We start from the raw sequence: 144,179 nt of genomic DNA on the forward strand, positions 1-144,179 counted from the left end.
CAATTTGGGTGAAATTGATGTGGTATTGGACTTCTTTTGCTATACTTGCAATTACTTATGTTTTTCTCGGTTATTTTATGCCTTTTTGTTTTATCATTTTTATTGAAAACATAGGTCGTTTCTCTTTTTGGAATAAAAGGTAGCCCTGGAAAGGGCTGTTTAGTTTGTCTTTGGTTCCTTTGAAGTGAGTTTACTGTGCTGCTCTGCCCTCTACCTGGTTGCTTCCTTGACGAATACATGTTTCAGCCCTAGTTCTCATTGCATCATTGCATCAATTGCGTTAAATATACCAATTCAATTACGTTTATCACACCAGTGAATGTGTTCCGAGACCTTATCTTTCCATTTTTTTCTGTTAATCTTTGATGTAAGCCAAACCTCATATGTGGACAGAATGAAAAACGGGTACATTCTTTTAACATGTAAAACTTTGTTTTATGGTTTATAAGCAGGGCCCTGTTGAAAATCAATTTTTGTTGAGCAGGTTGCCCTGTTGAAATATCATGAAACAAATGAATAATAAATAAATATTCACCATGCCGACAATAGTTGTAATGAAGGGTTAAGGGGTCGAGCTGTATTGTCTCAAATATCTCCGAAATGGGAGAAAACTGCCATGTTTACTGTGAAATTTTGCCTAGCAATATCTATCTCAGGTGCAAAATTTATGGTGCACATTTAAGATTGAAGTCTTTAGATTAATATTTTAGCAATCTTAATATTATTAGTTGATAGGAAATTCTTCAAATATGCCTGTACATATAACGACGCATAACAGCCCACGCAGTTTTTTATAGGTGAACTCTTTTCGAGCAGTCCGTGTTGGACGATGACCCTATCTTTTTGCTGAGGTATTTACAGGACCTTGAAATAAGAATTATGATAGATATTTGCGACTTTGGAATGCAACGAAGGCATGTTCGAAGCTCGTCAATACACAAAATACTACCTGATTTTACACTCTCGTCGACCACTGTCTGGCGCATGTTATTTTGTTACTTTAAATTCAACAAAATTCCAATTTAATAAAAAAAAAGACTTCTAGAGATACCATCCTGCATGTCCATGTTCGATTTATGGTAATACAATTAACCAATTTTTAAATATCAATTTGTTTAGATTCACGGAAGCCATATTTTGTGCATTTTCGACAGTAACGAATTAACGCCAATTTTGGTACAAATTTGTCAGTTTTGCCAAAGTTATTTATCCGGTTAACTAACGAATACCAAGGTTCATAGGCGAGCTAATAGCGCTATGTTATTTAATTACTTTTACTTACGATTTTTATCATGATTCCGTTTGAGAACAAATATAATTCCTTATGGGTCTCCAACTTTGTCTTCAAGCTTCTTCACACGACAAGCCATGTGTTGCCAGGCAAGTCAAAAGCAAATTGGGACAAATCGGCACTAAATATGGCCCGTAACTACATCAATATATCACCCAAATGTCCATGTTATTTAGGGTACAATGTTAATGTAAATAAATTGTAATATACAATTTTAAAACAATGTTTAAAATGTTCTAACGTGCGTATGCGCGATTCTTTCTCCGTTTGAGTTTTAATGTATATACCTGTAATGTATTGACAATCAATTCATAAGAAGCCCAAAGTTAATACCAACACTGCAGCGCTGGAAACACGGTCAATTCTGTGAAAGGATTTGTCATGAGATCGTTCTGCTTGATTTATCAGGTCTATTAATGTGACAAAGGAACAGGTCTCTAGTTTGATTCCACAACCATTCAAACCGAGCTCATGTTTTATTGTATCATCGTGTATTAAAATCAGGAAGGCTATGTCGTAAATGGACCGGAACAATATAACAATTATACTGTCACCTGTGTTGAAGGACGGTTCTAAGATACAGGGTGTTCCAGAATGATATACCGTGTTTGAAAACATTAATCAACATTGTATTTAATTTGAGTACGGTACGTGAAATACAATGGCATAAATGTCACCTACTTATTGAGTTACTTTCATTGCAAAAACTTGATTCGTTTTGGGTGATATTGATATTCTTAAAACTGGATGTTTTGCACGTGTAAAAATTGCATGTGTGTAACTTACAGCGCAAAGGCTTCATAAGCACAAGACATAATTTGCTGCTTTATCACTATCGCATAGGCCTACTTTGCAATTATGTGTAGACATCATACAGTTGTCATAGGAGATACACCAAATTTGGCACAGATGTAGAGCTTGAAACACTGAATAATTCTTGATATTGGATTAAGTGACCTTTTCATGTGTTTTCAATATTACGAGGGCTCAGAACAAGAACTAGCTATGTCCACAATTACATGTTACTCATTTCGGCAACAAATGGATGGTTAATTCTGAACTCCATAATAAATGCAAGTGACACCCTGTAGCTTAAGATGACAGCGAGACAGGTTTCAAGATCGATTTCACGACCAGCCATACCTATTACCTGTTTTATTGTTACCTTATGGAGGCCAGACTTTTATTTGAATGATTATGGCTCTGTCACGCCGTATTGAATACCCTCTGTACGGAATGTTACATCACAATTCAGTATAATTATTCAAGGTTGGTACGCGTGTCTGTCATCGACTTGACAACAGGCATACCCGGTACAAACATTTTGTAAATCGTGGAAAGTCGTATTTATGCAAAATGATCAAAAAATGATACTTTTAGGTGTTATTCTGTTAGTTTCTGTTTGGCAAATCATAAATGCGTACGTGTTTTGGTCAAAATGGCAATAATCTTACTTTTACCCCTACCAACCTGATATAGCTTTACACAACCCTTAAGCCTGTGGTTTTATGTCATTCTTAAAGGAGCATATTGGAATGTCATCTTTCCATGGGTAAGAAAGTGTAAATGGCCATGATGGTGCTAGCAGCAGACCAACAGTAGACATATCTCTTAGCACCTCAAATCCAGGCCAGACCATCCAGGCCAGACAGGAATATCTGTGGGCTCATGGTCAGGGCTAGTAGTAATGGTAATAGGCAACATTACTTGACCTTTACAAGGACACAGGTACAGTCCTTCATTTCAAATATATAGTTTTGGTTTCTCTATTGTTCAGAAACCAAAAATCAAGGGATTAAAATGTGTGGAGATGAACTGGTATGCAATCATAACACTTTTGTGCTGGGAGGACACAAGAGGGTATATATAATCAAAAGTATAATGGCCTAACCATACGTATATAATAGCCTATTGTGCTAACATTTGAATTATCGATGTCGTTGAGACATAAAAGATGGATATATACGAGGCCTAGACCTACATGTAGAAATCATGTGCATATATTGAGGGGTAGGGGGGGTGTTTTGTTTATTTGTCTGAAATATAAACGATGCATGATGATGTAGATGATTTGATTATGAATTAGATTATTCCCCGGACCCATACCTCTTACCTATGTTCCCTCCGCCACCTATATATATCCTCCTCCTCCCCTCCCCACACTCGATATCGACTCTTCCCTATTATTCCACTCCACTCTTGAGCCCCCTTCTCCCCTCCTTCCCTTCCCACTTCCAATGCTCTCTCCCCTCTGTTTTTCTTTCTCCCTTACCCTTACCCCCTCCCCCCTCACACACACACCCCCACCCTCTTTCCCTGGCGATCTCTTCTATCTCTCTCTCTATTCTCCAATAAATAAATTGAATAAACGTTAGTTTAAACCAGCTTTCTATGATATTGATCTTCCGTCATGCGACATGCACATAAATAGAATTGTGTATAATAGTGTTTATAACACTGAAGTCATAATCTGTCTATTGTAATGTCTGTGGAAATATTTTGATGGTCTATATATTTTCACAGTGAAATAAGCTTAGGCTAATTCGTAGTCTCAAGTCAATGCTTTCAAACTAAATCAATGCTTTCAAATGTAGACTTCTTTGTTCGACTTCTCTGCTCGTGAATATTGCACTGCGAAATTTAAACATTTCTTTTGTATACTTAGAGTAGGTAACAACTTCAAATCAAATAATTTTACGATCCACGCCACTTATAAGAAACTGAAACCAAAACCGAAACTGACTGTCACAAATGTTCGGTTTTAAACAAAAGGTAGAAACAATGAGTTCGATATCTTATGATTCAAGTGGTTAGGCAGGACAATAGGAAAACACGTGACCAAAACCAAAACCAAAACTAAAACTATATATTTGAAATGAGGCAGTGTTTCATAGTATAGTGCTAGCATACATGAACTGATAGGATTTTGGCAATAGTTTGTACACTTCCTTGACAAAAATCATTAATATACATGCAATTATATTTAAAAAATCAGAAAGTAGAAAGTATAGGTTTTTTTTCTCCTGGGAAGGTATATTAAAACACACAGTTATGTGTGAATGTCTACATGAATGTAGACAGCCTCTGGGCTTGGTCAGTCCATACCACCATTGGATTTCGAACGTATGCCACAGTGTGGATTAAATTAAATTATCACATTTTTGTACCATAAATTACTTTTGATTGCAGGCTTGAAGACCATGTAGTATTTGTGTTCAAGTGAGCAAATCCTAGCATGGAACAAGAACGGTGTTTGTATATGATCATATAACTTTACTTAGAATAAACTGTTCACATAACTTTCAATATTTTTGCATACTTGGTGTTTTTAGACTTAAAATTACGTTTTCGGCCAAGTGTATTAAGTAATGTTGAGAGGTTTTGAGAGATGTTTTCTTAGTAACGCAGAACCCGATCACACAACAGTTTGGCCGATATGTCATTTACCAATTTACACATATCTTATATTACATTCTTAAACACTTGGGAACGTTCCTGCAATCTTATTGGTTCTTACCCCGGGGGCACTCAACACAAATGACCATACGGGTATGCTCCCCGGAAAGACCCCCTTTTGGGTTTCGCAGCTCCGAAAGACTCCCTATATTTGACCAAAATAAAGCTCCGAAAGACCCTTGATTTTGATAATTTCAGCTCTAAATGACCCAAAAATTGCTCATTCCTCATATTTCTTGTTTTTTCAGGCGATTTTCAACCAAAAAGCCAAGAAAGACCCTTGATTTTGACTTTTCGCAGCTCCAAAAGACCCCATTTTACTTGTTCACAGCCCGGTTCGCAGCTCCGAAAGACCCCCTTTTACCAGTACGCCGTCAGCTCCCAAAGACCCACCACCTCAAAATTCCGGGGGAGCATACCCACCAAAATTTTTGATGTGCCCCCCCCCCGGGTTCTTACCCAGCTTTACCCGTGTGATATGACACGATATGACACGGGTCAGTGCGTGTGCGTCAACGCGATACTCCGATTTGGACCAATCGGAGGCGCACACCAACAACAAGACTGATCAATTTTAAGCCCTAGGTAATTCCTTATTGCAAAATGTAGATTTAATTTGATTAAAAGTTGTATGATATTTTTATTTGAATTGAAGTGTTTAAGAATGAGAATAAAGGTATTTTTAGCCGCTGTCGTGCATCTATCGTCTCATATAATACGGGCGACATCATTATTTTTGGCGTAAAACAACTCGGCTTCGCCTCGTTGTTTTACTTAAAATAATGATGTCGCCCGTGTTATATGAGATGATACATGCACTCCAGGGGCTAAAAACAATACCTTTTATTCTCTAAATTTTGAATTAAACCTTAACATTTAACTGTAGATATATCAGAGATCTACCTACCAACCACATTAGTGCCCTATTATAGGAAGACTGCCCATCAGTGGCTATTTTAGGCGGGAAAGGTCACTGCACGTCGGCAAATGGAAAGTTTCCGGACGGACCTATTTGTCGCTGTTGTTATTAAAACGCAGATTTAGTAAGAGGGCAGGGGGTGGAGGAGGGGGCTCCATAAGGATCACTAAATGTGTAAATAATTGGAAAAAAGTGCTTTAAACAAAAGAGTGCATGGTGTACATAACCAGAAGCCATATTCATATCACAAAAAGGAAATGACATTGTAGGAATAACAAATTTCGGGGGCAAAGACGCACATTTCCAGGTTGCATCATTTTGACCCAGTATTATCGGTGGGATATAGACATATAAGTTATAGCGGTTTTTTAGAAAGACTTAATAACTTGAAGTCTTCGAGCTTCTAAGAAAGGACTTTATTATGGATATTTTACATTATTTTGGCCAATGATCGCTGGGAATTTTGGTGGGAAACAGGCTCCTTGTTCTTTTTTCTTTTCCTTAACTGTCCCGATTTATTCTTTCATTTTTGGTCAATGGTGCACTTTTCTCTTTCATTTTTGTCGAGAGGCATGCTGTTGTCACCCACTCTCACCCACTGGCTACTCTGCTGAATGTAACCAAATTGGCCCACAAATAATCCTACATTCAAATAACGATGTAGTTGATTTAACTAGATTTCTAATGAAATAATCTCACTGGATTTTTCGAAGTCAAATTTGACCCAAAATCATGTCTACAGGCATAAGCCAGCCCCGGTCCCCGCACTCCGAGCATCCGCGGGTATTCATGCTCGTCGAAAATTTCGCGAAATAAGGGGTGTTTTCAGATGAAGAAACGCGATTCGCGAAACACACAAAAAAGGGGTGTTTTTTCAAACCACGTGTTCGATCGCGAAATAAAAAAAGGATATTTTCATCGAGCAACCTACGCGTTTCTGCCAGAAAAGGGTATATTAGAAATATCGTTCGCGTTTGAGCGAAAATAGGGGTATTGTCGAAGGGCAAATAATTTGCGAAATCGCTAAAAAAAAAGGGGTGTTTTCCCCTAAAAACTTCGCGAAATGAGATGCAAAAGGGGGTGTTTTTAAAGTTCACCGACAAGCATGAATACCCGCGGAGGCAAGGAGTGCGGGGACCGGGAAGCCAGCAAACACATGTCGGGCTATATAAATGGTATACAAACGTTTTAATAACATTCATAAAACATTTTTTTAAACGTGATACAAAATATTCTAAAATGATTCTATTAAACTAAAATATTTTGCAAAAATGTTTGCTCAAAAATGTTTTTCAATAACGTTTTAAAAACATATTCATGACCTTTATTTAACCCGACATTTAAATGTTATTAATACGTTTTGATTAAACGTTCTAAGAACATTTTTGTGTTTGCTGGGAACCAGGTCAAATTTGACTCGCAAAAGTTAATAAGATATCAATTCACTAGAAATGCACTGGGTTGGAAGAGGAAGGAATCTACTTCTATTTGGATATTTTGATTCGCTTCATAACATGACAAACATAACATTTTTCTGCATTTTTATAATGCCATTTTTTTGTCATTTTTGAACGTCATTATCTGCTACCAACCTAAACATGACCACCTTACGGGAATTCTACGATTGACCGATTCACAATGGGTTTCACACTCTAGAGGGCATACTAACTTATTTTCGACTAGTGTAACATGCGATTGGCGTTCCCGTATCACATTTCACGTAAATTTCGCAATCTCTCTAGTATCTACAAAGCAACGCTAGTAAGCATTTCGTTAGGTGTGAAGAGACACCCTTCGTAGCGCTTTTTTCACGGCAGTGAAATGATGCCACTTGCACCCACATCTCATATGCACAGTTTATCCCTTACATACCCTGTGTCTTGAATAGCTATATAGCCCACCAACCTTGTGCTTAAAGAGACTAGGAAATAATTCCTAATATCTCATACCTAAATGTGTATGCCTTTATCTAATCTTGCCCCACTGACAACTTACTATTTAGCCCTTGGCCGGGGAAGAGTCTGTTAAATGTAGGAATTTTTTAGCCTTTTTTATAACCATGTTTGTAATTGGCTTATAGCCATCACATGGTGACAATACACATAACTGATTGGTTACCATGTCATGGCCAGGCCTGATCACAAAATAAACATCATCTGTATAGAAAACTATGCAGTAGGCGATTTACTTCAGAAAATTACTACATTGCACAAAACTAAGTCCATTAGGGTCAATACGCCTATTCTCGGTCACACGCCTATTCTCGGTCAGTTAGCGATTTGAACAACCGCTGACGATCGTTGCTTTAATTTCAGCCGTGTCTTCCGAACGAATCATTTAGCCGTACCGGTGCTGCAGGTTTTGGTGACTTTTTAATATCACGGCAGCACAGTTCACCTCAAATGATAGATTTTGAGATTGTATGGTGACCTGAAATATCGGCATTTAAAAAAATAATGACGTCATTTAAGAGGGATATTGTAATATAATCAGTAATGCGAAATTGTACATGCATTTTAAAGCTGTAATTTTAACAAGTTGATCCACCTGCATCGTAAATAACACCATAGCAAATGATTGGTGTTGTGTTTATGTAAATTCCCATAGAAACAGGGGTGTCCGAGAATAGGCATACGAATTCCGTTGGCATTCCTATTCTCGGTCAGTGTTCCCAAGTATGAGCTATGTTGACATTGTTGTTGCCATGTGTCCTACAAAATGATCATGCATGAGCACATGAGAAGTGTTGCATTTTGCTCTGCAGGCTTAAATTAGGCCTATAGCCATTTGTCGAATACAAATGAGCGAGGAGAAATTATTTGTGACCGCCCGCCCCTCCCTCCTCTACCCCTTACCCCATCCCCTAACCTGTCGTATTTTCGAGCTTTTTCGGTCGGAAAAATTGGGTCAACAATGTCACATTTCTGGCGGCAAAAATGGTTCCTGCCCTGGACCGAGAAAGGCGCTATAACTGACTTGCGCAGATTACATACACTATCTCCTCGGGCCTACACGTGCTATTAGCGCAATTTTGTCATTACTTTATATACATGTTAGCACAAATAGCACCGCTATTTTCATGGATATGTTATTTGTGCAATTGACAGTGTTATTTTTTGAGAAAACCATTAGGGACATTAAAAATAGCTTTAAATGTTAATTTTAGCGCAGTTATCATGGTTATGCTATTTTTGAGTTCTCCTATTACTTGGAGGGGTGTTATTAGCGCTGTTGTGCTATTCTTATGGTTAGACCTTATAGCGTGCTATTAGCGCTATGGTGCTATTCTTAAAATGGTTAGGCCTTATAGCGTGCTATTAGTGCTATTGTGCTCTGGAAATTGTTTTGGCCTTAGGCGGCATATAGCGCGTTATTATCGCAATAATGTTATTTATTATCGCAATAATAATTCTTGTACACTTGGAGGGGTGCTATTAGCGCTATTGTGCTATTCTTAAAATGACCTAGACCTTATAGCGTGCTATTAGCGCTATTGTGCTATTCTTCAAGAGGGCACAACACTAAATCCTTCCGCATTTGGTGTAACCTTGTATAGTTCCGGTTAAAACTAGCGCCTGAGCAAAATGTATCAGCCTCTCGTGGGTACTAAATTCAAATGAATCGTGCTTGTTTTTATGGGAACAACAGAGTAGGATCTCAACATTAAAAAATCTATTCAATAAATGTTTCAAATCGATTATGAATTAGTGACAGGCTGTCGGAATAATATCAAGGCCGGAACTGGTAAGGAGGCAAAAGTGTCGGCCGTAGCGCAAAAATTTGGACTTTCATCGCTTGGATGCTAAATTGGTCAATTTGGCGCCCCTAAGGTATGTTGCCCCCCCCGTAGTTACGCCACTGATCGATCTGCAGTGGTATTGATACCAAAATGAATTCATTTTCATCAGTAAAACGTGAGTTTTGGTGATTTGTATGTCCCCTACCCTTAATATTGTTATTATTTTATGTTGCTACACATGGAAATTAACCCTTTTTTTCACATTTTATGTCTATCTACCTGACAACTAATGGTTTAATTGCTTTTAAAATAATTACTAGAAAGTTAGAACAACCAATTAGCTACATATTGATACCAAAATGAATTCATTTTCATCAGCAAAACTTGAGTTTTTCGTGATTTGTATGTCCCCTACCCCTTAATATTGTCATATTTTATGCTGTTAGATATGGAATATTAACATATTTCTCATATATTATGTTTAACTACCTCACAACTAATGGTTTAAATGCTTTTAAAATAATGCTAGAAAATGAGAACAATCAAATAGCTACATATTGATACCAAAATGAATTCATTTTCATCCGCAAAACTTGAGTTTTGGTGATTTCAATGTCCCCTATCCCTTAATATTGTCATATTTTACGCTGTTATTAACATTTTCGTATATTTTATGTCTATCTAGCTGACAACTAATGGTTTAATTGCTTTTAAAATAATAATAGAAAGTTGGAACTATCTATTAGCTATATATTGTTACCAAAATGAATTCATTTTCATCAGTAAGACCTGTGTTTTGGTGATTTGTATGTCCCCTTACCCCTTAATATTGTCATAATTATTTTACGCTTCTACACTTGAAAAATTGATTTTTTTTTTAATTTTTAAGTCTATACAGCTTACAACTAATGGTCATTTTGCTTTACAAGATTACAAGAACCAAATAGCTATGTATTGATGCCAAAATGAATAAATTATAATGAATAAACATCGAGTTATGTTGGATTGTATGTCCCTACCCCTTAATATTGTCATATTTTACACTGTTACACATTGGAAAATTAACATTTGTTCACACTTTATGTAGACCTGATGGTTTTTCTGTTAAAAATAATACTGGAAAGTTAAAACAATCAATTAGCTACATGTTGATACCAAAATGAATTCATTATTATGAGTAAAGGTTGAGTTATGGTGGTTTTTATTTCCCCAAACCCTTAATAATACCATATTTGACATGGTTATACATGAAAAATTAACCTTTTCTCACATTTTATGTCTATCTACCTGACAAATAATGTTTGTTTTGCTTTAAAATAATACTAAAACATTTGAACAATCAATTAGCTACATATTAATTCCAAAATGAATTCATTATCATGAGTTGAAGTTGAGTTATGATGGTTTATATTTCCCCTACCCCTTAATATCGTTACACACGCTGCTACATGTGGAAAAGTAACTATTTTTTACATTTTCAGTCTATTTTCCTGACAAGCAGTGGTTGATCTCACCCCGCACATATAAATATTCAAAATATTATATGAATGGTAACTTACCAAACAAATTTTGGAACTTATATAGTTCAGCTGAGTGACATATTTTTAATATGTTGGGGTGTTTTACGAGTCTTAAAAAGACACGTAAAACACCCCAACCCCAACCCCGAACCCTATACACACCCACCCCCACCCCCACACTACCCACCCCCAAAGCTACACAACACAAACCAACATGCGCGCAAACATGCACTTATATAAATATTTGAACCAGAACATCACTGCTTGCCTAGACATGCTAGATATGCTTGATATTAAAAACAAAATTAAAAAATGGAGCTTAATTAATTTTGAAAATAGAAATGGGTACAATAGTAAAATTTGAAGCCAGTGCCATAAAAACACCCACCCTACGCATTGTTGTGAAAAATCTGATTTTCCACTAGTGTATGGACTGGCCACTTCCAATCATGATCTAATGAAACCTAGGTTTGCTTTCAAATAATACTAGAAAGTTAGAACAATCAATTAGCTACATAGTCATACCAAAATAAATTCATTATTATAAGTAAAAGTTGAGTTATGGGGATTTATATCTCCCCTGCCCCTTAATTTTGCCCTATTTTTCGTAATTTTATGTGATTATACGTCCATATATAAAAGGACCTGTAAAAAAAAAGTGTTACCACAATTTGAGACCACTGCCTACCTAGCAGTGATCTAGAGGGTCCATACTAACTACCTATGGTGTCAAACCTTGTATGTAGTGGGGGTGAACGAATTCCTTATTTAGGGCCCTGTGTGATCTTGCTCCTGGACTAGTCGGGCGTGCCGCCGCATTCCGCTGTGCGCTCCCACAAAATAGGACCACCTCGGACCCCGATCGGATGGTACGAAAATTTTTGCCAAAAAACCGTTTTGAAAGGATCGCTCCTTGTCAATATATCTGAGAATACTGCACGCGTATTTTTATTATGCGTTTAAGTTATCAAAACCGCATCATACCGATCAACCAGGCTTCCAAAGAGAATGACCGAGAATAGGTATAGAAAAACTATACGGTGACCGAGAATAGGAGTTTAGTGACCGAGAATAGGCGTTGTCGTCAACTTTGACCTTTTGACCTTGTACTTCCAATACAAGTTCAATGGAAGATGTCATGCAGGGTATGTTAAACCGGATGTTGTGGGGAATACACGTTCCCATATAGCTAACTTTTATAATCATTTACGCAAGAAATATAGCGGGTTGTTTCTTAAGTGACCGAGAATCGGCGTATTTACCCTATCTATAGTTAATTGAATGTTTATTGACTCTGATAACCCATGTGTATAAACCTGTATAATATTGGTGTTCAGTTCATAAAAACAGGACCATGACCCTGACAAAAGCTAGCAAGAGCAAATGGCTGTGTAATCAGTGTTTACTTTAGTGATGAAGGCATCTTGCAATTTTCTTCGTATACTTATAGCCAAAATTGTTTCCTGTATAGATAGCTTAATTAAAATTCCTTTAAAAAAGGAATGGGCGCCCAATGTGAGCTTGGTCGTGATGTGGTGAATTTCATGGTGTTTAGATTTGGTATTATTATCTCTTGCAAACCCGGTGACACCTCATTATAGAAATCAGACCTGTCGATAGGTTGTAAGAGGGGATAGCCTTTTCCAGGCACAAATTGCGCCATATAAAGAAAGTTTTGCTCCTTTGCAACACAATAAAAACTTAAATGCAAAATGAGATCCGTAGGTGGCTCCCGAGGGGGCTTAAAAAACTAAATGCAAAATGAGGTTTTTAAAAAATATTGTTTTCCAGAGTCAAGACGCAGGTATCATTATTAAGCCTCATATCACTTATTTATTGTCGAATAAGTGCAGAGTAGGTTAGATATGAATATTAAATGTTAGGCCAAAGCAGCTCAAAGTACATGTACTATACACCTGATCCGTGAACTTGTCTTTTTTAAAGACAAATTCTTGTTAGGTACTTAATCGCCTATTATATCGCGAAAGTGTGACAAGACACTGCTTTTACTCAGTCGTTAACCCAGAGAGTTGACGAATGCGAGTCTAAACCGGAAATAAAATGTTTTTGCTTTTAATGTCGTTGTTTGTTTGTTTCTTTTTTCTTTGTGTTTTTTCTTTTTTCTTTTTTGCATGAAAATTTATCAAGATGTACCATTTCACCAAATTATATGAAGTCCGTAGGTTTAGTATTTTATAATCACATTTCAGCTTCAGTCTGACAGTCTCCCTTTAAGTTTGTCAAGTGTAGTTGAGCATATTCTCTGGAACAATAAGTTTTCCTACAAAGAACAGTAAAATGGTTGCGGATCCTTTTGCTTAATAAAATTTACCTCATACAGTCCTGATCAGTTTGTGCTATGGTGTGAAACCTTAATGCATTATTGTTCTTTGAGCTACCTGACATTTACTTAACTTTATAGGGCACTATTCTAATTTTAGCAGTTTCTTGTGTTTCATTACATTTCCTAGTATGTGTTAAAATGATTAAAATTCAGAATTATTTGTCATTAGTGTTTTTAATTTTTGTTCATTATTAACCGGCAAAATGTATAAGCATTTATTGTCCATTGCAAATATTGCGAGGCTACTGCTTCGTTACACTTTTAATTATCTTAATTGGGTTATGAAGTCAGATGTCAAATGGTAAATACTAATACATACTAATACAACACGAAATGCACATCTTCGTATGCGTTCTTTCTGTTTCACATGGGGTTAAAGTTAGTTATTTATCATGTACAGAAGGCTTGTGAACAACTATCATTCATGAATTTTGATTTTTGATTAATTTATAAATCCAGCTTTATCATTTTGGGAGCAATTATTTATAAATTAACTATTCCATAATTGCAATTTGCATCCAGTTACGCTGATCTGACGCAATTATTTATAATGCCATGATAGAGAAAAGTTGTCCTACACTTAATTAACATATTTCACTCAGCACCTCCATCTGTGGAAAACTAATCGCCATTTTTATTTGAGATTTTCGGGTCTTCATTGACCATTAAGACAAATTCGACCCCATACTGTCTATAAGCTGTTATGGCAGCGTGGAGGTGGCCACGTGCGTATTTATAAAAGCGTATTTATAGATATAACCGAAGTACGCTGGTAGATACAAACCTAAATTTGTATATTAAAGGCCATGAAGGTTTTTGTAACATCACATGACTTTAGTTGTATCACTTCAATAGATAAACCTCTTATTTTAATCGCTATTTTGTCAATTCATGAATTGAAATCTAAGGATCACATAATTTGCGATATTTGCCATCTCTTCTACAAATGCAATTAGGTCACTTTCATACACATATGAACATACCATGCATATGAGTTAGACACTTTTATTCACTCTGCAACGAGTTAATTTCTTACATCTAAGTTATTTGATGATGTGAGACTAGGATAGATGGAGCGAGATAAAATGATTTCTATCGTTGCGAGTGTGTTTCTCGTAACAGTATGGTTGACATCTAACGGCGAAGCATCCAATACATCTGAACCAGTTGGTGAGACTAAGATACCGCTGTATATTGGCGGTCTACTCCCTTTCAGTGGAGGGTGGGATGGAAGCGGATTGGTGCCGGGGATAGATCTCGCCTTAGAACAGATCAACAATAGGGACGATATGCTGCCTGGATATGACCTTAGAATTGTATGGAATGATACGCAGGTAAGTGCATTTCTAGTGACTATAAGTAAACCATTCAGTTGATAATTTTAGTATGTTTATTGAATTAATAAAGAAAATGTACCGTTTTAGCCTCTGTCGTCATACATATAGCGCAAAGCATTTTTGAAATAATTGTGATCAGACGAATAATTTATTTTAATAATTCAACAAGATTGGAGACATTTTCCATTTTACCCCTGTATGATTTTAGGAATGGCGCTACTCCAGCAAAATGGCCACCATAAAAATGTAAATCATACTTTTTTAAATAATTGAAGGGGTGGGTGTAATAAAGAAAGTCCTAACCCACCTAAAACACATGTTACTGGTTTCGCGATAAGTTGCTTTTTGACCAAGTACATGAGAATTTCCATAAGTAAAGTATCCAAGCATAAAGTATAGGATTTCTTCAACAGACTAAAAAAAAATAAGAGCGCAGTGATTAATAGTGCGCTACGCACAGGCACAACGCCTAGACGTTGATCCACAAGCCTCAACACACTTGGTAGGTTGTCGCTGACCACTATGGCCCCACATCATTCCATAAACCATTAAACAACAATTCAGGGACTTGCTGCTTCAAGAGCGCACACCCTAGACATTCCACAAATAACCTTCGCAACCAGGATCAGCTCCCCGAGTTTCGTACGGGTTACAACGAGACAAATTAGCAGTAAGTTCCTTGTCCAGGGGAATTTCAAGCCAACTCAATTTTTCCACGAGAGCATACTAGGCACCGCCAGGGTTCGAACCCGCAACCTCTCGCACCATAGTCGAACGCCTTATCGATTGAGCTAACGTGACTGCACTAACTGTTTTGTTGAAATCATTCGTACAATTTTTACACACAAACCAGTCACTTGTAAATTAGTGGGTTAGGACCTTCTTGCCCCAAGAATTCCACACTAGTTTCTAGAACTACTTATGAGATGGATATTTCTTTGAAAAAAAATATCGAATCTAGTCGTTGATGTAAGAAATACATTCTCAATGATTCCAGACCAAAATTGTTGTTCATAGAAAAGGTTTAAAGTCGGTAGCAATATTATAGTGCTAAGCCACATTTCTTTTTGGAAAAAAAAACAGGGAACATAACATAGCTGTAATCATGCCAATAAGTTCATATTGGTGCAAAAGTCACATATTATTTTAATACAATATAAGGATAATATAAGGATTACTTTTTATAAAAATGGATTAAGTAGTTGTCCAATCTATATGTTTTAACTGCAACTGATTTGAAACCAGTAACAAGTGCACCGAAAAAAAGGGGAGGGTTAGGACTATATTACACCCACCCCTTCAATTTTAGAATGTACCTAGTGGAAACAAATTTGTTTGAAAGATTTAACCACAAAAATTGTAAAATTTTAAGAAAAAGAAGATTCATATTGTTACATGTAGTAATTGCACACTTGACTTTCACATTCATTGAATTGATAGTTCTTAAGTAGATACGTGTAATTAATGGGTCTGTGCTTGATGCTTCTTTCAAAGTTTGTTTTAGCAGTGGATCATATACGTGACTCTTTTTCTCTGAGTCACGTATATGATCCACATTCTTGTGCATCCCAAAGACAAGAAAGACATCTTAGAAACCAGTGACGCAGTTTACGAAATCCCCTGCAAAGGTTGTGATAAGTCGTATGTGGGAGAAACAGGAAGGCAATTCGGCGTCCGTCTAAGAGAACATCAAAAAGACTCTGAAACGGTCAAAGACACAAAGTTCACCAGAGCAAATAGAAAAGCGTCAACATCAGAACAACATAAGTCAGCGATCACAGATCACGTCGCCCAAGAAAATCATGTCATCAATTGGGAGGGGGCCAGCATACTAGACAAAGACCCAAATGCTGTTTCAAGAAGAATCCGAGAATCAATTCAGATCCGCAAGAAGGGGGCTAATGCAATCAACCGCGATGACGGCTCTTTTTCTCTGAGTCACGTATATGATCCACTGCTAAAACAAACTTTGATCCCGAGGAGTGAGAGTGCATCCAAACACCGCGGGAAATGCAGTGGACCAGATCACTTGTGATCAAGCCATCAGCCTGGATGGCGAAAGCTCAAGTCAGTGAATATATTTTATTGGATTTGTCACACAAAAATCTAAATAATATTAAACAGGTCGATACAAAATGGCCATGCGTGGCGGTGGATTCAACCTACCATGGCGATTTCTGCCATGAAGACATCGAAGCGATGACACTGTGCACCGTGTAGTGAAATATTATAAAATGTGTGTTTATATTTTAAAATAGCTCTACCATTATTGGTATCGAGCACTTTATAGCTGTCTCTGATACAAGTACTTCTTAATATATATATATTGTTACACCTATATTCAAGGGTGGTGACAGAAGTGATGTCACTTGTCAGCAACATTAGGCCAAGTTCAGTTCTTCCCTGTATTTCAAAGATTTTGGAACGTGCTGTGCATGATCAACTGTATAATTAACTCACATGTAACAATATTTTGAATCCTTGTCAATCATATTTTAGGAAAAAACACTGTACTAACATTGCTCTTTTGGATGAAACCATGGTAACAGATAAAATTCTTAATGACATCATACAATAGTTATGCACACCTTGTAGTAAAGGAGCGTTTGCTTTGTTTGGTTCTCACTATATGTGAGTGTATGAATGAGTTTTAGCTTTCATGATGTTCAAAAATACGTCATTTTTATGTACATAAATTTTGATCAAGGTCCTTCATTTAAACTTGTGTCGGTTGAATAGCATAGATTAAAAAGTCATTTTATAAAAAAATCTGTGTGCTTATGGTTTGAACGAAAACATGCCCAAAATATATTTCTAAAGTATAAAGTATTGCCCAAGTACAGGGTGCCCATCTCCAAAAAGTCTGTTTACCACTTTAAACCATCCTATCTCTCGCAGGAATGATTGCAATGAAAATACAAATAAAAATTGGAAAGAGCAAACTTTTACAGTTTTTTTGTTAACATAACTAAATTAACATAACTTTATTAAAGAAAATTGTCCTGAGATGCTTCATTTTGTCATAAAAATATGTATGTCAATTAGAATAAATTATGCTTTAATTTTAGGTGAGATGTATTGATTATTATGTACCTGATTGTTAACATTAAAGGCTATAATTTATTTATTGCTGCCATGACACCTTTATTATAGGTGCTTGTATGATTAATTACAATACTTTTGATTTAACTTGTTCTGGAGAAGCTGCAGGCGGGTGACGTTTTTTAAAGGAAAGTTTTTAAAGGAAGGTTTTTATTTCAAACTCTAATCGTGACCCGCAGGTCAAATTGCTAGAATTATACATTAAACACACCTAAACAGATACAATGCAATTTGCAGGCAGCAGCTTAATCAGCGCCAATATTGCAACATTGAAACAAACAACTATACAAACATCAAATCCATCCCAACCACATCCCCCAAGTAGGCAATGAGGATAAAATGCCTTGCCCAAGGACACAACACGTTGGCACGAGCGGGGCTCGAACTCATAACTTATGTATTATGAGTCGGGCGCCTTATCTAGGAGACGCCATCAAGTAAGGAAAAGCTTAAATCGATCTTGTACATGGCGGGATCGAGAGTACTAACCGCATTGGTACACACATCGAAACTGAGGAACTGATGGTTCAGGGGCCCAGCGCTGATTAAACAGAATGTTAAAAGGCAGGGCCGAACTTACCTGGGCCAGGCCAAAATTTGGAGGCCCAAAACTCACCGTGAGAAAGGTATGTGGGGCCTACTATAAGATCGACAGTGGTGGCAGAAGCATTGCAAATTAGAGGGGGATAAGCAGAATTTTGTTCCGAAATCTGACTAGGACATTTGCGCGCGAAATAGATTGTCAATATCAGACGATTTTAGCCCAAAATGAAGGTGAATTTTGCTATGTAATGGTCTAGTATGATATGCACGAAGGGCACACAATTTTGGGAATATAGCCCACCGTTCGGTGAGCAAACTTGTGCTAGAATGTAAGTAAAAAACTAAAATCGGATTACTGGAATAATACCAAACAGCAACGGACATCGTGTTAAGACTACGTGAGGTGTTTGGGGTAAGTAAAACATTTCCTTGTTATAAAAAAAACAGCCCAAAAGCTGTCCAAAATTTACACTTTTTATCACAAGGCGATATATCTTGAAACTAAATTTTGAGAGGGCCTACGCTGATTCTTTTAATTCTAGTTTAAAATCTATTCGTCACCTGCAGTCTGATATGGTATCTATGGTTTCATCAAATTCTTGGGAACTAATGTGGAAGGTATTTTGTTTTTAAAAAAACCCGATACTTATAAAAATATCGGTATTTATGCAAGCGACATTTCTATCGTGTAAAATGCATTGAAAATTGTCGGCTAAAGAGTGCATAAATATAAATCCCGAACAGTAATATCAACAATAACTATCTACATTCCAAGCGGAAACGCTTTTCAAAAACATACAACCTTTTTTAGGGCAATCGCTGAAACCGAAATATGCAATTCTAGGCCATCTGTAAAAAAGTGGGTGAGCGTTTATGACTATGAACTTGGGTCACCGAAACAAATGTTTATATTGGTGACAGGCCTTTCAAATTGATACAATAATTAGCCCCCCAATTATGGCTTTCATTTTAACCGTTATTTGTTAAACTGCGATTTTTACTTTTTTAGAAATCAGTGAACGTATCAAAAAACTTTTTGTAGATCGCTTAAAAATTGCCCCACCCCTTAACATAAAAATATTATGTGAATTTTTAAGTTTCCCCAACTATACCAATTAATTTCAAATTAAATTAGTTAAATTTAAACCAACACTGTGATATTGACATTGAGCTAATGTGGTAATTGTGTTAAATGTACCATGAAAGGTCAACGGTAAACAATTAACGGTATGTAACGTTTTAGCCTAGTGGAACAGTGAGAAAACGGTGAGATTTCAAATAATTTTAATGGGCTTCAACTTCGTTAATGCTGCAAGATGTTTAATATGTTCAATATGAAATAAATTAGAAAATATTCTCATTGTTATGAATTTATCATTAATATTTCAAAGAAATAAACTGTTCCACAATGCAATTGCAAATTAAAAATGCCGACATCACTATGCGTATGTCACGTGTTGATATTTCTCCTATACACCTGGAGAAGAGCATATACATGTACATGTACATTACCATCTTACCTAATGCGCGAATACCCACACCTCCAAATGCAAACCTCCCAACTCGCCGTAGAAGTAGTGATGTAACTGGATCAATTACCATAGTGAAAACAATTTTTGAATATATTGGCCCGCACTATTAAAAGCATTATGCACTTATCACCTGTCATCCTCGTGTATGTGTGCAATCATAGATTGAATACAGTACCGCTCTTTTAAAAGAAATTAATCGAACAGGTGCACGTGAATGTTCTATAGAATCACGATTCTTTAATAACCTATGGTGCAATGCAGCGGTACAGAGTACGTCTCGTGCAGGGCGATACATTCAAATATTGTTTTCACCTATCGCTATGGTAATTAATCTTGTTACGTCACTACTTCTACAGCGAATTCATTCACTATAATACGTCTCTTTCCTTGCATCTATCTATATATGTCTTTTAAAACCGCAATGAACTTTATGAATATTTTTTTCTTTATTTTTCTTTATTTTTAACAGTGTAGTCCGGGATTAAGTAGCCGAGTGTTTTTCGATCAGATATACCGTGAACCACAGAAGATAATGATTCTAGGTGGTGGCTGTTCCAGTGGCTCCGAGGCTATCGCTGGCACTTCACACTACTGGAATCTTATCTCGGTAAACTGAGGCCGAAGGCCCACGATTCATTTAATTCAATTGCGAGATTGAGATTTCTTACGCCAACGCTAATTTGTACGTGTACGCTAACTTTGCTTATCCTTCTTTAGTCGTGTTCACACGGTCGGACTTAAGGCACGTAATACCGGTAATAAGTCACTATTACCGGTTATAAGTCGCTTATTAAAGGTAATAACTCATTTAAGTCGTGTGGACACGACTATTATAGAGGTTATCCACATTACTCATGTGTAACTTCTAACAAAAGGCGCTGATTCCCGTAGTATTCATTATTCAAAACAATTCAATGCATGACCTCGGAGTTTACCTGCATGACTCTTGGCGGGCTATTTTGAAACAGTCATGGTCGCACATGCAGGTACTTCTTTTGAAAGTCCTAAACAAGGTATAGCAGTCGTTGATAGGATATGCAGCGTATAGAACACGGATAACCTCTATTGACTTGTTTGTTTGTTTGTTTGTTTTGTTTTTCAATTCTTTGTCGAAGTGACGTAATTAATCGGATTAACTACCATAGCAATGGATGAATACATCTTCACGCGTTATCTATGTATTGAACTATAGATGTCAAAGAAATGCTAATCACTCGCACCTGTAAGATTAGACTTTTTGAAAAGAGCGGTATTGTATTCAATCTATGTTTGGTGACATAAACAGGTGATTAGTGCAATCTGTTTGTAGTGCACGGCGATCTATTCAAACATTGTATTCATCCATTGCTTTGGTAGTTATTCCGATTATTACGTCACTTCGACAGCGAATTGATTAGTCTTTCACTGAGAAGTTAAGAAGTCTTATTAACGTTTAGGGTAAATACCAGCTTAATGTTAAAGACATGATTTTACCATTACACATTTCTGCTTGTTAATTGGCATACATCTTCTATCTTCTATCAGCTCATTATTACAATTGTTTCTATCTTTACAGGTGTCTCCCACGGCCAGTTCCCCAGCGCTATCCAATCGTGTTAAATACCCGTTATTTTACAGGACTTACCCAACGGAAAAGTCTCTGAATCCTGCACGGATAGCAATTATGAAAGAATTTGGTTGGACGAGGGTTGCTACTATACATGAAAATTATGAATTGTTTTCATTGGTAAGACTAACACGCGCTCTTTTTGTTGCCACTATATGTATGTTTTTCTTTCATTATTGTAATTATAAGTCAATTAATTTGCTTGGACATGGAGTAAAAAGGGAAAATAATGAGTTATTATCACTGATAATATCAATAAATTGTTTTATACATTGGAAACGCTAATGTAAACATATCAAAAAAAGTAACTGACCCCCCTTAAATAATGGTCATTATTCAAAAACGGGCAATTGTATTACAAATCTGTAAAATGCATTCGAAGCAGAATTTATTTCTGCCTATTTTGACACCTCATTTGTAGCAATTGTCTAAATATTGATGCCGCAGCGTACATTTAAATCAATGTAACCCAGGATTTGAAAGTTGCAGTAAATTCTATTGAAGAACAGTGGTGGCAGAAGCATTGCAAATTAGAGGGGGATAAGCAGAATTTTGTTCCGAAATCTGACTAGGACATTTGCGCGCGAAATAGATTGTCAATATCAGACGATTTTAGCCCAAAATGAAGGTGAATTTTGCTATGTAATGGTCTAGTATGATATGCACGAAGGGCACACAATTTTGGAATATAGCCCACCGTTCGGTGAGCAAACTTGTGCTAGAATGTAAGTAAAAACTAAAATCGGATTACTGGAATACTACCAAACAGCAACGGACATCGTGTTAAGACTACGTGAGGTGTTTGGGGTAAGTAAAACATTTCCTTGTTATAAAAAAACAGCCCAAAAGCTGTCCAAAATTTACACTTTTATCACAAGGCGATATATCTTGAAACTAAATTTTGAGAGGGCCTACGCTGATTCTTTTAATTCTAGTTTAAAATCTATTCGTCACCTGCAGTCTGATATGGTATCTATGGTTTCATCAAATTTTTGGGAACTAATGTGGAAGGTATTTTGTTTTTAAAAAAACCCGATACTTATAAAAATATCGGTATTTATGCAAGCGACATTTCTATCGTGTAAAATGCATTGAAAATTGTCGGCTAAAGAGTGCATAAATATAAATCCCGAACAGTAATATCAACAATAACTATCTACATTCCAAGCGGAAACGCTTTTCAAAAACATACAACCTTTTTTAGGGCAATCGCTGAAACCGAAATATGCAATTCTAGGCCATCTGTAAAAAAGTGGGTGAGCGTTTATGACTATGAACTTGGGTCACCGAAACAAATGTTTATATTGGTGACAGGCCTTTCAAATAGATACAATAATTAGCCCCCCAATTATGGCTTTCATTTTAACCGTTATTTGTTAAACTGCGATTTTTACTTTTTTAGAAATCAGTGAACGTATCAAAAAACTTTTTGTAGATCGCTTAAAAATTGCCCCACCCCTTAACATAAAAATATTATGTGAATTTTTAAGTTTCCCCAACTATACCAATTAATTTCAAATTAAATTAGTTAAATTTAAACCAACACTGTGATATTGACATTGAGCTAATGTGGTAATTGTGTTAAATGTACCATGAAAGGTCAACGGTAAACAATTAACGGTATGTAACGTTTTAGCCTAGTGGAACAGTGAGAAAACGGTGAGATTTCAAATAATTTTAATGGGCTTCAACTTCGTTAATGCTGCAAGATGTTTAATATGTTCAATATGAAATAAATTAGAAAATATTCTCATTGTTATGAATTTATCATTAATATTTCAAAGAAATAAACTGTTCCACAATGCAATTGCAAATTAAAAATGCCGACATCACTATGCGTATGTCACGTGTTGATATTTCTCCTATACACCTGGAGAAGAGCATATACATGTACATGTACATTACCATCTTACCTAATGCGCGAATACCCACACCTCCAAATGCAAACCTCCCAACTCGCCGTAGAAGTAGTGATGTAACTGGATCAATTACCATAGTGAAAACAATTTTTGAATATATTGGCCCGCACTATTAAAAGCATTATGCACTTATCACCTGTCATCCTCGTGTATGTGTGCAATCATAGATTGAATACAGTACCGCTCTTTTAAAAGAAATTAATCGAACAGGTGCACGTGAATGTTCTATAGAATCACGATTCTTTAATAACCTATGGTGCAATGCAGCGGTACAGAGTACGTCTCGTGCAGGGCGATACATTCAAATATTGTTTTCACCTATCGCTATGGTAATTAATCTTGTTACGTCACTACTTCTACAGCGAATTCATTCACTATAATACGTCTCTTTCCTTGCATCTATCTATATATGTCTTTTAAAACCGCAATGAACTTTATGAATATTTTTTTCTTTATTTTTCTTTATTTTTAACAGTGTAGTCCGGGATTAAGTAGCCGAGTGTTTTTCGATCAGATATACCGTGAACCACAGAAGATAATGATTCTAGGTGGTGGCTGTTCCAGTGGCTCCGAGGCTATCGCTGGCACTTCACACTACTGGAATCTTATCTCGGTAAACTGAGGCCGAAGGCCCACGATTCATTTAATTCAATTGCGAGATTGAGATTTCTTACGCCAACGCTAATTTGTACGTGTACGCTAACTTTGCTTATCCTTCTTTAGTCGTGTTCACACGGTCGGACTTAAGGCACGTAATACCGGTAATAAGTCACTATTACCGGTTATAAGTCGCTTATTAAAGGTAATAACTCATTTAAGTCGTGTGGACACGACTATTATAGAGGTTATCCACATTACTCATGTGTAACTTCTAACAAAAGGCGCTGATTCCCGTAGTATTCATTATTCAAAACAATTCAATGCATGACCTCGGAGTTTACCTGCATGACTCTTGGCGGGCTATTTTGAAACAGTCATGGTCGCACATGCAGGTACTTCTTTTGAAAGTCCTAAACAAGGTATAGCAGTCGTTGATAGGATATGCAGCGTATAGAACACGGATAACCTCTATTGACTTGTTTGTTTGTTTGTTTGTTTTTGTTTTTTCAATTCTTTGTCGAAGTGACGTAATTAATCGGATTAACTACCATAGCAATGGATGAATACATCTTCACGCGTTATCTATGTATTGAACTATAGATGTCAAAGAAATGCTAATCACTCGCACCTGTAAGATTAGACTTTTTTGAAAAGAGCGGTATTGTATTCAATCTATGTTTGGTGACATAAACAGGTGATTAGTGCAATCTGTTTGTAGTGCACGGCGATCTATTCAAACATTGTATTCATCCATTGCTTTGGTAGTTATTCCGATTATTACGTCACTTCGACAGCGAATTGATTAGTCTTTCACTGAGAAGTTAAGAAGTCTTATTAACGTTTAGGGTAAATACCAGCTTAATGTTAAAGACACGATTTTACCATTACACATTTCTGCTTGTTAATTGGCATACATCTTCTATCTTCTATCAGCTCATTATTACAATTGTTTCTATCTTTACAGGTGTCTCCACGGCCAGTTCCCCAGCGCTATCCAATCGTGTTAAATACCCGTTATTTTACAGGACTTACCCAACGGAAAAGTCTCTGAATCCTGCACGGATAGCAATTATGAAAGAATTTGGTTGGACGAGGGTTGCTACTATACATGAAAATTATGAATTGTTTTCATTGGTAAGACTAACACGCGCTCTTTTGTTGCCACTATATGTATGTTTTTCTTTCATTATTGTAATTATAAGTCAATTAATTTGCTTGGACATGGAGTAAAAAGGGAAAATAATGAGTTATTATCACTGATAATATCAATAAATTGTTTTATACATTGGAAACGCTAATGTAAACATATCAAAAAAAGTAACTGACCCCCCTTAAATAATGGTCATTATTCAAAAACGGGCAATTGTATTACAAATCTGTAAAATGCATTCGAAGCAGAATTTATTTCTGCCTATTTTGACACCTCATTTGTAGCAATTGTCTAAATATTGATGCCGCAGCGTACATTTAAATCAATGTAACCCAGGATTTGAAAGTTGCAGTAAATTCTATTGATATGTATTCAGTATAATGGAAGGAAATCTGCTCGGCTCTCATGGGAATTTTCGTTTCGTTTCGTGCATTTGGGGTTTAAAATGTCAGGAAAATCAATATCAATTGTCATTATTCTTATTGTCAATATTCACTTAATCCCTAGTTGAAACATGAAGAGTTAACACATTTTTAAATGCCCCACCAAGTTGTCCATTTCAACGGTTAAGTTAGATCAGGTTAGGCTGGTCATCTTCGTAACATCTCACCTTTTGAACATGCCAAGGTTACAAGCGACTTCATCTTGATGGACGATAATGCAACTCCACATAGGGTTAGGATAACCAACCAGTTTCGGCAAGAAGGCATCAATCGGATGTTATGGCCTGCCAAATCTCCAGACCTGAACCCGTTGGAGCATTTGTGGGGATATTTAAAGTACCGGGTAGACAAGAGGATCAAGCCAACAACAACTTTCATTAGACTGGATCAAATTCTGAGACGGAAATGGGCAGCAATAGACCAGGGACGCATCAGACGTCTTGTAAACAGTATGAGGCGGAGGTGCTTGGCAGAAGGAAGCCACGCCCGATATTAACTGATATGAAAGTGACCATTACAACAACAGTTACAAGAGACATTTGTAAAAATCATTAAATCATATGAGTTTAAAACTGAAAATGACAATGTGTGTAATGATATCTAAGTGTTTTTGTGTTGTTGTAAGTGCAACTTTCAAATCTGGACCTTACTACATTAAACAGACCGGTGTTTTATTGTTTTCTGAGCTATCGTATCAAATGGTGTCAAAATGCGCAGAAATAAATTCTGCTTCCAACGCATTTTACAGATTTGTTATACAATATCCCGTTGTTGAATTATGGCCATTATTTAAGGGGGGTTAGTTACTTTTTTTGATATGTTTATTTGTTTTCTGTATGTCATTTGTTTGTTACACAACTTAATTAGACATCATATTCGCCGTACAAGTGCTGATGTAACGGGATTAACTACCATAGCATGAGGTTAAAAACAATTTTTTAATATATCGCCCTGCTCTACAAGCAGGTTGCACTCATCACCTGTGTATGTCTTCAATCATAGATTATATTATACAGGTACTACGTGAACGTACTAGTGCAGTGTGATATGTTAACATTTTAACCTATTGCTATGGTATTTGGTCATGTCTACGGCGAATTACAAAAAATACTTATATATAATATGGGCGGTACCCGGGTTTGTTTCATTACATGTCAGTGGACGGGCCTTTTGATATGGTTATCTGTTTTCCCGTTATTAAAGGATATTGAATATAAAGGACGCGTTTATATTTCTGTATTTTTAGACGGTAGATGACTTGGTGAGCAGATTGAAAGAAGCCAATATCACACTGATTAGCTCTGAAAGCTTTGTCGACAATCCCAAAAATCAAATTGAAAATCTTAAGGTGGGTATTTACATGTACATTAACAGTGGATACATTAATACTACTAGCAAACACGTAAATGTCATAATTATCACAAGTCCCGGAAACAGAAGTGGCATAATGTAAGTGCATAAGTCTAAAATATGGGTGCTTAATGTTGGGATGTCATTTCGATGTTGTTTATTACCTGGGTAACGTGGTAAATAAGATCAAAGTCCATTGGCCCCTGTTGACCCAGTAGCGTAGCCAGCGGGCAGAGTGCCCCTGACAAAAAATGAAAGAGAAACGTGCCCCTCCTGACAGAAAATGAAAGAGAAAACCGGGAAGGGAAGGGAAAAGAAAAGGGACAAATAGCCTGTTTTCCACCAAAATTCACCCTGGTCATGGGCTAAAATTGTAATTACCTTACTTGAATCTTCCATCCCGCGGGCACAGCATACCCTTTTGGAGAAAGACGGCACTTTGACGTACTCCTAATCTCCTACGTTCTAGCTGGATTAATAGCACAGTATTGGCTATGAAAAATAAATGACTGCTTCACAAGTACCGTTGTTTGAAGCTATACACAGAGAAAATCATCTGTGCATGTCAGTTATACTATTTATAGTAACAACATACAAAAAATACACATACCTAATTGTAGACATTGCCATTCTGAATGGCAAAATTGTCGGGCGCTGGGAACTTTTGTTAGATTTTCAAAATCATTTCATTTACATTTACATTTTCCCATTCTCTAAATGATGTTGAAAGATACTATTGCATTTTGTTTTAATCATTTTTCAGAAACAAGATGCTAAGATTATAGTTGCAATGATGTATGCTGACCAAGCTCAGAAAATATTTTGTGAGGTGGGTTTAAAGATATTATTCTTATTTTGAGACTCGTCGTTTCCTAAGGAAACAGCAGGATGCAGACCAGACATTAACATGAGTAGGTTTATTTCACCTTAAAGGCATGGATAGTCTCACAAAATAAATGAGTGTCTAATGTGCTATGCATAGATAGGGCAACAACTGGCATCTGAGGGTTGATGCCTTTACACTTACGGGGATTGAAGCTCGATCATATCACCGTAAACATTCATCAAAATTCTGATTTGTGCATTTTGGAACACCCAGAGATGACACAGCTTCGGATAAATGGCAACGGCAAAGTGATCTGATGGAGACAATCGAGTATCAACATAAAAAAAAAGACTAAAAGAACGTTTATAGTTAATAGGTACGGTTTCTTATCGCGCGAACCAGGCTGTCGAATTCCACATGGTAACGCGCTGCAAGTATAGATAATAACAATGTGTTAGAGTTGTTGCTCTAGTTGTTGCTCCTTTTGTGTGTATTTAGACAAAGCATTTTTCTGCACCAAATCTCTGATCATGAAGCCAAGGTGCTTTTCTACTTTTTCTGCGACAAAATTAAAAAGACTCATTTCATCCGTACTCTTTTCGCAATCCTTCTTACCTAAATATGACGTGTGATAGTCACGTGTGGATACTAGACATGTGACATGAAAGACGTGTGCCTTTCTGACGATTCTCTATATCTGTGTGTACAGGCTATCAAACTGAACATGACGGGAGATGGTTACGTATGGATGCTCGTAGGTTGGTACCTCAACAAATGGTGGGAGATAGACTTCGGTCAATTAGACTGTACAACAGAAGAGCTGACTAATGCCGTTGGGAACTCGTACTACTTCGGCTTGCGTAGTCAGGGGTTGTCTAGTTCTGATGATATAACAATAGGGAACATGGTAAGGTAGTCTACGCTTAGCCTAGAATGGTGCCTTTCCTATATGTGTAATAAAAGGTAACCTTATTGACAGCCTCATTAATAAATAGTAAAAAAAACTAAATAAATTTCGGATATTTATTTAATTCCCCAACTTCCCCCCCATCAAAATGCAGATTTTGGTATCAGGTGAAAGCTCACATTTTCTTAGTAACATATTGAAATTAGGCGGTCCAAATCGGTATATTTTCGAAGAAATCATAAACTGTTGAATTGGTCTTAACTGTGGTATACTACTAATTCGACAATTCTTGATGATATCTTCGGAAATACACCGATTTGGAACTCTTATAAATGTCAGTAATTCCATTTCAAACACATATGTCTTTGTTGTACAAAACTCGAAAATGCAATAAAAAATGCCTTTACTTATCACAGTTTATGTTCTGGTTGTTTCAGCAATAAAGTTATTAACATTATTGTGAACCGAAGTTTGTTTATTAATAACCGTAATAATCGATCCATCTGAGCATATTAATAATAAAATGTAGCAGATGAAACTAGCAGATATTACCAAATGATAATTAGTCTATACAATTACTATTTAGCAACGAACAAAAATGCATCTTTTCGTATCCTTTTTCAGACTGCCGGGCAATTTGACACGTATATCAAAGATCAACTGGCCAATAATCCTAAATACAGCCATCTGACATTTACAAAAGAACATCCATTCGGGTATGATACAGTATGGGCCATTGCTTTGGCGCTAAATGAAAGTATAAACGTACTCAAAGCTACCGCCTTTCCAGATGGACGCATACGCAGATTGGAGGATTTCAACTACGATGATAGCGAGATGATGATGGTGTTTTATGAAAGCTTAGCTACAGTTTCTTTTTCGGGAGTAACGGTAACGGGGATGATTTCTTCAATTTTTGCTTGGCATTAAAAGAGTGATTAAAAAGAATCCGATGAAGGGGTATTTCCGAGTAGAGTAGACTGCTGATTAATACAATAACATTTATATTGAATTTCAGATCTATGGGGATATCAGAACACCCTTTTAAAGGTATAATTTGTCTACGAATTAGGTTTATTTTGCCCTAGTGTGAGATAATAATAAAAAAGAAACGTTTTCGACATTATTCGCAAAAGGTTGTCAGAAAACGTTTAAATGTCGGGTTATAAAAGAGTATATGAAGGGCATAAAACGTTTTCATAATATTCAAAAATATTTTTTGAACACTTACAGCAAAACATTCTTACATGACGTTATTCAGGTGTTGACGAAAAAGAATTGTTTACAAACAATATTTTACAATAACTTCGGACAACATTTAAAAAAAGTTGTTGTAGTGTGTTTTTTATACAAAACATTTTAAAAACGCTTTCATAACATTTATATAACCTGACATATAAAGTTATTAAAACATTTTTACCAAAACCAAAACCCAAAATATAACCCGTTTAAAACGTTTCAAAAATGTTTTTTGTTTACTGGGCATGATAAGATGCATATACACGGCGAGTCAAAAGCGCGTGCATATATCTCAGCGCTCACGATCTGAAACTACGCCAGATAAAATGCGAAGGGACGTCACTCAATGACTTGCAAAATGAAAAAAAATAATACGTAATTGTATTGTTCCTTCAAGGGTCCTGTGAGTTTTGAAAATAGAAACCGTGTTGGCATTACTATTATACGACAACTTCGTGAAGGTAAGTGCAACTGCTTTTAGAAATATTCATTCATTAGCTTCATGCAAACTTCAAATTTGTGTTTGACGCAGACTAAAATATTCGTCTTAGCATTCAGATAATTATGCGGAATTCTTATCAAATTTAAACTATTCTGTTGTATTTTACAGACCTCTTAGAGCATAGTATTGGAGTTTTCAATCCCGCGGGTATTCAAGACCCGTTACAATGGACAGGAGATATAATATGGCCTGGTAAGGATATTCAACAAAATAAATAGTAAAGCTTATATTATAATAGGTTCAATACAATTAGGTCTAAAAATGTTTGATTTTTTTTCTTTTTTTTAGAGTCGGTCAGTTTAGCCAAACAAACATTTTTGGGCCTCATATGCCTATGGAAGAGGGGCAAAACCATGAGACGAGGGGCCTAAAAGCTTTGAAAATCAAATTGACTAAAATTATCCTGCACCACAACGCTTACAAAACAGTAACAAATTGCTTAATAATACAAACTGTACCCTTAGTCGCAAACACATCCTTATTTACGGGTAACTATACTAACCTCGTTTATAAAAGTAAATAAAAAAGAAAAGTTTAACATTGTTTGAAGAACGAATAACACAGCTTTCATTTTTTGTCATTCTTTCGATACTCAGGTGATAAAGTTCCACTCGACCACACACCACAAGTTAAAACAACGATTATAATTCTTCATGTAACCATTGGTCAACCCATTTTCATATGCATGTGTGGTTTGGCTGGGGCGGGAATCTTATTGGCCATGGGATTCCTAGTTTTCAATATCAAGCTTCGTAAACAGAGGTGAGATGCATTATTGTGTTTAGTTAATTAAAATTCTGCAGAAAATTTTTAACCCTGTTTCTTCTTAAACTAAAATGTACGGATAATCTAATAATTATAATGTCGATGTCGTATTATTCCAACTCAACTAGACATGAAAAATGCCGCCTCTACTTAGCTTCAATAAATAAGAAATACTGCCCTCTGTAGCAAAAGTACACTGGAAGAATACACGTAACTTTAAACAACGACGTTGATAGGGATACCATATCAATTGGTAATATAACCTGATACAATGAGATTTGCACGGCACGGCATATTTAAATTAGTGTACTATATGCATTAATATCTTAATTAATGTTACTAGATACGTCAAACTTTCAAGCCCAAACCTCAACAATTTAATTATTGTTGGCGGAATGATTGTTTACACTGCTGTGTTCTTTGGTGGTGTCGATACTAAATTTGTCAGTGCTAGTTTCAAGACAATTTGTTGTCAGGTACGTATGTTGGAATTCAGCCTATTCTAATCATTGCTTCAATAACAAAAACACACACCAATTTGTGTCACATTCTGAAATCATACAGTGACATTACCATGATTACATAATAATTGTAATTACTTAGTATCATTGGATATAAAGGATACCCATAGCTATACATTGGTAACAAACTTTTTTTCATAAAGTACGGAATTTAAAAAAAATAAGATACTTGATACTCTATCTAACCGATGATAACGCACAACATCTTTTTGGTTGTACCCTGAACACTTTTACAGTGCATTCGTTTGTTTATTTAAATTAAACACAATAACACTATACACATTTTAATTATTATGTTTGATACATTGTGTTACATCTCCAGTGAGCAATGTTCAGAGTCATCGGTACCTAACCGGGCACCGATAGTGCTATAGGATTTGGATGTGGTGCCTAAGCATGAAAAAAAAATTGGTGGCGGAATTTTCGAGATAGTTGAAGATGAGGATGAACCAGTAAAAAGCTGATAAGCTGCCAAATTTACCCCTTCATGTCATACTTCAAAAGTAAAGCTTATTTATTGCTGTTTAGCAATGTGTTCCTGACCATGTAATTGTAATTTAATTACTGTGACCTAAGTATGTATCGGACTTTTAATGTGTTTTTTTTTCTTAAGCAATCTCTTTTTTTTCCTCTCAATAAAATAAGCTGAATGTTTGGGTGTTGTCGATTGGGTTCGTGCTGTCGTATGGGTCGATGTTTAGTAAGACATGGCGAGTTTATCAGGTAGCGGCTTTCAAAACTCCAAAACGAAAGGTAACCTTTTATATTATATATTATTATATATATATTATTATATAAGTAGGAAAACAGTACACGAAACAGACGTTTTACTAATGTTCTTTTTTAATTTTTAGTATAATGATTCTGTACTGCCGTAGTTTCAGGATCATTAATTTGTAAAACTTTGTTAGTTGTGTTAAATGTTTTCCTACATGATTGATATAGGGTCAAATGCATCTAATTGCAATGCATTTACTTTTAGGTAATCACTGACCATCTACTCTATACGATGGTATTTTTGCTGTTACTTTTCGATGTTGGCATCCTAACTGCATGGCAAGTAGTAGATCCAATGAAATTAGTCGTGAAAGAACTGTACAAGAGGGTAAGATGATTTTATATGTACATTTATTCCTTGACCTATTAATAACGATTCTTTTGTTATACTCCAAGTATCAACAGCATTGCGCCATTTATAACCATTTATTTCTATTCAGCTTTGTCCGTTTGTATGCGGTCTTGTTATTCTTTGATAAAGATCCTACTATATATGATTGAAACCTCAGACCATTAACCAAATTTGATTTTTTTTTTCAGACTACAGGAAGACCCTACAACTCCAAATCAGCTTGTATCACCGTACATAGAATTATGCAAAAGTGATTATATTCTTTACTGGTTACTCGCTCTCTATATTTATAAAGGATTCCTGTTGATTTTTGGTGCTTTTCTGGCTTGGGAAACGCGAAAGGTAAGTTATTATATCATGTATAATTATAAAGATATACAGTTTTATCAAATGTAGATAATCAAGGCAAACAAGGCCCCACGATATATCTTAAGTAATATGTAAAAAGTCGTCTTTACCTTTAGGAGTAGATGTTATATATTTATAAACACCTATTTTCAATTAATAAAGGTTCAGTATTCCGTGCCATACCTTTGTTATAGGAAATCACTGTTATTATTGAGATGTTTAGAATTATTATGATGCAATTTTATCAGTTTCGCCGTGAAGCAATGACGGCGACGGCGAAACTGATAAAGTTGCATTATAGTTTGCTTATTCCCGTCGAAAAGAGCCACTGTTTTTCATGTGTTAGAATTATTGTCATAGCAAAGCTAGACGTTTACATATTTGACCTCATCATAAGAAACGGCAGCCGAAATTTAAAAAAAAACCGCCAAGCATGATATATCAAATAATGTGCTCGTAATTAAAAAAAACCCGATAAACGTTCTTGCAACCCAGGTTACTATTGACGCCCTCAACGATAGCAAGTTTATAGGTATCAGCGTTTATAACGTGATTATACTGTGTACTATTGGAGTGACCGTCAGCTTTCTTATTGGTGATGACCCGGAAGCACTATATTTATTTATATCTGGAATCATCATATTCTGTAACACAGTGACGCTATTCGTCATCTTTATTCCAAAGGTAGGTGAATAGCCGTTTAAAAAATGCCTTGAGAAAAAAATCGGGACACTTCTAGCTATCATATTTTAGCGGAGACCAACTATCACATTTGTTTCATTACATTTACTTAACCATAAGTGGTGTGCTTTAAAGCTAGGGTATTGTTCAGTTACAAAATGAACAACGGGTTTTCTTATGGTGTCATACCGTTTCCCTGTTAGTTTTTGCCGGATAAGTCTATTTTGGAAAATTGCAAGTAGGCCTACTTTATGATCTTTTCATATTCTGATTTATATTTTTGTAAAGATTGAAATTCAATCCAATCTACTTATCGCCATCGTTTAAAACTGCTGCGATTTGGTTGTTCGCAGTATCTTGCGAATGGAAGTCAGCTTTAACAAAATTTGCATTGATCATTTCATAGCGAGGGTGTAGAAGGGTTCAAATATCACAGATATACTTTTGTATGTCCTGTGATTCATGAGTTGTGATGTAAAGATGGGTGAAACAACATCACCTTTGTAAACCTTACATACCTAATTAACAAACAACAAATGTAGACTGAACTTCTGCAAATCATCAAGGTGTTATTTTTCAATAATATATTGTTTTAGACAATGGAAATGGATCTTGTTTGTTTGTCTCGACCCACAATACTTAGTCAACCCTTAACTTTGCAATTGTTATGATTTTGTGCTTTTTTTCCTGAACTCGTCCATATTTCAGATAATATCTGTTTGGAAATGTCCAGAAGGTGAAATTATATCAACAACTAATACAACAAAGCGCCCTCCTACGTCAACAACTGAGTCAATGTCATTTAGTAACTTAAGTGAGGAAAATGGCATGTTAAAAGCAACGATATCAGAGGTGAGTGGCAACAGATCAAACGCATACTTTATTCTCAATAAGAAACTGTTGAAGTAAATGATTATGGAAACATCGCACTACAGTTTGATCAGCTTGTAATTGGCGGGCCTTATAACATCGCGAGAATTGTCTCGTGACAACTCGTCAGAAGTATCACGAATTTTGCCTATTTCATTTAACACACACAAGATAGAACAGATTGGTTAACTATCACTCTTAAGGGTATACTATGTATTGTTGGTCGAAGCAGCAGAAAAAAAGTAGTTCACAGCATCTTGCAAATGGTAGTGAGCTTTAGCAAAAATTGCATTGCTTAATTCACAGCGAGCGTGTAGAAGAATTCAAATATCACAGATATACTTTTGTAGGTCCTGTGGTTCTTGAGTTATGTTGTAAAGAGGGCTGAAACAACAACACTTTCGTAAAACGTACATGACTCATTAACAACAATAGATTAAGCAAGGTTTAAATATGATTTGTAGAATGAACTTTTGCAAAACACCAAAGCCATATTTTTCAATAATATATTGAATTACATAATAAAAATCGATTTTTTTTTGGCTGCTTCGACCAACAATACCTCGTATACCCTTAATGTGAGGTTTTTTTTCGGCGTAGTGGTAAAAGCCTAACATTTCCCGCCGATTACGAGCCGGATCAAATTATAAGCGGAGAGGTTGTACCATTTCCGTGCCCAAAGGTCTTTTTTATATCCGGCATCAAAAAGAAACAGTATGTGCTTACGCCCAAACGACTTGAGCTAATCATGGACCCCTCATTTGCGCTCGGGGTTTGGTGAGGCCAACAATAGGATTATATAGAAAAATCCACTTTGATTTTGTAAAATTAGAGTTTTTAGCCAAAATCAATATTTCAGTTACCATGGTTACGTTTGCACAAAACCAGAACAAAACTACATACGTACATCATTCATGGCAAACCCACACTGCTTTCTACGTTTAAGTAAAAGTTTAAATTCTCACTTTCTCCTTGCAATTGTTCTACATGAGATCTACAAGCTGCTAATGACATTTTACTTCAATTTTCCGTATTTCCATGACCCCAACTAGGTATGAAGTTTTAAAGTTTTCATTTTAACATAACTTTTCATGATATTCTGTCACAGTTAACCCAGGAACTGGAAGATAGAAGGCAAGCTAGCTGTTGTGAACTAGGATGTTTCGGAGTACGAATGGCTTGTTTTACATCTGATAAAGATCGAATTGATAACAGCAAAGGACAAATTGGAACAGCTAATACTAATATCTAAATAATAAAGGTTGTTGTTTTTTCACCGGTAATTTTGAAAGATTGCCATGTATAGCACAATATAAGACAAGTTTTACTTGTAAGAATCACTAGCTTCATCACTAACACAACTGTTTAAAAGATTTGTATAAAGTGTGTAAGTGTAAGACGTCAATACTTACCAAATGAATATCGAATTTTGTAGAAAAGTGTAAAATGTCATTTTGCTACCAAATTAAAATCAACATTTTTAATTGTTGGAGGTAGATGTTTACATCAAATATTTGCAGACACATATCTGTAAAAGGCTCATTCTAACCACTTTTCTGATAATATATCGTGCCACATCTACAGGTTGTTGCATGCACCAGGATTCGAACCATTCACCTTTGTCATTCGTATGTATTCAGATTAATGCTCTGCGATAGCAAAATAATACGGTCATTTTATCTTCATAATGCAGGTGACTGGAAATAACCATTTCTGGAAAAAAAATCACAATTGATATCAGTTTTTAGGTAAAAATGCTTCTCCTTCTGTTAAGTATCGTTATTTCTGCGTCCGGTCTGAGTTTACATGGCGGTATTACTGCGTAATTTTGCATAGTTTATAGGTCATTTAGGCAATATCTGTGCAGATTGTTCTGGATCCACCCCTGATGAGGAGATTCAGGTGTTTAATGCAATATAACACAACACATTTTGCAAATTATATAAGATGTTAATATCCTTTCTTCATAACTGCCTTCTGTATGTCGATCATGTAAAAGCATCATATTGACGTCATAATTTCAGACAACACCTGGTGCCATTTAGATTTCAGTTTCACATGGGGTTATTTTATCAACATTTCGAAGTTACTTATTCCATTTTTAAGAGTGTTTAAAATATAAATTGGTATAATAAATCAATAGTAATTAATGATTAGCGGATCCCAGTCTATTATTACGCAAATATATTATTTGATATCAGAAAAACTTTCTTCGTTTTCAGAATGAAATTAGATATGTCTGATAAGCTCTCATGTCCCACAAAAATACCGTCCAAACGTTCATACTCCATCCCTTAAGTATAGAAGTTACTATTTAATTTAAAATGTCTTATTTGTGTCTTTCGGCATAACCACTCGCAGGCTATGTTAGCACATCCATGACACCAAAAGGGTGCCAAAATCTGAAATTTGATGATATTTAAGATCCTCGGGATGAGCAAATCACTGAATGGGCCTTTGATTCCGAGTGGAATTTGCCAAATGTTTATACTGATTGACACGTGCCCCCGTAACCGTATGACGCTGGCATACTGACGAATACTATTATATGTGTTTAAAATGTTAAGGACAGCGTTTATCAATCAAAAGTTGACGTTTTACGAACATCCTTTAAATATGTTTATAAAGCTATAACATGAATAAGCTGAGCACATGTTTGAAGTAAAAAAATGTAATTATGAATAATATGATGATGAAAATATTTGATTACATTGTTTAAAAATCTAGAATTTTAAATCGACTCGTTTAAATTTCAAGAAGCCAAGGGTTTATTGTTTCAAAGATCTCATGATGTTAAAAATATAATGAAAAATGTGGTTTTTATTTTATTATTTTATAAAACAAATGATATCAAATAGAATCAATCACTACTAGCAGCTTCAGAAACATTCTCATTCAAAGGCATTTTTACCGATATTTATATCAATTATATTTATATTCTTGCATGCTTTAAGCCACAACAAATTGAACCAGAGACTACCGGTACGGATGACAGGCTTTGCGTAAGTCACAGTGAAGACCTTTCGGAAATTGATATCGTCGACAGCAAGCCACGGCCTTGTTTTATGTTTCAATGGTGAAAAATTACCAATAAAAATTACAAAACATCATTAAATAAGATTGCTTTTTCATAGTTTATGTGTGAATATACTTGAACGATTTTACTCAAGCCCGTGGGAGCCACAGTTGGTCTTAGTCAAATATAGTAAAATATAATGTAACTGTTTTTAATTGCTTTTATTACATAGGATGCCAATTTCAAATTACTACACTGATTGTTCAGGATTGCACGTTTTGATACTGGTCAATTTCCCTATTATTTTGTCGAGTCAACGATAAACTCCCGCGTTGAACTGTTTTCCGCAGTAACAATTGTTCAATTTTTAGAAAATAATACTAACTTGAAGACTATTTATTTACTTCAATATCATCTATAATACATTTAAACAGTTTTAATCAACTTCTCAACATCAAAAATTTCTGGAAAATAACGAAACAAATTTTCTTATGATCTCATGAAAAACCTGTACAAAATTCACATAGGAAAAGTGGCGGCGCTGTGTTGATTTCATGACGTTAATCCTCTTTATAATACAGTATATACTTTCTTATATAAGGTTATGAAAAATAAAAAATGGTGAAATACAATCTGTCTAAATTTTCGTCGTTATTTCATGTAATGAGTGAAAATTTTTGTTCATAACAAAAAAACAAATAGCACTTTTTCATGATTGCAATTTGAGTTAAGTAGTCTTAGCTATCCCCATAACCATTATAACTTTAAATAGTAAAATCGCCAAAGGTGTCAATAGCTGTAAACAGTTTTCAAGTGCAGGAAGGAAAAAACCGGTAAAACGCTCAAAACTGACGTAGTAAGCTGCGCCACCTTTACACCACGTGCTCCTTGGCAGGCGGGAAGGTTCGTGGCATTTTAGTTGCAAATCGTCTGCTAAGTACGTCGCGGTAAGATATGGGGTGGATATTAACCATTTTGAATATACTACTAACTTTGAATGTTTACATTGCTGCAACTGTAAAATATGATGGGTAAGTCAACTGATATATTGTTTTTGTTATTAGAAATTATTATTTAAGCGGGTTTGTTATTATGTTTGGGTTTGTTGTGTGGGGATGGGTGGAGCGCAGAGAGGTGGGGTGTGTGCGTCAGGGTAGTCATTAGTTTACATATTTTGCACTCGTATGGTCCTACCATAAAGCCTCAGTGTGCTTCCTACTGAAACCAAGTGAAATATAAGAAAACTATACGATTCTTACCCGACAGCAAAATGAGAAGACTAATTAATGTCACCAACAATGGTCTTGGAGTTGCATCCATGAGTTGATTACAATGGAAAAACCCTGAAAACTCATCTTTCTGGACTTTGTTCTCACTTTGTATGAATCTTGTCACAAATTATAAAATTTGATATAATTATAATCGTTTAGCAAACTTTTAAACCTTAACATAAATTTCTTAACGATTTTTAAAATTACCTTAATTATTTGATCAATACTTTTTTGTCGAAATGAAATTTTTTTTTTAATAGCTAAATTACGTGAATCATTTATTTTACTGACTTAATTACTGGAAATAGTGAATTAAAATTATTATTGATTTCGATCGCTGTTTAGTTAGTTGATTCTTTTGTCAATCAATTATTCGGCATTTTTAATATAAAATTATGATATAAGAAAGAAATACATTCTTAACTACTGAAGATGATTCGCAATCGACAACCAATTAATGGAGTTTGTGTATAAATGGTTTAATAATAACCTGGAACTTCAAAGTAAATCACCGTTAAAGATGATCTCGTTATGAAAATAGATATGTGCACTTAAGGTTATTAATTATTTTAAACTGTTGTGATTTGGTAGTTCACAGCATCTTACGAATGGTAGTGAGCTTTGGCAAAAACTGCATTGCTCAATTCATAGCGAGCGTGCAGAATAATTAAAATATCACAGATACGCTTTTATAGGTGCTGCGGTTCTTGAGTTACGTTGTAAAGAGGGCTGAAGCAACAACACTTTTGTAAAACGTACATAACTCATTAACAACAATAAATTAAGCAAGTTTGCAAAGTATATGATTTGTAGAATGAACTTTTGCAAAACATCAAGGCGTTAATTTTCAATAATATATTGATATAAATAATGAAAATCAAATTTTAGGTTGCTTCGACCAACAATACCTCGTCTACCCTTAAGATTATTCTTTTAAATTATTGGTGGTAATAATTGATTGTCATTTCAACCAAAAACTTATATGAATACATTTTGCAGAGAATTATTAATAACGTTAAAGAAACAGGCAGTAATGCGCTCTTTATTATTATACAGGGTATCTATAAAAGAACTGTACCGTCGGAACATTATTTTTTGAGTAATTTACTACCGCAAAGAAACATAATAGAATATGTTCTTTAGATTTAAATGCTGCTTAATTTTATCTGTTTTTTATAATGTATGAATTGCCTGTGTTTTAATGCTTTTATATTACTCTCTCGGATCATTTTCCGGGGAAACAAGAAATAGCAATATTTATATTTTGCGACAGTACAGTTATTTAGTGAGAGCATTTATGACACATTTCATGTCAACTTTCCAAATGTTTTTTTTATTACCCATTTTATTAAGAGAGAAATTGCTACGTGATCTTGCAATGAAAGGTATGATACAAGAAGATATCGAGTCAAAATGCAGATGTAGAGTACGTGTTTTGCTTTTGAAATTCATTATAATCGTCGTCATTATTTCAGGCCTTGCTGTCTGAGGTGAGCGATCGCCCTCGCTCTCCACCGCTCGCCCATACTCAATTTCTAGTGAGTAATTTTCCACGGCAATAGACATTAAATATTACTTGCTGCGAATCACCCAACATTGAATCCAATTACATTTTTCAGTACTTTCAATGTATTTGATTTAAGCTAACGTGAAGTTGAAGATTTGCAGTACTTTTTAAGATCGTAATCAGTTTGGAAGACTCCTGCCTTCTTTTCCTGTGAGTTTGTGCCGATATGTGTAATTTTGGAGACATTATACAAACCACATATCTACAGTTTGTGTGGAAATTTTTTAACCTGCTACCACGAAATGAGGCAAAGTCGCAAGTTGGTAGTGTCGTGTATGGCAAGTATATTGCACAATAGAACAGAAAACCTGGTTTTTGTCGATAAACCTGGTTTTTCAAGCGAAAAACCAGGTTTTTTAAATCGAAAAACCAGGTTTATCAATTCGATTGTCAGAGTTTTTGATAAACTTGGTTTTTCGGCTGATAAACCAGGTTTATCAAAAACTATGACAATCCAATCGATAAACTTGGTTTTTCGATTTGATAAACCTGTTTTTTCAATCGAAAAACCAGGTATTTCGAATTTGATTGTCATAGTTTTTGAGAACCTGGAAATACTACTTAATCAAATGAAAAACTTTAAATGGGAAATACTGGGAATTGCTGAGACGCATTGGACAGACTCTGGCGAATTAACCATGGAAGGCTGTAAAATCCTTTGCGCAGGAAATGATACCATCCACAGAGCAGGAGTCGCTCTGATTCTCAACAAACAGGCACAAAATGCCCTCCTAGGCTACAACCCCATCTCAGCAAGAATAATGTCTGCAAGATTTCAAACTAAGACGGGAGCAATCACCATCATCCAAGTATATGCACCCAATACTGCAGATACTGAAAACAGCGTGGACGAATTCTACGACCAACTACAACATGAAATAAACAAAACGCCCAAAAAAGACATTCTAATGGTAATGGGGGACCTCAATGCCAAAGTAGGAGACAACAACTCAGAATGGGCAAATGTAATGGGGAACTATGGATATGGGAACATAAACGCCAGAGGTGAAAAGCTGTTAACTTTCTGCGCCACAAACAATCTGTGCCTCACCAACACTATGTTCAAACAAAACAAAGCCAGCAGACAATGGACATGGGAATCCCCTGATCAAAGAACTCATAATAAAATTGACTTTATTATGATCAGCAGCAAATGGAAAGGATGTATTACAAACTCAAGGAGCTTTCCAAGTGCTGACGTGGGATCCGACCACCAACTTGTACTAGCAAACATCCAACTGAAATTCAAGACTAAACCTAAACCAAAATATCCCAAGCGATATGATGTCTTCAAACTCAAGACTCAAGCTACAAGAGAGAGGTATGAGGTCGAAATTGGGGTAGCTTTGCCCCATTGCTTGACGATGAAGACACTGACATCAATGACTCATGGGAAGCAATAAAAACAGCTTTCAGCAACACATCAAAGAAGATACTGGGAAACAAAAAGGCTCAAAAGCCTAAACCCTGGATAAGCGAGGAGGTCATCAGTTTAAGTGAAGAACGTTCAAAGGTCAAGCAGGAGAAACTGATAGATCCTAGCAAAAAGACAAGGTACAACTACCTCACTAGGGAAATCAAACGGAAAACCAAAGACTGCAAAGACATTTGGCTGAAAGACCTATGCAGAAATGTAGAGAATGCACACCAGGCTGCCAAGTCAAAAGAGGTGTATTCTACAATAAAGAAAATCACTAACAAACCAACCACCAAAATGCAAACTGTAAAGAACAAAGAAGGAAAGATACTAACTGAACTTCAAGATGTGAAAAACCGATGGAGAGAAAATTATGAACAACTTTACAACAACCAAAACCCTATTAATGAAGAGATAGTAAACAGCATCCCACAAATGCCAAGCACAGAAGAGGAGCCAGACATTCTGAAGGATGAGATTACCAGTGCCATAAAAAAGCTATCTGATGGCAAAGCACCTGGATATGACAATGTGACAGCTGAAGAGCTTAAGGCATCGGGTGAAGCAGGTGTCAAAATCCTGCACCGGCTGTGCAACAAAATATGGAAGAATGAAGTCTTCCCAGAGGACTGGGAAAGGCCATAATAACACCCATATTCAAGAAAAAAGACAAGCTTGACTGTGCAAACTACAGGGGCATCAGCCTACTGAGCCATGCAGGGAAAGTGTTCACCACCATTCTCCAACGTAGAATCATGAAAAAAGCAGAGGAGGTCATGTCTGAATCCCAAGCCGGCTTTCGACCTGGAAGATCAACAGTCGACCAACTTTTCACCTTACGTCAAATCGCAGAGAAATTCCTTGAGAAAGGCAAGAACCTGTATTGCTGCTACATTGACTTTGAAAAGGCCTTCGACACCATATGGCAGGATGGGCTGTGGAAAGCAATGGGATTCCTCGGCTTCCCAAGTAAGATCATCAGGCTCCTCAAAGCACTATACAGTATATCAAACAGTGCTGTGCGTGTGAATGGCGACCTGACTGAGTGGTTTCACACAACAGTGGGAGTGCGGCAAGGGTGTGTGATATCCCCACAACTCTTCAACATACTTCTTGAACTTGTTATGCTGTACGCAACCCATGACACCGACATAGGAATATTGATCCAGGGACATATGATCTCAAACCTCCGCTTCGCCGATGACATTGTCCTGCTAGCTGACTCTGCTAGTCACCTGCAGACTGCAGTGGACAACGTCTTTCGTAGCAGCTCGAACCTCGGACTGAAGATCAATATTGGTAAAACCGAAGTACAGGTTATCAGCAGCCAAAAAGTCAACCTTAACATCAACATTAATGGCAATCTGCTCAAGCAAGTGGATGAGTTTGTGTACCTGGGAGGCACCATATCTCAGAAGGGCACAAGCAGAGAAGACATCAGACACAGAATAGGAAAAGCTCTAGAAGCAGTCCAAAGACTTCATAGCATATGGAATGCAAAGGACATTCAACAGGCCACCAAAATTGAACTATACAGAGTCCTAGTACTATCTATCCTAATGTATGGAGCCGAAACCTGGACCATCAAGAAAGAAGACGAAAATCGACTTCTAGTCTTTGAAATGATGTGCTTGAGAAAGATCATGGGCGTATCACGACTGGACAGAATACGCAACACCATAATACGGGACACACTTGGACTGAACAACACAATCATTGATAAAATCACCCAAAAAGGATCCGCTTCTTTGGTCACATTCAGCGAATGCGAAATGACAGATACCCCAAAATTGTGATAGAGGGCAATGTACATGGAAAAAGACCACGTGGAAGACCTCCCAAAAGATGGATGGACACTATCAAAACAGACTGCTTGGCTAAAAATATCACCTCCATAGCAGCAGCAGGAAGAATGGCCAAAGACCGAGTGGTATGGCATGGATTCACCATGGATCAGATGGCAAGGCAGAGTGCATCAGCATCCGTGCCGACGCCTTAGGTCAAGGTAGGTCAAGTTTTTGAGAAACCAGGTTTATCGGCCGAGAAACCTGGTTTTTCACTGATAAACTTGGTTTTTCAATTCGATTGTCATAGTTTTTATTGATAAACCTGGTTTTTCAATCAAAAAACCAGGTTTTTCGAATTCGATTGTCATAGTTTTTGAAAAACCAGGTTTATCGACCGAGAAACCTGGTTTTTCGCCGATAAACTTGGTTTTTCAATTCGATTGTCATAGTTTTTTTGATAAACCTGGTTTTCATTCGAAAACCAGGTTTTCAAGGTTTTTCGAATTTGATTGTCATAGTTTTTGATAAACCAAGTTTATCGACCGAGAAACCTGGTTTTTCCCTGATAAACTTGGTTTTTCAATTCGATTGTCATAGTTTTTTTGATAAACCTGGTTTTCAATCGAAAAACCAGGTTTGTCAAATTCGATTGTCATAGTTTTTTGATAAACCTGGTTTTCAATCGAAAAACCAGGTTTTTCGAATTCGATTGTCATAGTTTTTGATTAACCTGGTTTATCAAAAAAAGCTATGACAATCGAATACTATAAAAAAGAATAGGGACGATAACGACGTTTTAGGGACGATAAAGACGTTTGCCCCCTCGGATTGACAATGCTGGCTACGCGCCTGTTTGTGTATCTATACAGCACCCAAACCGGCTTCACAGATTCGGCGAGCAGGGTATGGCAAGTATATTGCACAATAGAACAGAAAAACCTGGTTTTTCGTAGATAAACCTGGTTTTTCGATCGAAAACCTGGTTTTCGATCGAGAAACCTGGTTTTTCGGTGAAAAACCAGGTTTTTCGGCAGAGAAACCTGGTTTTCGCCGATAAACTTGGTTTTCACTGATAAACCTGGTTTTCAATCGAAAACCAGGTTTTCAAATTCGATTGTCATAGTTTTCGAAAAACCTGGTTTCTCGGTCGATAAACCTGGTTTATCAAAAACTATGACAATCGAATTTGAAAAACCTGGTTTTCGATTGAAAACCAGGTTTATCAAAAAACTATGACAATCGATTTGAAACACCAAGTTTATCGGCGAAAAACCAGGTTTATCGGTCGATAAACCTGGTTTATCAAAAACTATGACAATCGAATTTGAAAAACCTGGTTTTTCGATTGAAAAACCAGGTTTATCAAAAAAACTATGACAATCGATTTGAAAAACCAAGTTTATGAAAAACCACGTTTCTCGGTCGATAAACCTGGTTTTTCAAAAACTATGACAATCAAATTCGAAAAACCTGGTTTTCGATTGAAAAACCAGGTTTATCAAAAAAACTATGACAATCGATTTGAAAAACCAAGTTTATCGACGAAAACCAGGTTTCTCGGTCGATAAACCTGGTTTTTCAAAACTACGACAATCGAATTCGAAAAACCAGGTTTCTCGGTCGATAAACCTGGTTTTTCAAAAAAACTATGACAATCGAATTCGAAAACCAGGTTTATCAAAAACTACATTGTAATAGTAATGGTGACACACTTCATGGCGCGCGGGCATGGTGTGATCAACGAGGTAGAAAGGATAGAGGTCCTGCCGATTTGGTAAAGGTGCTCTTACATATACCCCTTGAAGATTCCACATCCATCCTACCAATATCATGTTAAAAACATGTAAGCACATCAAAATTTGCTGGCATGGAGTGTACAGTACCAGGGGGAATCGATGCGTGTACGAAGTTGTGGTACTCGACAGTTTGTTTTCAAGCTCCTTGTAGGCCTATGTAGCGTACAGACCACAATAAATCAGCAAATCCACTCGGCTTCATAAGCGTCTGTTGTTTTTATATTCCCCGTCTCTGAAATCAATGACGTAATCAAAATCTACTCAATATTCATATTTTCGAACGTTGTTTGCTCCAGTCCAGGCCCTGCTCCAGTCCTCAATACAACACAGTGAAGCGGCCGTGCGTGAGTACCGGTATTCGAGGCCTGGAGGATCTAGCCTAAGTGCAATCGGGGAGTGCAAGTGTATAGTACTCGATTGTCACAGTTTTTTTTTGATAAACCAGGTTAATCAAAAACTATGACAATCGAATTCGAAAAACCAGGTTTATCAAAAAAAAATATGACAATCGATTTGAAAAACCAAGTTTATCGGCGAAAAACCAGGTTTATCGGTCGATAAACCTGGTTTTTCAAAAACTATGACAATCGAATTCGAAAAACCTGGTTTTTCGATTGAAAAACCAGGTTTATCAAAAAAAACTATGACAATCGATTTGAAAAACCAAGTTTATCGACGAAAAACCAGGTTTCTCGGTCGATAAACCTGGTTTTTCAAAAACTACGACAATCGAATTCGAAAAACCAGGTTTCTCGGTCGATAAACCTGTTTTTTCAAAAACTATGACAATCGAATTCGAAAACCAGGTTTATCAAAAACTACATTGTATGACAATCGAATGCTCCTCGAAAACCGGAATTTCCAAACCATTAGTAATGGCGACACACTTCATGCGCGGGCATGGTGTGATCAACGAGGTAGAAAGGATAGAGCGCCCTGCTATGGCAAGTATATTGCACAATAGAACAGAAAAACCTGGTTTTTCGTCGATAAACCTGGTTTTTCAATCGAAAAACCAGGTTTATCAATTCGATTGTCAGAGTTTTTTGATAAACTTGGTTTTTCGGCTGATAAACCAGGTTTATCAAAAACTATGACAATCAATCGATAAACTTGGTTTTCGATTTGATAAACCTGGTTTTCAATCGAAAACCAGGTTTTTCGAATTTGATTGTCATAGTTTTTGAGAAACCAGGTTTATCGGCCGAGAAACCTGGTTTTTCACTGATAAACTTGGTTTTTCAATTCGATTGTCATAGTTTTTATTGATAAACCTGGTTTTCAATCAAAAAACAGGTTTTCGAATTCGATTGTCATAGTTTTTGAAAAACCAGGTTTATCGACCGAGAACCCTGGTTTTTCGCCGATAAACTTGGTTTTTCAATTCGATTGTCATAGTTTTTTTTGATAAACCTGGTTTTTCAATCTAAAAACCAGGTTTTTCGAATTTGATTGTCATAGTTTTTGATAAACCAAGTTTATCGACCGAGAAACCTGGTTTTTCCCTGATAAACTTGGTTTTTCAATTCGATTGTCATAGTTTTAAAATAAAATTGACCGGGGCCGACTTTACGGCTGATTCGTAGTGTCCAGTCACATTTGTAATATGTTATTAAAAACAACATATTGAAAGTATTTGACGACGGAGAAAAGTATTCAACGACGGAAACGTTTACACAAAGTTGAAAAAATAGACAATTTTGCTGCCACAGTAGTCTCATGTTGTTGCGCCTTTGCATTCAAATGTATAGAAAGACCACCCGCTATGTAGAATGTCACTTCGAGACCTACTGTCTATAAGCTGTTATGGCAGCGCACAGGTGGTCACGTGTGTATCTATAAAAGCGCATTTATAAATATAAACGAAGTACACTGATCATAGATATTATCACTATTTAGAACTGCTGTTAAAACCAACACAATCCAAAATCGATATTTATATATACTTTTATTTGCAACAGTCGTTTTTAGCATAGCTCTTTCCTTTTATTCATCGGAGTCATTATAATATGCATGATGATTGCAAAGAATTACAGTGATTAACCTGGGGGATCGACACACTCTTATTATTTAAATCAAATCACCAACGATTTTTATTACTTATCGTATAAGCTGTTTTGAATGTCTGAATAGTTGCGTAAGAATTATGCATAGTATTAACTGAAGGCAGTTACAATTAACAAGCATATAATTAGTGTGATTCGCCAGAACAAGCTTACATAACTGCTCTTTAAAACCTGATTTCAGACTGCATACACGCATACAACCTGTGGCGATATGAAGTCCTTCTGATTCAAGTTGTTGCTAGAGTATTCATATATTGCTCTTGTAATTTCCGTCGCAGTGCCATAATGGCGTCTGTTCTTGCCATCAAATGGACATGGCCTAAGGATAGCATACAATTCATATTAAAGAGAATATTATTTTTTGACATATTTTGTCATATTTTGTTGTTGTTGTTGCTGTATCGGACTGAAACCAACCGGTTTGTTTGACATAGGTGTGTATATAATTGTTTAACACAATTCTTGCTATGAGTTGTAAAATTAAAAACAGGGACAATATGACACAACATCCAATGAAGGGAGTAACACAAGACATATAAACAACGTTAAACACCCGACGTTTCGAAAAGACAAAACTTTTCTTTCTCAAGGGATAAATTAAGAGACCTGCACTCAATATAGTGGAGACCAGCTTGTGAGTTGTAAGTCATGACTGAAAATCGCTCGGAGTTCTCGTCAATGATATGTGGATTTGACAACTTCAACATTAGAAGAATTTCTTAAAACTTTAACATTACTAGAATTTTTTCGCTTACCGGGAGCGCTTTCACAGTATAAAAAAAAAGAAGAAGAAGAAAACAGCGCAGTGATTTATAGTGCGCTACGCACAGGCACAACGCCTAGACGTTGATCCACAAGCCTCAGCACACTTTCCAGTTGCGTCTTCAGCAGAAATGTTATGGCTCTGATAATTTATGAATTGACAACCTTGGATGACTATATTTCATTTAAAATAATGTCTTTATAGTAAGGTAAAGTCAAGACATGTACAAAATACTAAAATTGTATAAAGGGCAGTGCAACATCAGATAGCTAACACAACTTGATTTTGTATTCATATCCTCGAAGCTTACATAAACAGAATTAACCTGGCGGTTTGAAGTCTAGCTCATTAGCTTATTTTCTATAGTATCGGTCCGTCAATCCACAGGTCACGGATGCAAATCATATCCTGGATGGTCAATGATATTTTGTCCACCGGCTATTATTTGTGTACAAGGAGACTTGTATCAAAAACCATTTACCAAAAAAAATATCACCAAAGTTAAATATAATATTAATTTTAGCAGGTGAAATATACAACCAATTGCGTAAAAAGGCAATTGCTCTCAAATACTTTACAAAAAGATGAACCACTGTTATAATTTAATATGTTCACGTAAATATCAGATTTGTGTTAAACTGATTTAAGGGCAGAGTAATGGGAGAGAACATGGACCTTTTCGAGCATCATTATTTCTGAATTGTATCTCCAAAGTATATAAAACTATACATTTTTGGAAAGGAAATGAATCAAGGAATCCCATGGTGACGTCAGATTTTTTCAAAAATCTCGAGTTTTTGATAAAATCACAAAAAATCACTTTTTTACCCCAATTTTTTTGTGACAACTTAAAAAAAATCAGTTCGGAGTAAAAAAAAATCAGTTAGCTTTTAATGAAGAAGAGACATGAACTTAGGGAAGGTTTTTTATTTTTTGAAATTCGTCTCTTTTTCGAAATATTGGAAAAACATGTGAAAAAAGCAATTTTGTCATTCTATTCAGCTAAAAATTGCACATAATGGTGTATATTTTTGATTATAACAAATATTCTGCAAAAATGAGAAAACCTTCCCTAGACTTTGATGTACTCTAAACGATAGTGCAAAAAGTTTACCCTTTGCTTGCATATTTTTCGAGTTATTTTGTCACAAAAATCGTGCAATATTGTCAAAAGTGAACTATGAGAAATCGACGTTTTAGTAAAAAAATGTCAAAATTATGCACAAAATGTCCTTATATTTTAAAACGGCAAGACTTTCACGCTTGTAAAAGCTGTACCTGGTGCATGGTCTTAATATGCATCTTTTTGCAACAATGAATTTATAATGTCTGCTTTTAGTGCGCCAAAATTCAAAATAATTAAAAAATCTAAGTGGCATTTTGACTGCAAATTTGTGTTTTGTTTACACCGCATTTGCCGGCGTTAAAAACATACCGAATGCGCCTTGACTGCGTCGGACATACGCGCAGACTTGCGCCGCGTCACGCGACACGAATCGTGCGCGTAATCACAATATTTCGCATTCGCGCATTTCTGACTCATTATTTCCCGCCAATTTACTAAGCTGTCTTGAGCCATGTGACTTTTTAGAGTTGAAAAGAGTGAAATAAATCAAGCAAAAATACGTGTAAATATTAACAAGTTGTATTTTATCAGTTTCAAGTGAAAGAATACATCTTAGTGTTGATAAATATCAAGAAATCTCAAATTCGGGCGTGGACGAATGTGTCTTCCATTACTCTGGCCTTAACGGTAATTATCCACATGTATCCCGCTAATAGACAGCGTTCTTAAATTAAACTTATTTTAGGTTTACTCCTCGGGAAAGACAATTATCAGGAAACGTATTGAATTAATGCGTATATTGTGGCTCATATAATCACGTGGGTTTGGTAAAGTGTTTATAAAGTTTTAAGTATAAAATCGATAATATTTTATAAAAGATGCAGTATGCAATTTTCCATTAACATGTATTAATGGATTAAGCTTGAAGGATCAAACAGAGTTTAACGGTTAACGGGACTTTAAATAAGTTTAAACATGTTTTCATCGATATACAATTAAGGGGTCAGTCACACACCTTTGTATGGTATTTTTGTGGGACATGGGAGCACATCAGACACACCAACTTGTATTCAGAATACCAGAAATATCCTTCTGATATCAGATAATTTAGATTTTCATGTAGTTCGCGATATAATGCAAATTATTTTATGGCAAATCCTTCAAAATTTACATTTTTTACATTTAACAGTTCTCGGCGTAAATTTTATAGATTTAGTGATATGTACTTAGAGTGTAAGTAGCTGGGAGAAAATCCGACCATAATATGAACATTTTAAATTCTCGAATTGAAGATATACAAGAAATTTCATAAAAGATCTTAAAATTCTAGGTTTTTTTGGGAAACTTGAATGTTCATTATTCATTATGATGGTCGAATTGATTTTCCTCCCAGCTATATACACTCAAGTACATATCATTGTTAGCAATGTTAATAATTTGCCATGCAATTTGTATTATTTCGCGAGTTTCCAAAAATACTCGTATGCAGAATGGAATTTGGGGTGTCTGATGTACTTTCAGATCCCCCAAAAATGCTGTATTTTAATTAAGGTGATCTCAAATAAATGAATTTAACTTTGACGAATATGGAACTATATTTCCAAACGGTGATACAAACAAAGAAAACAGGCAACTTCTACATTTGTAAGGCAGTAATATTCATAAATTGTTGTCAAATATTTGGCAAACAAGATGACCAATTTATATTTAACAGGTTTCAACACGAAGGATATGTAAAATTTGTTTTAAACTGCCTTTACGGGAATTATTCACACGTAAGGACACCATGCTTAAGATAAATTTGTTTTAAACTGCCTTTACGGGAATTATTCACACGTAAGGACACCATGCTTAAGATAAATTTGTTTTATGAAAAAGAATATTCGGTATGAATTCTTTTTTTTTAATCATTCAATCAAGTTCGCATATCAATATTATTTCAGAACTTTTAAGTTAAAGTCGATCATATTTCTATGAAAAATGCATTATGCACAAATTGCCACAAATATGTATTTATGGATTTAGCTTCGAGGATCAAGTACGGGTTAAAAGTTAACAGGGTTTTGTGTTTCAGATTTACCATCCCTTTGGCAATTTAAACATTCATGAGAAGCTTTTAGGAACGCTGAACACTAAATTTATATTCGGTCGCTTATGCAAAGAAGCGATTCTCACACATGATCAGTGTGCTAAAACGACGTCGATTTCGCACACTGATTATGCACGCGATTCAATCGTCCCTTTGCAAAAGCGATCGAGTATAAATTCAGCTATAGCATTTCAATATTTTGCTCAAAGTGTTGCACAACGATAATTTCTTCAATGTCAAAAAACTTAATATAAATATCACAATAATAATATCAACGAATAACTTAAAACTCTTTAACAACACACATGTTTTTGTCTTTAGAGTAATAAATTTTTGTCATCAGAGGTGGGATACGGGTGAATGAGTGCCTGATATATGACATTAAATCTTGACGTTTCAAGTTATGAGTATTAGGATTGGTTTTGGTTTTGGTCACGTGGTTTCCTATTACCATGCCTAAGCTCTTGAATGCTTGAATGACGCCCTTACCGATATCTTTGTCTGTACTCTTTGTTAGACACGTAAAACTTTCAGTTTCGGTTTTCATTTCAGTTTGTTACATAATTGTGTGACTGCAGAATCAATTGCTTGAAGTCACCTTGATCAAAGTATACAAAAGAGTTTTAAAATTTCGCAGTGCAATATTCACGAGCAGTGGATATCTATATTTGAAATCGTGGTGTAGATGTTTGAATAATCCTTGGATTATGTTCTTGTGAAAAAATACGGACCTTCGAAATATTTCTACCCGATATTACATATCACATATACGGGATAATCGATTGAAACTAAATAACTCCAGTTATATGCTAGTTGACTTTTATTCAAGTTATTTATTGCACAAAAAATGAGAGAGAGAGGGAGAGAGAGGGGAGGAGTGTGGGGGTATGAGGGTGTAGTTGTGGGTTTTGGGGTGGGGGTAGGGGTGTGTGTGTGGAGTGTGTGTGAAGTGGGTAAGGGGGAGAAAAAGAGAAACAGAAGGGAGAGAGTGGATTAGAAGAGGGAAGGGAAGGTAGTGGATGGGTGAGCTCGAGGGGAAATGGAGCAGAGTGTGGGGAGGGAAGAATACAGTGTAGAAGAGGTATAGGCGAGAAGAACGAGACTCTGGGGAGAGTAGGAGAGAGAATAGGGGAAGAGGAAGGGCGAGAGGATAGGGGAGCATAGGTGAGATGTATGTATTTTGCTTTCCGGGGACAAGAAACTAATTTTTTTTAAATCCTTTTGGAAGGTATTTACATGTATTTATAGAAGTAAAGAGTCAAAGATCTCCACACTCTCGATCATAATAAGCCATAGTGTATATTTATCATCATATTATTTTCGTACTATTGTTTTAGGTACAAAACCTACAGACTTGAGCCTACAGAAAGACATCACGTGAGATGGTTAAGAGATTTAAAGCATGCAAGTGAATCTAAAGAGGTATGTATATGAACAATTCCATCCGTTTACAAAAACAACTTGATGTTTCCAACATGCTTGCATCCTGGCCCCATCTCCAGCTGTTAAGGTACTTCATATGATAATTCAGATTTTATCTTAAAAGTTTTTTTGGGTTTTTTAGAAAGAGAAATCAATGTAAGAAAAAGTGTCATTTTGAGATATTCTTGCTCTTGGACTGTAGTTTAAAAATACAAGTTTTGTATTCTTCGAAAAATACTCCCCTCATAGGTATGAATATAAATGAGAGCTGATTAGTGCATACATATATTTTTAATAATTGAGAATCACTTGAGAATTATAAGATTCAATCACCCTTACCCTGGCTACAACCCCTGCAGGGGAACTAGAACTTCTTTCCTTGGCGGATATTTAATATATAAATAGGTATCAAACAAAGGTAACAATTAAACTGCTTTCAAACACTAAAATAAACAGAAACGTTTATTTTACTTGATTTTTTTTAATATACACGGGCAAAAGTATTGGACAATCGATCAAGGTGAACTCCATGTATTCACTTTATACAAATACAAAGATTCAAAATGCAACGTAAAGCATACATGCCTATTTTTAGAATTTCATGAGCTAAAGTTATTAATATTAACATTTATACTTCATTGTTATATTCTTGTTCATTGATTGGTTAAAAGTGGATCACATGATCAAAATAAGTTCTACTATCAGTACTACCATCCCTATAGTACCTGTAAGCCGTAAATAGTATTTTCAATGTCCCGGATGAGCCGTAAATTGTACATCCAGGCCGTAAATTTACTTTTGATCATGTCTTCCGCGTGCGTGCATCCGATGCGATATACACTTGATAAGTACTAAATTTATTTACGGCCTGGAGGTACAATTTACGGCTCATCCGAGACATTGAAAATACTATTTACGGCTTAGAACAATTGCCATATCGTGGATTTCTCGCTGCTATAATTAGGCCGATTTTGGCATTTTTACTATTATTTCGATAAGGGATCGGATAGTAACGTTTGCACAGTGTTTTTGTGTTACCTGAGAGCACATCAGAATCATCACGTTACATTCTGAATACGAGGAATGTCCTAATATCAAATAATTTTGGTTTTTTTTTCTTTATGGCAAATTAATTAAAATTGATATTTTTGACACTTTTAAGTGTTAAAACACTTCTCGAAGTAAACGTTATGAATCTAATGATAAGTACTTAAAGTGTATGTAGCTGAAGAAAAACCCGGCCAACGTTTGAAAATGTTGACGTTTTTTTTACGATATACATTTTCCCCCAAAGACCTATCTTTAGGTGTGTTGTTGTTTTGTTTTGTTTTGTTTTGTTTGTTTGTTTTGTTTGTTTGGGGAGAAGTTTCCATACAAAAGATTAAAATGTTAAATATCAAAATATTAATTTTCAATAATTTGCCACATCATTTGTTTTATAATGCGATTTTCTTTGATATCAGAAGGATAATCTTCGTATTCAGAATGCAATTTGGTGTGTCTGATGTGCTCTTAGGTCCCACAAAAAATATTGTGCAAACGTTGCTATCCGATTCCTTCAGGTCACCCATTTAAAAATGAAAAATTCCTTGCCCTCTTTTTCAATTCGCTTTTGTGTTAACGTGGAATTTAAGAACATTACCGTAGAAAATAAGGTTACCGTACGTGGAAAGATCGAAATACCAATAATTGCCTATGGTATTGCTTTGTGGTCTATCAGGGAGTTGAAGATATTCTCCCACCTAATTTTCATTTTGATGATATCAAAATATGTGGGCGATCAGCGTAGTTAACATATACACCGTCATAATAGGGCGCAATGGTGTGGCATTTGCTACTATAGTACGCCCATAAAGAAGTTACATTCGTGTAATTTTTACCAGCTCAAATTTAAGTCTCAAATATATAAAGAATATAAAGTCGAAGCCATTTCGTTCTTATTTGAACAATAACGGTTGAAAAAATGAGTTATATTCGTAAAATGTTGTCTCGTAAAAATGGGCTACCCTATTTGAAATCCATAACCACCTATATTGGAGACATAACCTTAGTCTCTTTGATTGGTTGTTTTGGTACTACCCGTATACAAAGGTCAATAAAACGTGTAAATATAACATATTGAAGTTTATAATTTGCTTTTTTTTTTAAGCTGACATGATCAAATATGAGATTATTTCAGTCAAAATAACATGTACACAGGCGTTTCTCTTCTCTTTTTGTCCAATGTTTTTCTCTTCTTTTTTTTTCTTTGCACCCGGTGATTCTAGCTTCAACGGTTTGTATTATGTAATATTTAGGGTATTTGCTTCTTAGTATTTTTTGATATTACATCTTGGACGACCGTGACCAGCCCGGGTGATCAGCAGTAACATGTAAAATATGTTCCCATTCTTTTGTTACCCCCATTTCCAACCTGTAGATCTGTTCATTTCATCTTCTCTGATATACAGTTGTCATGGATGGTTTTTGCAATACATAATTATTGTGGTCTAAAGATTATACATAGTGGAGAATGAGTAATGAACTTTGTATTTTCTTTAAATAAAAATTAATTATTCAATTATTCAAATTATTCAAAATAAATCTTACTGTCCATTTTGTCTCGGTCGGATAATCATTTCCCTTACGAAAGATTATCATATCAGTCATTGAACCCACGCAAACTTAGCATATTAATCATCAGTTAAGTGGTTTTAAACAATATAACAAGGAAAGACTGATGACTGATGGCAAAACCTATCAAAATGCTACATCTACCGTAAGGATCAAATTTATCTTGACAATATTGTGTTAGTAAATAACATCTGTCGCTCGTAATAAAACATGAACGCTGACTTTAATTGGCTCTTGAGATAGGCGATAAAACACGGGTTACCTGCAAGAAACACTCAGACACACGGTACCGAATGTTTATCAAGCATTTGAAACTAGGGGACAAGTTAATTTGAATTCCGATAGATCTACTATGCACTTTAAGTTTTTTTACTCATATCCGACGGAGAAATGCCCGGAGTCCTTTACTCTTTACACGGGTGGCGTTAAGTTTCACAATACAAAGTACTAACGATTTTCATGAACATTTACAACAAAATGAGATGGTTACCTGTCATAAGATAAATAGGTATGATTAAACAGCGCGCTTCGACTATATTTATAAATACGTATTTATGAATACGCACGTGGCCCATGGGTACGACATACTTAGACCAGTAAGCGTGACCAAATCCTCATGCATTGATACAGAAATGATTAGGAACTATGTAAATAAATATCATCAAATTTAAGTATTAATTGAGCTGCAAAATTATTACACATGTGGGATTCCGAATTTGTAATATGTTATCAAAAACAACATTGTGAAAGTATTCGACGACGGAAACAAATATTTAATTGCAATTCTGGGTAAAAACCACATGTGCCTGCTAACGGTCAAAAAAAATTTATTGCATGAGGTGAAAGGGCTTTGGTAGTAGGTTACAAAAAGTCACATCAAAAATTCCTCCGGAGCTTGTTGCCATAGCAACGGCAGTTTTTATGATTTTCGTGATTTTTGCTTATTTTGGGGTGAAAATAAGGGAAAATATGTACTTTTCTGAATTGCTCCTGACTTTAAATTTGAGGTCACATTAAAAAAGCAACCTTACCACCATAAAGTATTATCTTTGTGCTTTCCCCAGATGCAAAAAATATTTCAATAATATTTCTCCATGTGCAATTTTAGGGCTGGGCAACATTGCCAATTAAGCACTTTTGAAAAAATGCAATTTTACCCTATCTTTGAAGTCTGAAAACTAATTTTGCTTGAGCACCCAGAATTATTTCCTCTTTGATGGTACTTGAGCAGACATTGCCCCTTTCAAATTTGGTAAAATTCTCTGGGGCTATTTGACCTGTAAAGCCAGTGTTGCCAGAAAGTTTGATAATTTTCAAAAATGCATTTTTCGAAATAATGCATTTTTCTACATGTTTACTCATGTAACCTTTAATACCACCAACTTAATTGAAATATTTGCACACTTTGCACACATGATTAGACACACACTGCAACAGAAGCAACACTTTGCGGCTGGGGACAAGTCCTGTCCTGCAAAAACCGGTATTGCCAGAAAATCTTACTTCATTAATCCAAATTTCCAATTTGTGCATTTTACAATATTATGTATTCGGTTAAGTTTATACTATCAATGGTAGTTGAATATAATGTGCATTTAAACATCATCTGATACAATACATGTTCAGACACATGGGCAAGTTTCTCGACAGGTGGCTTAGTAAGCCTTAGGCTTAGGCGACCTTGAGGATACTATAGGCTAAAGCCTAGTTTTGACCCAAAATAGTAATTTTTACATGGACATTTTTTTGAAATATGACAAATGCATCTTGGAAAGTGTATCAGTTTATTAAGATGGATGTTAAATCAAAAAAGTGACCTATGATTTTGACCTATGACCTTTTGCAATTCATAAGTAGGCCTAAAATGCCGGTTTTCAATGATATTGTTCATTTTGGGTAAAATGGACCCTTTTTACCATTTTTAGCAATTGTTTGCATTACAAAAGTTTTAAATTACACTTAACTTTATTGATAAATAGGGCTTCTTTAATTTTAGGCTATTGAGAGAATTCAACAAGTGTGCAGTTTCCATGGCAACGACCATTAATGCTCATTTTTAAGCAAATATCTGTGAAATAGAGCTAATTTCCCAGTAAAATTAGCAAAAAATGGGCGTAAAAGGCAGTTTCCTTGTAAACTGGCATCTCTTTGAATTCTCCTAATAGCTTAAAATGTTATGCCAATCAAACAATATTTGAGGCTTTATGATAATCCTGTTAATGAGAATACACGAAACTGCTGATTCTTGATTACGAATCCACAAGGCATAGCCGAGTGAACTCGTATCAAGGAATAACAGTTTCAAGTGTATTCGCTGAATTAAACCATTGCTTTATACTAACAATACGCTCTAAAACTGTGGATTCTTGCATAGAAACGTGTCAAGTGTTCATTCGTAGAAAATAATCTTCAGTAATGAATAGACGTCATAGCAATGGTTTAAGTACATTTTCCAGACATAATTTGTGTGATCTAGCCTGTAAATATATCAGATATTTTGTGTAATCTATAGTGAGAATGATGAGTTTTAAACCTGACTCATCAGGCTTTCGTAGACTACATCTACACAATATTTAGCGAAACATGGCACACAAGGCTAACAAAGAATCGAGGCTATATTGTAGATGAATCCAATTTCATGCATTCCTACACCTCAATGGCAGCCATAGCTGGCCATAGCTGCCCCCCTTAGGTCTATCCCACCTGAAATGTGAAATGATGTGGCCTTGGCAGTGGCGGATCCAGGGCAGTCATAGGGGGGATTTGAGAAAAAATCGAGAAAAATGTACGAAATGGAGTGGCCCTCCCGTCCCACTTGGGCCCTGCATATTGGCGGGCCCGCATTAATTTTCACATGCTTTTAGGACGAGGACCCGCCTTCAAGCAATACCTAAAATAATCGCCTTTCCTCCCTTTTCTCTTCTCTTTTCCCCTTCCCTTTCTCTTCTCTTCTTTTTTTTGGAAGGGGGGGCGGCCGGAACGAGGGGTCCGGGCCCACTGCCCCTCCCCCAAATCCGCGCCGGGGTCTTGGCGGGGATATGAAACTGCTCTCCCTTCCACCCAATGATCATACCATGATACTTTTGGAATGGCAATTTTTAACCAAATTGATAGCATATAGGCCTACACATACAGATAGAAAATTATCTTGAGGATTGTGTTAGAAACAAGGGGAAATCGGGAAAATAGGGAGTGTTTTAATTGCAACAGCCTATCATGACCCACTAGCTTCTTCACCAGTTGGATTATTATTTGCATTGTAAACATGGTAAATATTGTCTGCACGGTTGTTTCGATGTGAACACATGTGATGTTACCTTTCCACCCTGGACAAGTATATATTCAACAGGTCCTGTATCAACGTAAAAGTAGAAGTCAAATTTATGGTATCAAGACGGATGTCTTAATTTAGGAGAGAAATTCAATAAGGGTGTCAAATAATGCAAATGTCAATATTGATGCCCCCCATGGGAGTTTTAAGTTTATATTATTGTGCGTATCATTAATTTTACATGGCTACGTTTTCAAACAAATGCACGCATGTTTGACGAACTCAAAAATTACTGGTAAGCCTGTGGGTAAATTAATTGTCATATAATCTGGCAATACCATCATTGCCTAAGTTTCAAAACCTGTTTGTGATGGTGGTTAAAAAGGGTCAATTTTTGCCCAAAATGACCAAAATCATTAAAAACCTGCATTTTAGGCCTAGGCCTACTAATGAATTCCAAGAGGTCATAGGTAAAAATAGGTCACAGAAAAATATTGTGATTTACTTTTTTTGATCCAAACGTCCATCTTAGTAAGCTGATACACTTTTTAAGGTGCATATATCATTTTCCAAAAAATTTTCTATGTAAAAATTACTATTGTGGGTCAAAAGTAGGCTTAGTATCCTATAGGTCGCCAAAGCCTAAGGCTTACTAAGCCACCTGTCGAGAAACTCGCCCATGTGTCTGAACCTGTATTGTATCAGATCAAAGTATCAGATGATGTTTAAATGCACATTATATTCAACTAACATTGATACTATATTAATTAATAAAATATGATTTTCTGGCAATACCGGTTTTTGCAGGACAGGACTTGAACCCAGCCTCAAAGTGTTGCTTACGTTGCAGTGTGTGTCTAAATCATGTATGCAAAGTGTGCAAATATTTGAATTAAGTTGGTGGTATTAAAGGTTACATGAGTAAATATGTAGAAAATGCATTATTTTGAAAAATGCATTTTTTGAAAATTATCAAACTTTCTGGCAACACTGGCTTTACAGGTCAAATAGCCCCAGAGTTTTTTTACCAAATTTGGAAGGGGCAATGTCTGCCCAAGTACCAACAAAGAGGAAATAATTCTGGGTGCTCAAGCAAAATTAGTTTTTAGATTTCAAAGATAGGGTAAAAATTGCATTTTTTCAAAAGTGCTAAAATTGGCAATGTTGCCCAGCCCTAAAATTGCACATGGGGAAATATTATTGAAATATTTTTTGCATCTGGGGAAAGCACAAAGATAATACTTTATGGTGGTAAGGTTGCTTTTTTAATGTGACCTCAAATTTTAAGTCAGGAGCAATTCAGAAAAGTACATATTTTCCCTTATTTTCACCCCAAAATAAGCAAAAATCACGAAAATCATAAAAACTGCCGTTGCTATGGCAACAAGCTCCGGAGGAATTTTTGATGTGACTTTTTGTAACCTACTACCAAAGCCCTTTCACCTCATGCAATAAAAATTTTTTGACCGTTAGCAGGCACATGTGGTTTTTACCCAGAATTGCAATTAACGACGGGAACGTTTACAATATAATCACAAAATTGAACAAAATAGACAATGTTGCTGCACATGCAGTAGTCTCATGTTGTACCGCCTTTGCATTCGAATGTATAAGACCACTCGCTATGAAGAAGTTCACTACGACACTTTTATTATAGTAATAGAGTAATGGCATAAGTCAATTTTAATGGGAAGAGAGAATAATGTTTGTTTGATAGCAACTAATACAATAAATTGGCGACCAGGTCGATTGAGAATGAGCGATATGGAAAGCAAGCATATATTATTGATATTTGCCATAGTTTGTTTAACAGAAGCATAACATTATATAACTATTATTGGAAAAGTTTTACATATCCTAATACGTGACTTATCTATAATATTGTATTAAAATATTATTATCATATACTTCATTTTATCAAACCTAGCAATATAATATTACTATCGTATTGTTCTTTCAGCAGGTTCCGTGCAATTTACAACAACTTGACATCTTGAAAGTTTAATTGTTTAAGCACGCGCAATATTAAATTGAACGTGAAGTGAAAAGTATAAGTGTTTCACCGAAGTATGAAAGCCAAAGTCATTAAGTCTGCTAGTAGTAGTTTTACCCCACTCATCAAAGGCATAGCGATATGGTCCATTTTTCATACGTTGTACAACTATTATAATATTGTTATGTAATAGATCAATTGACAAAGTGCCGAATACGTAATATCGCTGTTCGGAGTATGTTAGGTCGTATAATCGAGGTGGAATACGCATTCAAGCACATATAACAATAGCACTCATCCTTAATTTGGGGCTTTTGTGCCGAATTATGAAATATTTGGAATTTTTAGGAAGTGCGTAAAAGTAAAGCAAAAAGTAATAAAAACTGAGCGAGCAAATAGCGGCAGTGCTGTGAAAATGTGAAACTTCAACTGAATTGTATTCTGCATAAGGTGTCTGAACATCAACATTGACTGAAATGTCAAGTGTTAATATAATGGTCGTTTTTAATAATTATAATAAAAGGTTTTTGTCATATTGGTCTTATCAACTCTTACCAATGCAAACGATACGATTGTTAATAGATATTTTTTAGAAATACTGACCATGCCTTTAGGTCACAATGTATCATTTCCTCAGTGCTCTAGAATCAGGAAAAGCTGACCTTGTAGTAGTAGTTTACTATTGATAAAGATCGTCATTGACGCTTCGAAAATGACGTATGCATCAATCTTTTGTGTGTTGAAGCAAATCAGCGTCATACGAAGCACAACATAAACAGGTGGACATTGTTTCCGATTTTTGCTGCAATTTGTCATTGTTTACTTATGGTATTTTCCAGCCATTTTTTAATATTGTCTGTCGTTAATAATGACAATCTTATTTCAAAGGCAAACAGCTCTGTTGGTAAATACGCTATGCTAATATGCTATGGCAAGTGGCAGGAGTTTAGGTTTCAGTCGACTCTAAAATCATGAAACAAGGTAAAATTGTATTTTTATCGAACATTCAGTAAACAAAAGGTTCCGATTCTATGGGCGCACGCTAGATAATCACACTCTGAATAACGCTTTACTGTACGTAGATCAATTGTAACATTGGTACAAGTTTACAAAATATTGAAATTTGTATAACATTCAACATTCCTAAAAGAGTATTTTGATGATCACGCCCATGCCTAATATCGATGTAATAGTTCATAAGATACACTCTGATTTGTTTTAAAGAATCTTTAATATTTGTAGTTTCGTGTTAAATAATATATAGCAAACGGCGAAGCGTTTTATCGGACAAAATGTCAAGTGTTATTAAGCTAAAAGGTGAGGCGATGGAACACCTCCGTATATACCCTGCTTGGATGTAATAAGTTAGTGTAACAGTATAAATTACCCGCAGTGAATTGAGTTATAGCAATTTTCAGCGAATAACGGTTTACCCAGCCATTAAAACAGTAATGGTGCTACTAGAAGGTGTAGTACGTGGTTAGATAAGGTCCATTTAAATTCCATCAAGTGGTTTGTTCAGTACAGTATTTTGTTAATGAAGCTTTGATTCTTGCAATAAAAGGTTCCACTTTTTTGTATTAATTTGTTTCTTTCTTTGATTTTTCCTTTCTTTCTTCCTTCCTTCCTTTCTTCCTTCCTTCCTTTCTTTCTTTCTTTCTTAATTTCTTTCTTTGTTCTTTCTTTCTTTTTTCTATCTTTATCTTTTCTTTTGTTTTTCCAATAAAAGGTTTTGAATTCAATTTTTCTTTTTTTCTTTCTTTCTTTTTTCTTTCTTTCTTTCTTTCTTTCTTTCTTTCTTTCGTTCTTTTTCCTTTCTTTCTTTCTTTCTTTCTTTCATTATTTCTATCTTCATTCTGTCTTTTTTCTTTCTTTCTCTTTTTTTTGATTTTAGCAATAAAAGATTTCTCTTTCTTCTTTTCTTTCTTTTCTTTCTATCTTTCTTTCTTTCTTTCTTTCTTTCTTTATTCCTTTCTTTCTTTATTCCTTTCTTCATTTTTTTTTTCTTTCTTTCTCTTTTAGCAATGTAAGGTTTCTCTGTTTTTTACTTTCTTTCTTTCTTTCTTTTTCTTTTTTCCTTCTTTCTTTCTTTTCTTTCTTTCTTCCATTTTCTATCTTTCTTCCTTTAATCCTTTTTCGCATTTTTCTTCATTCCATCTTTCTTTCTTTCGTCCTATCTATCATTCTTGTCTTTTCTAATTACTTTTTCTCAGATTTCTTTCCATATACATTTTCATTATGTTTTCACAAGAGGAGTTTTGCAACATAATAAAAGACGAGATTCCATACTAGGTGAAAGTTTTATAATTAAACTTGTGGTTTAATTGGGCCTTTAAAGCAAGGTTAAACTAGGTAAATCTGACTTACTGATCAAGACAAATTCAAAAACGGACGATTGTATTTACAAATCTGTCAAATCCGTTGGAAGCAGGATTTATTTCCGCACATTTTGACACCTCATTTGTAGCAATTGACTAATTATTGACGTCACAGCGTACATTTAAAAGATTTGAAAGTTGCAGTAAATTATTGTATTGATTTTGTATTTAGTATTATGGAAGGAAATCTGTGTAATGATATCTGAGTGTTTTGTATTGTATGTAAGTGCAACTTTCTAATCTGGACCTCACTACATTAAATCGACCGGTGTTTTATTGTTTTGTGGACTATCGTATCAAATGAGATGTCAAAATACGCAGAAATATAAAATCTGCTTCCAAAACATTTGATAGATTTGAATACAATAGCCCCTTTTTGAATGTTGACCATTATTTAAGGGAGTTAGTTATTTTTTTAGAGATGACGGATTTCTCCGTTCTCTTATACACCACGATATTAGCTTAGATCACTGAATACGACGTGGAAAAGTAGCATAGCCGAAAGCCTTGCTTTGTCGCATCATCGTATATTAATCCCATACCTGCGTGATGTACTTAACTTAGTGCTGGTCTGTCGATTTATAACATAAGCGATATTTTAATCATTGGAGGGTTATTGCAAAGCATTAGGCAGTATAATTTCACTTATTTTATATATCATATTAAACTTTAAAATAATTGTGAAATAACTAGACATCGGGTACGAACAGTACGAACATCTCTTGTGTGAGTAAATTTATATGAAGTGTAAAGCGCTCCCTAAAAGTTTGAACAACTCTGTGTAACATTTGAATTGATTGACAGTTAAAAATAAATAAACAGCTTGTTTAATTTTCTTTTTGAATATTTTCAGCAAGATTGTTAATTTCACCTGTTAAACTGTTAAACAGGGTTATTAAACTTTCAAATGGGGCTTTAACAGTGTATAAAGGGTTAAGGAAAAACTGTAAAAAAACCCGAGGCATAAAATAGAACGTATCAGTCACCATGAAGTTTAACCTTATAGATGAAATGAGGCGGATTTGAGGAATTACTAAGTAACACATCTTCTTTTTAAGAGCACGCAATGCTATTGGCTAGTAAGGAGCAGAATTCCTCAGGCTTTTCTGAATTATTGACAAAGAACAAGGTGTTTAAAGTGGATAAATTTGCACTTAATGTAGGGACAGATAAAATGGATTAGGGGTCATGAGAGATAAAATCATATGATAGAGTCAGATGTAAACAATGCAAAGGACTTAAAGGTCTTCCCGTGAATCATCCGTAACCTTGGGTAATGCTATACATTATACACGTTACGACTCATTTTGTCCCATTATTGACTGAACAATTTTTGCTCCATTTTTACACCGAACATACAAGGTGTAAAAAAATGATTTGTAACCATCAATATCCAGTGAATATGGACAAGACTGTCACATCAAAATGCAGCATAACAACCACCTTATCTGATGTTGAATTTGGAAAACAGATAATAAAGCTGATGGGTACCAATCATTTTGATACACCCTGTAGTCGTTAACATGTGCTATTGCCATATTATTAAAAAGAGGGAAAGTAGCTTACACAACTAACATAAGCTGTTACTACAGGACATGTTGTATTCATATGAATCATGTAAGTGACACCATAATGTACTAATCACATGGTAACATCATATACATGGGATGCTAGCTATGATGTACTCTTGAGTACATCTTTTCCCGTTAAAACGTTGTTATTTGCGCGATCTTCTACATAGGCCCTAATAAGTACAGATTGCAGAATATTGAAATGCCATTCGTTAAGATTTAAATGCATGTAATGGAACAAGACTCGTCCTCATTTTGTGTCATGTTTAACAAATCAATACAAAGCGCCAAGACACACCCACCCCAGCCACCACACACCCCTACTCCATAACCAACCTCCCATACTTCTATTATTCACACCATCACACAAACAGACACACCCCAAATACATAATAGACACACGCAACACGCTAAACAACCTCCCAGCAAGCCAGCGTACACCCCACTCAACCCGCTAAACAACCCCTCACCACACACATACTCCCACCCCATACCACAAAAAGGAACAGCAAAGAAAACATGGTAAAGCCTGTTTACAACTATGTGTCAAAACACTATGATATGTGATGCGATCAAGCAAAATCAGTCGGAACTCGGAAATATTGATTTTGAGATATAGCCAAATACAGGAATTATTTCCTTTTGTTTCCTTTTGTTTTGTAATCTGTATAATTGTTCAATTTCAATGGAGTTTTCTGCAAAATGTAGCTTTGTAAATGTTTTTTTACTATATATCCTATAAGAAACTGAAAATTTAATATTTCCGAGTTCCGACTGATTTTGCTTGATCGCATCACATATTTACCGTACCAATATCAAGGTCCAGCTGAACATACATGTTCTTATTGTTTTATATTTAATAGATTGACTTCTGGAGCTTACCACATCATCCTCATGAAACGGTGGACATTATGGTACGACCAACCTCACAAGCCCATCTTGAAAAATCTCTTGAACAGCAACAAGTGCCGTATAACGTCATTATTGGTAACGTTCAAGACGTGATTGATGGACAGCATGGTAGTGAGGAGGAGACGGCTCCGGGGCAGGAATTGTTTGACTACTCGAGATATCATACGTATGAAGAGGTGGGTTAATGTTGGCCTAGGGTTATTTGAAGACCTGATGATTATCACACTGCACTAACACAAACTAACTGTGAATGTTTTTGATAGCAAAGTGGTCAACCAAGACTATAGTATATTTAATAGACTCTAAAATACAATATTTTGTAACACACAATTAGATATGTTTAATGAATGAAAGAATACATGAATCAATGTCCACCCAGTAAACACGAAACGTTATTTCAAAAGTTTTAAACATATTTATTAATGCTTTTTGGTTTTGTTAAAAAAACGTTTTGATAGCATTAACTATCGGGTTATATAAAGGTTATTAAAACGTTTTGTATCAAACACACTGCAACCACATTTTAAGAATGTCAAAAAGGTTATAATTGTAAAATATTTTTTGCAACACTTAAATAACCCCAACAAACACAAAAACGCTTTGAATAAGTTATATGTTGGCTTTTGGTTTAGGTAAAAACGTTTTAATTACATTAAAATGTCGGATTATATAAAGGTCACGAAAACATTATAAAACGTTTTGTACGAAACACACTACAACAATATTTTTTAAATGTTTTCAAAATGTTATTGTAAACTATTTCTGGAAACACGTTTTTCCAAATATTTTGTCAACACTTATATAATATTATGATAAAATATTTGCACCCAGCAAACACAGAACTGTTCTTTTTTTTTCAAAACGTTTTAATAACATTTAAATGTCGGGTTCATGAAAGGTCATGAAAACGTTTTTAAAACGTTATTGCAAATATTTTGGGCAAACATTTTTCGCAAAATATTTTTCCAACGTCAAAATAACATTCTGTTTAGAATATTTTGAATCAAGTTTTCAAAAATGTTTTTGGAATGTTATTAAAACGTTTTTAATACCCTTTATATAACCCAACATTTAAAGTTTTCTGTAAAATATTTTACAGTTGCTGAGCAGTAGATTATCAAAAATTTTTTTTTAATGTTATGAAAATGTTTTATACCCTTAATATACCCTTTATATAACCCGACATTTAAACGTTTTCTGAAATTCTGACAACCTTTTATAACATTTTGCGAATTATGTCGAAACGTTTTGTGTTTGCTGGGACATTTGTTAGAATATTTTGTAGTGTTTTTCAAAAATGATATAAAAAACGTATCCCTACACTTAAATGTTTTTGTTTACAATATTGTCTAATTTGAGAATAATTTCCAAAATTGGTGTGAACTCATACTAATACCAAGCCAGAGAAGGACAAGTGTAGAAATTGTATACAGCAGTGACATGTTGCCCCTGCGAGATGTTCAAAATATGTAAGGACTTTTCCGGTGCCATAAGGTGATCTTATAGACGCTGATGGCGCTACTTGACTAATGACGCACTATGATGTACTGATGAACATCATAATTACGTGGAATGATTACATTGATGTACACCGCCCTACGCCATATGGTAGAGTGCACCATCATACGCCACATTGATTTACACCGTCTTACCCCATACATAAATTCGCCTAGCCCTATTTCATTAAAATTAAATTGACAAAAAGGAAACTAGTTTGGCAGAGGAGGGACTCGAAATATACAGTGTGTATTGTGTCAGCCTTTACCACTTAGTCACACGCTTTATGAATTACCATCTTAACATTTGAAACTATATCCAACATAGAAATAACAATATTATGACAAGCAAAGACAAAAAACCGTATCATATTTTACTTTTTTATCTGCTTAAAAACATTAATGTTTTTAACACTAGCTATACTGTTGATGACTGTGTGTTTCTGTGTCCAATATTGTACCATACATAAATACGACAATATCAGTAATACAAGTACCATTTTGTTCTTTTTTTTCTCTCTTTTTTGTGAAGAGGCTCTGGATTTTAACACTTAAACGTAACTTACTCATAGTACCCGAAAGTTTACTTCAGAAATAAAAAGATCAGAGTACCATAAAGCATATTTTCAGTCCTCAATTTCACTAAATTCAAAATTCAATACAAAAAGCCATCGTTTCATAAATGGCTGCAACATTATAATGTTTTACAATCAAATATTTAACTCATCAAATTTAAGTCAAAGTTCTACCTATGGAATAACTGAAAACCTACCTTTTCAACGATTTTCCTTATTTTCTCTTAATGTACGATCTTATAATAATAATAATAATAATAATAATAATAATAATAATAATAATAATAATAATAATAATAATAATAATAATAATAATAATAATAATAATACATTTTTAGCATATTTGTAATACATACACATTTCCCAACTTAACCAGTCAAATTCGTTGTTTAGTCAGGTCAACAGAATAATGTTAGTATAATGTCATAATTCGCACTGCCATAGAACTCCACAAAAATACCCAGTAGGGTTTATTTTCATTTACCGCGTTATTTCTGCTTGAAATGGAGAGAAACCTTTGCTGATAGTTATTAGAATAACAAAGCTAAAATTAGATAAAAATTGAACATTCAATGTATCATAAATTACGTCTATGAAATATTATACAATGATCTTAGACTCTTAAGAAAATCTTCTTTAAATACTAAAAGGTTAGTATAACACTTAATTTTGATACAAAAAGTGAAGTGCACCATTCGAGCATTTGTTACGTCGTAGGTACCATGGGTAGAGCTATAAAGTCGGTCTTGGCTAATATCCCAGTGGGCGCAAAACTCACGACCAGCCAGAGCGCAACTACGATATGGAAGTAGCTTAGCTACGTCACCGTTATTAGAACAGATAAAATTCTCATTTCGCTACCATAGCAATAGATGAATACAATTTTCGACTTTATCGCCCTGCACTACAACGTTCACGCGTTACCTATGCATTGAACTATACCATGCTGATCACTCGCACCTGTAAGATTAGTATTTTTGAAAACAGCGGTATTATATACAATCTATGATTGAAGACATACTCAGTTATGAGTGCATCATGTTTGTAGTGCAGGCCGATATAGTCAAAAAAATATTCATCTATTGCTGTGGCAGGTAATCCGATTATGACGTCGCTTATACAGAATCCCCCCCCCCCCCATATAGCGTAACATAATTTATCTAGGGACAAAGGGATTTTGGGCTATGTCCTTCTTCAGGGTGATGTCTATGGGCTATTCTAAAGGGCTCTTAGTTTGACAGATCAATATTCACTCGCCATACTCATAGCGTGTTTTGAGAGTAAAGTCTTTGTAAAGTTTATCTTTTTTATTCAAGTTGATATAACTTGGCAAACTAAAAGTAGCATCGTGCCAAATGAGATATCAAAATATGCAGAACAAAATTTTCCATCTATTGAATACTCTCTTAAAACCAAAGATTGAAAAATCAATCTTAAAGATTGTGTTGAGGGAAAAGTCTAAAATTAGATTGAAAATGCAACGGAATTTAGTTTAAATTTTCAATCTTTCTTTCTGATTTCTCAATCTTAATCTGGACTTTTCCCTCACCCCAATCTTTCCATTTAAGAGAGTACTTCATTTGGTAAATTAGGATTAGTGTCTTTAAGATGCCGTTTTAAGTGAACGGGTACTTTTTGTGTGCAGTATAATGCGTTTGAACACTAGTGTTTTAGTTTAAAGTCGTGGCGAAGAAGAAAGTATGCCTTACTTTGAAGCTATTAGTGCATGCCCGAGCTTCTAACTTCTATGTACTTTTTACTGCAGATTCAACAGTGGATTGAAGATTTTACCGCAGAAAATAGCCATATAGCCGACGAATTGTTGTTAACAACGTCATTTGAGGGCAGACCTATTAACGGCCTAAGGGTAAGTATGGGCTCGAATTTATTTTTCCATAAGATTCGTTTGATTTGATGGTTGAAACCCATTCCAAGCACTTTATTAAAATAAGTTTATTTTTTTCAGCATTCATTTTACTTTTGTTAACTGAACCCAACACAAACGTGGTTTTCAATGATGAGTAAACCCTACAAACGCCAGGAACATTTCAATTATGATATTAATGTTTTTTGTTGATCACTATATTAATTTAGTTTAAATGAAAACAAACAATCTCAAAAACACAGTTAATGTATAAAAAGCCTTTGTAGAAAACGACAACTTTTGTTTATTCATGATATTTCATCTGTAAACCGTAATACAGACTTGACATTTAATATGGAATATTTTTTCACAAAATTCCAAGACTGGTCTGGTAGGGGTCTGTATAAATCACACGAGCTAAATACCAACTGGGGTGTGGCGGGAGATGGTGTAAAATAATTAATAGGCACAAAATGTACTTTCCATTAGTTTACATTATGGCGCTCATAATGCAGTGAATTAGCCTAAAATGGCGGATTTAAGGAGACTGAATTTGATTTTTGTGGGGTAACATTTCTGAATTTGAGCAACATTATTCTGATATTATCAAATTTATTGAGGTTTAAGGTGATATTTACTGAACCTAAACACCAGTAAGTGTTCGTTCGTCAGAACTGAAATGCACTTGTAATCTACCAGTTTTGAAAGTGGGTGGAGGTTTAAAAATATGGCTCTCAAAAGTGGTACGCACTCAAAAAGTGTTAATGGCCCCCTGGGGCCAAATGTTATAAACTTACTGTACACAAAGAAACAGCATGAGTTCATTGGACAACAAGAAATCCACGAAGTTGTTCTTAACCGTAGGTTTATAACATTTGACCCCAGTGGGGCCATTCAAACTTTCTGAGTACGTACCACTTTTAAGAGCCGTATTTTTAAGCTCCTCCCATGTTCAAACAATTGGTGCATTGCAAGTGTATTTCAGCTGTGATGAATGCCAATTGGTGACCAAGTTTAAGAAATATCACCTCAAACCCCTATAAATTTGATAATAACTAAACAATGTTGCATTAAGTCCGAAATCATGTCCCCTACAAAGCTCAAATTCAACCTCCCTAAATCCGCCATTTTAGGCAAATTCGCTATGTAAGCTACTGGAAAGCACATCATCATTCAAACAATTATTTTACACCATCTCCAGACACATCATAATCAATATTTAGCCCGTGCGGTTTATGCAGACTCCATCCAGACCAGTCTTGAAATTTTGTGAAAAAATATTCCATATTAAATGTCAAGTCTGTATGTTATGTCATTTTGTTTTTTACACAGTTGGGTAAAAAGACTTCACACAGAAAAGCGGTTTATTTTCAAGCAGGAATCCATGCACGAGAATGGATATCTCCAGCGATGCTGATGTACATTACAAAATTGGTAGGTGGCACCTTTTTTCCCCATGTACTTTTTTGGCTGCTGATTTTTTTTTCCAATTTCGCAGCCGAGTCTTGCAATCTCGCAATGTGTTCGTGAATAATATGGTTGAGAAGGACACTTAGCGCCCTCTGTGTGCATGGGATTATATTGAAACTCTATGATGGTAGCTGGAAAAGTGGCGCACTTTTCTTAAACACAAAATTGACCATATTGAGCGCAGGAAATAACGTGTTTGTTTATCATTGTTGGACCGGAAGCCTAGCAGCCAAGATGCGGATTTCATTATGATGAATGTTTTGATTATTGTTATCCCTTTAAAGATTTTTGGCGCACTGTAAGGCCCTGATTTATCACCAAATGGCTCCGCGTAGTTGTGAAGTCATCCTTTGTATTCATTAAAAATAATTGACCTGTCACTTTCTTGGCTGCTGAAAGTGCTTGTTTTTAATTCCGTATAAAAGCTGGGTCTTGCAATCTCACAATGTGTTCGTGAACAATATGGTTGAGAAGGACTATTAGCGCCCTCTGTGTGCATGGAATTATATTGAAACTCTATGATGGTAGCTGGGAAAGTGGTGCACTTTTTTGTCCATATTGAGCGCAGGAAATAACGTGTTTGTTTATCATTGTTCATCATTGTTGGACCAGAAGCCTAGCAGCCAAGATGTGGATTTGATTTTTACCAATGTATTGTTCGTTGTTATCCCTTTAAATATTTTTGGCGCGCTGTAACGTCCTGATTTATCACCAAATGGCTCGGCGTAGTTGCGATGTCATCCTTTGCATCCATTAAAAAATGATTGACCTATCATCTCACTAGGGAGTAAGGACGATCAAACATCGAGACTAAAGGGATGAGACCTATTTTGATATTATACAAATATTCAAAGACCTTGACTCTTAACTATATACCTATAAGTAATTCCCTTAGCAAAATATCTGGTAATATTTATATGTTTCTAATGATCTGTTGACCAAAATTCAAAGTTGACCTGAATTTATGAAATTTCCCTATAGAGGCTCATTAGGTTTGTAGAAACTCATAATAAACATTTCATATTAACTTAACCATAAGTTCGTTTCGCGACATTGGTAGTTGTTTAAACAATTGTTATGATGTAACAACGTGAATTGTTACTTGTTAATTCCAGCTTGCAGAAAACTATGGTCGAGATAATATAGTAACACGATTTTTGGATAATTTTGATATATATATCGTGCCTCTGCTAAATGTGGATGGATATCACTACACATGGACACAGGTAAGAAACGAGATTTTAAAATGAGCCTTCATTTATTTATTATTTGTATGTGATTTTTATTCATTTTACTCTTCCCTGTATAAATCGTGACGATGTTACGTAATGGAACAATATAAGTCCCAAAATATTTTGTTAGTTAACATAATTATTTCCTCTTAACAGCACCAAGTAAACGTTGTTCCTCAATTTTTAACGTGGATTATCGTACTAACGATTGTGTGATCCATCTTGAAGGACCACGTCAGTCTGGTCTCCCACCTTAGATGTTGTAAATTTTTAATCGTAGAAATGTTCATGATCTTATTTTACAGGATCGCATGTGGCGTAAAACTCGTTCTGTAACACCAGGTAACAGATGTCCCGGCACAGATCTTAATCGCAATTATGGTTATAAATGGGGAGGTAATTGACCCTTTTTTTTTTAAATTAAAGCAACGATATTCGCCAATCATCAAGTTGGTTTTATACTCGATCGCTTTTGCAGAAAAGCGATTCTCACGCATGCCCAGTGTTTACGTCCGTTTTCAGAGCGTCAAGCCGATCAATCGATACACATCGCGGAGGCAAAAACGTCGTCGCGTTTGCAAGTTGAATAAATCTCAACTTTCAAGCGATATCGCTTGACACGTGAATGCACCAACCAATCATTTCCTATTAACTGGATCTATTATTTTGCTTATAAATTTACCTGTCTCAATAATTAACTTTCGCTAAACTAAACTTTAACGTTCTTGGAATATTTTTTACTGCACAATGATTTTTGATGTAAATATCTGGTAAATGGCCTTTGGATATAAACAACATGTCTTTATGCCATGTTATACAGTGTGAAACAAAATAAGGTGCCATTTTACAACATAATTCCACACTCAAATTGTGAGTAGATTTCAAAACTCATGGTAACCATAACGTGCACAAGATGTTTTCTTTAACTTGAGATATCAGTGATGGCAAATGATACAGAAATCACCGAGCTATGAAACAAAAACCGAGTAAGGTACAGATACTCACTTAAAGCCTGAGGAGGACGCCCTCAAAATTTTTGAAAATTTAGTTTTTTATTCGATTGTTATGTACTTTATTCAACTAACATACCCTGCAACAATCAAGATTGTAGATGTTGTAGTTTTGTCAAAATCCGAGATTTTGAATAAAACCATGAAGACGCAGGAACCGTCATTTAATTATTACGATGGAAATATTAGTGGAACGCTTACGCGATGTTCATAACACAGTACGTACATGGCGTGCAGAACTTTCACGCACCCATCACACATCAAAGGGCCGTGCTGTAGCATGACCGATGGAGTGATACGCATTGGTGACATCGGCACTGGTGGTAAATTCCAATTTTCAGTTGCTCGGTTCAAAATTAAAAGGGGACATATCTGACAGTAAACGCTAACATTTTTTATGGACATGGAAATGTTACAATATGGCTTTAAGTATTTGGAAAAAATACTTCTACATACCATCTTACGTTATCGTTTTTCCTGTTTACAGGCGAGGGTGCGTGGCATCTATCTTGTTCAGATGTTTACTGTGGTCCTCATCCTTATTCCGAGCCAGAAATAAATGGTTCTACCACATTTCTATTAAACCGAAATAAAACGCAAGATTTTGTTGCTTTTCTGGACTTCCATAGTTATTCACAGATGCTACTTTCACCTTGGTCTTACTCTGCATCTGTAACGAGTCCTCATGATTACGCTGATCAGGTATGCAGTATGAAGTATTTACAGTGCGTGAAATATTGAGGTACCCGTTATATTTACCCCTGTATATCCTGAACAAAGACAGATATGTCATAATTGGGACCAACAGCCAATAGCTGCAACGTTTAGCTCGGACACACGACCTCATTTGGTGAAATCGTGTAAGAAAAAAAAAAGACGCGATGGTCCAAAACCCAAGGAAAATGCAAATTCAAAGGTTGCACTTTGCCCATCCCATTCCTTACATGTTATGGAGTTGTACACAAAGCGCTCTCGAAAAAAAAATGGCGTCGTATCCCGTGCTTTCATTGACATAAAACATAAAAGTGCAACTTTTGACTTTGATCACCGGTTTTTTTTTAATTCTCAACCAATTTCATCAAATGACATCATAAATCAGCGCTAAAAGATACAGCTCTTGGTTTCTTGTTTTAATTTTGACATATCTTTCTTTGTTTAGAATATAAAAGGGTGAACATAACTGGTTCCTTAATACTTTTACTTTGCGCACTGTATATTGTATGGGGTGCGCTTTTGGGCCGGAGAGGCACGAGTTTAAAGGGGTGCGGTGTTGAGATGTGTGTGGGGTGGTTGTATATGCGTGTGTCGGAAGTAAAGGAACAATGCGGAATTTCATCAGATCAAATTGTGGGCTCCACGGGGATCGAAAACATTTTAACAAAGAACAGTTTGCTATTCCTCAGGTGGTTTGCTCTCTGGATAACAACGGCAACAGAGGTTTTATGTTTTACCTTTGCGGATCCAAAAATGTGACATTTTAACCGTTTTGCCTATAAAATAAGGATACAACCTTTGAGCTGGTCAAATTATACCTTTTCTGGTACACTCAGATAATGACATATGGGAAATGTTAGTAATATTAGATGAACAGAACAGCTATATCAATAGCAATATATCATAATGCATGATGGGATACTCCCTTCAGCTGCTGTGGCAATAATACCAACAATTATGGGATATTTTCATTTGGAAATCTACATGATGTATACAACCTCTCCTTTCATCAGTAGGTAATACCGAATGGATTAATATCAAACAATTCATTGATTCAACCATTACTGCTTGTAAACAGCTATGAAGTCTGGAAAAGTTGTCATTTCGTAGTGGGTGATCTTCCTGTACGTTTCATTTGAAAGTCAGTGTGACCCTTGTTAGACCAAAATCTGCTTTTTTTTTATCAAGTTTGTGAATGTTAACCTTTTTTTATATCGATGGGTTTATATTTTCTATGGGTAAATATTTACTAAATTAAGAACACAGCATATGAAAATGTCATGTGAGTATGATCCATCGCAGTCATCTGTTAGTCTAATGGTTACTAATAATGTATAATTGTTTAAATCGAATTAACCAATGCAATATTCCAAATTGTTCGTTAGACAGGTTAACATGAGTGTATGCAAAAATGATTTAACGAGAGTTAAAGTTGTAAACCGCATTTTTTTTACAATTTTCAGATGTCGGCGGCATCAAAGATGGCATCAGCACTAGAAAGAGTCCATGGTACAAAATATGAATATGGACCTTCTGTCACAACACTATGTAAGTAACATAAAAACAGGTTCAAATTTCCCCCTGTATATCCGCAGAAGCTATAGCAAGCATTGGTCTGCTTGATTGATTAAAACGTTTTTGAAAGTTAAAAAAAAAGTACAAAATAAAAAAGAAGAATTCGGCAGCATGTAAGTTGAACATTCATCCAATATCCTGTCGATTTCACAATACGTACTAGATTGTAATTTCTTTGCATGAAATACATGTATTTACGGTATTTCTCATTCAAAACGCATTATCAGACTTTCTGATTGCTGTGTCGTAGGTCCTTGAAAGGTTGTGGCGTAGTCCACTTCCTCTGTTGAGCGAAGGTTCCTCCCGCCGGACATGTATTGCTTTCTTGACCCCTCCTTCAAACCACTTATTTTCTCTTTCGAGCACTAGCACATCATTATCCTCAAATGAATGATTGGCAAATTTGAGGTGCGTGTAAACCGCTGAGTCATTCAAACCTGTAGAAATTGGTCTACGATGCTGATATATGCGTTTGTTTAGTTTCCCCAATATATGAGTCCTCGCAGTCAGAATCTTTACACAATATAACTTTGTTTATTGCTGGGGTTGTCCTTAGGATGTACCTGCTTAAGGTATTTCTAGGTTTCAAGGAGACGAGGAGGTTGTGTTTCCCGAATATGCGCTTCAAATTCTCCGAAACCCCTGCAAAATATGGGATGGTAATATTCCTAGGACGTGTCGACCTTTCAATGACCTGCGACACAGCAATTGGAAAGCTACCCCGGCGACCCCCAGTGAAGGTATACCATCAAGTGTGTCATAGGTCAATAGTTCATCATCTGACTAGTAAGTCCAGATGAACAGATTTAATATTCATTTTGTTATGTTTATAATGGCTGAGAATATTCACAAATTTATTTGCCATCTAGTACGTAATGTGAAATCGACAGGATATTGGATGAATCTTTAATTGACAGTTTGCCGAATTTTCGTGTTTTTTTTCCTTCAGATATGTTGCAATACTTTTGACCAGTGTGCATGTTATGTAATGTATAACATTACGATATTTGTGTATAATCTTTCATTTGGTCCTACCTACTGATATTGAATCAGTTGTAAATTTGAGTAAACAAAACAAAACTAAACAAAACTAACCTAAAGTGATCATTCATCTTTTATAACATGCTTAAAATATCCTTGCGACTAAGAAAACCCGATTACCTGGTAATGAGCCATGTGTATCAAGCGATGTGGTTCGCACAAGTTGTTCGCACAACAACGGTAAAGTTATGTAAGAAACAAGTTACTTATAATGACAATATGTATTCACTACAGCTGCACCAGCCTCCGGATGTAGTCAAGACTGGGCCTACGGTATTCTTGGCGTCAAATATGCATTCATAATGGAGCTACGAGATCTGGGGGACTTTGGCTTTCTATTACCAGACAACCAGATTATACCAACTGGACAAGAAACCTTTGCTGCTGTTAGAGCACTAGCTGCACACCTGCTACATGAATACATACAGGAATAAAACATTGAACCTTTTTATTACTTAACATATCAATGCAGGCTCTGAATTTGAGGTGAGCAAGGGCGATCACTCTTCTGAAAGCTCTCCTAAACTTCCTTAGGACTGAGATGTAGTGCTCGCCTGCTATTTAACATTACAATGGTGTTCAATTGAAAAAGCTCTCCGTATACTCTTCAGGAAAGCGATATGTCATTTTCAAAAGAAAATTAAACGATTTCAGTTGTGAAAGACAATGATCATCAGTATATTCTAGTAGTCATGTAATCCGTTAGAGGCATATTGTAACATTTACAAATGAAATAGAATTATATTAATTTACAAAATAGTTTGCACTCTCAGATTTGTCCCATTTTAATTTTGACCAGTTGAACCAAAACAAAGAAAATACTTATGTTGTCAATGTGTGACTGAGGTCGATCCTTTTGATGTGCCATGACATTTCCGCACGCCATGTACTTTACGATTAATATTTTTATTGTAATAACAAAACAATGCGGGCGTCCTTCTCAGCAAATGTTTCAATATGACTTTAATCGGGGGAAGTCGGTAAAGATAGGCAGAAAGTATATATTTTTCTTAGCAAATATGAAACAAATCACGGAGAACACGTTTTTTATTACTTCTTCGACCAGCGCTCGAGAAGAATGATGAATTGGGATTGCCTTAACATCATATGTCGTCAGTTCGAATACCGCTCAAGCCAATTTTTATTTGTTTACCTTCTACATTTCACAAGAAAATCGAATACCTGACTTATAGAATATAAATTTGTTCAGTTCCTAGGAAAATGTATGTAAATTATCCAATAAAAATCGCTTATCGGTAAACGACCAATCCACCTCGTAGTAAGACTAATTATTAAGCTATATAGAAGTAACAAATTAGAAAATAGAATATACAGGGTGTAACAATAAAATGTATACAATTGCATTTTGACTTTTCAGGAAAACACTAAAAGAGTTATGGCACAAATATTATATGCAATAAAATCAGTAATATATTGGCTAAAAGAAGACGTTTAGTTTGTTTCTTTACTAGCTTGGGTTCAAAAGTTATGTTCGATTAATTAAATCGTCCAGAAAACGTGTTGGGCCACTTTTGCCATGTTTGCGCATATCAAGTTTGAACCGCGTAGATATGCTTATCGTGCATTAAACATCAAAGAACTGACACAAAAGAATTATAAGTGGGGTTTCTTCATAAAATTAACATGAACATATTTCTTTTTAAAATATATAAATGAAGTCATAAAATTTCTTTCAAAATTTATTATCTTATAAATAAAGTATAGTTTGTCATATCCCTGAAATATCATTGGTAAAACTGAAAACAGTTTTTGCATCCATAAGTACAAAACAATAACATTTTGAAATTAAGTTCAGCTGGGCTTCTAGCTGTTCTGGGGCGACCACTATTGCCAGCATTTCTGTTAAAAAATTCTACATACTTCTCATAGTTATATGGAATTGTATGCCTTGATGGAAAACGCGAGTTGGGAAAATGAGCTATAAACAATCTTATGGTTTTTGCTTGACTCCATGTGCTACCAAATGTCATAACCATAAAAATATGCTTTTCCAACATGAATTGGGGTTGAACTTGTTGAGCTGCAGCCATGATTTCTAGTAAATGAGGTTGTTATGTCCATGCTTAGTTGTGACTTTCAAAAACTCAAGGAAATATTCTATTATGTAATCATTTCTACCACTTCGAATACCCCATTGTTTAAAACTACCTATCATAAGAGCACCGTCCAACTGGTCCATGGTTCAATTCTATTCAGTCACTTTTGTAACACTTAGACAAAAGTGGCCCAAGCGGTTTTAAGACTAGGTTACATAATTGGTCATATCTTCACATCTTCATATTTTATTGGAACAAAGCTGATCTGGTGGCTAAAAAACTTATCTTGACAGACATATAAATATCAAACCAAAAAACAATAGGCATACTTGTGTCATTCTCTTTTCAAAATTGTACAAATTTTATTGTTACACCCTGTATGTAGCTAGAAAAGGGGAACAAAGTCATATTTTTTGTGTTAAAATAGAAAACTGAACTCAACATGGTATGATTTCGTTTTCAATGTAATTCCTGCAGAGCTGCCCATGTTGTGGTTATCTTAGTTGCAAAGGGGTAGAAGCAACTCCAAAAACTTCATGGTAAATGATTGAGGATGACAGTACTACAATATAGTTTGAATATTTAAATATTTGGCAGCACCATTGTCTTTCATTTCATCTCAGTGTATATGAGTTGATTATTTGAAGTTTACTTTATTATTTTGTAAATCATAGAGAGTTGATATTATTAACAGATTGAATGTCTGATATTAGAAGTTATCCCAAAGAGAGCAATAAACAAGTCGAGACATCTTGCATACAGCCGAAAAGGGTTTGGTCTGTTCGCGTGAGACATTCAAAGAGAAAACGCTTAAAAACCTCCACATATATAGCACGCACTTCATATTCAAAACGTCTTTTGTTGTTTTAAATATCATCAGCATCACGATAGTACTACATTACTATTTCTGTATTCGATTGCCTCACCCTTTAATCAAAACATTGATTCAGGCAAAACAAATCGGTCCAGACTATTCTTTTTTTCGTTATTCCGAAGAACCGTTATTCCTAAGGGTCGCTATTCCAGTTCGTATTATGGCCAACTCGGCACGAATGGGTAGACTAATTCTGTATTATGCGTGGGTGTGAAACCATCTGTAGTGAATTAATAACCAAAATATCGGCATTATTGTTCCGAAGGGTCGTTATTACGGAGGCTCGTTATTCCGAAGGCACAATACTCCGAGGGCAAGATCTTTCGGATTAATGACACTTCGGAATAACGAACCTTCGTAATAACGGCCCTTCGGAATAACGAGGCGTATACTGTGATTACTTCTTTACTATAGATGGTTTTACAAGCATATGTAATACCCAGAATTATCTCGAAGGTGGTCCTATACTCGCGTCAGTACGGTAGTCTAACCATTTCGATATGTTCTGTAAAGACTTGGTTATTATATAATACAATGTTGTTTTATCCAATTCCAAAATCAAAGATGCCATCTGATTACAACAATATTTATTATATTAAGTTATTCGTCTAAAAAGTCGTAGACTAAGAGGCGAAAGATAGACACTCTTCGCAAAAACATTGCAATATATTGGTCTTAAAATAATACATGTTTGTACAACCACATGTATCAGCAATTCGTCTCCTTCGTTAAAAAGAACCTGTTATTTAGATGTATTATGCTTGTAGGTGGAATTATACACTATGCTATAATCCTTAGTTAATAAGTAGCAAATAGACTATCTATATGTACCAATACTTCAATAGCTATATGATTAATAAAGTTTTATTTTGTAATTTCTTTGTGAGTGTCGTCCATAATTAACTCATTTTTTATTTGTATCACATATTTACAGCCAGCGACATTTTTATCCCATTGTTGAAATCTAACCTCTATGAATGTAGTTAATGAAAACTATTATATTTTAAGTTCACGCGCTCCCTGTGGAAGATTTTGGAAATATCCTTTGCAGGGGAGTTTGAATTGCAAATGGAATTTGCACATTAACTCTGTTTGAAACTCACCTTCCTCCGGGTTAAGATTCAGATTGATCCTTTCTCAGAGGTGATATGAAATTCAGATGGAACTGCCTAATGTGTTCTTTTTCATTTGAAATTCATACTCCCCATGTGGAAGATATGTCTAATACAGGGTGAGTCAAAACGTGCAATAGAGCAAATAATCGATATTTATGTAAGAACCAAGTCCATTTCCCATTAATGAAAATGTATATAAATGCCACACTCAACAGTCACCTCCTGTGAAACAAATGAAGTGAATCGCAACTACCGTTACATTTTTGAGTCCTTTTGCTGCGATACCCAATTTCACGAGGTACCATGTATTTTGAATGAGATCACACACTGCACGGTAAAGGCACCAGCTCTGAAACGGACTTTAACTTAAAGGAGTATTTCGTGATCCTAGCATCCTCTATTTATGTCATTTTTCATTAGATATCCACGAAAAAACCTATTCCCAAAATTTCAGTTGATTCCGATTTTGCGTTCGCGAGTTATGCATGATTATGTGTATTACACTGCTCCATAGACAATGCGTTGTAATTTCGTTCTGGTGCACCAGAACGAAATTCAAATTTCACGATATCTTTGCTAAACGAATTAATCTGCAAGAGGTTTCCAGTGATATAAAAATCTCAACTTTTTTTGAGAAAAGTGGGGGGATGAGGCTGTGGATCACGAAATGGCCTTTTAAATAAGGTTGATTTTTGCGTTATTTTATTTTTTCTGTTCAAACAATCTTTCTAACATTACTTTAAGTCCTTCTTACCTCACTTGACTCCAGCTCCAGTTTTTTTTTAAATCCCAACATGTCCAACTTCCTGGATATTTTGTGATTTACTCCACTTCAATTTGCACGCATTTCATTTCGACATTTGAAAACCCCGCTTACAAATGTGTATGTCTTTGATAGAGAATAAACATCTTTAAAGTAAAAATAACAAAAAATAATGTTTCTACTCCTTAAACAAGACCAAGGGCAATGACACTTTGGGTGCTCCATTTTATTTCCATGCAAATGGGATTAAGAAAATGGTAGTTGATCCAAATCTACCTTACGCAGAGTGGGCTGACATTCAAATTTTAGATGTCTCTTGGACAAACATTAAAATTGGATATCACTATAAAATGTGTCATAAAAACAAAACGTTAAATGCTAATTATTAGATTTTTTCCTACAAGGTCACTAATGCATGTATCATTTTAAAATGTTTTTAAACCTAACAGGTTCAACTCGGTTTTTAAATAAAAATGGATTCTTTTCTCTGTTGCACATATTTTGACTCACCCTGTATCTTTCAGAGGGCTAATGTGAATTTAGTGCCTTTCTGCGTCGCGTAAATACACCTTCTCACTGCCACACCGTAACTGTACTACATGTTCATTGATGTACTAAACGAAGGTCACATATTAAGGTTCACTCAATTTCTTTAAAAGATTCAGTTTAATTAAATTTAAAGCTTGTTTTCCATAAAGTTTGGTCTGAGAGCACTAAATAAACACTTTGAGTATTGTAAGCATTAACAGTAAAGATCACTAGGTTCATGACCTTTGATTAAGTGCAATGTCAATGATAATGTTTCATTGATGTTTATTTTTTCAAGCAAAGATAAAAGTGCACAATGTTAATACGAAAAGCTACAGACATTTAATATGGAATATAAAATTCCAAGGCTGGTCTTGACGGAGTCTACATAAACCGCAACTACGAGGATTCCTGGTTGTACAATGAATCACGCCGTTCTTTGTACATTGAGTTTATAACATTTGGCCCTAGAGGACCATTAAAACTCTCCGAGTGCAAACCACTTTTAAGAGCCATATTTTTAAAGCTCCTTCCACTTTCAATACGGGTAGATTGCAAGTGCAGTTCAGTTCTGACGAAATCTTATTGGTTTTTAGGCTCAGTAAATATCGCCTCAAACCTCAATAAATTTGATAATATCAGAATAATGTTGCTCAAATTAGGAAATTTTACCCCCACAAAAATCAAATTCAGTCTCCCTAAATCCACCATTTTAGGCTAATTCACTACATTATGAGCGCCATAATGTAAACTAATGGAAAGCACATTTTCTTTCAAACAATTATTTTACACCATTTCCAGACACACCCCGATTAATATTTAGCCCGTGCGGTTTATGCAGATCCCTTCCAGACCAGTCTTGGAAGTTTGAGAAAAAATATTCCATGTTAAATGTCAAGTCTGTATATACAAATGCGGTCAGTAGCCAGGGGCAGAGGGCGAGTTCCCTCACCCTGACCAAATATATTTGCTAACGAAAGTTGTAAATTGTTTGCCCCAATTGTTGGGCTTAAGATTTTACTAAGTGTGTGTGTGGGGGGGGGGGTGTAGAGGGGGGTTCAAAACTATTTTCACCGCCCGTTCTGCTGACAATGTAGCGACGTAAACAGGTAGGTTAGATCGGGGACAACATGTACTTTGTTTCTTCACATGCACTACACATGGAGGGCTTAGAGCCAGAACCACCTGTGTCAATTTGTTTTCTCAATTACATGTTACTCGTTTTGGTAACAAATGGACATTTAATTCTGCCCTCCATAAGAAAATTTAAGTGACTTTGGGGTATATGCATGGTCTAACTAATTGTTCAAGTGGCCATGCATATACCCCAAAGTCACTTTCATTATTATTGAGGACATAATTAACCATCCATTTGTTGCCAAAATGAGAATGTAATTGAGAAAACAAATGGACATAGGTGGTTCTTGCTCTAAGCCCTCGACATGCAGTCCATACAAAAGTATTGTCTATGTAGTGATGAAGGAGACGGTGATACCAAAAATGTTACTTCTTTATTAACTAATTTTAAGGATGTTGCTACTAGCGAAGCCCCAGACATTTTCCCACCCACTCCCGACTAGTTCCATTTTCCCAGACTAGATGGGCGGTGTAAATTTCTCCCTAACTGCCTCTCTTTGCGTATGCTATTGTGTACCTTTCCTTCGATGTGCTGCCGTTTTTCTGCATTTTATGTGTTATTTTGGAACTAGTACTGTGCCAAAATACAACTACAGTATATCAGGTATCTTCATATAGGCCTAGGCCTATCTACCTGTGGAGTGATCATCCTACTCAACCTAATCATCATCGACCTTCCAGTGAAGTGCTTTACCAACTAACTGTAACTGATCCTACTATTGAATGTTGGACTGAAAGTGATTATCCTACTGTTGATTATTTGACTGTAAGTGATTATCCCTTATCTTGTGATTCTCAAGAGCCCATCATCATCATGGAGTGTGATCCACCAGTTTTACAGTTACCTGTGTATGCAATAGCAGGCCTACTGCACTATTCCACCATATTTCTCCATGGAATGAATACTACCTATGATGAGTGTCCATTAAGCATTGAAACATGCCAAAACTTGAATTCTTTGAACATATTACGCAACCCATGTCCAAATCATAATAACTCGATCTCGCTGCCTGATTACAAAGAAATTAGGAAGCAACCAAGAAGACGTTGGCGACATAGGGGCAGCAGAGGCGGCAAGCGTTTACATATTAGACCTAACCCTGAGCATTAAGAGGGTTTCTCAAACTTGTCCCAAACCACATCCCAGCCTTATGTTGTTGACTTGAACAGATACCTTCATCTGTCCGCTTGGAACGCTCGGTCAATTAGATACAAAACAACACTCCTTGCAGATTTTCTGATTCAAAATGACATTGATATAATGTTCCTTACTGAGACTTGGATAAATGAGAACGATGATTCAGTCATTAGAGAATGTACACCACCATTTTACTCTTTCTCCAACTTTCCAAGAGGCACAAGCAATCATGGCGGAATCGGTATAATAAGCAAAGACTCTGTGAACCTTCGTACTGTGCAAACTGGTTTTACTACTGTAAATTTTGAACATGCAAGTGTTGCTGATTTAACAAGTGGAATTCAGTATATTGTAATATATAGACCACCCCCTTCTTCCGTAAATCGTTTGCGTACTTCAAACTACTTAACTGAGTTTGATGAATTTATTGGCGAGGTATCACTTTTCCCCAATAAAGTAGTGTTATTAGGCGATCTTAACATACATGTAAATGAGCCTTGGAAGTCTGAAGTTAAGAGGTTCATTAGATCTTATGAGACTGCTGGTTTTTATCAGTATGCTGAGGGTCCTACACACATATCTGGTAATACCATCGACCTTTTCCTGGCTCGACTTGAGGATGGGATTATTCTTAGATGTGAGTCCCAAGTAAATCTCTTTTCTGACCACTTCATGATGCATTGTTATGTAAACAGAAATAAACCTACTCTAACCAAAAAATCTGTCAAGGTCCGTAACTTCAAACAAATGGACCAGGTAGCGTTTCAGGCTGATGTCACTAAAGCACTGTGTACTATCTCAGATGAGTTAAATTTAGATGAGTTGGTTACTGAGTATGACTCTAAAGTTCTAACAATTCTTGACCAACATGCCCCTGCGAAGGTGAAGGTGCGTACAAATAGACCCTGTTTTCCCTGGTACAGTAGTGAAATCAAGACTGAAACACAGGTTCGCCGAAAATATGAACGAAGGTGGCGAAAATCTAGAACGTCTGAAGATAGGAAGGCGTACATTGATCAAAAGCAAAAGGTTAATCAACTTATTGAAACAAATAAAACCAAGTATTACAAAGACAAATTATCTGATGCTGACACAAAGGGTGTGTTTAAAACTGTAAACAATCTGTTGAACAAAGATAACCGTACCTTACCATCATTGATCATGTGACTCAACGAAGTCACTGTGTCATCAGTTTGCAAACTACTTTGAAGAAAAGGTCTCGAAAATCAGAAATGATCTGGACAGTATTGAGTCTGAAACCAATGAATGTACTGCTTATGATGTTAGATCAAATCATAATGTTCATAGTTTTAATGAATTCACCATTATGTCCCCTAATGATGTAAGAAGACTAGTGAGGGATTGTAATAGCAAGTCTAGTGTCATAGACCCCATTCCCACATGGTTATTGAAAGAAAATCTTGAAGTATTTCTTCCAACACTCACCCGTATTATAAATTCATCTTTGAGTACTGGTATATTCCCTAAATCACTTGGAAGAGCTGTGATATCTCCGATCTTAAAGAAGCCATCATTAGATCGGAATAATTTAAAGAATTATAGGCCAGTATCAAATATTTTGTTTGTGTCAAAAGTTATTGAAAAGGTTGTGACAAACCAACTTAACGACCACATGGCCAAATATAATCTGGGTGAAGTTTACCAGTCTGCGTATAAGTCAAATTGTAGTACAGAAACAGCGTTACTCAAAGTAAAAAGTGATGTACTGAATGCTGTAGACAGACAAGAAGTGGTTTTCATGGTCCTTCTTGATCTGTCTGCAGCATTCGATACAGTGGATCATTGTTTGCTACTTGATCGTCTGAAGAATGATATAGGTGTGTCTGGTACTGTACTTAAGTGGTTCGATAGTTATCTGAGTTCTCGATGTGGTAGAGTAAGTATTGATAATGTGTTTTCTGAACAGTCAAAACTAGTTTATGGTGTCCCACAGGGTTCCGTCATTGGACCAGTTCAATTTGTTATATATTCACAACCGATGGGAGCTATTGTTCGTAGTCACAATGTTTCTTTTCATTCATATGCTGATGACACTCAGCTTTATGTATCATTCAACCCAAAGATAGCAGGTGCTGCTGAAACAGCACTTGCGAAACTTGAGCAGTGCATCGCCGAAATAAAGGAATGGATGAATCAAAACAAACTCAAATTGAACAATGATAAAACTGAATTTTTTATAGCCGGGTCATACCAAAGCCTTCAAAAGCTCCCCAAAGTACAGTTAAAGGTCGCCGACATCCATATTGAACCATCATGTAACATCCGAAACCTTGGAATAATTTTTGACTCGAATATGACAATGTGTAAACAAGTTAACAGTCTGGTTTCATCTGGAAACTATCAATTACGCAATATCCGCCGCATATGCCGTTATCTTGACCAGGACACACGTCACCTTGTCGTCCGAGCATTGTTTCTCTCCCGTCTTGATTACGGCAATGCCCTCTTGTATGGCGCAAACTCACAAGACCTAGTTCGCCTCCAGTCCCTTCAAAACCGAGCGGCAAAATTGATCTTCTATGCATCCAGACTTGATAGTCCATCACCCCTTCTGAAAAAACTGCACTGGTTACCGGTCACAAAACGTATTCAATTTAAGATATGTCTTCATGTTTACAAATGTCTCAATGACTGTGGTCCTGAACATCTTGCCAACTTACTTGCTCACATAAATCGTCCTTCAACGGCTCTGGTTACAGATGGTCTGCAACAGACAAGACTCTTCTTGCAATACCATTTAGTAAGAAATGTATAGGTGAACAAGTCTTCTCTGTTGCAGGCCCATCACTTTGGAACTCACTTCCGCAGCATGTAAGAAATGCCGGCTCAATTGCAGTTTTCAAAAACTCTTGAAAACTCATTTGTTTTAATCTGAATTTGTATTTTTGCTTTGTATTATATTTCATGTGGTATTATTTGTTGTATTTTGTATGGCGCCTTGATCATACTGGATATTGCGCCTTATAAGAATTTAATGTATGTATGTATGATGTATTTCACAACCAATCTATATTATATTCACTCTCATTCTTATTGATAATATTTCATTAGGCTTCAAACAGTTTTACCAAATCGTCGGGCATATAACTAAAATAGGAAATATTCTTACCAGAACAGAACAGAAATAAAAATAGAATTTAGTTCTACTTTTTGAATAAACCCACTTTTCATCCTTCAGTAAAAACAAGGTTAACATTTCACTTTAAGAACTACTCTCAGAGTTTGTAACCTTAGGCCTATGTAGCCTTTGTAGATTTGCATGTAAAATAACCATAAGGATGGTAATCAGACAGATGTAGCGACCACGAGGTAAGTTTTCAAGAGCCCAAACAATTTGGTTAAGAACATTTCAAGATTTTGAAAAAGTACAAAAAAATCCAATAGAATTGAAAATCATTGTTACCTTGATTTATTCATGACGTCAGATAGTGCAAATACAATGTCTTATCGTCAGTGGCTTCTGTTAAATCCTGGTGCATTAAAATCAAAGGTATAGTGATTGGATTTTCTTTTCATTTTCTGCTGATGTTTTTTACTCCCTGCAACATCATTGATCGACCCTAACTAAATGATTGGAATCCTAAGAGCACTAACATGAAGGCGAGTTCAAAGAGCTTCTGTCTTAAGTACTTTTTTAAAATTATTAGAAAAGCCCAAGACGATCAGTACGTCGACTTTCAATGGAGAACAACGTACTGCGTTCATCGAATCCTCAGAAAAGATCTTTTAAGATCTTAAAAGCAGTTTCCATATAAAATCCAGATAAAACAGAAAATGTAGATTACGCATTGAAAACAAACAAACAAACAATCAAACAAGCATAGCAAAATTAAACAAAACAGATTTAAACAACGATAATACGTTATATCGTGTTATCACGTCTCAAATCACGAGACTTATTTTGCGTTTATAAAAGTGGGTTTTACGGTACGGTAGATATCCGTTAATTTCATGACCACATATGCATTTGTGGTATCATAACATTTATAAAAGAAATTTACATACTCTGCAATTTTTGTAACAACACTATTAACACAACGCCAGTTATGGCCAATTCACAATGTTAAGTTACTTTTGGGACACCCTGTATAATGATATAATTACATTAAGGGGGGCACAGGTCTCGATTTTGCCGACTGCTAGCAAATTTTCGGCTTGCTTCTCTAGCCAAAATTGAGATCCAAGGCCTCATCCCCTCCATTTTTCTCAAAAAAGTTGAGACTGAATACACTCTCTAGACTCCATCATATTTCTAGCTGTCTTCCTGTCTTGATCTGCTTGATAAAACAGCCAACTAGGGTACCGTGTGAGTAACACAACCACCAAATGAGCAGCGCCCTGTTAATGTTTGGTGTGTCTAGTGATTGCTATAAGACCATTCGTCACTCAAAGCTTGAAAAATTTGGAGTTTAGCCACACTGCATTTGAAGATAGGTTCTAGGCGATCTATCTGGAAATGGTAGAAACCTTGTTTATGAACTATCATGCTCTCTGAAGCCAAAACTAAAATTCCTATCTACATTCACTACGTCTGAAACAGTCATGTATGGCCGTCTATGACAATGTTCATTTCGTTTTGGTGCAAAACAAAATTGAATGCAATTATAGAAGCATCTAACACTAGTGCTGATATTAATGATTCACAAGCATTCACAAGTATACCCATACACGAGGGGGTTATTATTCAAACTGCTGCCAAATGTGTATTAAGTAGTAGTATTTTGGCGGTCATTTTGAAAACGCCCTCTACCGAGAGTTCCTCACAATATCCCGATGTTGGACCCAAAAATTCTTGTTAAGCATCCTCGAATATACAAAAAGAAACTTCTTTGTCTCAATTCTCGCACCGGAATCCAACTTCCGACTCCACTATATGTGACCCGATCAGCAACCTCTTCACAAACTGTACCCTGGCAAAATGGAGATTTTGTTATAAGAAGATCGGTAACATTTTAAACTTTAATAAACTTTTCCCCGACAAAATTCACTATTGTGTAGTTAGTTGCTCAACGACGGGACAAAATCATAAAATGCAATTATCTTTGATGAATATCAATCAGCTTTGGTAGTTTGGTGAGTTAGGGCACAATGTAAAGTACAATTCAATGAATAAAGCAAAATGAAGCAAGCAAAATTATGCTTGCGGAAACAGGTGAATTTTAAGGCCTTTTTTGACTGTTTGAGCACTTTGCACAGAGGACGGTAAATTGTTCCAGATCAAAGGTGCATTACAGGTAAATGGCTTGTCGGCAGCGGATTAGAAAGTCGTATGATCGGCACATTCAAACGTGTGCGATCTGAGGCGGATCTAAGGCCCTCCCGAGGCAAGTTCCAGACAAGATGACAGGTATTCTGGTCCAATGCCGGCAAGGCATTTAAAACCATACAGCATGGCTTTGAATGTAGTTATTCTATCCTCTTCAGACGACCTGTGGAGCTGATGTAAAAACGGCGATACAGGGTCCCTTTTCTTTGCACAAAAGATGATTTTTGCAGCCCAGTTTTTTTTTGGGTCTGAAGCCGAGCGATATCAGTAGTTTTGGCACCAATGAGGAGGACATTGCCATAATCAAGTCAGGATAAGATAAGTGCGCGGATAATGTCATTACTAGTATCAAATTCTAAGAATCGTTTAATGAGAGAGATATTGCAAAGGTGGCATGAAGCACTGCGTGTGAGTGAAGAAATCTGGTTACTAGGTTTTCAATATATTATTGAAAAATAAGACTTTGATGTTTTGCTAAAGTTAATTATACAAATCGTATATTTTTAAAACGTGCTAGATTTATTGTTAATGAATTATTTACGTTCTAGAGAAGTGTTGTTGTTTCAGCCTTATTTACAACATAACTCAAGAACTGTAGGACCTACAAAAGTATATCCGTGATATTTGAATCCTTCTACGCGCTCGCTATGAAATGATCAAGGCAATTTTTGCCAAAGCTCACTACCAACAGTTTTGAATAGTTGCTAACCTTAATGTCAAGATCTTCGTGATAAAGTAAGAAGAATTAAACAAAAAGAAAAAAGGGGAAGAGACAGAAGGAATGAGAAGAAGAGGAAGAAGAAGAAGAACTAGAAATAGAAGACGACGAACAAGAAGAAGAGGACGACGAAGAAGACGAAGAAGAAGCAGAAAAAGAAAAATTGATATCGTAAAACAAATTAGACGATATAAAGATTGAAGGACCGATAGACAATATTTCAGTCCTTCGTGTTTCAGGTAAAACTATAAGATCATTTGATATCAATATCGATCGTCGTAATAAAGTAGAACATGCGTGATTTAATCACGATTGAAAAATTGAAAGAGCTTTACAAATTTCTTCTTGTAATATTTTTGAATAGATCTTTGTGTTGCTCCGTAAAATACAGGATCCAGACTAGGATTCATCTGAGCAATAAGTAGCATTACGTAGATAAGTTCAAAATTGTTCAACTCTGGGCGCACAGCAACCACTATTATATAGGTGCAATATGGCAGCGAACTAAGGCTCATCGCAGTAACTAAAGCTGCTAAAGTAACCGCGGGTTTCAAATATCTGTTTATTACCACCAAGCGGTTTTCATTATCATCGCCTTCCTGTGCATCACCTTGAGTCGACGTTGTAGGGTGCTCATTTGGTTGAGTTCCGCTTATGGTGCTGCAACCTATTTCTCGAGTTTTCTTAATTCTCAATCGAAGAAGAGCAAAAAACACCGCGCATAGAATTGTGACCATCACAACTGGTATACAAAAATAAGTAATAGTGACGAAAATGCCGTATGACTTCATTCTTCTTGCTGGATATAGACAGTACGAGTCAAAGTCGATACTTGCTGCAATAGTGTTTACTCTCTTAGCATAATTCCATAAGCTTACTTCCACTATAGATGTTACCATGCCTATAGCGTAGCAAATGCTGATTTGTATCTTAATACGAGATTTGGATTGCCATTTGGTGTATTTAGAATAATTTAACGACACCAACAGAAGTCGGTCCAAGCTTATAGCAACAAGAAGAATGTTACTTATGATCATCATATACTCCGAAAATACCGATATTATACAGCCGATTTCTCCATATGGATAACCAGAAATTGTAATCCCGAAGTACACAAATAGATGAATCCCGTAGATCAGATCACTTATTGAAACCGCAAGGACCAACAGATTACTGGGCCGTGCTCGTAAACTACCCTCTCGTTGAAAAGCAAAAATAATCATTGCGTTCCCTACTATTGTTAGTATTGACATCAGCAATGTTGCTACTCCGTGGATGTATATAATATCTGCCATTGTAAAGTTTGATACTTTCCTTCTGGTTTTTTTTCTCAGCTTTAGCCCCTCGAGGTGCATATGAAATTCTTCTTTGCGCATGTAACTAAACTGTGTAGAGTATACTACCGATTTAGCGTATAGGTAGAAATACCGTTGCGATACGTTTTGTTGTTGTGAGGTTATGCTTATTGTTAACGCCAACAATTGCCTGTGCAGAGTTAAGTGGCAAGTAAATGACCATATAGACCTTTTATACTGCAAGACAATCTAATCGTGACTTATCGACAAAATGACTTGTCAGGCGAGTCATTTGAACCGACCATTTGCGTATTGAGCACATTTCCATCCTTTCAATATTTTCCTATTGTCAAGGTCGAGCCAAGTTTAGTGAATTATCTTCACGGGCCAAGCACGGATTTAATCAGAGACGTAGCCAGGGGAGGTGAAAATGTCATGGACAAAATGGGCAAAGTGTCTTTAAATTGACTTGGGGATGAAAAGTTAGCTTGCCCCCTCGCACTAATATCCTGGCTACGCTACCTGATTTAATATAAGTTATAGGCAATACTGAACAATGTTTTTTAGAATTTCTATAGTTTCACCTCCTCAAAACACAATGATGTATTCAAGTTTCATGCTTAATTCCATCAATATATGGTGGCAACACTGGCTGATGAATTTGGAAACCGTGTGAATTACTATCACTCATTCGTATAGCGGATAAAACAGTACGACGGCAACTTCGTGACCTCTTTTGTTCGATAGAAATTTTTTACGGGTTGGTGAACACGGGTTACGTAACTAAATGTTGAAAATTTGGCCGGCAAACATGTTTTAGCGAAATAGCTCCAGAAATGGGAGACACGGGTCGTTTTTTGCTTAAATTGTGTACCATGATCACGGATAAGATACCAAACATTTGTGCAAAGAACAAAAAACGAGTAAAAGTTGAATAATATTGAAAATAAAGAAGCTTGAACATGTCCAAAGTGGCCGGGAAAATGAGAAAAATTGCATGTCACGATCACCAAAATGGTTATATCTACAACTATGAGCAAACGCCGGTCTTATGCTTTTCTGTAATGATAGATATTAACTAACTTGAGCTTGTATTAAATTTTCAGCGAAAATGATTGGTGGAACAATCGAGTCGTAGGTTGTAAAGTTACTCTCAAAACGGCCCGTGTCTCAATCGTGCGTGTCCCGTTAGTGACAAGTGTCACTAGCAAAATAGCAGCCGGCCTTGTCATTATATCGAATAATAATCGTCAGAATCGTCCAGTTGACTCAGTGATATTTCTTTATTCAAGTAAAATACTGCATTGACTTACAAAATATTGAAGTCAATATAAAAAGTAATATCACCTCATTTGACTGAACTTAAAAGCAGTTTTAAAAATATTATTGTTGATCGAGTCCCTGAATGAGAAATAAGGTTGCAAAAGATACGAGTATGTAACAGCAGGTTGTGATGGTCTAGTGGTTGACGCCGTGGTTTGAAGTGCGAGAGGTTGAAGGGTCGAATCCTACAGCATTTCGATTTTGTTTTCTCTCTTGTTCTGTTAGGCCTATGGTGTAGGCCCGTCAGTATTATGATCAATTAAAAATATTTCTATGCAACACGTTTGCAATGTTTTTCTTTATGCGTAGGCCTACATATTAAAACATAAGATAGCGTCAGCCATAATTTACGAATTTCAAACCTGATATTTTGGCATAATATTATTTGTAATTTTTATACCGTTCTTACACCATACCCAGACATACACATAATTGGAATCAGCGTTTCGTTGTCTAGAGTAACTTTAATTATCTTCAATAGAACACCACAAGCGGTCAAGATATAAAAAAATGCTTTCTTTCATTTTACCTCATTATTTCTGCTTCAAATGATCAGAAACCCTTCCTGAAAATTGTTTACTAATTATAAATATTTTCAACAACAAAAAAACCCGCTATGGTAGGGTTCGAACTTCCAACCTCACGCACTTCAGGCACGGACTTAGCCACTAGACCATCACAACCTGCTAACTTATTCTCGTACCTTTTGCAATGTTATTTCTAATTCAGTGTCTCGTTCAACAATAATCTTTTATAAACTGTTTGTAAGTTCAGTCAAATGGCTTGAAATTACGTTTTATATTGACTTCGATATTTTGTATGACAGGGCAGTATTTTGTATGAATAAATAAATATCACTGTAGTCAACTGGACGATCCTGACAATTATTAATCGATTATATGGACAAGGCCGGCTGTTAATTTTCCTGCTGACACTGGTCACTTATGGTCACGCACGATTGCGAGGGGAAGCCGTTTTGAAAGCAACTTTCCAACCTACGACTCGATTGTTCCACCAATCATTTTCGCTGAAAATTTAATACAAGCTCAAGTTAGCTAATGTCTATCATTACAGAAAAGCATACGACCGGCGTTGGCGCATAGTTGCAGATATAACCATTTTGGTGATCGTGACATGCATTTTTTCTCATTTTTAGGCTACTTCGCGCACAATAAACATTCATTTTCTCCACAATAATTGGACTTTTACACGTTACTGTTTGCCTTATACTCATGTTTCATATCTTATCTATGGGCTCAATATGGAAATGAAGGGAGAAACCACTCATGTATTCCATTTTTTTTTGATGTTTTCTGAAAAACTGTATTTGCCACCTGATTTACAACATTACTTTACGTAACAGCAAAGGTCACGCCGGTAAAAATTACCGGAAGTGAGCTAAGTTGCTGTCGTACTGAAAAGGATGGATATATATATATATATATATACAGGGTGTCCTAGAAAAAATTACCGGGCGAATGAAGTCGAGAAATAGACATCAGAATCCAAAAATCTAAACATCAGCGTGTAGCTCATCTTATTCTACATCTTATACGCTAATTTTACTGGAATCGGTTGACTGATTGCGAAGAAATGAGCGATTACATAACGCATGCCTCAATTCACTTCATTCCAAGTTTGAAAGAAAGATCATTCAACACCATGCGCACTAGTGGTTAACACTGTCATTTGGGCTTCATATTTTGTTCGATGAAATCCTTTTCGTTCTTTTCAAACAATCTGTTTCTTTCAAAACATCTGATTAGGTTTTGTTCAAATTTGAAAACTTGCACGATATTGAAAATGAAAGCTTGCATGTAACCTGATGCTCGGTACTTGTAAATATCTTTTTTTCGTTAATGTTGATGTAAATGTTGCATAAAGAATTATTGTAAAAAGAATTCCAACTGGCTTAAAACATTTCTCACACACATTAATGTTTTTGGAATGCATGTATTTCCAAGAAATTGTAATGCAAAACATTAATGTTGTATAGTATCAAAAATCACACGTAAAACTGTAACCACTTGATCATAGTCATTCTTGGCTCAAATGTTCTTTGAAAAGTTAAAATATAACATATTTGGACGACCTAAAGAATATAAGTTGGAAAGCTTCCAATTGCAGAAATCGAAGTTTTCTCGGACAAACTGTTATTTGTCTTCAGTGAAGCATGGAAAACAGAACACCGTCGGATTTTAGAATGTAGACTAAATTTAATGATACACAAACTTTAGGAAGCGGTGAGCGAGTATGAAAAAGCGCCTGTTGATTAAACTTGGAATGAACTGTATTGATGCGCGCATTATGTAATCGTTAATTTCTTCGCAACCAGTCAACCGAATCAAATAAAATTTTCGTATGTGATGCACAATAAAATAGGCTATGCGCCACATTTTGAAGTTTTGATTCTGACGTCTATTTCTTGACTTACACTCACTTTTATTCACTCGGTATTTTTTTCTGGGACACCCTGTATGATTAGCTTAAGTCGATTGGGCGTAAATACGAACTTTTTATACCTGCTGAAAGCCCCCCCCCTCAGTTGTATCCGTGGGGGGGTTTTGCTGAGCTTAGCAAACTAAAGTCGGCCAAAGCTGTGGGTCCTGATAGTGGGTAAAATAGTCCGCTTGTGAACTGAGTGTAGCCCTGACTGATATAAATAGTTTTTAATTAGAAGGTAATGTTCCCAAACATTGTAAAAAGAAACAGTTGTGCCTAATTGATAAACTAAAACAATCAGTGGCGTAGCCAGGATTTTGGAGCCGAGGGGGCACAACTTGTAAATGTACCGACGGAAATATATTTTTTTGCCGACGGAAGTTGTAAAAAAGGATATTGGGCGGTATCAACATAAAAACACAACATTTTTATGTAAAATTCGATTTCATTCACAATTTTCTCTTTTTTTTACAATTATCCCCTTTCTTATGTCTCCCTGTATAATAGTATATTGTTAACCTTTTTTTCTCAAACGCCTTCTGTCTACCGACGGCCTTACATGAACCGACGGCCATGACAAGCGGGGGGCACCGGCCCCCTGTCCTCCACCCCACCCACACTGGCTACGCCACTGAAAACAATGTCACTCATCTCTGTTTTTCATAAGTTGCTAAAGGTTTTGTCATATCTAATTGTATTCATATTCAATATAATAACACCAACAACTTTATATAAAAAGAAGATGGAGGAGGTGCAACTAAACGTTGCAACACCTGACAATTAAATTAAACACTCAAAACTCAAACAGCCATACAAACAAGACATGACAAGAGCGGTGGCCGAGAACACACACACATACACCCATTGATGTACTAAACGAAGGTCACATATTGAGGCTCACTTAAGGGATCTAAAATGAGCGTTTATTGCGTTTCGACAGTATTTTTTTGAGGGACATGAGAGCACCTCAGACCTATCGAATTGCATTCTGAATACGAAGCATGTCTTTCTGATATCAAATAATTTTCATTTTTGAAAATCACAATATAATACCAATTTTATGACAAATTATAAAATTTGATATTTTTCAAATTTTGATATATAACAGTCCTCGAAGTAAATTATATAAATCTAATGATATATTCTTAAAGTGTATGTAGCAGGAGGGAAAAAGCCGACGGTCAATTGAAAATTTTGACCTTTCATATTGAAGATATAGAATTTTTCCCAAAAGACCTAATTTTTTTTGGTGTTTTGGGAAAAAAATCCATATCTTCAATACGAAAGGTCAAAATTTTCAATTGATCGTCGGCATTTCATCCCACCTACATACACGTTAAGTATAAATCATCAGATTTATAAAGTTTACTTCGAGTACTGTTAAATATCAAAAATATCAATTTTTAATGATTTGCCATAAAATGTGTATTAAATTGCGAATTAAAACAAAACAAAATTATTTGATATCAGAATGACATTCTTCGTATTCAGAATGCAATTCGATATGTCTGATGTGCTCTAATGTCCCAAAATAAATACTGTCCAAACGTTCATACCCCAGCCCTTAAGGGATCCAAAATGAGCGTTTATTGCGTTTCGACAGTATTTTTTGTGGGACATGAGAGCACCTCAGACCTATCGAATTGCATTCTGAATACGAAGCATGTCTTTCTGATATCAAATAATTTTCATTTTTTAAATCACAATATAATACAAATTTTATGACAAATTATAAAATTTTGATATTTTTCAAATTTTTGATATATAACAGTCCTCGAAGTAAATTATATAAATCTAATGATATATTCTTAAAGTGTATGTAGCAGGAGGAAAAGCCGACGGTCAATTGAAAATTTTGACCTTTCATATTGAAGATATGGATTTTTTTTTTTTTTTTTCCTTTTTTTTGGTGTTTTGGGAAAAAAATCTTCAATACGAAAGGTCAAAATTTTCAATTGATCGTCGGCTTTTCAACCCACCTACATACACTTTAAGTATAAATCATCAGATTTATAAAGTTTACTTCAAGTACTGTTAAATATCAAAATATCAATTTTAATGATTTGCCATAAAATGTGTATTAAATTGCGAATTTCAAAAATTCAAAATTATTTGATATCAGAATGACATTCTTCGTATTCAGAATGCAATTCGATATGTCTGATGTGCTCCAATGTCCCAATATAAATACTGTCCAAACGTTCATACCCCAGCCCTTAATTTCTTTAAAAGGTTCAGTTTAATTAAATTTAAAGCGTGTTTTTCCATAAAGTTTGGTCTTAGAGCACTAAATCAATGTAAATGATAATGTTTCATTAATGTGTTTTTTTTCAAGAAAAGATAAATGTACAAAAAGCTATATAAAATCACGCTCCTTTAGTAAACGATCTATTAAAAGTTTACTGGAGTTTGAACTCCAGTAAACTTTTAATAGATTAAAAACTTACGTTTTGTGGCACAAAACACTGACAAATAAAAGTTTAGCTTTGTGAAGAAACGTTTACATATCATGATAAAGTAACGAGTCTTCGTTGTCTTGCAGTCGATGCACAGAAACGGCTAAATCCTTCATTTGATCCAGGATTCGGTCGATTTTTTCCTCCGCCACTGGACCCCGCTAGCGTAGATTTTTCGCTCATTCCTTGTTCAACCAGAAAATAAATTTACTCTCAGAGTTTGTAACCTTAGACCTATGGACCTTTGTAGATCCGCATGTAAAATAACCACAAGGATAGTAATCAGGCAGATTTAACCACCACGAGGTAAGTTTTCTCAATATCTGTGGTTTTCTAGAGACTTTGGTTAAGAAAAGTTTCATGATTTTCAAAATGTTTTTTTTAAGTACAAGAAATCTAATAGAATTGAAAATCATTCTTAACTTGATTTATTAGTGACATCAGATAGTGCAAATAGAATGTCCTTATCGTCAATGACCTCTGTTAAATCTTGGTGCGTTAAAATCGAAGGTATAGTGGTTGGATTTTCTTTTCTGCAGTATCATTGATATTTGAACATCGACCCTAACTGAATGTTAGGAAACCTAAGAGCACTAACATGAAGGCGAGTTCAAAGAGCTTCTGTCTTAAGTACGTTTTAAAATCATTAAAATCGCGGTGTGGTGAACTTTTGTCAACCATCGTGTATAAGGTGGCATGAGATGACCCTTACCTACTTGTCTAAAAGTCAGGGGCGGTGCGAAACCATATGGGGATACAGTCAGCTACATGAAATGACCTGTATAGACCAGCTTTTCAAACTGTGGGGTTTGGAAAGTGGACGGCGTGGAGGGGAGGGGTTGTTGGGGGAACAGGTCTCGATTAGTTCATAATATTTTGCTTTTGTACCAAAATGAGCGTTCTTTGGGTATTTCGGCGCCATTTTGAAAAAGCGTCCCCTACGCTGAACGTTGGATATCAATTTGTGTCTCATAGCATGTAACATTTTCGTCAATTCAACCCACGAAAGACCCATTTAGAGCATTTTAAAATCTGTTACATAATAGTATCTTGGCGGCCATTTTGAAAAACGCACTCTACTGAGAGTTCCCCACATTTCGACTATAACATTCTTATTGAGCACCCTCGAATATACAAAAAACATTCTGAAAACTTTAGTATTCATCTCAATTAGCGCACTGGAATCCATATTCCGACTCCACTGTATGTGATCCGATCAGCAACCTATTCTCATACTGTACCCATGCAAAATGGAGATTTTGTTATCAGAAGAAAAGTATATTTTTCCTCATTATCCCAGTGAGAAATATGAGGCCTGAAATATTTTTATTTACATATGAAAAAAGATACAGTCTCATCCTTCATGGTCGTGTACGGTGTAACCCCCATACACCGCACAAAATGGGTAAAAAGTGTCGAGTAACTATGCAACAGTTGGGCAAAATGTACACTTTAGTAAACTTTTACTATTTCCCCGACAAAATTCACTATTGCGTAGTTACTCAACGACGGGACAAAATCAAAAAATATATGTAATTATTTTTTAAACCTTATTTTGCTTTTGCAATCAGCGTTGGTAGTTTGGTGAGTTAGGGTTCAATGTTAGGTACCACAGACACATTGACATAATTTCACATTTAACACAATAGATCGTTATAGTATTTTTTTTTTCAGAACTGTTAGTAACTTTGAGGGGCTGACAGAAGCTTTTACAGTACAAACATTCAATAGCTGTACTTGACATTGAAATTTGGAATTAAATCTGACTTTATTGAAGCACAAAAGCATATAATTGTATTGCTATAAAATTCAATTGCATTAACCTTAAAATATGAACGATAAATAAATCAGAATAGTTGCTAACTTAATTCATATTGAACATCTTGGGAAATATATGAAATGATTTTGCTCGGTTAAATTACATTATCGTATTTAATTGCATTGCTTTGACTCCCTCCATAAGGTGACATTGAAGATTAGGTAAGCCAAATTATAAATTTATTCACCACTAATTGCAATTAAATCCATTTTCCACGCAATCATCTCCCAAAGACTCACACAAAAAAGTGTCAAAGAGTCTCGAGACTGAATTCTAAATGGTGGAAGTCCCTTTCCACTTTGCATAAATCCAATATGGCCGCATTATGTATTCCTCTCATTAAAATGCCTTGGACACAGTATATTTTGTTGTTGGATTCGTCATGGGTAAAAATGACAATTTCTCCGGTTTTCATATAATGTTCTTTTCACTTGCTCAAACATTTTAAACAAGTAAATGTTTCTATGTCTCAGGCGTTCGGTTGGCTGGATAAAGGTCCAAAAAAAGTCAGGTTCAGTTATCCGGCTGTTTACCATTGCCTATTGTGTGATGTTACCTATGTAACCAAACATCCAAAACAATGCAAATATGGACATTTTGACATTTTGGTTAAAAAATAACACTTTGAGCTTAGTTTAATTCAAATACTCTGAGTACGCTTCAACTGTGTAGCCCAACATTTGACTCAAGAGTTTTATGTCAGAGACAAGTCAAACAACAAGATAATTTAATTATGACTTATAATTATTTTTCTGAATTCTTATGATGAGAGCTATACAAACATATTGACCAGATTTGAATTTTTACTCCTGCATATACATTGTGCAATATTACTTATATTGAATCAGTGCTTGGCCCATAGAGATAATTCAACCAAATTTGTCTTGAATATTGAAAGGCTTGCAGTGTGCTTACGCCTGTATTTCAATGAAGTGGTTAGTTCAATTAACTCGCTTGTGGATTTAATAAAGTTATTTTTATTTAAAAACAAAACGTCATGATAAAATTATCTTGCTGTATAAAGGGTCTCTTATTTATTACATGCTACTTAAATCTGTATGGGTTAATTGCAATTGTATCTCGCTACGAATAAAACGTGTCACAAAAGCATTTCTATCCATACATGAAATCGGTTGTATACTCAACACCGTTTAGATTCACGCGCAATCCAAGCTGAGAGAGCAGAAAACATTGGGAAAAAGCAGAACAAACGTATTAAAGTTTGAAACAATGGCAGATATTATATACATCTACGGAGTAGCAACATTACTGATGTCAATACTTACAATACTAGGGAATGCAATGATTATTTTTGCTTTTCAAAAAGAGAGGAGTTTACGGTCACGACCCAGTAATCTGTTGATCCTCGCGGTTTCAATCAGTGATCTGATCTACGGGATTCATCTATTTGTGTACTTCGGGATTACGATCTCTGGTTATCCATATGGAGAAATCGGCTGTATGATATCGGTATTTACCGAGTATACTTATATCATAAGTAACATTCTTCTTGTTGCTATAAGCTTGGACCGACTTCTCTTGGTGTCGCTAAGTTATTCTAAATACACCAAATGGCAATCCAAATCTCGTATTAAGATACAAATTAGTATTTGCTACGTTATTGGTATAACAACATCTATAGTGGAATTAAGCTTATGGAATTATGCCAAGAGAGTAAACACTATTGCAGCAAGTATTGACTTTGACTTGTACTGTCTATATCCAGCAAGAAGAATGAAGTCGTATGGCCTATTAGTCAGTATCGGTTATTTTTGTGTACCGGTTGTGATAGTCGCAATTCTGTGCTCTGTGTTTTTGCTCTTCTTCGACTGAGAATTAAGAAAACTCGACAAATAGGTTGCAGCACCATAAGCGGAACTCAACCAAATGAGCAGTCTACAACGTCGACTCAAGGTAATGTACAGGATGGCGACGATAATGAAAACCGCTCAGCTGTAAGAAAAAGATATTTGAAACCCGCTGTTACTTTAGCAGCTTTAGTTACTTCACTGAGCCTTAGTTCCCTGCCATTTTGCACCTATACAATAGTGGTTGTTGCGCGTCCAGAGATTAACAGTTTTGAAGTTATCTACGTAATGCTTCTTGTTGCGCAGTTGAATCCTCTACTGGATCCTGTATTTTACGGAGCAACGCAAAGATCTATTCAAGAATACTACAAGAAGAAATTTGCAAAGATCCTTCAATATTTCAATCGTAATTAAAAACTGAATTTCACACATCGCACATTCAAGAATACTACAAGAAGAAATTTGCAAAGATCCTGCACAGATTGCACATGTACCCAGCCAACATAAAAACATTTTTAAAACTTATATTTTGAGTTTTAGTTTAGATAAAAACGTTTTAATAACATTAAATATCGGGTTTTATAAAGGTTTAGAAAATGTTTTGTATGAAGAATAGTTCTTCAATGGTTAATGGACCAAACAGTATTAGACTAAATGGACATTATACTATATGATAATTTGACTAAATGGTACTTAGCCTTTCTGGTGATAAACGAAATGGATATAGACTAAATGGTATAACAAAAAGGTATTACACCAAATGGCAATAAACCTGAATACACACTACAAAAGCATTCTTTAAATGCTTTCAAAATGTTATTATAAAATATTTTTGTAAATATTTTTTATCAAATATTTTGCCAACACTTAAATAACATTATATTTTAATATTTCCAGTATGTTGTCAACATAACATATTTTTGAATGTTATGAAAACATTTTATACCCTTTATATGACCTCTATAATGACCTTTATATTATCCCGACATTTAAACGTATTCTGGCAACCTTTTCTAACCTTTTTGCGAATGATTTCGAAAACATTTTGTGTTTGCTGGGTTTTAATTTATTACGACGATTGATATTGATATCAAATGACCTAAAAATACGAAGGACATTTTTGTTTATGATTATATCGTAAAGTCCACTGACATATCTCTCGTATTTGTTTGTAATCGTCATAAGATTATCTTGTTTCTACTCGAGAACCTTTTTACCATTTGCTTTTTTTTCTTAAGTAAAAATGTGTCTTTTGGAGTTGACAAATTAGTGGTTGACTTATCATATAATATTTCGATAAAATGGGTTTTTGATGACAACTTGAATTCTTGACGACCAAGATTATGATTTTAAATTTCTTCGTCTTTTTCTTCTTCCTCTACTTGTTCTTCTTGTTCATCTTTTTCTCCATCTTTTTCTTTTTATTATTATGTTTCTTCTTCTTCTTCTTCTTCTTCTTCTTCTCCTTCTTCTATTAGAACTCTGCGACAGGCTGTATATAATTCGACGTATTGTTTTCGTGTTTAATATCGCATACAATATTTTATTGTGAACTTTAATTTTATTATCTTGAAATTGTAACGATATTTAAATTAATTTGTTGACGTTCTTGAATATCGTATAAAATATTTTACTTTGAACTTTAATTTTATTATCTTAGAATCTTAACGATAATTAAATTAATTAGTTGATGTTGTTGGTTATGTACTATCTTATCATCAATACTTTTAATATTGTCTCTGCTTGTATATATCTATTGAAACGGTAACCTCTAACTTACATACAAAAAATAGGAATTAATTCGCCGTATAAGTAACGTAATAATCGGATTAACTATCGGCCTGCACTACAAGCAGATTGCACTAATCACCTGTGTATGTCAGCAAACGTATAAATGAATACAATACCGCTCTTTTCAAAGATACTGATCTTACAGGCGCGAGGAATTATCCTTTCTTTGACATCTATCATGTTCAATGCATATGTACCGCATGAACGTTGTAGTGCAGGGCGATATATTCACAATTGTATTCATCTATTGCTATGGTAATCCGATTAATAACGTCACTTCTACGGCGAATACACCGTCAAAAGAATCTCTACCCTTGTAATATTGGTATAGTAATTTAAATTCAACCAGGGAGCACAATGCAGACTGGATCCGAGTCTAGCAATGTGTACGCACGTTTAGAATGCCGTATAAACGCGCGGTCCTCGCAGCACGTATGTAACATCGCAGTCTCTCTATTATAATTTAAATTCTACACAACCAATTCTTTTGTGGTAGGCTAAAGTACTGTAAGCTGATTGGTAATTTAAAGTATCAAATACCCGCTATTTTAATATGTTAAGATATGGTATGTTTGTATGAATGGCCAAGTGGACCAAAAAGTGTAAGATTATTCGTGTAAGATGGCATCTTACACGTGTAAGATTGCACCTTTTATGTCCTAGAATCTAGCGGGATGCTTAAATTGACGAATCATATATAAAGAACCCGTATTTAAACCTCAAACAACCTATCATCTTCTGCATATTCATCTTCGACCAATGAAATATCACCACAGTATTTCTTATACGCGTAAGAATTACCTATATATTACAGTGTCGTACCGTGGCCGCTCCTAACCCGGGGAGCTGAAGAAAATTCAATTTTGCCGCCCCTTCCTCAACAGCCCGAAAAGGTTGACCCAATTTTTTTTCGTTGATTTGAAAAAGTGAAGAGCAAAAAAAATGGGTTCTAGGCGCTAGCTCCCTAAGAGCAACACATTTTGATGTATAGCACTATTTTTCAAATTTTTTCGCACTTTTTTTCTTTACTAATTCCTTTTGCCGCCCCTTCTTCATCAACCGCCCTTCGCTTTGGCCGCCCCTCCTTTTACCCTGGGGCTCACGCCCCAAAGCCCAAAAAAAAAAAAAAAAATACGCGCATGTATTAGGGATGGGCGGTATTCCGATTTGACTGGTACGACGAGTGCCGAATAATCTCAGCTTCGATATCGATCTGCATCGCGGAAGTTTTCTCAAACGTGATCATTTTATTATCACATCTTCCGCATATTGAGTATAAATCGACTCCAAATAACTGAAAATAGCCAACAAGTGATAAATCAGGCTGTTATCATGACGGACAAACATTCGGCAAACAATACAGGGCATTGTAGAACCCATCATGCTCATACAAATTTAGAAAATGCCTCGTTTACGATTTTGGTGACGAGCTCTTCTTATCCTCAGTACGCCGCCAATAATATTGCGTATCGTCCATCACTAAAATTCAAATCTTACACGTATAAGAAGTCATGGGTGTTACAATAATATATGTTGTTACGTACGGACGAACGTCGAGATGGTTTCGTTATGTCGATGCCACGTTCGTCCTTATCCATGAATATGACATTGATGGTTTTACACACACATCAATAGTCTCGTCAAGAACATCAAATTCACCAACGAACCCGAACAAGAGGGTAAACTCCCCTTCCTAGAAACTTGTATCCACGTTGAGGATGACGGTAGCACTAAAGTCACCATATACCGTAAACCAACGCATACCGACCAATATTTGAACTTTGACTCGAACCACCATCTGGAGCATAAAAGGTCGGTGGTCAGAACGCTGATGGATAGAGTGGACAAGTTTGTCACTACAGACGAGGATAAACAACAGGAAACGAGCCACGTTAAAACTGCACTCAAGGCAAACGGCTATAAGTCCTGGATGTTCAAACCCCCAAACCAAAGAAAAAGAAAGATCACAAGGAAACAGCTGGACAGTATGAGCGTAAAATCAACGTCCCCTTGACTTGATCCTACATTTTCCGCGACCACGGGGTCAATGCTTATCACAAACCGGTCAATACCATCAGATCCTTTTTAGTACACCCAAAGGACAAGACCCCTAACACCAACAAATGTGGTGTAATTTACAGAATCAGCTGCCCCGAATGTGAGAACACTTATGTTGGCGAGACAAGCAGAAATCTTGGCACCCGGTTCAAAGAACATACTAGAACCACCACCCCCGAACAGCAGTCGGTGACCACAAAGCTGATCACAAACACGACATCAGCATGGACGACGTGGAAGTCATCTGGAACAGAAAGATCAGGGAAGCCATAGAGATAAAGACACTAAAAGCTACACTCAACAGGGACGCCGGATACGACCTGCCCGCCATCTACAATGATCTGTTGACACTTGACCACCCATCGGGTGGTCATGTGACCGGAGGATTGTAAACACTACGCTCAATGAAGACGCCGTGATGGTGTCGCAAGCTACGTCGCTGCTAACCAAGACTCTGAAAAAGGTAACTTTTTTAAGCACATGTCAAGAATGACAGAGTCCAATATCAGTATCCATGCTGCTAAATTTTTGTTCTGAAATTAAATGATTTGGAAGTCATAAGTCTAATCAATTCATCTTTTTTGTACTACGGGATTACGATTACTGGTTATCCCTATGGAGAAATCGGCTGTATGATATCGGTATTTTCGGAGTATACGTATATCATAAGTAACATTCTTCTTGTTGCTATAAGCTTGGACCGACTTCTGTTGGTCTCGCTAAGTTATTCTAAATACACCAAATGGCAATCAAAATATCGTATTAAGTTACAAATTTGCATTTGCTACGCTATTGGTATCGTAACATCTATAGTGGAATTAAGTTTATGGAATTATGCCAGGGGACTTCGGTTGTATATATAAATGCGCATATATAAATGCCCACGTGACCAGATGACCAGTGCCATGTTCGTGTTACCTCACTGTCAATCACTGAAATTGCGACCACAGTTCCAGGTGGTGGCCGCATTGCATTCTCTAAATTAAGTAAATTTTCATCGTCAACCGTGTAATTGAATGGGATTATTTTGAAATTTTAAAACGCTTGAAATATCACAAACAAATAGGCCTATGTTGATAAATAATATAAATACAAGCTAAAACCGTTGGGGTTCGATAATGAACCCCACAAAATTAACCGACTATATTGGAAAATGCCATACGGCCGGGCGGTTTCACAAGTTGCCGGCTCGATCATGTCATCCGCCGCCTGCACAGTTCTGACCTTAAAGCCAATCATGTCCCCTTTCATACTTTCATGCCGTTGCGACAAGAGGCATGACTTATCAGCCATTCACAAGTCTTGATTGTGTCTGTTTGTCTACAATGCGCGTGTGTCACGCCGCTCGGCGGCAAGCAGCATGATAGTATGAAACCAGCACTACGTCATAGATATGGCCAATTGGCACGCCCATTTAGCACGGAAATTATGAAATATAAGTTTGTAAATCAGCTATATCTAGCTTTTCCGTAGTTTCGGGTCAAGTTATTTTACCCTTTGCAATCAATGCCACTATTTTGCAAAAGCAATTTTCCTTGCGACCTGTCATTTTCCCCTATACTTTTGCACGGGGAGTTTATGTACATCCGGGTACCTTATATCGTTTAATACGGTATGGCGACTTGTAGATGTCACGTGCGCATTTATATATGCGCATTTATATATACAACCGAAGTCCACTGTATGCTAAGAGAGTAAACACTATTGCGGCAAGTATTAACTTTGACTTGTACTGTCTATAGCCAGCAAGAAGAATGAAGTCGTACGACATTTTCGTCACTATTAGTTATTTTTGTGTACCAGTTGTGATGGTCACAATTCTATGCGCGGTCTTTTTTGCTCTTCTTCGATTGAGAATTAAGAAAACTCAACAAATAAGTTGTAACAGTATAAACGGAACTCAATCCAACGAGCAGTCTACAACATCGACTCAAGGGGATGTACAAGATGGCGATGATGGTGAGAACCGCTCAGTGGTAATAAACAGATATTTATAACCCGCTGTTACTTTGGCAGCTTTAATTACTGCGATGAGTTTTAGTTCGCTGCCATATTGCGCCTATACAATAGTAGTTGCTGTGCGTTGAGCTTTGGCAAAACATGCATTGATCATTTCATAGCGAGCTAATAGTAGAATACAAATATCACAGATATACTTTTGTAGGTCCTGTGGTTCTTGAGTTATGTTGTAAATAGGGCTGAAACAACAACACTTTTGTAGAACGTACATACCTCATTAACAATAACTTAAGAACGTTTTCAATGTATATGATTTGTAGAATTAACTTTGGCAAAACATTAAAGTGTTATTTTTCAATAATATATTGATTTTTAAATAATGAAAATACTGTACAAGTGGTCTTTTACGGGAAGCTGAAAACAGATCAAAATTTGCTTTTTTGAGATCATCAAATCTTGTTTCTCCTTGAAAACCTTTTTTTTTTTTTTTTAATTTTGCTTGAGTTGACAAAGTAGAATAATTATCTAATTTGTCAATAAAATGAAATTTCTTCTTATTCTTCTTCTAGCTCTTCTCATACATGTTCATCATACTTCTGTTGTTGATTTTCTTCTTCGTGTTCTTCTTCTAACTCGACGTAATTGCTTGCCTGTTATCATATAAAATACTTCTTTTGTGAACTATAATTTCACTTTTCTTGAAATTTTAACGGGATTTAATCCACGACAATGTAAATTGATATAAAAGAAAATTGGAAAGTTGATTTTATTGGTCATATCTTATTATCTTAATTATCTTATTATTAACAGCGCTTTTATTATTTTTCCTTGACTCTCCTCATATCTACTAAAAATGTGACCTCTAATTTACACACACAAAATAGCAATATTAATCCACCGTCAAAAGAAGCTCCATCCGTGAAATGTTGGTATTGTAATTTAAATTCCACACGACCAATTCTTATTAATAAAGTGATGTAAGTTGATTGGTAATTTCAAGGATCAAATACGCGCTGTTTTAAGGCATCGGATAGCAACGTTTGCGAAGTATTTTGTGGGACCTAAGAGCACATGAGGCACACCAAATTGCATTCTGAATATGAGGAATATCCTTCTTATGTCAAACATTTAATTTGTATTTTTATGTAATACAACTTTTATTGCAAATTATTTAAAAAATTACATTTTGACATCCTCGGAGTATAAGTAGACTTTATAAAACTAATACTATGTACTTAAAGTGTATATCGCTGGGATGAAAAGCCGACCATCATATGAAAATGTTAATCTGTTAATTGAGGATATGCATGTTTCATGTATATTTTTAATACCAAAGATCAAAATGTTCATATGATGGTCGGCTTTCCTCACAGGTACATAACAAAAATACTGCGCAAAGATGGGTGTGACCGAGCCCTTTTATCATCAACTAATTTCTTATTGGGGTAACGTACTATCGAAACGAATATATCAAAATGATAGACATGACATGCAACATCAACAACATTAGCAGAAAGCGTTGATTGAATTGAGAGTTGATTGAATGGGTGGAAGCTCACATCCGATAACAATAGATGATTGCATATCAACTTAATAACAATTAAATTGAATGTAAATAGCCAACGACTGACAAACTTTGTAACTAAGATACACAAAAGAAGACTGACACGAAATAGGACCAGAATAGACACTCGGGAATATCATCTACCATTTTAAAATATAAAATAAAAGTGTTGCTTTAAAGTCTAAAATAATGAAAATGTGTCCTTCTGTATTGTTTGTTTTGCCATTCTCTAGATGACAAAGTGGTTGTCGTCTCCCAAAATTGAAATGGAAAGTTTTAACATATATAGAAATTATCTAAGAATTCCCTGGAGCACTACATACAAAGTCCCCAAGCCACTTAATGAGATCAAGTACCACACTTAGTTTAAATTAAATGGAGGTCTCTACTTCAGTACCGGCACTGCTATAACGAAACATACAAAAAATAAATATTAATGTATGTGAAATTATAGCAACCCTGGTAGATGATGATTTGAGATTTTCAAATGCTCGCTGTTCCTGAAGAAGGAAAACAATGTTCCTAAATTAGAAGATAAAGGAGTCCATAGGCATCGGACTGGAAAAACAACAAAGATGGGGGCGAGATCTTCCGAAAATTTACGGCTGTGTTCAAGAAACATCTAAATCATCTAAGGTTGTAGAAGACAGTCAGTCAGCCATTACTGCCTGAGGATGGTAACAGTTAGAGACCAAAAATATTAGCAGGTAAATATGTATTTATTTGCCCTTAGTTTACGTTGAAAGTTTTAAAAGGTTATTGGTTACTCGCTGCCTATTTTATCGGTGTCATCCTTGTCTAAATTAAGGGTTCGTTTTGTTGAAAGATTGACTGTTTTTGACTTTATATTGTCTATATCCGATATACGTGAATGGATTGTACGACCTCGAACAGCTAATATGGTAATTCCTCTACTTGGACCTTAAAAAAATCCGAAAGTTCATCCGAGCTGGTGATAAATCATCCACAACCTATGCATTATCGTGTTGAAAAATTCACGCTTACGGGTATCTATATTACTTGCCACCAATACCCATCTGGTTTGCGTGCCATGGAAAACTGGGCAATAACTCATTCACGTATTGATTAGGCTTAACCCTAGAACTACGAAGGATGGGGTTGTACCAACCCCCTAAGATTTTTTATCCGTCATAAAATGCGCATGCGTTTACGTCTAAACGACCTAAGCCAATCGCAGATCCATCCTTTGCGCTCATTTTAGTGATACCCGCAGGTAGGACCAGTCATCAAATATGACCATGGGGTGGGAGTGACGATGACCGTATTTGCCGGAAGCCATAACCCTAACCCTAACCTAAACCCTAACCCTTACCTAAACCCGTTCAGGCAAATAAGGTCACCTCTCTACTGGTAAACAACGAGATATCGCTACCAAAATGACTTCGCCGATTTGGTTTTGCTTCGTTTTCATGCTTTTGCGAAGGGCGGTGTTGATGAAATAGCACCGCTGCTGCTCTTGCATTACATGAATAATGCAGCTCTTCTCAACTAGAAGAGGCACGGACATTCTTAACGCACAAAGGTGAAAGGTCATAGTTATCTCCGACAGCCCAAGAAAGAGTGTTTTCTACGTGTAATTACTATTCCCGAACACAACGTTATAACCGGACGTAATCCTGCTTGGCGTCAACAATTAATCGTCGGATATAAAGCACATTATGTCCGATAGAGTTACTTTCGACGCTTGTTCCTACTGCCACTAATTCAGCCCATACCCGACCATTTTTGATTTATCAATATCAAAGACCCTAGATAAATATTATCTACCATTTTGCACTGCACACGCGACAATTAATAGAGATTTTATTGTACAACCGTCAATGAAATCTCTGAGATATTTTGTATCAAGTCCTGCATCCAGGGTCCCCAATATTGATCAAATTGATCGTGTACGGGTCGCATTATATCCGATACTATTATAGACGAAATAAAGGTCCCGTAATAATTGAGTTCTGTCCGACTGTGTGAACACGACTATAATTTTATTTACCTGTTTGCTATGGTAGTTAATCCGATTATTGCATAATTTTTACGGCGAATTGGCACATTGTAGTCGTGTTCACACGATCGGACAAAAGTCACTTACAACCGGTAATAAATCACTTATGTCCGACCGTGTGAACACTACTTGTGTTTGAGACCCAAATACATTTGCAATACATGTACCCACCCGAAAAAAGATTGTTGTTACAAATGTTGTGTTGTGCAATATCACTTATATTGAATCAGTGCTCGGTCCATGATGATAATTCACCAAAAATGTGGCTCGACTTTGACAATGGGAATATTGAAAGGATGGAAATACTCTTGCATTTCACTGAAATGGTCGGTTCAATTGACTCGCCTGTGAATTTAATAAAGTCATTTTGGTGTAAAAACAAAGGATCACGATTAAATTATCTTGCTGTATAAAAGCTCTCACATTTATTTACTTGCTACTTAACTCTGGCAAGGCCATTGAAGGGGTTAACAATAAGAATTATCTCGCTACGACTAAAACGTATCGCACAAGGCATTTCTACCCATACATCAATTCGGTAATAGACTCAACACAGTTTAGTTACATGCGCAATTCAAGCTGATAGAGCAGAAAACGTTTTAAAAAAGCAGGACAAACGAAGGTTTGAAACTTGGCAATGGCCGATATTATATACATCTACGGAGTAGCAACATTACTGATGTCAATACTTACAATACTGGGGAATGTAATGATTATTTTTGCTTTTCAACAAGAGAGGAGTTTACGAGCACGGCCAAGTAATCTGCTGATCCTCGCGGTTTCAATCAGTGATCTGATCTACGGGATTCATCTATTTGTGTACTTCGGGATAACGATATCTGGTTATCCCTATGGAGAAATCGGCTGTATGATATCGGTGTTTACAGAGTATACGTATAATATAAGTAACATTCTTCTTGTTGCTATAAGCTTGGACCGGCTTCTTTTAGTGTCGTTAAGTTATTCTAAATACACCAAATGGCAATCCAAATCTCGTATTAAGTTACAAATATGCATTTGCTACGCTATTGGTATGGCAACATCTATAGTAGAAGTAAGCTTATGGAATTACGCTAAAAGAGTAAACACTATTGCAGCAAGTATTAACTTTGACTTGTACTGTCTATATCCAGCGGGTAGAATGAGGTCGTATGGCCTGTTAGTCACGATCGGTTATTTTTGTGTACCGGTTGTGATGGTCGCATGTCTGTGCGCTGTGTTTTTCGCTCTTCTTCGATTGAGAATTAAGAAAACTCGACAAATAGGTTGCAGCACTATAAGTGCGACTCAATCCAATGAACAGTTTACAGCGTCGTCGCATGGAGATGTACAGGATGGCGATGATAGTGACAACCGTTCATCAGTAAGAAAAAGATATTTGAAGCCAGCGGTTACTTTAGCAGCTTTAGTTACTGCGATGAGTGTAAGTTCGCTGCCATATTGTACCTATACAATAGTAGTTGCTGTGCGTCCAGAGTTTAACAATTTTGAAATTATCTACGTAATGCTACTTATTGCCCAGTTGAATCCTCTTCTGGATCCTATATTTTACGGAGCGACACAAAGATCTATTCAAGAATACTACAAGAAGAAATGTGCAAAGATCCTTCAATTTTTCTATCGCAATTAAACGCTGAAGTCGAGGGTTGAGAGCCAGAAAGCCTCAACTGACAATTGAATATATGAATACAAAACCCACCCAAGTCCATACTTTTGACAAATTGAGTTAAGCATGGGAAATTGTTGCTATACATAGGCCTGTTATAGGTATGAAAGAACAACTCAAATTCATACTCTGTGTCTATTGAGCATGTGAAAAAATAGCATGTATGAAAGAACCAGGATTTGAGTCTTGTAACACATTGATTGAAATCCAGTATGTATAAAAGTCCACTTGTAACACATTCTTTGCTGGAGAGTGACTTTTTGAAAAACAAATGGGCTTAATCAAGGAAAGTGTGTGGTTTATATTACATGTCAGTATGCTTATCAACAGTATACATACATGTGTGCTTTATTTTGTATTATCTTACTAGTGGTAATCTCATTCCAACATTGTTGTCTTTGTATATGATGCAAAAAACACTCAAGTCCAGCATTTAAAATGAACCCCCACGAAGTCCCTGAAATGTTAATCGTCATACCTAATACAGTGTAACCCACTCATTTGCACGTAAAACTTACCATATTGACCAGGTAGATATCTAACTGAAGGAATTAAAATGATACACGGGTTTTTTTCTCAAAATCACATCCCATGGACTTGGGTGGGTTTTGAATTCATGTATTCAATTACTTGCTTCCTCAAAATGAGCATAAAGTCGCCAGGGCACTTTAGAAGATACAGTCCATTAATCATAACAACATTCAATAGAAAACAAAAGACATTGCGGAGGAAATATTGATTTTGGCATGGAGCCAATTTTATGCTCATTTTGTGACAGCTGGTCATAGTGAGTTCAGTCAGCCACCTGGACAACCGATTCTTTAGAAATGCTTAGTCGCGCTAAAAGTCGATCGATACATGTTAAAATCAGCACAATTCAGAGATTTTTTTCTTCAGTAATGTCAGTTAAAAACTTGGTGCTTGGATATACATTTTTTTTAAAATCCTGGTGTTAAAATTAAGCATCAAATTGTGTCTTTTAGTGTGATATTTTTGATTTTTATAGGCCTTGAATTCGCACACGAGCTTTTTACAGAATTCATGTTTTAGCGTCTCAAACTAATATAGTTTGCTAAAGAAAGATATTTCCCACCCCTGTAAGGCACATCGTGTGGGTCTATATGTTATAGTTTTGTCAGAATTTCCGTTTTTGTTTTACCCTTTTTCCTTCATGCTCCGAAAATGTCAAATTCAGTACTTTTATCTCGAGAGCAACCAGCAGAAATAGTCGATATTTCCTTTGTTGTTTATCCAGGTCAATTTTCCATTGAAAGCAAATTGCCCGACCAGCGATTTGGTAGCCCAAATCCACAATTGAGTGTTCTGGTTAAACATGATCAGTAGGAGCGCTATAGGCCTGGGAATTTCTTTGCTATATTGAAGTTCTAGCAACACTGTAGCCATGCCGGTATTCCTATTAAACCCAGGGATAGCGATCCACAATGCTAGTATTAGCCTTAGATTTCACGCGTTGATTTTGAAAAATGGTCAGCCGGCAGTAAAAATGGTGAAATGAAAACGCAAATTCTGACAAAACTATGATATATCGCTCACGGTGATGTGCGTTAGAAAGTTGGGAAAAATCCTTCATTAGCGAACTATCTTACTTTGAAAAGCTAAAAGGTTGATCAAAAAAAAGGCTCGCGGGCAGAGTTTAAGCCTATCAAAATCGAAAATCTTACACTAAATGACTAAATTTCACGCCTAAGTTTAACACTAGAATTTGAAAAAAAAATACAGTATCAAGCACTACAATTTTTCCTGACATTTACTGAAAAAATGAAACTGATTGCTTTTCATTTGGCCGAGAAAATTAATTTTACATCGAAAAGGTGTAACTAAAAATTTAGCTCATTTCAACACCAAATTCGATCGTTTGTATTGCCTCATTAAATGACTGAGTGAGCCTTGCATAACAAAAGAATCGGTTGTCCAGGATGCTAACTGAGTTAGGGCTTTCTGAATCTGAACCCTCGAAGTGCACACACCGCGCATGTTTCAATTTAGTACGACAATCGATATTGATTTCAAATGATCTTGTAGCTTTACCTGAAACATGAAGGAAAACTGAAGTCTACACATCTCGCGTATTTTTACTACATTTTGTGTACGATACCATTATTACATCTGATCTTTTATGCACGTTAGAAGCCAATAGGACTACATTTCCTTCGTCTTCCACCTCTTCTCCTCCTCATCTTCTTTTCCTTCTTTTTATTTTATCACGATGATCTTGATATTGATATTCCATGTGGCACACCGACATCGCCCGGTTAATAATTACATTATACAGCAGATACACTGAAATGAATACCCGGGATTGATACACGTGATTTGGTTCCTTGTACTTGAATATAGGTGTTCAATGGATATGATAGTCGTTAGCTAGCGTCTTGAGAAAGAAGCGTGCGTCTTGAACTCAAAAACTGACAGAAATATTCTGATTTTATATGTGCCGAACTATAGTGCAGCGTAGGCTAGCTGCACTCACTCGTGCAATCAGTCTAAAAGCATATGACCATTGACCTCATAATGGCGTATACATGACACACAGAGAGGTCAATTACCAAGCTATTGTCAGTAGCCTTAGTCAGATGTCCCTCGGCTCATTATGCGTCTCAAAGGTCGGAACAAAATGGCCATGAGTGGCTGTGGAATCAACCTACCATGGCGATTTCTGCCATGAAGATATTGGGGCGATGACACTGTGTGTGGTCGTTTACGGCAAGCTGAAAACAGTTCAAAAACAGTTTTTTCTGAACGTCAAATCTTGTTTCTCCTTGAAAGCCCTCTTTATTTTTGTTTGTTTGATTTTTTCGGAGTTGACAAAGTAGAATTATTCTATAGCTTGACAATAAAATGGGATTTTGATGACAATCTTCATTTTCGATGACCAAGAATCCGTTATGAAATTTCTTCTTCTTGTTCCTCCTTATTCGACAATGTTGACAATAGTTGCTCACTAAAAAGGAACTATAAGCTTTGAAAGCTACATTTATTTGTGTACCTTTCCTTTGATGTATTTCGCAACCATTCTATAGGGTGGTGCGTTTAAACATGGGCTATCTCCCATCATGTTCAGTATACTCTAGCATTATACGTGAAGGCAACAGACTATGGGCAATTACTTTGTGCATAGACAAGGTGAGAGCCATAAGTTGAATCATGAATATTGGTTAAGTATTTCAGATTTTACAGCGATTTTAGTGAATTGTGATATCGGAAGTAACTACTGCATGTTGTAGGGTTTTATAGGGATAGGATTTTATCTAAACAATGGCCGGCAAAAAAAGGTAAACAAGCTGAGCGTAATCGGGTAATTAAGTTATGTATGAAAGGCTACATTATTACTGAAGTGGCTAAAAGCTAAAAATCGTTCATCATCGTGGGTAAAGAACATTTGGGCGAAGCGACATTGGCCAACTTTGAAAAATAAAAACGCAAGGAAAAAATCAAGATTTTTAACATGACAGCCGCCATAGTGCAAGTTGAATCATGAAAATTGGTGAAGTTTTTCAGATTTCACAGCAATTTTAGTGAATTGTGTTAAGTTTATAAGTAGGTAAATAAAACTAAATGAGATTATGAAGTTTAGATGGTTATTATTGTTTATTATTGTTTACAATATACAATATAAAATATGTTTCAACGCACCACCCTATATATTATATTCACTCTTATTCTTATTGATAATATTTCGTCATAAAATATGTTTTCGTCACTCTTTCACAGTCATTACGTTTCAAACAGTTTTACCAAATCGTCAGGCGTATATATGGATAAAACAGGAAATATTCTTATCAGAACAGAACTGAAATAAAAATAGAAGTCACGAATTTAGTTCTACTTTTTGTATAAACCCCCTTTTCATCCTTCAGTAAAAACAAGGTATGAACTTCTAACACAACCAGAAAATAAATATACTCTCAGAGTTGGTAACCTTAGGCCTATGGAGCCTCTATAGATCCGCATGTAAAATAACCATAAAGATAGTAATCAGACAGATAACAAGACCACGAGGTAAGTTTTCAAGAGCCCAAACACTTTAGTTAAGAAAAGCTTCAAGATTTTCAATTTTCAAGTACAAGAAATCCGATAGAATTGAAACTCATTATCAACTTGATTTATTCGTGATATCAGACAGTGCAAATAGAATGTCTTATTATCAATGGCTTCTGATAAATCCTGGTGCATTAAAATCTAAGGCATTTTCTGCAGATTTGTTTTACTCTCTGCAACATCACTGATATTTGAACATCGGCCCTAACTAAATGATTGGAAACCTAAGAGCACTAACATGAAGGCGAGTTCAAAGAGATTTTGTCTTAAGTACGTTTTAAAATCGCGGAGCGGTGAACTTTTGAAATCATGTATAAGGTGGCAAAGGACCTTCGTCGATATTTACCTCGCGATTATATTTGTCGTCCCTTTATATTTTGACCAATTCCTTTTGACATTGCATGAGATGACCCTCACCTACTTATCTAGCAGCCAGGGGCAGTATGACGCCATATGGGGATACAGTCAGCAATATGAAATGACCTGTATATACCAGCTTTCCAAACTGTGGGGTTTGGAAAGTGGACGGCGTGGAGGGGAGGGGTGGTGGGGGCACAGGTCTCGATAAGTCCATAATATTTTGCTTTTGTACCAAAGTGAACTTTCTGTGGGTATTTCGGCGCCATTTTGAAAAAGCGTCCCCTACGCTGAATGTTGGATACCAATTTGTGTCTCAAAGCATGTAACATGTTTGTAACATTTTTGTCAATTCAACCCACGAAAGACCCATTTAGAGTATTAATACAGGGTGTCCCAAAAAAAAGAGGCCCCTTATTGCGCCCTCTTTTTCTCCTATTTCAGAAAAGTTGATCAAGTATATGTTGGTATGTAAAGAAGCTTTTACCTGTTAGCTTTATTAAACCGAAACTATTATTTCAATCGGCTCATAACTTTTGAAGATATGCCCTTTTAAAGAAATGTATCCGTTTTTCACTCTGTCCACGGAAGAGGTTTGGCTACTTCAAAGATTGAAAAGTGCATATACCATGCATGAATATAAAACATTCCTCGATGATAACTTTATAAAATAACAACTTTATTTTAGGGAATGGGCTTTACCGGTGGGCTTATGGGTTATGGATTTTGTTAGGTGTCATTAATTTGGGCGAAATTGATGTGGGATGAGACTTATTTTGCTATACTTGCAATTACTTATGCTTTTCTCGGTTATTTTACGCCTTTTTGTTTTATTATGTTTCTTACTTTCTTACTTTATTGTTTCTTGCTTTCTTTTTATTGACAACATAAGTCATTTCTCTTTTTGGAATAAAAGGTAGCCCTGATAAGGGCTGTTTAGCATGTTTAGTTTGTCTGTGGCTCTTTTGAAGTGAGTTTACTGTGCTACCTGGCTGCCTCCTTGACGAATACAGGTTTCAGCCCTATTCCTCATTACATCAATTGCGTTGCGTACCAACCTTGTGCGCCAGATACTTGCGAATATAGCATTAATACGTTTGCAAAGATCTTGGATTTTGCCACAAGTGAAAAAATCAAGTGGTGTGAGGTCTGGTGATCTTGCAGGCCACTCCACAGCATGACCCATCCCAACCACTCTGTTTGCTATCCGTGGACAGAGTGAAAAACGGGTAATTGTCTTTAAAAGGGTATATCTTCAAAAGTTGTGAGCCGATTAAAATAATTGTTTTGGTTTATTAAAGCAAACAAATAAAGGTTTCTTTACATACCAAAATATATTTGATCAACTTTTCAAAAATAGGCGAAAAAGAGGGCGCAATGTGGGGCCTCTTTTTTTTTGGGACACCCTGTATGTTACATATTAGTATCTTGGCAGCCATTTTGAACAACGCACTCTACTGGGAGTTCCCCACATTTGGACTCTAACATTCTTGTTTAGCACCCTCGAATATTCAAAAAAACATTCCGGAAACGTATTCATCTCAATTAGCGCACTGGAATCCATATTTCGACTCCGCTATATGTGATCCGATCAGCAACCTCTTCTCATACTTTACCCATGCAAAATGGCGATGATTTTGTTATCAGAAGAAAGGTATATTTTTCCTCATTATCCCTGTGAGAAATATTATGAGGCCTGAAATATGTTTATTTACATATGAAAAAAGATACAGTCTCATCCTTCATGGTCGTGTACGGTGTTACCCCCCCCCCCCATACACCGCACAAAATGGGTAAAAAGTCGAGTAACTATGCAACAGTTGGGCAACATGTACACTTTAGTAAACTTTTGTCGTAAAAGTTTCCCCGACAAAATTCACTATTGCGTAGTTACTCAACGACGGGACAAAATCACAAAATATATGTAATTATGTTTTAAACCTTATTTTGCTTTTGCAATCAGCGTTGGTAGTTTGGTGAGTTAGGGTTCAATGTTAGGTACCACAGACACATTGACACAATTTCACATTTAACACAATAGATCGTTATAGTATTGTTTCAGAACTGTTAGTAACTTTGGGGGGCTGACAGAAGCTCTTACAGTACAAACATTCAATAGCTGTACCTGACATTGAAATTTGGAATTAAATCTGACATTATTGAAGCACAAAAGCATATAATTGTATTGCTATAAACTTCAATTGCTTTAACCTTGAAATATGAACTATAAATAAATCAGAATAGTTGCTAACTTAATTCATATTGAGCATCTTGAGAACTACATAAAATGATTTTGCTCGGTTATATTTCATTATCGTATTTGATTCTATTGCTTTGACACCCTTCATAAGGTGACCTCGAAGATTAGGTAAGCCAAATTATGAATTTACTCACCACTAATTGCAATATAATCTATTTTACACGCAATCATCTCCCAAAGACTCACACAAAAACGTGTCAAAGAGTCTCGAGACTGAATCCTAAATAGTGGAAGTCGCTCCCCACTTTGCATAAATCCAAAATGGCCGCTTTATTTAAATTTTGATTTTGGGTTCCACATCCAAAACAATGCAGAAATGCAAATTTTGACATTGTTCAAAAATAACACTTTGAACTTTGTATGTCAGAGACATGTCAAACAACAAGATAATTTTATTATGATTCATAAATATTTTCCTGAATTCTTATGATTATAATAATACAAACATATTGTCCAAATTTGAAAACGTGTCAAAGAGTCTCGAGACTGAATTCTAAATAGTGGAAGTCCCTCTCCACTTTGCATTAATCCAAAATGGCCGCTTTATGTACTCCTCTCAATGTAATGATTTAGACAAAGTATATTTTGATTTTGGGTTCCACATGGGTAAAAATGAACATTTCTCCGGTTTTTATATAATGGTCTTTTCGCTCTAAAATAACACTTTGAGCTTAGTTTGATTCAAATACTCTGAGTACGTTTCAACTGTGTAACCCAATATTTGACTCAAGAGTTTTATTTCAGAGACAGGTCAAACAACAAGATACTTTAATTATGACTTATAATTATTTTTCTGAATTCTTATGATGATAGTTATACAAACGTATTGACCAGATTTTAATTTTTACTCCTGCATATACATTGTGCAATATTACTGATATTGAATCAGTGCTTGGCCCATAGAGATAATTCAACAAAATTTAGCTTGAATATTGAAATGCTTGCAGTGTGCTTACGCCTGTATTTCATTGAAGTGGTTAATTCAATTAACTCGCTTGTGGATTTAATAATGTTATTTTGATTTAAAAACAATACGTCATGATTAAATTATCTTGCTGTATAAAAGGTCTATTATTTATTACGTGCTACTTAACTCTGCATGGGTTAATTGCGATTGTATCTCGCTACGAATAAAACGTGTCACAAAACATTTCTATCCATACATCAAATCGGTAGTATAATCAGCACTAAGAGAGTAGAAAACATTGGAAAAAGCAAGCCAAACGTAGGTTTGAAACTTTACAATGGCAGATATTATATACATCTACGGAGTAGCAACAATACTGATGTCAATACTTACAATACTAGGAAATGTAATGGTTATTTTTGCTTTTCAACAAGAGAGAAATTTACGATCACGACCCAGTAATCTGTTGATCCTCGCGGTTTCAATAAGTGATCTGATCTACGGGATTCATCTATTTGTGTACTTCGGGATTACAATTTCTGGTTATCCCTATGGAGAAATCGGCTGTATGATATCGGTATTTACAGAGTATACTTATATCATAAGTAACATTCTTCTTGTTGCTATAAGCTTGGACCGACTTCTCTTGGTGTCGCTAAGTTATTCTAAATACACCAAATGGCAATCCAAATCTCGTATTAAGTTACAAATTAGCATTTGCTACGCTATTGGTATAACAACAGCTATAGTAGAATTAAGCTTATGGAATTATGCCAAGAGAGTAAACACTATTGCAGCAAGTATTGACTTTGACTTGTACTGTCTATATCCAGCAAGAAGAATGAAGTCGTATGGCCTGTTAGTCAGTATCGGTTATTTTTGTGTACCGGTTGCGATGGTCACAATTCTGTGCGCTGTGTTTTTTGCTCTTCTTCGATTGAGAATTAAGAAAACTCGGCAAATAGGTTGCAGTACCATAAGCGGAACTCAATCCAATGAGCAGTCTACAACGTCGACTCAAGGTGGTGTACAGGATGGCGATGATAATGAAAACCGCTCAGCGGTAAGAAAAAGATATTTGAAACCCGCTGTTACTTTAGCAGCTTTAGTTACTGCAATGAGCCTTAGTTCTCTGCCATTTTGCACCTATACAATAGTAGTTGCTGTGCGTCCAGAGTTTAACAGTTTTGAAGTTATCTACGTAATGCTTCTAATTGCCCAGATGAATCCGCTTTTGGATCCTGTATTTTACGGAGCAACGCAAAGATCTATTCAAGAATACTACAAGAAGAAATTTGCAAAGATCCTTCAATTTTTCAATCTAAATTAAAAACTGAATTAATCAAACTTGTCTAACAGTTTTGAAATACATTCAGTTTCTATATTGCATTATTTGTATTTGACATTAAATGAATTATTTAGTTTGCATTTGGTGCAATCAGTACTTTTGAATAATATTAATGTTTTATAGCTATGCTGGTTCATAGGTTGATTTTTGTAGTGTTTTATCTTTTAAGTAGTTTTAATGCTTATTGGGTCCCCCATATTTGAACCTTTATTCTGTATGGTTTAGCCTATTATGTAGTATTAATAGTATTTTAAACATGTTGTAAAGTTACATTGTAATTTGATTTATTTTGTAAGCATTGTATGTATCTAAATTAGCAAGTTGTAAAACCTTAATAATTATGTTATGTAAATGTTGTATTGATTCCAAGGCCTCAAGGAAGAACATATGATTAATTGTGTTTTCAACTGATTGAGTGTCCCAGGTTAAAGAAGAAATAAAACAAAACAACACAAATCAGATGGTACTCCAACTTTCATCAGCGAGTGAGTGACTGTATCAGGTAGCGAATTTCGTGACCTTTGACCTGATAAGAGACTCGTAGACTCCTGAAAGTTTTGAAACATTTTGTTGACTTGGATAAAGTCCGCATACTCGACAGAGACAGTAGGTGGTTCCAACGTGGAGTCAAATAAGCAGTTCACATCAAAGCCATCCAACCATCTCTCAACAAAGACAGGGACCGGTTCAAACTTCCAGGAGTCTTCGAGTCTGTTATCGGGTCAAAGGTCAAGAAAATCGCTACCTGATACAGTCACTCACTCGCTGATGAAAGTTGGAGTACCATCTGAAAATTCCGAGGTAGGAATTATTTCTTTGTGTTTGGATCAACAGTTTAAATCAAAATCATAAATAACATTATGTTAGAATAATTATTTCCAGTATGTTGTCAACATAATATGGTTTTGAATGTTATGAAAACATTTTATACCCTTTATATGACCTTTATAAAACCCGACATTTAAAAGTATTCTGGCAACCTTTTCTAACCTTTCTGCGAATGATGTCCAAAACGTTTTGTGTTTGCTGGGTTTCAATTTATTACGACGATCGATATGGATATCAAATGATCTTATATCTTTACCTGAAATACGAAGGAAATTTTTGTTTATGTTTATATCGTAATCAAAGTCCACACATTTTTCTAATCGTCATATCTTGTTTCTCCTCGAAAACCTTTTTACCGTTTGCTTGTTTGTTGTTTTTCTTAAGTGAAAAATGTGTCTTTTGGAGTTGACAAAGTACATAGGTAAACTTATTAAATAATATTCCGACAAAATGGGCTTTTAATGAAAACTTGAATTCTTGACGACCAAGATTATGTTTTTAAATTTCTTCGTCTTTTTCTTCTTCTTCTTCTACTTGTTCTTATTCTTCTAGTCCTTCGTCATCAAAGTCTTCATCGTATTTTTGTTACTGTTGATGTTTTTCTTCTTCGTGTTGTTCTCTCTTTTTTCTTCTTTCTTTTCTTCTTTCTTTTCTTCTTCTTTTTCTTCACTTTTTTTTAATTCTTATTTGTCTTCTTCTTTTTTTCCCTCTTCTTCTCCTCCTCCTTTCTTCTTCTCCTTCTTCTTCTCCTCCTTTCTTCTTCTTCGTCTTCTTCTTCTTTTTCTGCTTCTTCTTCTACTAGAACTCTGCCACAGACTCTATATAATTCGACGTATTGCTTCCGTGTTTAATATTGTATAAAATATTTTATTGTGAACTTTAATTTTATTATCTTGAAATTTTAACGATATTTAAATTAATTAGTTGACGTTCTTGAATATTGTATAAAATAGTTTATTGTGGACTTTAATTTAATTATCTTGAAATTTTAATGATATTTAAATTAATTAGTTGATGTTCTTGGTTATGTTTTATCTTATCACCAATACTTTTAATATTGTCTCTGCTTGTATAAATCTATTGAAACAGTAACCTCTAACTTACATACAAAAATAGCAGTATTTATTCGCCGTAGAAGTAATGTAATAATCGGATTAACTACCATAGCAATAGATGAATACAATTTTTGAGTAGATCGGCCTGCACTACAAGCAGGTTGCACTAATCAACTGTGTATGTCAGCAAACGTAGATGAATACAATACCGCTCTTTTCAAAGATTTACACTAGCAGGGCAATATGTATAATAATAATATCAAATAATCAAACCAAATAAAGATGAAATAAAGGACAATGAAAATGGTAATGCAGAATACATTCACTCTGATTAGCGATCTTTAATCGATTTTCAATAAATTTATTGTTTATTCAATAAACCTGCTTTTGTTTCTGCTCACCCAGCACGATCTTTGTTTTGAGGACCTAACATCTAGTGATGACCGCCTGAAAAAAGTGTGAAAATATGGTTTCAATCATCTACAGGGTTCAAAACAAATAACTCCCTCCCCCCTAATATTTATTAAACATTTCTTTGCATAACTTGACATACATATGGTTGACTTGAAATAATTAATTCTCGATATCAACATGATCAATGTTTTGATTGATGTAATTGTTAGTTTATTTTCTTAAATTTTATGTATCCAATTGCTCAGTGACCCATATAATCATCGTTCAGAATAAAACAATGATTCATTGACATGAATTTTGACATGAATGGCGTTTTCAGTCGGTATTTCAAAAATGGTAAAATCACTATAAAAATGAGTAGAAATAAGGTTTGTGGTGTGGTGCTTATTTGTTTCGTTGGCTAGGCGAGATGAAAGATTTACTTGCAAATGGTAGACTGAAACAGTTTCAAAGATCTACAGCAACGGCTCTCTTGAATAAAGGCGTACAAGACAAAGAAGAAATGGCCAACAGAGATTGGAGGTTGGAATTCAGCATCCAGCCAATTAACTGCATGCATGCAGCCAATCTCTTGTGGCCACATCATGAGTATTACACCATTATTCAAGAAAGCCATCATTTTAAATGAAAATGCAAGATGCTTCAACTGACCCAATACAGGTAAATGTTCACCCTTTTGTTCAAGTGTATGCATGTAGAACTCATTTCTCACCCCTAGTGATTTTATCATTTTGAAACAACTGCTGATTAAAAACTTCAAAGAAAATCTCATTTTACATCAACATTAAATTCAACAAATCATCGTTTTGCACTGACTGATGGTTGCATGGGTGCCTGAAGGATCAGAGACAGAATGGTGAAGAAAAAACACCAAGAATTAAATCAACCTGAACATTAATATTGAGAACGTCTTGTACATAATGATGTAAAGTGCAAATTGCAAAATCAATCTGAACATTAATATCGAGAACGTTTTGTACATAATGATGTAAAGTGCAAAATTTGCAAATTTTGGGAGGGTGCCAAACGATTCCTCTATTAACAGCTTTTTGAATTTTTCAAATCAACAAAATGTATGTCATGTTATGCAAAGAAATGTTTTGTAATTTTAGAGGGGTTTATTTCTTTTGAACCTTGTATATCGCAGATTTATTTGTGGCATGTTCATAACGTGTTGCATATCAATGTATAGCTAATTCATTCCCCTTTTATACAAATATACGTTGTTAACCATCGCCATTTTTACGGCTGAGTACACGTCTTGTGAATGTAGTAGGGTCTCAAAAAGAATGTGCCGAATTTACCATTATTCTGTGCAGCAAAATGCAATTTCATATATCGGCAATCTGGGACATAATGCAATTCTCTAAGACGATAACGCCTCGCCCGTAGAGAGCCAAAGGTATCAACGTCTACATCCATAATATGGGAGTAAAGAGAATGGCATGGCCTGCCATCAGCCCAGACCTCAACCCAATTAAAAAATTACAGGACCAGCTTGGTCGTGCTCTGTGTGCCAGAGTAACCAATGCAACCACATTGAATGACCTGTCACGAATCTTGGATGAAAAATGGAATGCCATCCCACAGCAACGTGTGACCAGGCTGGTGAGCATCATGATAAGAGGTGCTAGGCTGCTGTGGCCGTGTATGGTTTTTCCACCCGCTACTGATGTCAGTGACAATTGTTGTTACAGCACAGAATAATATTCAATTGGCACATTTTGTTTGAGCCCCACTACATTCACAAGACATGTACAAAAGACATGTACACATTCGTTGAAAAGATGATTACTATAAACGGGAACAAATTTGTTGCCCGTTTGTATGCAACACGAAATGAATATGGCACAAATAATCCAAGATATAGGTACTTGAAAAAAAGAGCAGTTTCCATTTAATGTCTATGGGAATATAGAAATTTTAAAAGACAATTGTACAGTATTGCCCCTTCAACTTAATATAATTGAATCAAGTAGCGTAGCCAAGATATTAGTGTGAGGGCAAAGCTAAATTTTATTCCCATTTGTCAATTTTTAGTCAATTTAAAGACACTTTAAATAAATAAATAAATGTTAGTATTTATACAGCGCCTTTCACATGTGAACATGTACCAAAGCGCTTTACATTTATTCCGCCGTCATTAGAATATGTCAGCTGCCATACAATGCCCAAGGCATGGTAATACCTTTGGGCGGCGCTCAATGGACAGTATTCATAACAGCTCCCCATTTCACACCTGGGTGGAGAGGAGTAATCGAGATAAAGTGCCTTACTCAAGGGCACAACACGATGGTGTCGCCGGGGCTCGAACCCGCAACCTTCCGATTATGAGTCCTAGCCCGTTCCGCTCGGCCACCTTTGCCCATTTTATCCCTGAAATGTTCACCTCCCCTGGCTACGTCCCTGATTAAATCCGTACTTGGCCCATGAAGATAATTCAACCTAATTTGGCTTGACTTTGACAATGGGAATATTGAAAGGGCTGAAATGTGTTTACGCCTGCATTTTACTGAAATTGCCAGTTTAATTGCCTCGCTTGTGGATTTAATAAAAGTCACGATTAGATTGTCTTGCAATATAAAAGGTTTCATGTTCATTTACTTGCCATTTAACTCTGCATAGGCAATTGTTGGCGTTAACAATAAGCATAGCCTCACAACAAGTCAAACGTATCGCAACGGTATTTCTACCTATACACCAAATCGGTTGTATACTCTACATAGTTAAGTTACATGCGCAAAGAAGAATTTCGAAGTGCACCTTGAGGGGCTAAAGCTGAGAGAGCAGAAAACTTTGGAAACCAGAACGAAGGTTTCAAAATTTACATACATCTACGGAGTAGCAACATTACTGATGTCAATGCTTACAATACTAGGGAACGCAATGATTATTTTTGCTTTTCAACGAGAGGGGAGTTTACGATCAAGACCCAGTAATCTGTTGATCCTCGCGGTGTCAATCAGTGATCTGATCTACGGGATTCATCTATTTGTGTACTACGGGGTTACGATCTCTGGTTATCCATATGGAGAAATAGGCTGTATGATATCGGTATTTTCGGAGTATATGTATATCATAAGTAACATTCTTCTTGTTGCTATAAGCTTGGACCGACTTCTGTTGGTGTCGCTAAGTTATTCTAAATACACCAAATGGCAATCCAAATCTCGTATTAAGTTACAAATTAACATTTGCTACGCTATTGGTATGGTAACATCTATAGTGGAATTAAGCTTATGGAATTATGCTAAGAGAGTAAACACTATTGCAGCAAGTATTAACTTTGACTTGTACTGTCTATATCCAGCGAGAAGAATGAAGTCGTACGGCATTTTCGTCACTATTGGTTACTTTTGTATGCCAGTTGTGATGGTCACAGTTCTATGCGCGGTGTTTTTTGCTCTTCTTCGATTGAGAATTAAGAAAACTCGACAAATAAGTTGTAACAGTATAAGCGGAACTCAATCCAATGAGCAGTTTACAACGTCGACTCAAGGTGATGCACAGGATGGCGATGATTATGAAAACCGCTCAGTGGTAAAAAAGCGATATTTGAAACCCGCTATTACTTTGGCAGCTTTAATTACTGCGATGAGTCTTAGTTCGCTGCCATATTGTACCTATACAATCGTAGTTGCTGCGCGTCCAGAGTTGAACAATTTTGAAGTTATCTACGTAATGCTTCTAATTTCCCAGTTAAATCCTCTTCTGGATCCTGTATTTTACGGAGCAACGCAAAGATCTATTCAAGATTACTACAAGAAGAAATTTGCAAAGCTATTTCAACTTTTCTATCGTAATTAAATGTTGAAGTGCACATATCGCGCATGTTCTACTTTATTACGACGATCGATATTGATATCAAATGATCTCATAGCTTTACATGAAACACGAAAACAAATATTGTCTTCATATGTCTCATTTGTTTTGCGATATTAAAAATACATGTTGTCTTTTAAGCCAATAAAATGAAATTTCTTCTTATTCTTCTTTTTTCTGTTTCTTCGTATTCATCGTATTTCTCTTCTTCTTCTTCTTCTTCTTCTTCTTCTCTTCGCCTTCTTCATCTTCTTCTTCTTCTTCTTCTTCTTCTTCGACGATGTTGAATATAGTTGCTCACTAAAAAGGAACTATAAGCTTTAAACTTTTATATGTACAGTATAATAGCAAAATGTATAGCTAGCTCTGGTAAGATTACAGACGTGTTTTGTACTTAATGGCAGATATTAGGCAAATTTTCGTGCTCATGCACATTCTAAAGAATTTTGAAAGCTTTTAATGTGTCGTGTAATATTACATGTAGGAACAATTGTGTAGCTAGCTGGATCGTAAGATGTACTCTGAACTGAACATAATTTAAGATGATATAAAGTTAAACTACGTCTTATTTAAGGACCCAACGGCTAAACGCGGGGGTCAGGATGATTATAATGGCCCACCACTATTTCGAGCGGGGCCTGACCCCAACCCCTCCCCCCCCCCCCAACTTCAATCAAACACATAATATAATGTGCTGTGGGTCATATGTCTGGGTGACCATAAATAATCAATTCTCTATTCTAGACCCTTAACGAAAGTGTAAAAGGATTCATCAGATGACTTCCATTGGACCTTAGTTCATACTTTTGTGTCTTTGCAATATTGTATTGCCTTTTATTTGGCCTTCATCTTCGTGACATTGCTAAGCTTCATCGTATACAAAATTCTGCGGCTAAGATTGGCGTCACGATCACATTACACCAGTGCTTTTCGATCTTCACTGACTACCCAGCAAACACAAAAATATTTTAAAAACTTTTTAAACATGTTATATTTTGGGTTTTGGTTTAGCTAAAAAGGTTTTAGTAACATTAAATGTCGAATTATATAAAGGTCATGGAAACGTTTTAAAACATTTTGTATGAAAACACACTACAACACTATTTTAAAAATGTTTTCAAATGATATTGTAACATATTTTTACAAGCATTTTTTGCCAAATATTTTGTTGGCACTTAAATAACATTATGTTAGGATATTTACAGTAGATTATTAATACATTTTAGAATGCTATGAAAACGTTTTATACCCTTTATATGTCCTTTTTATAACCCGACATTTAAACGTTTTCTGGCAACCTTTTATAACCTTTGCGAATGGTGTCGAAAACGCTTTGTGTTTGCTGGGTACCTGTTGTGTAACTATTGAGTTCAAGATATTGCTATTTACTTTTAAAGCCTTAAATGATCTTCTCCATCTACATGTATATTGCTGATTATTATCACATACAATCCTGGCCGATCTCTTCGCCAGCAAGGGGTAAAACTAAATTTTATGGCGAGCGGCCTTTCTGTAATTAACTGTTGCACCCCTTCTGTGGAACAAACTTTCTTTTTACATTAAATCATCTTCATATCTTGCACACTTAATGAGTCAGCTCAAAACACATTTGTTCAAAATTGCTTTTACTGATTCATAGGAGCCTTGAAGTCTTTATTTAACTCTGGCTTTTGCTTTGCGAATTTGAATTATCTTTGCTCTCACAGCTTGGTTCAGTGCGTATTAATAATGCTTTTTTCTTGTCTGATGTTGTTTTACTTTTAAATGATATTACTTAAGCTTTACCTTGCACATATAGTTTGGTTTGCCTGATTTAGTTTGTTTCACAGTATCTGCGTCTTGATACTTCATTTCCTTGTTTAATTTTGTTTTTATTTTGAAATTCACCCAGCTGCGATTCAGGAATTTCATTTTTTATTTTTAATATTCATTTTATCCATGCACAATGGTTGTGCACCCCCCCCCCCTCCCCCATTTCTAAAGTTATTATTCCTTTCTTCTTTTTATATTATAATTATGTCTATTTTTGTACATTAAATTTGACATCATTCTGTGTGCTATGTAAATGACATTCTTAAAAAAATGTGCATGTTTGTTGTTTTTAGAAGTAAGAAACTTTTCCAAAATGAAGATCTAATTGAAGCAATTTGGTGGATCATTTTGGCACTATTAATGTGTAAAATTTTAGTTTAAAAAAACCGAACATTTGTGAAATGAGCAGTCCATGGACATGATCATGATGGAGCCTTCGGACGGCAAGTTTTCCCTATTATGGTAGGCCTATAAATTGTGTTAAACATTATTGGCAAATATCGAAAGCAGAAGTGAAAGTGGCCATTTTTGGTGGCCAGTTTATCAACTACCAATGACTACGCAGGGTGATGTTCCCCCCTCAGAACTTGGAAAATTTGGCAAAATGAAGACCTAATTGAATCGATTTGGTGGACCATTTTGGTACTGTTACTGTGTAAAATTTAAGTTGAAAAGCCGAAAATTGTGAAATGACGGTCCATGAAGCCTTTATTATTGTCACGTTTACCATATTAGGCTTATAAATTGTGTTAAAAATAGGGCCTAAATTGGCAAATGTCGAAAGCAGAAGCGAAAATTGTCATTTGTTTATCCACTACGCATGGGGGTGTCTGAGGGGGATGTTCACCCCTGAGAGGGAAATTTTGCAAAATTAAAGTCCAATTGAAGACATTTGGTGCATCATTTAAACAGAAAAAAGGACTCGAACCAAATTTGCAAGATTTCAAACTAACACATTTTAGAGACTCGCAATCACTAAAACATGCACGGATCAATGCTGACAAAATGTGATGGGCCCTACATATCGGGAGTAGGTCCTAAATGCCAAAAGCCGCGAATAAAATGCACAATATCGGGTGTTTCTCTATTCAAATCTTGAAATATCTGAACGCGTACGTTTTCAAGATTTTGTACGCGTTGGACTTTGGGACTTTGGATTTGAAGCAGTCAGCAAAGTGCCTGAACGCGTAAATACGCGTGTTTTGTGCGTTAATGAAAACCCTGCTTGTAACTTTACCTGAAATACGAGGGAAAAACTGAAGTCTACACATCTCGCGTATTTTTACTACCTTTTGTCAGTTTGTGTACGATACCATTATTACACGTGAAAGCTACATTTATTTGTACAGCGTATATAACAAAATGTATAGCTAGCTCTGGTAAGATTACAAACGTGTTTTGTACTGAATGGCAGATAATATCAGACAAAATTTCGTGCTCGTGCATTTTCTAAATAATTTTGAAAGCTTTTAAGATGTCGTGTAATAATACATGTAGGGACATTTATGTTAAATTGTGTAGCTACAATCTTAGAAATATTGTGTTGGGACAGGTGGTCAATTGTATTCCTTGTTTCCATCCCCAGTCACGTAAATTTTAATGGACGTTTTTCAAATAATGTTCAAGCGTGTAGCTTGAACCTCCTATAAGCTATATTCCTCGCTTTCCCCCACCAATCAATGTTGCAGAGTCCAACACGGAGCCTGATGATAAGACCCCGATCAACATTGCTACGGGGGAAGGGGTCAATTTTAGTGCATGGTCCTAAACTGTCCTAAGACTAAATTCTATGATTGTAGCTGGATTGTAAGATGTGCTCTGAACTGAACATAATTTGACTGCTGCACCCCTTCTGTGGAGCAAACTTTCTTTTTACATTAAACCATCTTCATCTCTTGCACACTTCATAAGTCTGCTCAAAACACATTTATTCAAAATTGCTTTTACGGAGCCTTGAAGTCTTTATTGAACTCTATGAACTGGCCTTGCTTTGCGAATTTGAATTATCTTTGCTCCCGCAGTTTGGCTCCCTACATTTTAATATTGCTTTTGTCTTGTTTAATGTTGTTTTATTTTTAAATGATATCGCCTAAGCTTTACCTTGCACATATAGTTTGGTTTGCCCGATTTAGTTTGTTTCACAGTATCTGCTTTTTTATATTGTATTTTTCTTGTTTAATTCTGTTTTATATTGAAATTCACCCAAGATTCAGGAATGTTATTTTCTATTTTTATTATTTATTTTATCCATGCACAATGGATGTGCATCCCCGCCCCCATTTATAAAGTGTATTGTGCATTGTTTTTTCTTTTTTCTTGTCTATTTCAAAAGTTTAATATTACTTTTTGTAAATTAAATTTGACATCATTCTGTCTGTTATGTAAATGGCATTCTTAAAAAAATTGCACGTTGGTTGTTTTAGCTCTGTAAATTTATCATGTAATTTGACCTTTGGGTCACCTTTTAAATTTTATTCATACACTCCTAGTAATAGTGTGAACCAATCAGAGCAAACGTTAGCAAATTACTAGCCGTGCATACATGTTGTACAATTGCACAGGCGTTCACTCCGCGTAGTACGCACAGTGCTTTCGGACGCGTTCATTTTTCTTACGGGTGGGTGCATTAATATTTACTTGCATTTTCCAACATTTTTAGTGACAAATTTGTTATAAAAATAGCGAAAATCACGGGATTTCGTTCTCGTGTATAAAATAGATTAATAAATGCGTATCACTTGTTGCTCGAGAAATTGTACAAAATAATGCACTTGTACTGAGATGTTGATGCGTCTAATGTACCCCCCCCCCTCGGGGCTCGTGCATTAGATGCATCAACATCTCAGTACGCGTGTATTATGTCGTACAATTTCACTCACAACAAGTAATACGCATTTATTAACCTATAAATAGAATATGAATATGAATATAACTGCTATTTCAATGCTGAAATGTGCTCCACGGGACAAAAGAAGAGGGCCAGATACACTGCTTATTTTTTGTAGATTTTCACTCAATATTGAGCCGCAGGGGGCTACCAAGTTGCTTCATTGTCAAGCCTATACTTGTCAATACAGTCCTGCTACATATGTACTAAAATGACTTTACCGTGATATATTCACGGCGCGATACACGAAAAAATGGGTTAAAATTAAATCAATTGTAAACTCAAACTGGAACATAGGAAGATGCACGTCAGTGACAGTATACTTTTTTGTGCCGGCTTCAGGTTTTAGTTTGATATTTTCACACAAAAAATATATATTCAATTTCAGACAATTTTAGCCCAAACTAAAGGTAAAGTTTGGTAAGTGATGGGCCAGAAAGCGTAACATGATAATTTGACGTCAGTCTGTGACCACCGGCCTCATAGGCAAGGGGCAGTATATTTATTTATCAGACAAATAGTCTACTTTGTTACTAACTCTTCGCAGTTGTATCAGCAGATAGGCGAGGTCTGCTTGTTTTGTAGACAAGGGGCCGGCAGTCTACGGTGAACAGCTCTTTTCAGAGCCATCGGTGGTCAAGGGGTGGCATACATGTTTCTTCATACATGCATCATTCTTAGGTACTTTGTCCTGAAGAGGTCAGAGCTACTTCTAACGCTAATTCTTTACTGTGCAAATTACAACCATTTTGAATATTTCAGTGTCAAGTGATGAGACATTTACTGAATTTAATCTGTTTGTATATTTTGTCCATATATTTTACGCAAAAATGGTGACTACTTCTCATAAAGATGTCAAAGCAATGTATTTTCAATGATATTTAACCATTACAGGGCAAATGGCAGCCATTTTGAATATTTCAAGATTAAGTGATGAGACATTGACGGAAGTTAATCAGTTTGCATAGTTTGCTTATATCTGGATACAATTTAGGTGAAATGGTGTCACTTGACAAAGATGTCAACACATGCTATTTTAATGATTTTTGTACACGTGGTGATTTTTGGCGGGATTCAGGAAAAAAATGTTCATACATTGTAGGCGAAAATTGTGGTATTAACTTAACATGAAGATGTCAAAACATTTTTGTTTAATGATTTTAAACCTGTACAGTGCAAATGGCAGCCATTTTAAATATTTTACGGTCAAGTGATGAGACATTAACAGATATTAATCAGTATTTTGCTTATATCTGGATACATTTAGGTGAAATGGTGTCACTTCATTCACATAACGATGTCAAAATATGTTATTTTAATGATTTTTGTACACGTGAGGCATTCCATGTCAACTCCAGGGATGTGCACCGCAGCACCTCTTCAATTTTTTTGTTTTTCTGTGTGGTGGTAGATATTGATGAGCAAAAAGTAAAATCCTGAAAATTTGAGCTTCATACCAGAAAATTTCAGTTTTCCGTGGGCATCAAACCTTGAAATTTCGTTTTGTCAAAATTTTATTTGTCAAAACGAAACAAGAAGAGGTTTTGAGAGACCCATAAATGTAGATAAGATACAATGTGTTGAGTCAAGATTCTGCTTTTGTGTAAAAGTCATCCTCAGGTGATACTTGTGATTAACATCTTTTTAAAAGTCAAAATATGAGTGTTCCAAAACGCTACTAATTCAACAACACAACTTGAGAGTCAGAAAAGTGGGGGTAAAAAAATTTTTGACAAGCCATTTTTTCCAGTCAAACCCTTGGAGTTGACATTACTTTTTCCCATGTGTTCATTGATGCCTATAGAGGTATGCTAGAAATGACTTTTAGCCAAATTTGAGTGGATATTACCCATGACCAACCAACCCATTTTGTGATGTGGTTGAATGACATATATGTGAGTAGGAAAACCTCAACTGATGTTTTTAAAGCAAAGTCATCGAGTCCCAAAGCCAATATCTTCAGAAATGTTGTCAAAGAACATATTTTCAACATACCTGAAGTTGATGGTGGAGCAAAATGTCTGACATTGGTTTTCAGGGGGGTCAAAATGTACACAAAATGTACAATTGGAGTTTTGCATGGGTAATATCTCAGCTAAAAGTATTCTAATAGGCTCAATATTGATAAGAGTAATGTCCAACCAAAGGGCTCTGACTGGCAAAAAAATGGACAAAAAATTATTTTTTTTTTTGGTGTTCTTACCCCCCGAAGTTGGTCCTGGATTGACGAAGTTGCATTTTGAGGGCCCTATATCTTTTTAAGTAAAGGAGTCACAAGTTTTCTGATGCCAGATGTGAATTATACACAAAAAAGTACCCCAGGATACATATTTTTCAAAGCTGTTTGGGGTTCCTTTATACATTTATGGACCTCCAAACATCGTTGTTTCGCGTTGCGACACATTTTTACGCTCACCCCTAAATTTCAAATTAATGCCACGGGAAAACGAAATGGAGTATGAAGCTCAAATTTTCAGGATTTTACTTTCTCATCAATATCTACCACCACACAGAAAAACAAAAAAATTGAAGAGGTGCTGCGGTGCACATCCCTGAAGTTGACATGGAATGCCTCACGTGGTAATTTTTGGCGGAATTCGGGAATAAATCGAGGTTGCCCGTGGGCTTTTTTTGATCGTATTAACCAAGGCAACATAATGTGCCAAGTATGTTTCCGGAAGGAAAAAGTGATATTTTTTTCCCGCGACGGACCTGCCTATTTAGCTTGACGTCAAATTATCATGAAACGGTTGAAATGTGTTATGCCTCTACTTCATTGAAATTGCCCGTTTAATTGACTCGCTTGTCATTTTGCCGTAAAACAATAAGTCACGATTAAATTGCCTTGCTGTATAAAAGGTCGCATATTCATTTACTTGTTACTTAACTCTGCATAGGTTAACACAGTTGCAATTGCAGCGGTTAACAATAAGCACATAACCTCACAACAACTTAAACGTATTGCAACGGTATTTCTTCCTACACACCAAATCGGTGGTATACTCAACACAGCTTAGTTACATGCGTAATGCATACGTATGTAATGAAGAATTCCAATTTAAAGCCGAGAGAGCAGAAAACCTTCGAAAAACAAACGAAGTTTTGAAACGTTACAATGGCAGATATTATATACATCTACGGAGTAGCAACATTACTGATGTCAATACTTACGATACTAGGAAATGCAATGATTATTTTTGCTTTTCAACAAGGGAGGAGTTTACGATTACGACCCAGTAATCTTTTGATCCTCGCGGTCTCAATCAGTGATCTGATCTATGGAATTCATCTATTTGTGTACTTCGGGATTACAATTTCTGGTTATCCATATGGAGAAATCGGCTGTATGATCTCGGTATTTACAGAGTATACGTATAATATAAGTAACATTCTTCTTGTAGCTTTAAGCTTGGACCGACTTCTCTTAGTGTCGTTAAGTTATTCTAAATACACCAAATGGCAATCCAAATCTCGTATTAAGTTACAAATTAGTATTTGCTACGCTATTGGTATGGCAACATCTATAGTGGAAGTAAGCTTATGGAATTATGCTAAGAGAGTAAACACTATTGCAGCAAGTATTGACTTTGACTTGTACTGTCTATATCCAGCAGGTAGGATGAAGTCGTATGGCCTGTTAGTCGCTATCGGTTATTTTTGTGTACCGGTTGTGGTGGTCGCAATTCTCTGCTCTGTGTTTTTTGCGCTTCTTCGATTGAGAATTAAGAAAACTGGGCAAATAGGTTGCAGTACCATAAGCGGAACTCAACCAAATGAGCAATCTACAACGTCGACTCAAGGTGATGTACAAGATGGCGATGATAATGAAAACCGCTCAGCGATAAGAAAAAGATACTTGAAACCCGCGGTTACTTTAGCAGCTTTAGTTACAGCGATGAGTCTTAGTTCGCTGCCATATTGCACCTATACAATAGTAGTTGCTGTGCGTCCAGAGTTGAACAATTTTGAAGTTATCTACGTAATGTTACTTATTGCCCAGTTAAATCCTCATCTGGATCCTGTATTTTACGGAGCAACGCAAAGATCTATTCAAAAATACTACAAGAAGAAAGTTGTAAAGCTCCTTCAATTATTCAATCTTAATTAAAAACTGAAGTGCACACATCGCACATGTTTTCATTTATTACGACGATCGATATTGATAACAAATGATATTGTAGGTTTACCTGAAATACGAAAGAAATTTTGTATCTCGGTCATTCAATGTTTATAATCGTAATCAAAACCGAATGAAGTGCACACATCTCACGTATTTTTAAAAAAGTCTGCACAAAAAGAAACTCCTATAGCTTCGGAACTAATAACCTTTCATCCAAAATATAAAAATAATACCACGTGTACACTGGGTAACATCAAATCATGTGTGAATATACCGTCACTGTGCTATGTTTTTCTTCGCTGATAAAAATATTTGAAGGTATTTGGTTTTATACCGGAAGTAACCTCTTAATGACCAAAATCAAGAAGAAGAAGAAGAAGAAGAAGAAGAAGAAGAAGAAGAAGAAGAAGAAGAAGAAGAAGGAGATCCTGTAAGACACATGCATACGTCATGGCTGTGTAAAGGCAGTCAAGAATAAAGTACATGCAAAGAAAAGTCTAGCTATTAATATGATCCTTTTTGTTTCTGCGAAATCATTAAAATAAAACAACAGTGAAATGTGAAAATTTTATTAAAAGTGTAACGAACCACATCGAATTTGGTCCTATAGAACTATCCGTATCAAGCACAATAATAATATTGACAGTTGCATATTGGTTTTGGTTTAAATAAAAACGAATGCACTGTACAAATCTTCAGGGTACGATGAAAAGTGCCATCGGTACCTATTCGGGCACCGATAGCGCTATCGGCCAAACAAGGGTATAATATTATTTATGATTATGATGTTATGAAGTCATAGCGCCATAATGTGGATAATGTGGAGCATGTTGGTACTTACTTTGACATCACTGGTCAGAGGGGACCGCGTCTACCCAATACCATCGACACCAAAAATATAACAATAAGATCCGGTTTTGGTAATCGTGTAACCAAAAAACGACTGAGTGAGTGCATGCTGGTATTTTTAGTGTGTTTTGCTGGTTCATCAAATAATTGAAAATACAAATTTACGTTGACATACGAGTATCTTTTGATGGAATTTCCATCTGGTGCCTTTTGAAGAAACATTTCATTTACAATTTCAAAGTTCAAATTTTGTTCTAAATGTCTGTCATCTGATATCAAGTTCAAAAAATCAGATTGAAGTGTTAGTGTATGGTGTGTTTTTAATTCTATGCCACAACAGCTTTGGGGCTTCCATTCGTTCTTTCTCCACATTTAATGTGCGATTGCCATCTATATCGCAAAATAATTTTTGACATATTCATACCGTGTTGCATATCAATATATAGCTAATTCATTCCCCTTTACAATTTTAACCATCACCATTTTCACTGCTGAGTACACGTCTTGTAAATGTAATGGGTCTCAGAAAGAATGTGCCACATTTACCATTATTCTGTGCAGCAAGTTGCAGTCTCATATCTCGTCAATCTGGGACAAAATGCAATACAACGATCACCCCTACAGAGCCACGGTTATCAACGTCTAGTGCAGGTGGTGGCCGCATTGCATTCTCTAAATTCAGTAAATTTTCACCGTCAACCGTGTAATTGAATGGGATTATTTTGAAATTTTAAAACGCTTGAAATATCACAAACAAATAGGCCTATGTTGATAAATAATATAAATACAAGCTAAAACCGTTGGGGTTCGATAATGAACCCAATAAAACTAACCGACTATATTGGAAAATGCCATACGGCCGGGCGGTTTCACAAGTTGCCGGCTCGATCATGTCATCCGCCGCCTGGTCTAGTGAGAGTGAGTAGTGAGAATGACACGCCCAGACCTCAACCAAATTGAACACTTACAGTGCCAGCTTGGATCGTGCTCTGTTTGCCAGAATCCTGGTTGGGAAGTGGAATGCCATCCCCGGGGTCGTCCCACAGCAACATGTGACGAGCCTGGTGATCAGCATGAGAAGGAGATGACAGGCTGCTGTGTATGGTTTTTCCACCCGCTACTATAGGTTTATATTGTTGTCGCAGTAGAGAATGATGTCACATCCTGTTTGAGACCTCACTACATTCACAAGATATGTACCCATTCGTTAAAAAGATGATTGCTACAAAAGTGGTGTTATTTTAAAGGAGCTGTCCATTTGTATGCAACACTAAATGAACATTGCACAAATAATCCAAGATATAGATGCTTGGAAAAATTGAGGAGTTTAATGTCTATAACTGCCAAGTTAAAAACACAATTGTGCAATGTTCAGTACTTTTATTGAATCCAGTAGCGAACCCCGGATATTAGTGTGAGAGCAAAGCCAACGTTTCGTCCCCATATGTCAATTTTAGTAATTTTAAGGACACTTGGAATTTGCCGTTCCCATTTTATCCCACATCCCGTTCCCAAACTTTCACCTCTCCCTGGCTACGTCCCTGATTGAATCAGTGCGTGGCCCGTGAAGATAATTAAACTTAATGTGGCTTGACTTTGACGATGGGAATATCGGAATTGCCAGTTTAATTGACTCACTTGCGGATTTAATAAAGTCATTTTGTCAATAAGTCGCGATTAAATTGTCTTGCAGTATAAAAGGTTTCATGTTCATTTACTTGCCATTTAACTCTGCATAGGTTAACACAATTGCAACCTCACAACAACGAAAACGTATCGGAACGGTATTTCTACCTATACACCAAATAATGTTGTATAATCTACACAGTTTAGTTACATGCGCAATGCAAACGTTTGCAATGAAGAATTCAATGTGAACCTTGAAGGATTAAAGCTGAGAGAGCAGAAAACTTTGGAAAAAATCGAACAAGCGAAGGTTTGAAAATTTACAATGAAAGATATTATATACATCTACGGAGTAGCAACATTACTGATGTCAATACTTACAATACTGGGGAATGTAATGATTATCTTTGCTTTTCAACAAGAGAGGAGTTTACGAGCACGACCCAGTAATCTGTTGATCCTCGCGGTTTCAATCAGTGATCTGATCTACGGGATTCATCTATTTGTGTACTTCGGGATTACGATCTCTGGTTATCCATATGGGGAAATCGGCTGTATGATATCGGTATTTACGGAGTATACGTATATCATAAGTAACATTCTTCTTGTTGCTATAAGCTTGGATCGACTTCTCTTAGTGTCGTTAAGTTATTCTAAATACACCAAATGGCAATCCAAATCTCGTATTAAGTTACAAATTAGCATTTGCTACGCTATTGGTATAACAACATCTATAGTGGAAGTAAGCTTATGGAATTATGCTAAGAGAGTAAAGACTATTGCAGCAAGTATTAACTTTAACTTGTACTGTCTATATCCAGCGAGAAGAATGAAGTCGTACGGCATTTTCGTCACTATTGGTTACTTTTGTATACCGGTTGTGATGGTCACATTTCTATGCGCGGTGTTTTTTGCTCTTCTTCGATTGAGAATTAAGAAAACTCGACAAATAAGTTGCAGCAGTATAAGCGGAACTCAATCCAATGAGCAGTTTACAGTGTCGACTCAAGGTGATGTACAGGATAACGATGATGATGAAAACCGTTCAGTGGTAAGAAAGAGATATTTGAAACCCGCGATTACTTTGGCAGCTTTAGTTACTGCGATGAGTCTTAGTTCGCTGCCATATTGTACCTATACAATAGTAGTTGCTGTGCGTCCAGAGTTAAACAGTTTTGAAGTTATCCACATAATGCTACTTATTGCCCAGTTGAATCCTCTTCTGGATCCTGTATTTTACGGAGCAACGCAAAGATCTATTCAAGAATACTACAAGAAGAAATTTGCAAAGATCCTTCAATATCTCAATCTTATTTAAATACTGACGTACACACATCACGCATTCTACTTTATTACGTCGATCAGCATTGATATCAACTGATTTTATAGCTTACACCAGAAGGAAATAATTGTCTCTCGGTCCTTCAATCTGTATATTGTCTAATTTAATTTTCGATATTAATATTACATGTGGTCTTTTATGACAAGTTAGAAGCCAATATAAAATGCATTTTCTTCTTACTCTTCCTTTACTACTTCTTCGTCTTCATCGCCTTTCTTTTCTTCTTCGCCTTTTTCTTCTAATTCATCTTCATCTTCTTCTCCTCCCCCACTTCTGTTTCTTCCTCTTCCTCTAATATATAGTTATTTCTGTTTTCTTCTTCTTACTTGAGCACAAAGATCACAGGTCTTTTACAGCTCGCAAATTGCTTTTCTGATCGTCAAATCTTGTTTTTCCTACAAAACCTTTTTCTTTTCTTCTTAGTAGATTTACTGTGTAATTTGTCAATCAAAGGTTTTTTGGATGAAATCCTGCATTCTCCGTCTTCAACTTCTTCTTCTTCATCATCTTTGTATCAATAATCCGAGGTATTGCTTGCGTGTTAAAATGATTCTATTGTGAACTATAATTTTATTAGTCTTGACATTTGAACTGTATTTAATTCCCGACAATGTGAATTAATATAAAAGAAAAATTGGAAGTTGATTTTATTGGTCGTAGCTTATTATCTTATCGTATTATCAGTCCTTTATTACTTTTCCTTGACTCTCGTCATATCTTTTAAAAGGGTGACCTCTAATTTACACACAAAAAATAGCAATATTAATATACCTTCAAAAGAAGCTCTACCCCTGAAATGTTGGTATTGTAATTTTTAATTTCACACGACCAATTCGTTTGTGATAAAGTTAATAGGTAATTTTCAATGATCGATCAATAGGCTAGTCAAATTAAAAAGTCATCCACAACTAATAGTAACAGAATCCATTTTACATGCGTCCATACTGAAGTTTCGTCCCTGCATAAGCAGCCATTTTGGATTTATGCAAATTAGGCACGGTTCCATTATTTGGATTTTGGGGTCTTTTGATGTGTTATTAAATATGCTTTTCTGAAATGAATGGTGATTAAATAAATTATGTTGCAATTAGTGTTGTGTTAACTCCTTATTTTTCTTAATGACTAGCCTACAAATACGCGCTGTTTTAATATGTTTGTTTGTGCAGTAGCATTGGTGTGCACAAAATATGTTGACAGTGTTTAATGCATATTATCAGAAACATGTTCATTTCTTTAATTTTTATTAAATTTTTACTCAAAATTTATGTTGTGAAATTATTTGGAAATAGTAAGTATTAGGGTGCGAATATATCAAAAAAAATTCAGATTGTATGATATCAGAAGGACATTCCTCGTATTCAGAATGCAATTTGGTGTGCCTGGTGTGCTCTTAGGTCCTATATACAAACATACTGTGCAAAGGTGGGTATGCCCGAGCCCTCATCTAGTAATTTCTTACTGGGGTACTATCGAAACGAATATATCAAAATGATATCGAGTGTTAAAAAACATTGGCATAAATTGTCTTAAAAATGAATTTATTTAATAATGTGAGGAAGCTAACAAAATTATAAGATTGCAAATTAACGTAATAAGAATAAAATTATTAAGTAAAGAGCCAAAGAGTGAAGACCTCAGTAACTAGTATTACATGTGTGTTTCTATTCTACATGTCTGAAATTGTCAAGTGAGTGACTTTAGCTGATGATGTGGCGCATGGCCAAGGATACATAATGGCGCCCCCATTCTTGAAACAATTATCCACGAAGCTCGCGAAAGTGCACAAATACCATTAGATAATTTTGGTTATAATTAAACATGATGCAGTCATGTCTACAGTAGAATTCATCTCGACCTTTGCAGGACTTAACCCCATTAAAAGCTATTAAACCAAGATAACACTCATTGAAACAGCTCAACTGATTAAATCGGATCTTCTCTGGTTGTGCACAAGTGACTGTTTTCATGTGCGATATCACAATAAAGCTGGTATGCATAGCTTCAGTTGGGTACCCGACTATGAGAGAAACGTAAGGAAACAATGTTATGTGTGGCTTTGTTCACGAAATCAGACAATGTCGTGCTTTTGTAAACCAGCATTCTTGAAAATGAGCAACATAATGATTTTTGACTTAACACGGTTTAGAAATAATTTCTTCATATTTTTGGTGTTATCTGTCGTTTACATATCCTTCCTAAAACACCAAAGTACGAGTATTTCCAAACATCTAAATTTGCTAAAAATTTAGGACATGTTACAAAACTATATTGTCTAGAATTTTAGAAGAGTACTTTTAATATTGGCCGGTTATTTTTCACACAGCGACGTTAACTAGGCAATGTACTATTACCTATAACATTAACTAAAACACCAAAGTACGAATATTTCCAAACATCTAAATTAGCTAAAATTTAGGACATGTTAAAAACTATATTTTCTAGAACTTTAGAAGAGTACTTTTAATATTGGCCGGTTATTTTTCACACAGCGACGTTAACTAGTCATATCCCCATACTGTTAACGTAGGGCTATTTGTAAAGGTCACGCGTCAATGGGAAAGAGCACTGTGTATTGTGTATAGGAAAACGGACAGTAACTGCAGTATGATTCATTGAATGTCGGTCTTTGATAAATTGATCTTTCAAATAAGTATTGTTGCTGAAATGCGCGCGACAATTATTCTGACTTTTATTGCTTGTAGGGGGCGCAGAATCGATGCTGAATTGGTCAACTCGGCGCCCCACTGGACTTTATACTTCTAAGAGGCGAAAACGAGTACTTTGTGGAAAGGTATGTAATAAAATATGTGTGGTTATACGATGCAATTAATTGAATGGTCTTCATTCTTTATTGAATAGAGGACTGGTCATCATCAATATGCTTGGTTGAAAAGTGCTCAATTAAAAAAAGCTCAATTTCAACCATTTTGGTGCAAATTTCTCAAAGTTGGTCAAAATTCGAAAAAAACAGGTCCTAGATATTTTAATCTAGTTTTTAAAAATTAATAAAAAAAACCTTTTTTTGGTACGTGGTCCGAAAAAATGTGAGTAATAAAAATTGTAATTTTCTCCATAAATGAACATTTTTGCCCAAATTGACCTCACTGATGAATTCATCAAGCGTTTGCCATTCTATAAATATAATTCAGCAGTTATGATTCCCAAAGGTTTCCGTAATTGAAGAGTTTATTTCCAAAAGGCATTAAGTCTAATAGCAGCCACTTTTCTGGTATTATTTTTGCATTTTTAAAGTTTAAATGACATTTAACGATTGGAATGGACATGTTTGTAACTTTAGCTTATTCTCTAACTATTTTTAATATCATTTTGTCCCCTAAAACTCTCCAAAGCCAGGTTTTAAAATGGCTGCCATTGGACTTTTGGAACAAAAAAACAATCTTTTATATTTATTGTTTTCTTCTTCGCACGTGGGAGGTTAAAGAGATTTGCAATTATTTGTTTTAACGATAACCAAACAATTGTTATAGCTATTCTACTGCTCTAATATTATTAGATTGGCATGGTTACTGCTACTATTAGGAATATCTTCAAATAACAAATGCCACAAAGTAGCCTTCTGACTTAATGCTTTTTTGAACCAAACTCTTCAATTCCAGGTTTAAGACCACCCTTAATTTCGCGAAAGACGAAATTGCCTTAAATCGTGCCATACACAGTAGTATTAATTTTAAAAATCTAACAGCGGAGCATAGTGAGATATTTAAATCAAATTTGCAAAATCGGTGATTGGCCTGTGAAATAATTGAACCATTATTTGATTTAAATTTGAAAATGGAACTATTACTTTCGTTAAACTGTGCATACGCATTCGTGAAATGAAAATAACCAGTTCGTTCACGCTTCTTGCCTTAATAAAGTCGTGTTGTCAAAAATAACAAGCCATAATTAAATTATTGTTACTATTAAAAGAGGCTCGTGTTCTTTTACATGACACTACATTTTACATGTCATGTTAGCATGACTCCGAATGTTACGGTCAGCAATAAACATTGCTACCCAATTGATGATCTATACACTTGAGCTCCTTTCAATTTTACAAT

General features: G+C 35.7%; 4 protein-coding genes and 1 long non-coding RNA gene across 5 annotated transcripts; all 5 read left to right on the top strand.

The window, feature by feature from the left end:
- The first annotated feature begins 14,339 nt into the window (after positions 1-14,339).
- Positions 14,340-35,891, top strand: LOC140167747 (gamma-aminobutyric acid type B receptor subunit 1-like). Its single transcript, XM_072191041.1, has 15 exons — positions 14,340-14,603; positions 20,253-20,390; positions 21,339-21,509; positions 26,748-26,849; positions 27,615-27,680; positions 28,387-28,584; positions 29,209-29,475; positions 31,005-31,087; positions 31,434-31,566; positions 32,257-32,364; positions 32,594-32,716; positions 32,936-33,082; positions 33,584-33,772; positions 34,478-34,621; positions 35,748-35,891. The coding sequence occupies exons 1-15, from the start codon at positions 14,340-14,342 to the stop codon at positions 35,889-35,891; spliced, it is 2,277 nt and encodes a 758-aa protein (XP_072047142.1).
- On the top strand, positions 30,221-30,978 carry LOC140168489 (uncharacterized). The gene is made up of 3 exons (XR_011861212.1): positions 30,221-30,284; positions 30,434-30,517; positions 30,922-30,978. It is a non-coding gene; the product is annotated as an uncharacterized lncRNA (long non-coding RNA).
- Positions 35,892-38,553: 2,662 nt separating the features above from the next.
- On the top strand, positions 38,554-77,886 carry LOC140168490 (carboxypeptidase B-like). Its single transcript, XM_072191890.1, has 10 exons — positions 38,554-38,686; positions 52,815-52,899; positions 65,589-65,813; positions 69,474-69,575; positions 70,905-71,006; positions 72,158-72,268; positions 72,580-72,670; positions 73,772-73,986; positions 75,462-75,546; positions 76,849-77,886. The coding sequence occupies exons 1-10, from the start codon at positions 38,610-38,612 to the stop codon at positions 77,046-77,048; spliced, it is 1,293 nt and encodes a 430-aa protein (XP_072047991.1). The 5' UTR covers positions 38,554-38,609; the 3' UTR covers positions 77,049-77,886.
- A 57,410-nt stretch (positions 77,887-135,296) lies between these two features.
- LOC140167748 (melanopsin-B-like) lies at positions 135,297-136,289 on the top strand. Its single transcript, XM_072191042.1, has one exon. It carries the CDS (start codon positions 135,297-135,299, stop codon positions 136,287-136,289), a length of 993 nt encoding a protein of 330 aa, XP_072047143.1.
- Positions 136,290-139,101: 2,812 nt separating this feature from the next.
- LOC140167749 (uncharacterized) lies at positions 139,102-140,094 on the top strand. The gene has a single exon (XM_072191043.1). The coding sequence runs from the start codon at positions 139,102-139,104 to the stop codon at positions 140,092-140,094; it is 993 nt and encodes a 330-aa protein (XP_072047144.1).
- Positions 140,095-144,179: the final 4,085 nt, after the last annotated feature.

This window comes from Amphiura filiformis, chromosome 13, assembly GCF_039555335.1.
Source record: "Amphiura filiformis chromosome 13, Afil_fr2py, whole genome shotgun sequence".
NCBI classification, from domain to species: Eukaryota; Metazoa; Echinodermata; class Ophiuroidea; order Amphilepidida; family Amphiuridae; genus Amphiura; species Amphiura filiformis.

Excerpts from the sequence above, each read along its gene's own strand:
- LOC140167747 (XM_072191041.1), top strand. The coding sequence starts at position 14,340 with ATGGAGCGAGATAAAATGATTTCTATCGTTGCGAGTGTGTTTCTCGTA. Across the intron at positions 31,088-31,433 it reads ATCAAGCTTCGTAAACAGAG|ATACGTCAAACTTTCAAGCC; the intron begins GTGAGATGCATT and ends TAATGTTACTAG. Across the intron at positions 34,622-35,747 it reads TAAAAGCAACGATATCAGAG|TTAACCCAGGAACTGGAAGA; the intron begins GTGAGTGGCAAC and ends ATTCTGTCACAG.
- LOC140168490 (XM_072191890.1), top strand. The coding sequence starts at position 38,610 with ATGGGGTGGATATTAACCATTTTGAATATACTACTAACTTTGAATGTT. Across the intron at positions 65,814-69,473 it reads GATATCATACGTATGAAGAG|ATTCAACAGTGGATTGAAGA; the intron begins GTGGGTTAATGT and ends TTTTTACTGCAG. Across the intron at positions 72,269-72,579 it reads ATCACTACACATGGACACAG|GATCGCATGTGGCGTAAAAC; the intron begins GTAAGAAACGAG and ends CTTATTTTACAG.
- LOC140167748 (XM_072191042.1), top strand. The coding sequence starts at position 135,297 with ATGGCAGATATTATATACATCTACGGAGTAGCAACATTACTGATGTCA.
- LOC140167749 (XM_072191043.1), top strand. The coding sequence starts at position 139,102 with ATGAAAGATATTATATACATCTACGGAGTAGCAACATTACTGATGTCA.